Source organism: Accipiter gentilis, chromosome 29 (genome assembly GCF_929443795.1).
Source record: "Accipiter gentilis chromosome 29, bAccGen1.1, whole genome shotgun sequence".
Taxonomy (NCBI): Eukaryota; Metazoa; Chordata; class Aves; order Accipitriformes; family Accipitridae; genus Astur; species Astur gentilis.
Genome location: NC_064908.1, coordinates 10,378,598 through 10,487,789, shown reverse-complemented (window position 1 = coordinate 10,487,789; position 109,192 = coordinate 10,378,598). Strand labels below are relative to the sequence as shown.

The window sequence follows — 109,192 nt, the reverse complement described above, 5'->3', positions numbered from 1 at the left end:
AGATTTGCAACCTGCCCAAGAAGAATCCTACCACTGTCAGAAATGGAAATAAGCCAGTGAGATGCCAGGAACCCCAGGACTCCAGGTGTTCTGGCCTGCTAAGTCATTACACCTTCTTGATTTTGAATACTAGATTACAGGGTCCAAGAGAAAAGGACATTGGCTGGAACTTCCCCAAGCTCTAGTTTAGAAGCTTTGGGACTTCCATGCAGATAATAAGTGAGCAATTAGGCAAGAAGCTCAGCATGTCCTCCTGACACTTTACTTTTGCCTTGCACATGCACTGAGCTGTACTGGGTGATGGCATGTACACATGGCCTAATTTGCCCCATTAAATCCATGACACTTGAGCCACCATTTGACACTGAGCCACCGCTCTGTGATGTGAAGACAACCCACAAACACTTGATTTAGAGCAGATCCTAAACTCTTGAGCTAAAAGCTGCAAAGGCACCGTGAGACATTTCAATGGCTGAAGTTCTTTCCCCAGTGGTCCATGCACTACAGGCAGCAGCTCTGGTCCCTCCTTTCCCATCATTCCTTCCAAATACTGCCAGTGCTGTCTTCTCCTGCAGGCCGGTCACGGGGGCAGGCGGGACAGGCAGACTGTGCTGCCCATCCCAAGCTGCAGCCCCAGCAGCTAGGGTTACCGGGTGAACCGGGCTTGGAATGGGCAGTATTGACGGTGTGTACCATTCTCTATCCAGCAGAAAAAAACCCGCTTATAGATGTATTACTAGATGATAAGCTAGACTGGTATGCTAAAAGCCCTGAAGTGTGCTTTTAGTCATAAAAAAGGCAAAAAATAACAAAATTGGGAACTTATGAGAAGAATGGAAACTAACAAAAGTAACATATTCCTTTCTCCCAGCTCTCTATACAAGCAGCTCCTTCATGTCAGCAGTACATAAATTTGCAGAATTAATCCCCAGATTACCTGGACAACAGAAATCTAATTAAAAGGAGATTCTAGATTAACTCACTTTGAAACGAAGATGTTTGCAGCCCTTTGGCTACAATGCAATTGTAGAAATGATTAATAATGAGAATTTTCTAACTGTCCCTAAATTCTTTAAGTTTATGCATAGCTTGCTCACTTCTCAGTCAGTCTGAACCATGGGAGAGCTCTTCTGGAAGATAATGTCCACTCACATGTAATTGCAGTTCTGCTGCTGTCACTAAGTATCAATAAGAGGGAAATCAAAAGTGTTAGATATAAAAATTGACACCAGAAAGCACTTTCTCTATCTTAGCTCCAGAAACTCCTAAGTTGGCTGACCTGCTGCTGGCTAGAGTGGCCTAAATTTCATTTCAGCATGTTTGTAGGAGTATGTTAGTTCCTGTCTTTCTTCCAATTTATACCATTTCCAAAGCATCATGGATTCCCAAACAGTACATCCCATCTGGGTTGTACCAATGAATTTCCATGAAAATTGAGAGAAATAACGGTTTACTGCCTGCAGTCCCATTTTGCAGTATGAAGTTCACCACCACAGCACCAGAGTTGTTTCCTTCTTCCTGTTCTGATGCACCCAGGCTCCCTGCAGTTGTAGGAGAGACACCTAACCTCTCTCTCGGTACCTGGCTGTATCCAAGGCAGGGCTGTAGATAAGTGCTGCTTTTTGAGATACAGGTATTTCACAGGACATTTATGGATTAATTAGTTCACCAGGATTTCACAGAGCTGGACTCTCTAACAGGTTCTGTCACAGACTTCCTAGCTTATCTTGGCAAGTCGTGAGAATGTCATGCATACTTCAAGGACTCTGCAAAAGCTGTCATGTGGCTGAGCTCCAGCTTTCCATTAGTAATGCAGTGATTGTAACTCCTCCTCCCCTTGAGATCCTGTGCTGCCTGTGGAGGTACCTAGTTCAGTGGTTAAGGGAAGGCCTCTGGAATAGCAAGTTTAGAAACAATGTACAGCACCAGGCACTGCAGTACTTGCAATCATTTCAGTTGTTTGGGGCTGTTATAATAAACAATAATGAAATAACTTGAAATCCACAAACACTGGAGGAACAAATCCAGCACAACATGAGAGGAGTGCCTTTTAGGATGGCTGGATTTAAAGACTGATCAGTACATTTTTATTTTGTTCTTGTACCATGCCTATGATCATGTGCCTGAGTACCTCCCAGAGTAGTAGGAAGCCATACGATGTTTATATCCTACCTCATGGATTGTCACTCCTACTCCAAGAGCTAATTCAGCACACACTGAAGTAGATGGAAATGCTAGCAGAAGAACAAGCCCAAATGAATACTGGGATCAGTAAAACCCCAATTTTTGCCCTAGCTCTCTTAATGTAAAAGTCCTTTCGTAATGCCATCAAACCCAGGCAAGTCAAAGCGTTTTGATGTTTTGCAAGTGCAAACATCACTGTGTACTCGTACACAGTGGAGACCAGGCAAGAGAAGTGTCGTAGACCAGGTTTCCACCATCTTCTCGATATGAGATATTCAGAGTCAGTACTGTGCTTTTAGATCCCCTGTTCAACTCATAAACGCAGAACGTTAAGCTGTTGCTCCCGAGTGTGTAATGACAGGGATTAGTCACAAGAGGGAGGCTGGCAGAACAGCGCCTTAAGCCTTAGGAAAGCTGCAACACAGCCAGTAGCTGGTCCCACCACAAATCAAATAAATTAGCAAGCAGGCTTGTCTGGAAACTTGTCAAGGAGACTCCTGATGTGGACACAGATGAAAGACACACTGCAGTATGGAAGCTCTCTATGTGTGGGATGTAAAAGCAGCTCTAATCAGTGATTTAAGAAGCTGTGGCTTTAGTGGAAGAAGGCCTCTATGCAGGGAGAATGGGCACTAGCATGGATGAAGCCTTTTTTGGAAACAACAGGGAGAAAGAATAATCCCTAACAGGAAGAAGACTGCGCTGGGAATGAAGAAGATGAGGTCTGAGAGAGACAGAGGAATGATAAAATCAACTTCTGTGTGAGGGAAAGTTTATTTTTGTTCACAGCAGGGGGTGTCACCATATGCGCACCTCATGATCGAATTAGTCACCACTTGGTGGAAATTCTCCGGAGAAACAGATCTCCCAAGTGAAAGAAAGCAATACCTATAGGCCTTATTGCTGGACAGTGTACAGTGGCAGAGCTCTGGAACCAAATGAGGGAAACTTTACGGGACTAGTGTTCAAAGTTCACTGGTTTTAAACATGGAGATGTAAACTGCCAATTAATGCTGAACTTTACACCACGTAAAAGCTGGTTTAGCATTACCTTCTGTTTCATGGTAATCACTGACAATGTTTAAGACTCTCTTGAGTGCAAGCTTTGAAGTGACAGGCTTTCTTCTGAACTGAGGAGCTCAGTGGAAATCATCAAACCTAATGGAAGGAGCTCTTCTTCCACACAGCTTGTGGTTAAACTGTGGGACTCATCATGACAGGAGGTTGTTTATGCCAAAAGTTCACATGGCTGCAAAAGGTGATTAGATAAATTCATAATAATCCATTGGGGCTATTAAACCAAAAGTTACTTGCTTGTGGCTAAAGAATTGCCTGCCACATCCGTGTATGTTTGCCCTGTTCTTCCTTGCCAGCAGTTGCTAATCATTAGAGACAAGATACTGGCCTGGATGGACCAGTGGCTTGATCCCATTCAGCAGCTCCTATTTCTCTCAAGCAGGAATCCCACAATTGCACATCTCACTCACTAGTCTCTGGAAGCAGCCCCTCACCTTCAATAACTTCAATCTCTCAGGAGCAATAATTTCTATAAAACAAAGCATTGTTTATCCTTAGCAGTAACAGAAAGACTAGAATGACAAAAGGTCTGTACATACCCACGTCATACTTCAGTGTTACCATAAACCTGGAATGACCCCAACACCAAAAGCTTTTCAGTTCTGGAGGCAGGCTTCCACCCACATTCGTTCTGCAGTGTCCCTCTCTTGAACTCAGGGCTTCAGATTTTTACCTATATAGACAGAATTAGTTCTGTGATTTCTATTTGGGCTCCTGCCAGCCCCAACATCACCCCAGCCCCAGGTACTAGGCTCAGTTTAGACTAGGATGCTATTTCAGAGACACAGACTGCTATCTTGCTGGTTAAGCATCAAGAGAAGAATTATAGCCGTTGTCTGCCTGCCTGCCAAGGGGAGGGATCATCTCTATATACCCCATAGCACACAAAGAACACTGGTTCAGTAAAAGGGGAAAGCAATACTGAAAAGTTAAAGAAAGCATCTCCCCACTCTGCTCAAACCAGTTGTATTCACAGTAAAATCTGTTTCCATGTCAAAGCAGTACAGACAGTTTAAAAAAAAACAAACACAAAACCAATTACAATAAAAAGTTAAAAACCAACTAATATATTGTTCAATGAAACAGAAATGCGATTTCCAACTTAGTTTTAACTTCAGTACCATGTCTTTCTTTGGATTATACCCAGGGACTTTGCCCTAGTGATACTGGCCCCTAATGTTTTCCAGTACCCCCATTACAGCCATTAACTGATACAGCAAACTTACAGATGGGAAATTTGGAAGCACATAAATGAGGTGAAACCACCTCACTTGTTACTTGCAGCAGCATTTGAGGAGAGCTTTCAAAGAAATCAAATACCCAATAAAACAGATGTCTTCAATGAAAACATGATGTGGGAGCCATGTACCTCCCCACCTTGGTCGAGCTGTTCTCGTCTCTGCTATCCCAATTGCTTTCCAACTGCTCCCCGCTCCCCCGCCCCGGGAATCTGCAGCGGTGTCTCTGTGCAGGCTGTCCACTAAACCGACGACGATTAGAAACGCACTTCAGCATTTTGCTCAGGCAGGACCATGCAATGTGCATTTTTTCCTCCCAGAATTTGCCCAATTGTCAGTGTTTTGTACAGAGGTTTGCCTTTGAAGGAATGCTTCATGTGAGACAAGGTTCTGGCAGAAACCTGCCTTGTTACTTGCCAGCTCACCTTCTGGTACGCACTAATTAGGTTGCTGGGCTGCCACAATATTAGAAGTCACAGGGCTATGATAGTCAGCAGCTCCAGCAGCTCTCCATGGAGATTCCTGGCAGCTTGGCTGTGTTCCTCCTCACGGAGAGCTTAGAAGTACTGGCATTTGACTTTAATTTTTAAAATGCAAAAATATTTAAAATAGAATTGTCATTTCCTGTGGATCTGCATGTAGCCAAGAACAGAAGTACTACCTGACTGGGACAGAATTAACAAAAATAAGTGTAGCATGAATAATTTGAAATGCCTCCTAACCCATAGATCTTCAGGTGGCTGAATCTCCCAGGGAAACCTCTGGAGGCTCAATCACAGGGGCAAAGTTTTAGCTACCCCATAGGGTGCTACCCCTTGCTCTGCTGGGTGCAATCCTGATAGCATTTTAAAGATAGAGATTGTAAGTCTTAACAGAGCAGCATATTTCCACTTTTTTGCTGCCACTGGGAATGCTGGGGATGGCAACCATTTCTCACTCTATACATTACAGAACAGCTTCCCAAACATTAAAGGCAGTGCAGGCTGAAGCAGAAGCTGTGCGAAGCACCGGCTACAAAGGCTCACGATTTCTAACAAAGTAAGGAAATAGATCTTTGTCACTGATGTGCAGTCCTTTGCTTTCTGGCCCTGGCTGAAAAAAAATCCGTATCTGCATTAAATACAGCAGCACTTGTACCAGCAAACCTCCTACTAGCCCTGCAGTGGCTCCCCCTGCTCCATTTTAGGGATGGTTTTCTAGGGTTTCATGAGCGCAGAAGCTTGCTAATGCTGTTCTGAGTACGCCTCGATGAGAATTTATGCTGAATGTACTTTCCTAGACAGCAGAACACAGGCAAGACATTCTACATTCTCTTTTTAATCAGAAAGAAGGCAGCATTCATTTTTTATGTTACTCTGAAGAGATGCCATCACATCCTGGACGACAAAAAGCTGTCTTTACTGATTATCACAGCTTTGTATGAAATCTTGAGCAAGTCTGATCTGTATTCATCTTGGCTGCCTTTGATACTTAAATGATATTGAGATTTTGGATTTGGTCACCTCAAACACCTTTACAGAGAACAGAAAGCTGTTGTCAGAGGGCTAGTCAGAGCTGGAATAGGCCAAGCCATTAACTATTCAAGTAAACGTCTATATTTAGGTGGGGTAAATCTGGACCCTAATGCCTTTGCATTACTCAGCTATCTCAAAGTAAACTGCATAAGCCTCCTGCATTCTGGCTTTGAATATGGAGGATGAGCTGTACGTGTGTCTACCTAGTTGTGTCTGGGCACCTCTGGGGCTGATAAAGGTCTTTCTCAGGAGCTCCTGGCACCGCCCAGGATCCTCTTGGGTCACTCCTGATGCTCTGCAGCTCCTCCCAGAGTCTCTCCTCCCAGGGGCTGCTCCAAGTTCTCCTGGGCTCCATCCAGCATCTCTGGGGTATTATGTTGTTTACGTGCCAGAAATATCAATCACCATAACCTTTGTATTAAGCCAACTATCAGAGGCTATTCGATCTCCACCAAAAGTCTTCACAGTGCCGTTCTCCTGCCCACCTCCTCACGCGACCCAGTCACAGAAGCAGTTGGATTGTTAGCCAAACATAGATCATGATATGTATACAAGCCATAATGAACCTCTGTCTCGTATGAACGCCTGAATGAAACAGAGTGCCAGCCCGATGTGCTCTGTTTGTGTAGAAAGAATTGAGGTCACTGCTGCTTTTGCCACAGTCCACCCCCCACATCAAGGCAGCAGTTTGACACTAGCTAGGTTTGGAGAATTCAATTAGGAGTCTCTTTCAAGTTTTAGCTACAGTATGAAACAAGAAGAGATGCTAGGACTTGTAGACCTTGCTGGCATCCTAATGAATACATATAATCATAAGACGACTCTGCTGAAACAACAAAGTATGCTCAGTAGAAGCTGTGACCAATACATGAACAGTCTATGCAAGAATGTGCTAACAAAGTTGGATGGCAGAAGGGAACAGTACAGCAGAGTAAGAGACAGAGAGAGGAAAGTTAAGCAAGGGAGACATTTATCCAGCTTCTGATGCTTGGCTGCCTCACGATAGGGCTGCAACATGAACAGAGGGGTCCACCTAGCACAGCGCTGCTTTGCTCACCCTGGCAGGACTCGGTGGGTGAGCCAGCCAGCCAGCCGCCGACCTCGAGGCCCGTGAGGGGACACCACCTCACACAGGCCCCCTCCCAGAAGGACACCACCTCACACGAGCGCTCCCCTTGCCGCACAGCGTGTTCCCGCAAAGGAGCTGCCGCCAAACAGCTCTCCCCGGCCACCGGCCCCCGCCCCCGGCCGCCGTGGGCTCCCCGAAGCAGACGGCGGGCCACCGCCGCCACTGACCCCCGCCGCAGGCCGTGGCCCGGCCGAGCCCCTTCCCGCCGCGGAGCGCGCATGCCGCCAAGAACTGCCGCCCGACCCCCGCCGCCTCAGGCGGCTGCGCGCCAGAAAGTGCTAGAAAGGCGCCGCAGCCCGCGCCTGCGCAGACGGGCTCCCTGCCCCCACCGCGCCGCTGCAGCGCCCCGGGGCCGACGGAGGGTGGGGGAAGGGGGTGGCGGCGGGGACGGGCGGCCGAGGCCCTCCCAGAGGAGCGGAGGCGAAAGGCGGGAGGGGTGGGTGTGTGTGGGGGTGTGTGCTCGGGACCCGCGGGGGGGAACGGCCCGGCCCGGTTTCCGCGGAAACCGCCCTCCCTCCCCCTACTCCCGCAGTAAGGAGGAGCTGCCGCCTACGCTGCGCAAAGCGCGCACACGGCTCCGGGAATGGGCGGCTGCGCGAGCCACCGCCCAGGGCCTGCTGCGGAGTCATTGCGACGGTTACTAGGACACTTTGTTTTCAGCCAATCAAATGACGTTAGCTCATCCCTGAGGCCGACAGCCAATCACGCTCGACATCAATCATTCAATTAAGCCAATCGGGAGTGCCCTGAGCGAGTAGGGCGGGCATTCGTGGGCCCCCGTTGCTTAACAGTAAAATCAACAGACAGCTGGGCGGAGCAAATAGGAGCCACTGATTTGAATGACAACGCCCCATCCAACCAGATTTCCTCATTTTTAGAGCCTCGTTACGAGTAGCCAATAGCTGCCGCGGATGGCCGCCTGGGCGGGGAAAAGAGGGCTGCGCGCGCATTCCGCTGCTATATAAAGCTTGGCGGTCCTCTCGCGCCGTCACAGTCGGTTGAGGGAAGAGTGGCGTTGGGAGGGAGTGAGCCGTGCCGCCGCCATCATGAGGGAGATCGTGCACCTGCAGGCCGGGCAGTGCGGAAACCAGATCGGAGCCAAGGTCCGAGCGGCGGGCAGGGGGGCGGCGGTGGGGGTGGGGGGGGGGGGGCAGGCGGCGGGAGGAGGGGGGCGCGCCCAGCCCAGCCCGGCCCGGCCGCCCCTGACGCGATTTTCTCCGGCAGTTTTGGGAGGTGATCAGCGACGAGCACGGCATCGACCCAACCGGTACCTACCATGGCGACAGCGACCTGCAGCTGGAGCGCATTAACGTCTACTACAACGAGGCCACAGGTAGGGCCCGGCTCGCCGCCCGCCCCCTCCCCAGGCCGCCCGCCCCCTCCCCGCCGTAACAGTCACGGCTTCTCCCTGTTTTGCAGGTGGCAAGTACGTGCCCCGCGCCGTGCTGGTGGACCTGGAGCCCGGCACCATGGACTCGGTGCGCTCCGGGCCCTTCGGCCAGATATTCAGGCCGGACAACTTCGTGTTCGGTGAGTGCGCCGGGAGCGGGGGAGGGACCTGTCGTGTAACCGGCTCGGGGTGGGGTGGGCAGGGCAGGGACGCTGCAGTGCGGGCTTCACCGCCGCACATGCTCCTGAGGCAGACGCGGCCCCGGGAGGGGGGTTAATCCTGGCGCTTCATGACGGGCACGAAATACCGGAGATCTGTGGATGGTGCATGATGGCAGCTGCTGGGAGGGCAGGTCCGAGAAGGCACAGGAGGTCGTTGCTCTTCCGATTCGCATTACCTCCTCCATGCCATCAGGAGAAATCAAATAGGTGCTGTATCATTGACAATGAACGTTTTCCCTCTATCTGCCAAGCCGTTTCAGAGGTGCTCGTGTGAAACCACAGCTCTGCGCTCGATAAAATGAAAGCTTTAGTGGGCTTTTGCTGTAGCCTGATGCTCTTAAGCTTTGCTTGCAAGCAATAAGCAGGAAGCAGTGACCGTAATCTAATACGAAAATGGCTCTCTTCCAGGTCAGAGCGGAGCAGGAAACAACTGGGCAAAGGGCCATTATACGGAAGGTGCTGAATTAGTTGATTCTGTGTTAGATGTTGTAAGAAAGGAGGCAGAAAGCTGTGATTGTCTCCAGGGCTTCCAGCTTACTCACTCTCTTGGTGGTGGTACAGGCTCTGGCATGGGTACCCTCCTCATCAGCAAAATTCGTGAAGAGTACCCAGACCGAATTATGAACACTTTCAGTGTTGTACCCTCCCCTAAAGTATCAGATACTGTAGTAGAGCCCTACAATGCCACACTCTCGGTGCACCAGCTTGTGGAGAACACAGATGAAACATACTGTATTGATAACGAAGCCCTCTATGACATATGCTTCAGAACACTGAAGTTAACTACTCCGACGTATGGTGATCTGAACCATTTAGTGTCGGCAACCATGAGCGGTGTTACCACCTGCCTGCGATTCCCAGGCCAGCTTAATGCTGACCTGCGGAAGCTGGCAGTGAACATGGTTCCCTTTCCCCGTTTGCACTTTTTCATGCCTGGTTTTGCCCCGCTCACGAGCCGTGGGAGCCAGCAGTATCGTGCTTTAACTGTGCCAGAGCTAACACAGCAGATGTTTGATGCAAAGAATATGATGGCTGCGTGTGACCCACGTCACGGCCGCTATCTGACCGTAGCTGCTGTTTTTAGAGGCCGTATGTCAATGAAAGAGGTCGATGAGCAAATGCTGAACGTTCAGAACAAAAATAGCAGCTATTTTGTTGAATGGATTCCTAATAATGTTAAAACAGCGGTCTGTGACATTCCACCTCGTGGCCTGAAAATGTCTGCCACCTTCATTGGTAACAGCACAGCCATCCAGGAGCTGTTCAAACGCATTTCTGAGCAGTTCACTGCCATGTTCCGCCGAAAGGCTTTCCTGCACTGGTACACTGGCGAGGGCATGGACGAGATGGAGTTCACAGAGGCTGAGAGCAACATGAATGACCTGGTGTCTGAGTATCAGCAGTACCAGGATGCTACAGCTGAGGAAGAGGGGGAGTTTGAGGAGGAGGCTGAGGAAGAGGCAGAGTAAAAGCTATGCAGATGAACACCTGTAAATTTTGTTTAAAGCTGTATGAACTCTTTCATTCAAAACTTCTCTGTCTGTGTTGTGTTCCTCTTCCTGTCTGAAAGTCACTTCAAATGCTGTACAGGCACCATTAAAGCATTTTTCACAGTGCACAAGCTTGTCTCCTTTGTTCTTTTTCGTAAGCTTTTCGGGTGCTGTTTCCAAAAGTAAGTGAGTAGGTGTGTCGGAGGCCTGGAAAAGAAAATAATGGACTTGATGTGAGCCCTGCTGCCTTGCCCATGGCAACTGCACTTCTCTCCCTCCTTCTAATGAGGTGGATGTCTGTTGCTTGTGTTGCTGGATGTGGTGGCAGTCCTACTTCTTCCTGGTGGTGTGGGAATTGAAGAAATTCTCTGGTATTCCTTTATAATCAAGGGTACTGGTGGAGTGGGATACACTGCACACAGAGGATGGAATCCAGCTCCAAGCTGTGTCTAAATTTAGGTACCTGCATGTAGGCTCCTGTTACAGGCTTCACTTTTGGCAAGAGCTGAGCAGCTCTCTTGTCCATCATGGCTGTGTAGGTTCAAATGTAGGTGGCTGTCACCTATAGCTTGCCCTAGCTGCCTGGGCAACGATACGGTGCAGGCAAGTTGCCTTTCTGATACAGGTGGGTGTTCTGGCAAAAGATGAGCTGGATTTGCTGCAGCTGATCCACTGCAAGCTACTCAGCAGTATAAACCCAGCAGGCAGCCGTGGCCTGTCATGAGAACATTGGGGTCAGCTGTGATGAGCTGTGCTGTGCCTACTGCTGAGGACAAGTGATGCTGAAGAGCTCCCAGGTATGCAGCCTTGCTGGAGTCACTTTTTTAAAAAAGGTGTGTAGAGATTTTAAATCAGTTGGGTGTTACTGCAGCCTCTGCTTTTGAAGTGAGCAGTGAGCTGAACAACTGATAAAAATTACACTATTTTGTCTCATGAAAACCCTATATTAGCAAAGCAAATTTTTACAGTGGAAACAGTTAAGATGTTCAGTGTTACCTGAAGTAACAAACCTGTCACTCTGAATAGCTGGCCAGGGGACAGCAGGCTGCTTTCCTGCTGAAGCAATTCCGTTTGGTGTTCTTAATTGTAACTGATTTTTTTGTTAAGTTTTTCTGTCTTAAAATAGGTTTCTCCTTCCAGAGTCAAACTGGTTGGAGTAGTTAAAATTGTGGTGGCTCTTGGGGCAGTGGAAATCAGTCTGTCTACAGAAACAGGTGGTCAGTTTCAAACCTACACAGGAGAATACTTCTGTAGGTGAAAAGATAGCATGAACACTTTAAGCAGTTGATTTTTGTCCTTGATTTTAGGGTGGGTTTTTTATTCCTCCTTTTCATTACATGGAAGCTGGTATGTTCCCTGGGCTACCAGTTACCAAGAGCAGGACTGTGTTGTCCCCCCAACACCCTTTTGGGCAGAGCTACATTAGTCAGCCTCCCCTAAAGAGCTCCGGCTGCTCCCCCCCTGCTTTCTGCAGGCTTGTGGAGAGAGGGCAAAACACATGCCTAAGTATTAACACTGGAGTCCAGTTTACCCTTAGGTTCATAACAGCTTTTCTCCAGGGGGCTTTAGCTTGCAGGCTACAGCTTTGTGGAGCGTGACCACAGCCGTTCCCAAGCAAGCCAGCACAGAGGAAACGGGCACCCGGAACAGTCAGGGCTTTGCCGTGAGACACCCAAGCTGCTGCGCGAAGGAAGGGGACAGGTTGAGTGTAATGCACTGGGGACAGCAGCTGCTGGGCTTGCCCTCTTCCCTGGAGCAGCAGTGTGGTGACAGAGGCCAAAATGAACACACTTCTTTTCGTCTTTGATCAGAAGGCCTGTCCAGCCTCACCTTTCTCCATCAGTAAGATGCTTCCATTCTTTCCCTTAGACCACCCCTCAAGCTCCTGATGACTGGCTGTGTGTTAAACTTTGCTTTTTCTGCACAGCTTTCCTATGCCCCTGATAAAAGTCTTGCTAGAACCACATTCACTGCCTCCACATTCTCCCCTGTGGGCTCAACCTTGATATCAGCTACAGTCCAACCCTGCCAGGAGAGTTTGTTTTCCCATGCTTTGCTTTCATTTCTACCACATTTTGTGTCTTCTACCATTTTCCTCCTCTCCACTGGATTAAGTACAAGGTAGGAGTTTGGTTCTTTGTAGCTTATCTCCATGATTTCCTATCCCACATTACTGAGCTCTTGGGCTGTGGGCTCTTGACGTTGCTGTGACCAAAGATAGCAATATTAGTTGCTGATTTGTTGACATTTTAGCCTGATAATGCTTTCAGGTGCATGGGCAGACCTTCCCCTTAACATACACAAAATTACTTTCTTCAGACCTCTCCTTTTAGGCAACATCAATAACTGACAAGGATCAGGCAGACAGTATGGGGTAGTCACCTCCCGTCTTGACGGCTAATACCATTTCACTGTGCTTTTTTTTGTGCTTTCTCAATCCCTTTGTATCATCTACCTTTTGCTTTTTATCAGATGTTAAGCTTTTTAGAACAGAATCACTTTCCTGACGAAGGGATTGTAATGCACCCGTGTAACAGGTGGGGTGTTACAGAGCCTCCTCTGCTTTAGCCAGAGGTGGCTGGAAACCAGAGGAATGTTCTGCACAAGCCCAGGCTGGCAGCGAGGATGACGGGCTCTCTGGCAGGAAAGCAGGGGATGGCACAGCTCCAGCACCTTGGCACGGACTGGAAAAAAAATCTACTACTTGTGTGGAAAGTTTCAGTAATTGTTCACTACTGCAACACTGCAGCTAATAACAGCGCTACATAGTGACAGTAATTAGTATTAGTGACTTTCATTTTCACTCAGCTGATAAACTTACCTGGTACAAAGCCCATGTAGGAAGGTATCAGTCCAGCACTGGTATAAATTCTGTTGTTAGGCCAGTATGTTTGGGGAAATCTCTTGCCAAAGCTGCAAGCTGGGTTTCTCTGCAAAAACTAGAAAACAAACAACAAAAAAACCCAACAACATGGTACAGTTCATTTTAAACCATACTCTTGTTACCCAAGTCACGTGCTTTGACTCCATATTAGAGAAAATACTTAAGCCAATGTTCAGCAATTCTCTTTCCAGTTCTGTTTTCTTCTAATTAGGAGCTACATGGCATCTTCCCCATTTCCACTTCCTAAGTTTTTCTCCTGACAGGTGTTGGCAGCAGCCCTCGACTCTGCTGCCTCTGCTAGCTCATACCCCCAGGTGCACAGAGCAGCTCCTGGCCTAGGTGTAGTCATCAGGATCTCTATAGACGGGACTGCATTCGTTGCCTTTGGGCACCATCCACAAGTCCCAAATACCTTGTGCTCATACATTTGATACACTGTGAGCGGGCAGGATCTGCTGGAGTTGTATACGTGCCTCGTCTGCTCCTGTGCTATGACTCTGCACATCTGTGTCTTGGTTTGACCCCTTCAACGGTTTTGTTTTTCTGTGAGTCCCACTGACAGTGATTAGCCAGTAATTCCCAAGCTAGGAGGAACAGGAAGGCTTAGGGAGCGTTAACTGAAGTGTAAATCATCTCCTGGAACTGTCCCTGCCCTCCGAGGTCAGACCCAGATAAGGGGCTGCGCTGGAGGACGGACACTGCAGCTCTGCATGTCTCTGCAGCAGCAAAACCCCTAAAGGTGTCTCTGAAGCTGTGTTGCCCTCCTCAGCGCATCCTGCTGGGTGGGGAAGGGACGGGATTCATGGAGCCGAGCAAACCGTGGGGCCATCGAACCATTTTGTGACTGATGGTGGAGCGATTGCTGCAATTCCTTAAGTGCAGCACTGAAGCGAGAGGATTGCATTATTTTGCCTGATGCAGCTAGTAAGCAATGATCCATGGCACATCCCAGTATGTAACCTAGGGCAACAGAGATTTAGGGCAGAAGATTAGTGGCTTGAAGTCAGAAGCCATCTTAGATAGAAATGTGGTATGATTTTTTTAAATTTTTTTTTTAGCATGCTTATATTCCTTCAGTGCCTGATGTGCTGCAGCTAACCTCTCTGAGCCTGGATTCTGCTGAATCCTGCAATGAAGAAACACCTCCCTCACTGATTTACTACATGGCAGACATTTCTTAAGAAAGCGGGAGCAGAAAGGCTTTGCAAACAGCACATTTATTTTTTATAATGACTGTCTTTTGTTCTGTTTGCTTCATTTCGATTCCTATTAATGGCAGAAAGAAAGGATAAGGAAGCCAGCACAGGGAAATACATTTCAGCCGAAGCATGAGGCTGCCATGAGCACTGTCAGCCCTGCTGCTCTCCCTGCTGAGTCATTTCTTCCCAGCTGAGTTTCTCTGAGCTGGGGAGCTTCAGTCTTGGACTTTTTTCTATATCAGACCCATACACTCTGGGATGAAGGTACTGCAGTGAATCCCAGTGACCAGAAAGGGCTGGAAATGTAACCTGCTTTTAATGAGCTGTGTCACTGAGCTGATCAGCCCTCACTGGTGCTGGACCAGCAAGACGGCTGCATCCCAGGAATCTCACTCCATCCTGGTAGCAGGAAGAAATGTGTAGTGTTGAATGCAAACCAGTAACTACTGTGGGAGGGATCTCATTTTCCCCATGTAGGAGGATTATACGGCATTATATAGGAGATTTTAGCAGTAAGGGTACAAAACAGTTTTTTCAGTAGGGATATTTCTGCATCCTTCCCAAAACAAGGAGAAAGAAGATCTAGATCCCTTTAAAACAAATTATGTCAGTAAAGGAAAAAGCCTTACAACCAATTAAAAGGGAGAAATATCCATCCAAGCAGCTCAGGAAGCCATCCAGCACTGCCATCCAGGTAGAGAAGATATATTGCATAAGGGAAGCGCAGATAGCTGCATCCTGTGTTTCTGCACTCAGAGCAACATTTTTAATAGCCACCCTTGACCCAACCCTCAACAGATTTGCTTAATCCTTTTATGAACTCATTTATCCTCCCTTAATGTCCTAAGGAAACAAGTTACAGAATTTAACTGCTCATGATTTTTTTCAATGTTACCTAATAGCATTTTATTTTTCTTGTAGTTATAATCCCAGTTTTAATACTACTACTGTGACTGAAACCACTTTTGGTGTTGCAGATGAATCAAACCCAACATTATATTGTTGAAATAAGATTTGTGCATATAATCTACCTGATGTCGGTCAAATTCATTCATTGCTTCCTTCACACCCTGGATGTAGTTCACACCATTAATCCAGGTGAGGCGGGGAATGAATCCAGCATACCCTTTGGATGAAGACAAGAGAGAACATTTTCTGCTTGAGAACACATATATCATATAAGGATCAAGCAGTGCAGAAGTGGAAGAGGCTGGGATAAATATAAAACCTTGGCAGAGTACAGGAAGGAAAAATTCATCCATTTAAATTGTAAAATTAACTCTTATATGTGAAGTATCTTTTCTGAAAGAGTCTTATTTGTGATTCCCAAGGAAAACTCAACAAGCTGAGCTGATCTCTATTGGTGTCCACGAGGTATGGAAGGAACATTTCATTTTATTGTAGCTTTTACACCAACAGCTCTGTCATGTTCTCTCCCAGTTTAATACACATTCAGGGGCTAACAGCCAGGTGCCCAGCCTTTCCTCCTCATTTGTCCTGTCCATCCAACAAATTTTCACCACTTATAAGACAGAAACTATATAAAGTCTAAAACTACAGAAAACAGAGAGAGGTACAACCTAAAAGCAGCCAGAACTCCCTCTTTCTGAAGAAATGCTTTGGAAAGAAATTTGTCTTCTGCATCCTAAAACATCAATGCAATTTCATTTCGACTCAAATATTTGGATACGCGATCTGTGTATTTGCTGTGGTCTGCTGCAGAGCAAAGTATCCCTCCTGCTGGTGTCGTACCCTTTAGGGGGGAGTTCAGTGCATCACCCTTTGTAGTTCTCCTACTTGTAAAGGAACACTCTTTCAGAGCAAGCGGAGAAGTTAGAGAGTATAACTCCTTGTAAGAAAGACGAGAGTTTTATACATTTATGATGGTGCGATACACCACTGTGTATTGTTTTGATGATTCAGAAAAGCATCTTATTTCTAGGTGAGAAATAACTACCTCAACGGTAACAGATACTCATCAAGCTGCTGGAGTTGGTGCAGAGCCCATGACCCATCTCTCTTTGCTTTCTGGAGCATTTTCTAGCCTGGCCCTGCAGCTGTGGGGAACCGAGGTAGCTCCTGCATCCCTTCGGCCTGCCCACGGGCACGTGTCCCTCAGTGTGAGATCCACGGGGGTGACAGCATCCCAAAGAAACACCCTTGCATGGAGAGGAGCAGGGGCATTTTTCCATCCCAAAGTGTCAAACAAGTTGGAGTGACTGGCCAATGTCTCTGAGGTTTCCCCACGGGGAGAAGGGGGACATGATTTCTTCTGAGGTGGACTTGTGCTGCACGTAACCTCCCTCTCTTTTACCTGGAATGACTTTCTGTTGGATTGCATTTGGTACATCCAGTTTTGGTAACCGATTATCTTGCTCCACATCCATGGTTTCAGCTACTCCTGGCATTGTCATACCTTCAATTTTTACAGGCTCAAAATAAAAGCAGAAAAAAAATAAACATCAGTAGAATCCACTTCTTCCTTCGGGTCCATGGCTTAGATCACTGCCAGAACCTGTGAATGGCAGCTGCCATTTCCATTTCTTCCCAGCTGTACACCAAGAGCAAATCCAAGAATTTCTGGTAAAGTCAAATTACAAGACAAGCTCTCTGTACGTAGAGGTTTTGCAAAATCCCCAGGGAGAAAAAGGGGAGCTTTGGGCACTGAGCTCCTCTGTAAATCTGTTTCTCAGAGCAAGGAGCAGGAATGCTCCTTCTTGGGATTTATATCCAAGCCAGCTTTTGACTCACTACGTCAAATCTCTAATCTCTGCCCTCAGAGGATTTGCAGAGCCCTAGCTGGCTGTGATGTGACAAATGCTGTCTCTGGTTCCAGAAGGAATAGGGGGCTCAAACACGTTGGTCCTGAGTGATACCAGCAGTGCCGTGCAAAGCAGCACCCAGCTCCATAGACAAATCCCAATGCTTGTGTTTCAACGAGGGATAACTAATGGTGGTGGGAAATTCAGGTGAGCAGTGCGAGCAGTTAAGGGGTCAGAAACCCAGCACATAACCAAAGATGCCAGGACCACTCTCTTTTTGGGAGGAAGTAGAGGAGGGTAGCGGCAAGGCTCCCAGTTCACCCAAAACACAAGCCTGGCTGTGTAGCACAGTGTAACGCAAGACCTAATGACTCAAATTTGAAGCTAAAACTCAACCAAATGAGAAGTTAAACCTTTTTGATTAGGAAGAGTAGTTAATGATTAGAACAATTTCCTGAAGATGTGGTGGATTTGCTACTGCTAGAAGAGTTTGTGTATTTGAAATTTCTCTACACGACACTCTAAACTTTCCATTCTTGCCATCCATGCCCATGTGAAATTCCCTCTTCACCACTCCTAGACCAGGGAGAGCCCTTCCATGCCCACCAGTCCCCAAAACCCATCCCTTCGCAGCAGCCCCCCTTACCAGGAATCTCTTCCACCCAAAACCACTTACTGGTTTGCTTCCTGCCGAGGCATCGCCGAGCTGGCTGGGTTCGAAACTTTTTCCCTGTCCACAAGCTGGGCTTAGCTTGGGCAATCGCCAGTCTCGCTCCTCAGAGGCAGGATGGCATGAAATCCTCTGTGGGTACCCACGTGGCAGTCGTGTCCTTGGGACATACTCGCCGGGGTGATGCTGGGGCACGGGGTCCATGTGTGTCATCGTCAGCTCTTCCTCCACCAGCCCTGGCCCCAGTGAGGGAGGTTTTGGCCCAAGGGCTGGTTCAGGAAAGCTTGCTGTGGCCCCAGCTTTCTCATAGGGAAAGTACCCTGTGGGATAGACACTGAGTTAAGGGAAAGAAGTGGCCAAACGAGGATGAGGGATTCCCATCACGCTAGACCTCAGCCCACACGCACCCCGCCCTGTAGTGAAGGAAAGGAGCCGGGAGGTCACCAGCATCCCACGGGCTGTGAACATACCCTGCAAGTGCCATCAGCCCCATCTGATAAACTGGCCTGCACAGAAAAACTGCACAAATAAAAGTTCAATAATTTAAAATTTATTCTAAGTGGCACCTAAACTGTAAAATATCATCAGCCAAGCTATAAAGAAGTAGGGGACGGGTGGACCCAAAACCATATCCTTTTCTCCACATGGCTGTCAGCACACCCTGAACACAATCACCCACCCCCCACCCCCAGCGGAATTCTTGCACTGGCATCGTTGCTACTCCTCAAGGAAAGGGTCTGCTGTAACGCCGGCCGGAAAAAAAAGTTATCTTACATCCCGTGTATGCTAAATATCTCCACTGTGAACTAGGGACAGAGCCCTGCAGCTTGAGACTCCGCAGGGACAGCTGAGCTTGGCAACTTTTGTCTGACTTTCCCTTAAATATATCCCGTGATGTGGCTCCCCAGGCTGCCCTGGCCCTGTACGACACCTCCAGCGGGGTACTTCCTCATGCTCTGTGCCAGGAGTGAAGCCAATTTCTCCCTCCTCAGTGGTTATGGAGAATGATTGCTCTTACACCCCACAACAACATCTTCCTTACTGGAAAACCATTCCTATGTCCGTCTTGTCTTTTTTAAGCAAACAAAATTCCTTCCATTTTTGTTCTCATAGGTCATTTTTTCTCAGCCCTCCGGTCATTACTGCCTTCCCCTGAACTCCTCATGTTTGGAGGACATCTGCATCACAGTCCAAAGCCCCACGGATGAGACACCATCTTCCAGTGAAGGCTTCTTGTGCACAGAGTCCCGAAGAAGTACAGTCTGTCCTGGCTCAAACAGCACAGAGCAAAATTTACCCCTTCTGATGGGCATTTAGGTTTGCAATCCACTTACAATTTTATTATAAAGTATATATAACTTTGTAAAGTATATATACTGTATGTGATTGAATTATCAAGTGTAGTCCAGTCTAGCAACAAAATAAAGACAAATCCTTGATGAAAGTGATTTTTCAAGCCAGTGTGCAAATTTTAAAGCAGGTTTGTCATAGTATTTCCTTCATTATTAATGAAAATATTGCATCTACTCTCTTTATCCCACAAACCAGAGGAAAAGGAAAAATGAAGTTGTCTGGTACTTGAGAAATCCATACGAGCTTTTTTTTATGACCCTGAGTTTTGCAAACTTACTGATTCAGAAAGGTTGCACAGTAAGGCACTAAATTAAAAGCCAGGAGAGCACTGTCCATTTGATTTGAGTAGACACATGTTTTCAATTCGGGTTCCTGGGGAGTGGGTGCCTGCACACTTGGCCTGTGCCATAATCCCCTCAATGCCAACACAGCCACCCCTGGAGATCCAGCATAACCCTGGTTGATATCCCCAACCAACAGAGCCTGACCTCACTTCCAGCAAGAAAACAACATGGGATTCAGCTGAAAGAAACCAGCAAAATACTTGATGCCCATCAAAAAGGCTTTATCAAAAACAGACCTTGAGAAAACCTCTTCAGACTGAGTTTGCTAATGGCAACCACACAGATCCAAAACTGCCGTGAGCATTTTGGTCTCCATCACGTAAAACACCCAGAAGGATGCCAGGCAGTACTAGTGAAGTTTGCAGTGAAGGGTTTAAGATCACTCACTGACAGCTCGACAGCAGGAGCTATCGATGAAGAGTTATTGGCATGGCAAGGTGCACTCCCTGTGGTCACATTCTTCAGCATTTCACCAACGAGCAGCAAATGTGAGCTCCCAGCTGCAAATGTTGGCAGATGACATAAAGGTTGGCGAGGAGAGAACAAGAATGAGGATGGGATAATGAGAGAGAGAGCGCAACTAGGTCAACTGGTTGGTTGGGTCCATCCAAACTACATTTTAGTCCAAGGAAATGCAAATTTAAATGTCCAGGAATGAAGCCTGTAAATGCCACCTGCATAGGGGAGAGCTAGATCCTGGAAAACAGGGCTAGGATGAATACAAAGGCCAAAAGTTTGCAAGAAGCTATGTGGCAAGAATTCCCAGCAAGAAATGGGAAAGCATCACTTTGGTGTGGCCATCCCCAGGGATATGAAGACTCAGCTCCTGCCCAAGCACATAAGCCCTGTGTTCAGCCAGGAGAGGACTCGCTCCCACCGAACAGGATGTCCGTAACAACTATGGGACATGGTACCTGGCACGTGAGTCGCGAGGAGGGGCTGATCGGGATCATGGTGCAGCTGCTCCTCTGTCCTGATTTGGGGCTGTTCAACAGGGACCAAGCACTTTGCCCAGAAGGGCTGGAACTTGGCAGGAGATTCCTGCAGATTCCCAGTGTTGGGAATCTATGTGAGCATGTCCCAGTGTCTGATGGAGGAGATGGGGCCTGTTACCAGGAGTGGGGAAAGTGTGAAGCGAAGGGAAGGGCACATGAGCCCTTCTGCTGAGCTGAAGTAGGAGCAGCAAGATGCAAAATGAACCACAACGAGCTCTGCACTGGGTTGGTTAGCCAGGAAAGGGTCGGAGATGGCAGAGCTGACCTTCCCTAGAGAGATGGATTTTAACCAGTAGGATTGTACTGGGTTTGACTGGGATACAGTTAATTTTCTTCATAATAGCTAGTATGGGGCTATGTTTTGGGTTTGTGCTGAAAACAGCGTTGATAATACAGGGATGTTTTTGTTACTGCTGAGCAGTGCTTACACAGAGTCAAGGTCTTTCCTGCTTCTCACCCCACCAGCAAGTAGGCTGGGGGTGCACAAGGAGTTGGGAGGGGTCACAGCTGGGATAGCTGACCCCAACTCACCAAAGAGATATTCCAGACCACAGGACATCATGCTCAGAATATAGAGCTGAGGGAAGGTTGGGGGGTGGGAGGGCTGCTGCTCAGGGACCAGCTGCACATCAGTTGGTTGGTGGTGAGCAATTGTTTTCATTTGCATTGCTTGCCTTGCTTGGGTTTTATTTTGCTCTCTTTATTGTTTTCCTTTCATTACAATTTTTTAAAATTATATTATTTTATTTCAATTATTAAACCGTCTTTATCTCAACCCATGAGTTTTCTCACTTTTACCCTTCTGATTCCCTCCTCCATCCCCATGGAGGGGAGTAAGCGACCGGCTGTGCAGTGCTTAGTTGCTGGCTGGGGTGAAACCATGACAGGAATAGGGAGAAATTGGGAAGTGAGTTCATCCTATGCCATCAAATCATTGATATTCATCTAACTGAAGATAACCTGGGAACTAAAGTTCTCGTCCCCACTCCACCAGATGCCAATGTGAGAAGCCCCATGCTCATCAGCTGAGGCTGAGCGCTCCAGCTCTGCACTGGTGCTGCTCTCCGGGTGTCTGTGCTCCTACACCAGAACTAGGATTGCTCCATGGAAAATATCCCATTTCACCCCAGGAGCCTATCGAGGACAGATACAGACCCCGCTGCTCGTGATTGACCCTGTGCTCGTTAGCAGAGCCCCTTCTGGCAAAGGGACGAGACCCAGGGTCTGCTCACCTAGACGCCCAGGGAGATAACCCTGGACGCCATGCTTCGTCCCGCTGAAGTCCTCGACGAACTTCTGCTTGTGCAGCGGTGCCAGCAAGGAGCGAGGGCTCTTCTGAACACCAGGATCCGTCAGCAGACGGTACGTGGTTTTGCCAAAGGTTTCTCCAAATTGATAGTTGTACTGAGGGATGAAGCCCTCATAGCTGAAGAGGAAACCAAAAAATAGCAGTCACTGAGATGCCATTGGAAAGTGCCCACCGGTAGGATAACCTGCTTTAGAGCTTTTTTACACTGGAAAGGCCACGGCCAGGAGCACATGTGGCTTGGAGCAGATGAGCCCGGGGAAGGTGATTGCATAGGGACGTGCCTGCAAGCGCGAATGCATTTATGCCACTGGAGCATCAGTGCAAGGGAAGCACCAAGAAGATGTATGTGGTTATGCATGAAGCCGGTGGGGGGGAGTGTGTGTATTTGCACATGCCTGTTTTTACATGTCAGCGTGAAACCTGGCTCAAAGATTTACAGGTGTGTATAGGCACAGGCTTTTGCTTCAGTTCATGGAGGAATATGGAATGAGGTCAGGGAGCATGGCTGAAGCAGCACCTGCAGATGGAAAAACTTACAGCAGGAGCACAGCATGGGCTGTGGGCACTTTGACATTGACAGCCCCCCACTTAAAATATTATTTCCAGTTAAGCATGCTTTAGTTTTAAATTTTGCAACCCCCCTCTCTGTTCTAAAACACAGTGAGTTACTGGGAATTTCCCAGTGTCCCTTGTTCAATATTTAAACTCAAATATCAGAAAAATTGCTTACCTTATACCCTCCAAGCCTCTCTGCTCTGTACCCTTGCGCAAACCCACCCAGGCACTGCATTGCACGGGAGAGGCAGGGGCAGGCGGGTGGCTTCTCAGCCCCAGTAACAAACATTGCTCGATTTTTTTTGTGTTGGGTGCATAGTGATATACTGCTGCTCCACTCCCCGTGGCCCAGGACAGTTAATTTGACTTTTTGGTGGCTGAGGATAGGGCAGGTGCTGGAGCTCTGGCTCCACTCCCAAGGCCACCAGTATGGATCAGAAACTTTAGCTATTCCCAGTATCAAATTTCCTAATGGTGATGTTATTCCACCACCAAAGAAGAAAGGTAGAGCTGCCGGTTGCAATGTACAGACAGAAATATTCAATCAATGAACCCACTGCGTATCTGGGGATAAAGCTGGATGATGCATGAGAATCATAAGATGATGAGTAAGTACTTTCCCTTCCAAATACTTTAAACAACAGTGAGCAGAGCCATGCATTTACACTTGGCAAGTTTTCCCACTTTGCATGCAGGATCTCTCACCAGCAGCTGCCGGAGGAGCTCAGTGGCTTGTCCCCATTGATTTTCAGTAAGTCTTGCAACACAGGGAAGCTACACCAGGACGATAAAGCTGAGCAAGAGCACAAATGACATAGCCTGAATAATTACAGGATGGCCAAAGGGATTTTGATCATGAACAAAATAATGGTAGGGCTGAGAAAGAATTCAATTCATAAGCAATTAAAAGCAAGGTAATCTGAGGAGCTTGGGCGAGTCAGTCTGGGTTTATGGAGAAGGGATCTGCCACAGAGTGAATTACAAGTGCTGCTGCTGAAAGCCATGGTGCTTGGGGAAGAGATTGGTCTCGGCAGGGCTGTTTGTCCTTCTCCTGCTTGGTATTTTGATTAGGAAACCAGAGGGATCCCCTGTTTCTGTAGTTCACACTGAAGCGCTGCAGCTGCTCATCTCAAACCTCGTTGGCGAGCAGCGAGTAACCTGTTTTCCCAAGGCTGAGCCCTATTTCACTTTTCTCTTACTCAGCCATATCTCACCGATCGCCACTCCCCAGACTAAACTTGCTCAGTCTTCCTGATCGCTAGGGAAAAGCTTTGGCCCTGGGCCCGTCCTCACTCAGCTCCGTGCCCTTCCCAGCTCTGCAGAGCCAGGATGGGGCGGGTAGGGCTGTGGCTGGTATCCAGAGTTCATGGATTTACCCCTTCTCTGTGCATCGAGTCCTTCCCAAACCATCCCACGCATTGGGTTTGACTTCCCAATGCTCTTGAGCACTGCGGTGATATTTTCAAAGCCCTGGCTGTGACCATTGCCTGACTCGAGTGACAACAACCTATTTTGATGCCCTCGTGTTTGCGGGTTCACCGGCACGACTGGGTATGCCACATGGGACAGCTGGTGAGATGCTGCAACGCAGCATCTTCCTCCTCCTCCTGCCAGCACCCCAGCGCAGGGTGCACCGTCTGCCAGCAGCAGAGCCTGGGCTCCAGCAATACCCTTCAGGCAGCTCCTCTTGCACTCAGCCACCCAAAGCAGATGCAAAGCAGCACCCTCAGCCACCCACGGGGGCTTCCTCTGGGGCTTGGGTGACGCTATGAGCCTGCACGGCACTGCAAAATGCAGTAGCAGAATTTGTTTCCTCTTCCTCCTGCCTTCAGTGGCTGAAGCAGCAGCCCAGAGAGGAGCAGCCCCAGCTGCTGTGTCAGTATTAGGCCTTGAAGCAGCTTCTGGGGGAGCCGTCTGCAGGCAGGAGCGAGCAACGAAAAGTTCCGAGGCTTTTGGAGGTGCAAGGCTGGCCGCGGCTCCCTCCTTGCTGTTACTCATCTTTCCCAAGCTGCTGTCAGCACACAGCTTTGACAGGGTGACAGCACGCACAGAGTAACACATCACATCATTCAGACAACTGCAGCAATGCAAAAACATGTTAAAAACCCCCAAGCCCAGAGCTTATGTAAGTTTGGAAGATAGGGAGATCAGTAATGGAAAAATCCTGCACACTGCTCTAATGGGAAGGACTGATGTGATTGTCACCACAGGAGCATCATTAAGGAAGGAAACACGCTCCACCCTTTCTCTGCAGCTTGGGAGCTGCCTGCCTCCTGCCCATACCTGTGCTGCACCTGCAGCCGTACGGGACACGACTAGTTTTCTCTGTACCAAGGTTTGCAGCCTGGTCTGTCACAGCCCTTAAAAGTCATCCTGACGCCCTTCGGAGTTAGCCTCAGGCTGGACTAATCCGAGTGATTTTCTACCAACAGAAGCTTCTTTTCCCTCGGTGGCCGTCCAGCCCTTCCCAGCCCATTTACGCGTGTCATGGACCACGTCTCCCAGCACAGGTCACCAGGGCATCCCACGCACAACTTCTCTACTTCACCGTGAAGCCTACCCACTTATTTCTACCGTTTGTGTCTTACATTTTAACCAATAATTCATTACCTCTTACCCATGACAGCTTGGTTTCTTCTTTCCAAGCCTTTAGAGAAGAATGTTGCAAAAAGCTTTGAAAAAAAAAATAATTTAACTACCTATCAACTAGATCACCAGCATCCACAGTTGCTTTGCTGAAATCTGGCAGCAGGACTGTGCTCCAACCAATTTGACAAGACCATACCGTGTCTATGCAAATACTTATTCAAAGGAGATCTTCAAACATCCTTGATATAAAAGTTACAACAGTTTGGAAGCCAAACCCTGCACAGCAGCCCTGGTAACATTTGGCAGCTTAAAACAGATGAAAAATAGGGGGGGAAAAGAACAATTTTGACTTTACCCTCAATGTGCTATGGTATGGTCTTTAATTATACCCTGTTATAAGGTGGGTGCTTCTTGTCCTGGAGCCCTCCCTCCTTTGATGCACTGTTACATAGAGTATTTCATAGTGCCTTTAAAAAAAATCCAAAGTACCATGAATCATAAATATGATGTGATCCCAACCAGAGCTATTTGCATTGGAAATGAACAGGCATTTTGGATAAATTTCAGAACTTACCCAGGGATATAGTAGGGATTGGGAGGGAAGAGGTTATTTTCCTTTGGGGCTGCCATGGCAATGCAGCAGCTCTTAGTGGTGGGTGTGGAAGGAAGGAGATTCAGCTCAATGCAGTCGCCCAGGAAACCTCTATGATGCTGCCGAAAGCAACATTGGTACCTGACAGCACTTCCAGCTGCAGCACACAGCTTACCAGGTTTTTCTGGACATGGCTTTTTTTCCCCACCACCTGGAAGTTTTGGATGAGCACCGAGATTTTATAGCATTTGTCAGGTTTCCTGAATGCTCATAGCCCTTGGGACAGTAGCACCAGATGTTCCTCATAAGCAGCCCCAGCACAAATACGTGTTCACACTGCGGTTTGTGTGGTTCACGCACAACTTGGGAGAGCCTGGCTGTGCGTGCCCTGGTCCCTGGCGTAGCCCACACAGGGCCAGACCGGCACCGTCTGCACACGCAGCCACATGCACACCTTTGTGTTGAGGGAACCCCAAGGCAGGGGTTAGGGATTCACTGCCCTGCAGTGTAAGGCTCAGCTCTCCTCTCCCTGCTCCTTGTCGCCCTCCTGGTCTGGCTGTTTGAGGATGCAACCCTTCACCGCCTTGCTTCACACGGGATAAAGGTTGTTCCTGTTCCCAGTATCATATGGTCCTGTTGTCTTGTGTGCAGTGGGTTTCAGCTGGGTTTCGCCCCTCTCCAGCTGAAGGAGAGGGCCCAGGACACAGGTCTCCCGTTTACTGAACAGCCATGGTGGCCAGTATATCCTCAAATCAGAGACCACCACACCTATAAGCACCAGCATTGTTTCACCAACTGCAATAACAGCAGCAAGCCTGCTTCACTGCCAAAGTCTCTCTATGGCCTTGAAGAGCTCAGCCACATGGCTGGCAGATACTTCAAAGATACTAACCAGAAATCATAGAGTATTCAAAGGTTGTTCTCATCTGTTTAGGTGTCTATATTCCACTCAAAATTGTATCTGAGAAAAATGCTGATTTGACCTTTGCCCTTGGAGCCTAAACACTTTGGGAGATCTGGAACTTCCAGCCTTTATAAATATATTTGAGTTTGCCCAAATACCTGAGCTCTGATCAGTGGTCTACCTCTCCAGCAACCCCAGGTCTGCAGGGTGGATGGGCCTGCGAGGTGTACAACGGCTCTTCTCAGAGGCATGCAGCAAAAGACCAAGAGGTAACAGGCACAAGATGTGACAAGGGGAAGACCCACTGGACACAAGGAGAAAATTCTCCCCCAAGGGAGAGGCACAGCCCTGGCACATGGTGGCATCTCCATTCCTGGAGATCTTCAAAGCTCAGTGGGGAAACACCCAGAGCACCCCAGCGCAGCTTTGAAGTTAGCTCAGCTTTTAGTGGACAACTGGATGGGAGACCTACAAAGGTCCCTCCCAGCCTAGATCTTCCTCTGAGTTTAATATGAACACACATAAAAAAAATTGCTTACTGAAATACAGCACTGTATTCATGGCACAGAACAACAATCCCAGGCTGTTCCAGGTCCCACCAGCCTCCTCAGCTCCTGATGAGGCTCAGGCCAGCATCGCCCCAGCATTTTCAGAAACACCCTTCAAAGCTCACTCCTTTAAACAACCACAGCCAGTGGCTGCTCCTTCCAAATCTGGGGGTCACACATTTACCAAAGAGCTATTGAATAATCAGACCAAAATACTTGTCCTAAGTGCAGACACCTAGGTAAAAAAGTAGAAATTCACTTTTGTCAAGGTTATCGTTAGAATTTATTGATAAGAGAGAAACTTCGTATGTCAACATGTCAACGGAGGAACAGCGCATCCTGACATAACAGAAGTACAAAGCCCATCCAGGTGACGTTACAGCGCTCTTATCTCTAAACTCCAAAATACAGGAGATCATTCACATGGCTGTGTATTACTTGGGTACATTTTCTGGGACAGGATAGAAATACTCCAGAAATACAATCGATGCGTGGTTTGCCAGCCACCAGTGCCCAACAGGCTGCAGCAGGGACCATGCTGGCTTTGACTCCCATTGCTCAGCTCCAGACAGACGATGCACACATATAACAGCAGCTAACCCTGGACCCCTCTAGTCAAAGGCAAAAAAAAATACTTATCTGGGGATGAGATTCAACTGAGCCTTTGTAGCCCTTGCAGGGAGATGAGATGACTTGGACGTAAATGGGGCTCAGAGGAGCAGCTCAGATGGAGATGGCTACACGCAGCCAGGGGAACCCCACACCAGGTCTGCAGCGGGACAACCTGGGCACAGTCCTATCAAGTAAGCTGCAATCGGGGAAACTTCACAACAGAGTTTGTTCTGCCCAGGGAGCAGACACGGCCATGCCAGGCTTCATCCTGGCAGCTGCCAATTCAGAAGCATGCTTTTTCTTTCAACATAAAGTTATCTTCATATTATAACTGTTTTGACATTCCCTCTCTCAGCAGTTCCCTCTGTAAGAGCTCATAGCACAGACAGCCATTCATACTACGCTTGTGGCCAAGATAAAAGTTATCTTTATAATCTTTACTGGAAATATATGCTATGCTGGATGCTGTTTAAAAAAAGCCAAGTGCTGAGCTTTCATCTTCTCCCAGCTTATGAAATATTTGGTTTTCCTAAGTATCTTGCTAAAAGAAGAGGGAATAGCAGAGTATTCCCCAGGCAGCTGGTAAATCCACAATGGGTTTATTGTAGAAACAAGCTGAATTCTCTAACTCACTCCAAATGGATTTCAGAGCCCTCTAAAACCCTCCAAAGAATGAGCCGTTTGTGACACGATGAACAAAAACCAATCCCAATTTCAATGAGTAAATGGTCTTGCATTGTGCAGGGAGAATCCAAAATAAAACACAAACCCAAACTAAGGGGATATGTCAGTCCCATCTCCCGATGCCAGATTTGATCACAGCAATAAAGGAGCCTGGGCCGAAGTGCATCTGCCTGGCCAATAGCACTAACCCTGCTGCAGGCGTGAAGAGGAACCACTGATGCTAGACATACATATCTGAGTGTGTGTGTGCACACGTGTGCCAGGGGACGACCCGTACTCTGCTCCTTTTCCTCTCACATGAGCTATGACAAGTGACATAGCGGGTTCTGCTCTCAGCCATTCGGTTTCACCAAATCTAAGTTCCCTCTGCACATGTAACAGCATTGACAGATCTCATATTAATGGGTACTTATACAGGATTAATTGCACATCAGTCCATTGTGGCTACAAGTTCATTAGGCTAATAAATCTACATAGTGACAGTAGTACAGTATCAGCTACTTTTCAATACAAACTCCCTACCCTAGCCTTAATTTGTAGGTCAAAAGAAGAACTTCTACTGCAGTGACCTTCCTATGACCTTTAACATTCATTTTCAAATTTTTTTTTTTTTCTAGAAAAAATCCAGTGTGGGGAAAATGCACATATATAACAAAAGCAGTGCTTAACAACCACAGGAAAAAAGAACATGATCTTGGACTCTTGTATCAGCATCCTCCGTAGACCCTGGTAGTGTTACTTCCAAAGGGTTGCTAAATGCTCCGTCAGTTCTCAAGTCTGTTAAACCATTTCCTAGCTCTAGACGTTTCTAGTCTCTCACTATACATATTGTCTGTAGCAAGAGCATACAGAAACACTTGCTAATGTGCACAAGACTTCCATTTGATTTAATGGAATAGTTTTAGAAGACTGAAGTCTTTACTTCTAGAAATCTGTTCTTCAGTGGTAGCGCTCTCAGCAACTGGTAGCCTTCTATTCCACCCAGGAGAGAGCTCCAAGTCCCTCAAAGTTTCACTCATTTGTTTTGCCCAAAGGTGTACGGGTATCTAATAAAACCCCTCTCACAGTATTTCCAGGAAATTATTCAGAAGAGGAGATGATTTTTCAACCAAATGAGATCCTCTGGTCCTGTATGTCAGACCATGGCCAATAGAATGAGCAGCTGCCATGGACGTCTCAACTTAAATACGGTACAGTCAAGGGAGGAGAGCAAGGTGGCCTGACCATCTTCCTGTGAGGTACAGGCAAAGAGACACCAAAGTCACTCTGTTCTCAACAGTTTGTCTCTTTTTCTGGAGTCAAATGTTTGATTCCATTTGTTCTAGCAGGAAGTGGTGAATCATGTCAAAAGTGGGACGGTCTTTTATATCCCTGCTCCAACATTTCAGCATCAGGTCAAACACAGGGTTAGGACACAGAGGAGTCTGGGACAGATAGATCTGAAAGAAATAAAGTTACAGCTATTTCAGTGTTTTTTCATAAAAGAAATGAACTTTTACTAAATTAACACCAAAAGGACAGTTTCATTCTAGGTTTACAAGACATGGCCATCATGCAATGTTTGAAATCCTTTAAGTGTGAATCTGGCAGTGAAGTCTGGATGGAGCTTTGATGCCATCTCAAGTGGCACTGTGGACACTTTGCCAACTTGTTTGATGAGCTGGTCACAAAACAGTCCTTTGTCCCCCAGGAAACATGAATGCTTCAGAGAGATTTGTCTTCCAAGTGACAGCAAAACACAAACCAAAACCAAATTTACCACAATAAAATCCAAATACTTTCACTCACCGTAGACAACCCATGAGGCTTTCTAAGCATCGTGACAGCTTGTTAGCAGAGACAGAAAAAACACCTTTTAGAGCTTATCTAAAGCACAGCTTGGCAGATTTTTTTTTTCCCCCCTCTCATTTCAATATACATCTTTTAGGCTCTTCACTAAATCATTAGTATTCGGAAGACAGTGAATAAAACCTCCCATCATTTTATTCTCCTTAATCCTTTAACTTGTTTGGTGCTAAAGGTGCATTTTGGGAGAACAGCAAACTGTTTTAACTGGCACTCCACTTTTTTGGGTACAGTGATCCTCAGTACTGAGGGTTTGGATGGTCCTGTGTCATCACTAGTATCTATTGAAGGCAGCAGCAGTGGAGTGCACAGTCCTGCCTGGGAGTTAGTAAAAGAGGATAGAATGACACAGACAAGCCCTTCAGCAACTAGAGATGGCCAAAGGCTTTTCAGCATATGTGGAGATACTACAGGGAGCATTTAATCTCTGGGAACTAACAACTCCTCCTTCCCCACCTCAGTAAGCACTTCCTTGTCTTTCAGAGAAAATACTAGTGGGAGAGAGATCTGACAAAGGAAAAAAGCAAAAGGATCGTGTAGGAGAGCCCAGAAAAGCTAAGGAGGACAGGGCAGATTGGAATAAATGTGGCTTATAATAAGGAAGAAGCACTGGACAGGGCCAAGAGATTCTTCCAGTGGGACTCCAAGAGAGGAAAGCTGGGGCAATGAGCCTAGATAAAGGGGAAGAGAGGCAGGACACACTTGAGAAGATGAGTAACAGAAGCAAAGACTTCTGCAAATGATGTAAGGCCAGCAGAAAGGCCCTGGGGAGATCCACCTGGATGTGACCAGGTCAAGTGAAGGAAGGAGAGGTCATGTTTGCTTTCTTACCTGCCTGCCCTGGCTCCGGAAGAACTCTCCTGTGTTCTCAATGACTTGCTCATCTGAGAGGAGGCTGTAAGGTTGCTCCTTACACAGTATGAACATCTCCCAGAGGGTGACCCCAAATGCCCAGACATCACTGGCTGTGGTGAACTTGCCCTGTGAACAGAAAGGATGTTGTAAGCCCAGGTTGCTCACAGCACACATTCAGCAAAAAACATTTCAGTCTACACCCTCTGCAGCTAAACACAAGGATGCAGAATTTATACCTGGGAAAATGCTTTGAAAAAGAGACAGCAGAGCAGGTGACCTGCTCTCAGCAACACACAAAGGGACCAAGGTATGACATGGCTGCTTTGTGGGGCAGGAGCAGCATGTCTGTGGGACCCATGGGACAGCTCTAAGAAGGTGCAGTTTTCACTGGGGCAAACCTCTTGAAACAGGGAGCAAGCCTCAGAGAAAGCCAGAGACTACTGTCCCTCCTGAGAAAGTCTGTATTTGCAGCGGTAGGAAAATGGACTGGGGGGGGAGGGGGGGGGGGGGGGCAGATAGCTGCTGCCTACCTCCACCCAAAACACAGCAGTGCAGCACAGAAAAGCCTTTGAACAGGAAGCAAAGCCCTCAGGCTGAAAGCAGAGCTGAAGCAGACTCCAGACTCTTAGAGAAAGGCCAAGATAATTTTGATCTTTGCACATGTAAGAAGTCCCTAACAGTCTGCTTGCTGTCCCTGTTTTCTGTCTTCAAAAATGTGCCCGAACTGGCCGTGTTTGGAACAATGTGTTTCTGAAGTAGTAAAAAGAAGCTAAAGATTGCTCAGAAAATAACAGAGAACAATCAGGGGCTGGAGGGCCTGTTTGGGCAGAAAACATCCAAAACCCAGATTGCCCAGGCTTATCTGGCAATCCTAGCAGTCTGTCAATGTTTGGAAGATGTTCACACAAGGAAGATGGGAGTTTAGATGCAGCTGTAACCAGGAAAACAGGGTAAATTTAGAAAAGCTTAGGCCTAATCAGCCTTTATAGCAGAGGTAATTACAATTTTTCTGGGTACTTGGAGAGCATGTTGTAAGAAAATATAACCAGGTAATCTCACCAACTAGTTTGAGAAAGAAATATTGGGCTGAATATTAAGGAACTGCCTCCAGACTAGAGGTGTTTGAGCTGTTGAACAATCTCCTAAGGGAAGACAGCAGGACCCTTAAACACAAAACAAAACCGCAACCTCAAATCCAGACTTGGCACTTGAAACTCATGAATTTTTGTCCCTGCCCCCTTCAGCTTCCCAGCTGCGGAGATAAGCACAGAAAGGAACTTCTTTATGATTCCAGCAGGAATCCTGAATGGCACGCACAGAACAGAAATTAGGCCCCAAATGAGGGCTGAGGGATAGGATGCCATCCAGAGGAACCTGGACAAGTTTGAGACGTGGGCCTGTATGAACCTCATGAGGTTCAACAAGGCCAAGTGCAGGGTCCTGCACCTGGGTCAGGGCAACCCCCAATATCATTAAGAGGCTGGGGATGAAGGGATTGAGAGCAGCCCTGCAGAGAGTGACTTGGGGGTACTGGTGGATGAAAAACTGGACATGACCTGGCAATGTGCACTCACAGCCCAGAAAGCCAACAAGATCCTGGGTTGCATCAAAAGAAGCGTGACCAGCAGGTCGAGGGAGGGGATTCTGCCTCTCTGCTCCTCTATGGTGAGACCCCACCTGCAATACTGCATCCAGATCTGGGGTCCCCAGCACAGTAAAGACATGGACCTGTTGGAGCAGGTTCAGAGGAGGGCCACAAAGATGATCAGAGGGATGGAACACCTCTCCTATGATGACAGGCTGAGAGAGTTGGGGTTGTTCAGCCTGGAGAAGAGAAGGCTCTGGGGAGACCTTACTGCAGCCTTTTAGTACTTAAAGGGGACCTACAGGAAAGACAGGGACAAACTTTTCAGCAGGGCCTGTTACAATAGGACAAGGGGTAATGGTTTTAAACTAAAAGAAGGTAGATTTAGACTAGATAGAAGGAAGAAATTTTTTACGATGAGGGTGAAACACTGGCATGGGTTGCCCAGAGAGGTGGTGGATGCCCCAACCCTGGAAACATCCAAAGTCAGCCTGGACAGGGCTCTGAGCAACCTGATCTAGTTGAAGATGTCCCTGCTCATTGCAGGGGGGGTGGACTAGACGACCTGTAAAGGTCCCTTCCAACCCAAACTATTGTATGATCTGTGCTGTATTTGCAAGGACACACCCCCAGGATATGAGTTATGTCCAACATAACCTAACGGACTTCTCACATGGGGTCATCTGTAGCATACATTTTGATGCTATAAGGACCATTACACATACACGTGTTACTGTTTCAGGGGCAGAGTGAAAGTCAGAGGAAGGGAGAAAGAATGGTTTTGTGCAGTCCCTACCAGGAGGATGCTTTCCCAGGCCATCCAACGTATGGGCAATACAGCTCTCCCCTGGATACGGTAGTAATCCCCACTGTAAAGATTCCTGCTCATGCCAAAGTCTGCAATCTTGATGGTGTAGTTGTTCCCCACCAGGCAGTTGCGAGTTGCCAGATCTCTGTGCACAAAATTCAGAGATGCTAAATACTTCATTCCAGAGGCAATCTGGGTGGCCATGTACAGCAGGTTAGAGTAGCTGCGTTAAAAGAAAACATAACAGAAAGAAAAATCAATAGTTACCCACGTTCAACTATTTCTTGCATTTGATGTGTTAACAGTGACCTGTTATTTTCTGCCATAACAGTGAAACTAAACTGTCTAGTTTCAGAGCACTAGCCCCCCCCCCGCACACCTGCCAGGCTAAGCCAAGCTCCTGAGCTGACTAAGCAAGAAAAGACAAGCTGTCCCTGAAATTCAGGACCCTTAAAATTTGACATCCTTTAGATTTTTAATATCAAGCATTAATCTCAAGATTTTCAAAGAGTTTATGCATCAAAGCACCAACTTTTTGCAGACACATGAAAAATTAAGCTGTACAATCTCAGAATCTCCTATCTTAACTGCTTAGCCTGGTATTTCAAACACTGCCACTATTGCATGCTTACATTAATATATGTATGTCACTTAACATTAAAGAGAGGTTACTTTTTTTTAATACATTTAATATTACTGAAAATATAAACATGCATGTTCCATCTAATATAATTTTAATTCCCCCATTAGCAAAATGAAGATAATAAGTTGCATGATACACAGACAGAGTTTGGACCATCTGACTTGCAGCATTCTTCACAGACTATTATTCTGTGATGCTCAGCTTGTTTCCCACTGTGCACGCTCAAATGCTTCACTCAACCAAGCATTTCTCAACAAATCTAAACAACTGTTCACAGTATTTCTCAGAAAAAGGTCAGAAAAAGAAAGTCTTAGTCTCCTCTGTGTTCTGGTGGCAATGAGAAAAGCTCTACCATGTTATCTAAATTACATGGTATAATGTGATACCTCTAATGATAATAGATCCAATCTATCTGTTCTAATCAATAGCTAAGCTATCGCTACAGCAATTCAGAGGCACTGGCAGGAGGGTCTGGTCATTGCTGCCCTCCCAGCCTTTCAGCATGGTGACTACCACAGCTCAGGAAGGTGACACTTGGCCCAGTCCCACAGTGAGCTCGATGTTTCTCCTGATCAGGGTGGACCTGTTGTGCCCCCAGAGAAGGAACTCTGCCACCCACTTGTACCTTGTTAACCTGGTTGTTGGCTTTTCACATTGGAGAGGGCATAGCCTCCAAGATCCTATGTTCTCCCCTCCCCCTGCTCAGCTGCAGTTGTCTCCCTGCCTGGAGCTGTTGCTCTTCCCACTCAAGAAGCCCAGTCTCTCCTGTCCCACCTGCACCCTGGCAGGGTCCTGGGCAGCAGCTACCTTTTGGCTCCCTGCCCCTCTGCTCAGCAAGCTCTGCAGGGCTTGTTGTCTGCAGCTCTGGATACAGAGGGGCAGGACAGGAGACACTTCTCAGCAGACTCATCTTCATTATTTCCTAGATAGCCAGAGAGACAGTAAAGTAAGGAGATGGATTTCAAACACCGAAGAGCCATAAGGACTTAAAAATGTGTGACCTCTCTGCCAGGTAAAGGGCTGGTTACCACATTTGGTGCATCAAATATTGGGCTTGAGACAGGTGGGATGGTTGGACCCTGCCACATCAATTACACACCCACAGGCACCGGCGGAGACAAGCTGCACTCTTTGGCAGGGGGATTCATTTCACTCTCAGTAAACAACTCCTATGTAGATATATATCTGAGCTAGTCATACTGGCTTCCTTTAATGTGAAACTGTATCTGGCTGGAAGGGACACAAGGAGAGGGTGAAGGATGAGCTGGAGAGAAAGAAAAACTAGACGTAGAGCCAAGTAATGGAAACCAAGGAAGAATAATGTGAGCAACAGTGCTGAAGTCAGGTAAGAGGTGAGGAGGAGATAAAGTAAGGACAGTCTGAGGCTTTGGCTAGGAAAAATAGCCGCAAGTCTAAAGGTGAAAGCCGTTTCAGATGTGCAGAAAGGGCAGGAGACTGGAGAGAGCTGGAATATGTTTCTACTCAGATGCAAATCCTCTCCCATCCTACAGTTCCTGGTGTGTCATGACTGCAGGATGCCAGTTTAACAGTCCCCAACAGGACCACTGACCACTGCCAGCTACTGGCAGAAACACTGGTGGTATCTCAACCCATGGTAAGACCAAGCCACCTCCTCTCTAGTCCATCAACAGAACTGGCTCTGCCTAACTACCTAGTTCTTGAACTATAAATAAATCTAATCCTTTGGGGAGGTACATGCCAAAGGCTAAGCAATGCAGCAATTTCTCATCAGTGCAGGTTTCTTTATCGAGCAGAATACATTAGTACTACACACAACTCTGCTCTGAGGAAAGGATTTCTGCAATAGTAGAGATGCTTTATGTTAAGATTTAATCCTTCTATAGAGGAGGGAGATAAGTGCCACCACTGACAGAAAATGGTTTTCTTTGCCAAATATTCTCCTTCTGTTGACTGATGAAATCTTTCCTTAGGGAAGCTCCACACTCAACTCCCCTCATGTAATATTCTTTAGACATCCAGAGAACATATGAACCTTTCTAAAAGCCTAAGAGACATTCTTGATTTTCATCCCAAAATTCTTGCTGTAATGCAACTGGCTCCCCATGTTAATGAAATATTTGATGCAAGCCCACTAACATAAACAGATAGTCACATCAGCAAACAATACATCTAAGCTGGTCACCGTGACCAGAACAGCCCACAGTCAGGGACATCTCATGGGAACACAGACCTCCAGACGCCTCAAGAACAACCTCCCATACAAAGCAGGACTACTGTCCACAGTATGTGCCATGGCAATGGCTGGGCTGGAGGAAGGTCACTGCCTGGAGCACGCAGCAGATGAAACTGGTAGCTCTGTATTGTTGATTTGTCCCAAAGATGGGCAGCTCCTCTTACCTGACACAAGGAATATTATTTGAAATGGCAAATTTGCTGTAGATCTCCCTCTGCGACAAGAACTGATTGAGGTCTCCATTTTCCATGTACTCTGTTATCATGCACAGTGGGTCATCACGCACACACACCCCCAGAAGCCGGATGATATTTGGGTTGTTCAACCGTGACATGATCTTGATCTCCTTCAGGAAATCATTTCTTGTAAAATAGAAAACACAGGTTTGAATCCTAAACTATTCCTTTGTCTAAGGAAAGCAGAAGCAGCATGTAAGAAAATCTCAGTTCAGAGACATTTACACTTCTGCACACAGTAAGTTTTAAAGCTGGTTCTGTGCTCATGTTCGACATTGACCCCTTCCCCAGCAAACACGATTAATACAGCATTTCAGTTTGACATTACGTCTATTCCTATTCCCCACTCCCTGCTTGCATCCTGTTCCTTACATGAACACACAGAACATAAACCAGAGACACATGACGCTCTCTTACAGAAGTCACCAGGGTTAACCTATGTGAAACTGTTGCTTGGAGAGTATTTGCTTTCCTTCTCAGATGGTCAGCATTGCGGATGCACTTACCTGGCTGTTTTGTTGACATCTGATCTCAGCATTTTCACTGCTACGAGAACCGGCTGGTGAGTGAATTCTGTAGACGAGACTCCCAGGAATTCCAGCAGGCCATCTGCTTCACAAAGGTGTACCTGCGGGGCAGAAGGCAGAGGCAACTATGAGAGCATGCACAGGCAGAAAACCAGAGGAAAAAACCGTCACATTGAGGTCACCGGTTTGGTCACCGCTGGCAGAATGACTAAGCAACTGATCTAATGAAGGTGACACTGTTCTGATCAGAAGCAGCCCATAGGTTGGCCCTAGATCCTGGACAAAATGTGTACATGACACTAGATAGCCCATGATGTAGGAACACACATGTATTGCAGCCTGATGTGTCCCCAGTTTACTGAATTTACTGAATTTACTGCATGTGTGCAGACTGGTGCAGTAGACTACTGGGGCAGTCCAATTCGCCCAGCAAATACTGGAGGTGTTCAGGAAGGCCACTGTGCTTAGAGTTGTCTGCTTTAATCTGCATATGCATGCAAACAGCACAGCTGCAGCAGGTTTGGTATGTAGAGCACATCACACCAGCCATACAAGTCCAGAACTGTCCTGCAGCCCAGCTTGAGTCACTGCTCAAACTCAACTGAGGAGCATGCAGGAATTAGACAGCTATCCAAAGTCCTTTAATTCCAGAAAAAAAAAGGGATGAAAACACGTGTGTGCCTGTGTGTCCGTGTATGTGTCTGTGTGTGGGTGACAAGAACACCTCACCCAGAGTTGAATACTCTAATGAGTACACAGAATTTCAAGTTTCTTCAGATAAATAAATGAATAAAAACATAAAATTACTGCCAAGGTTGTATAAGAAGGGGTGACAAGACACTTAAGAAGTTATCAGAATGAATATTCAAATGGAGAATTGCGCAAGACATGCTGGGGTGGGGAAAGTAGACAGACCCAAGAGTGTGGCATAGGAAAAAGGACTGGAGGAGGGCAGTAGACTGGATGTGTCAGTCAAAGACTTGCAGCAGTGAGGGTAATGTAATGGGAGCTTAATGAATTTTATATGAAGAAAGCAGCAAGAACTAATGTTACAAGCACGGCGGGGAGAAAAAGGAGACAGCATAGAATATGGAACAAACCCAACAGAACAAACAGAAACGAGAAGTACAAAGATGCTGCTGCAGTTACATGGAGAATGCAATCTGCTGTGGTGAAAGTACAGTCATGAGACTAGCAATAGGAAAGAGAGCCACAGTACTAAGTGCATGTATTACAAGCGCAGGTAATGTGTCACTGAGTCTAGGGAGTGGATGGTTAGGAGCAAGGAAGAAAAAAAGACTGAAAGAGAAGGAAGCTCTGAGTGGCGAGGTGAAAAAAGCAATGAGCCATGTTTCTAGAAGCAAGACTGCACGGTAAGCCAGAGGATGATGACCAGTTTGGTAAAGACTAAGGAGGTGAGAAGGAGAGACTGGAGAATGTGATGTGGCATATTTGCAAAAGTTAGAGAAAGAGCCTGTAATGTGAGGAAAGCAAGAGGCTGTGAATCAATCTCCAAGGAAAACGGAGATGGGAGAGCCTGGCTGCTGCTGTTTGACAACACAAAGGAGGAGGAGGAAAAAGCTTTGACAGTTATTAGAAGGACAGGAATGAGAAGGAAGGAGAAACCAGAAGCAAAATAACAAGAAAAAAATGCCTCTCTGTTTCACTTTTGGAACACAGCCCAAGACAGGGCAGGATCCAGGCAACAGCAGAAAGGGCTACACTGACAGCCAGGTGAAGAGGCTGAGGATGTCAGCACCTTCCCAATATACAGAATGATCCAGAAAGAAGTGAGGGGGACAGGGAAGGGGCTGGGGTAGGGAAGGTGTGTTGTCAGAAGGGAGAAATGATAAAGATGGACACATCACAGAGGAGGAAGCAGTCAGCAAAAGGCTGTGCTTTGTCAAAATGCAGGTAGAATTTAAGGCTGTGAGTGAGCAAAAGCTGGGAAGAAAAAACAGACAGTGGAAACGTGAGAGCAGGAGAGGGGAAGACCTATTCAGTATGGAACTAGGGATAGTGTGGAAATGAAGCACGGAGAGAAAAAAGGCAGGGTGAAAACATTCACAGCTTGAAAGGAGCTCAAGGAGTAAAGAGAAAGCTTGGAAGGTGACAGTTGCATGTATCATGCTGCCTGAGGCTTCTGACACAAACTGGGGCTTGAGCAATCAGCAATGCTAAAGGATATGTGAGGGCATCACAGTGCTTGGGAAATGTGTCTTTGCTTGGGTCAGCGTGCAGAGCCCCACCAAAACCTGCATCTGTTCACAGGAAAGCTGTTTTTACAGCTAGGATCCATCTGTCTTGGCTGGAGTCACTGCTAGAGTTTTCAAACTCACATGCCTAAAGGTGGGTGACAGCCATGTTTGAGATGTCCATGGAAGACAATGAAAACAGTCCAAATTCCCATCCCCACGTCTTTTCTATAAGGTCATAAACAGTGATATAGACAGCGAACAGAAAAAGTTTGCAAAGTTCATCTGTTGAGAAAGACTCGTATGGTACCAAGCAGCAGCCTCACAGGTGCAGAATGGGGCCCTCTAAAGCCTATCCTAAAGGACATCAGCTTTTCCCAATGCAAAGACATGTATTAAATAAAATACTGGTATGCAAAACCCTCCCCTCAGCCCCCAAGTATGAAGCAGTGCCAGAGAGGCAGCTCAGAAGATTCAGCTCTGCCAGGCATCTCCTTTCTGTTGGAGGAAAAGTGGAAGAGAATAGCTGTACCTCTCCAAACTGTCCTTCTCCCAGCTTCTCCTTGAGTCGCAGCTGCTGCCTTGGGAATTCACCCACTGAGATGTCCTTCTTGGTAAGTGAATCCACAGTGAGGGCTGGGACTGCATACATGTTGTTGCCAGTCACACCTTGCAGGTGGACAATATCTGTTTCAGCATAGTGAGGAACATTGTTCTGAAAGCCTTGGTGAGGAGTGGACTTAGTCAAGTCAGGCTCAGCATAGTCCCCACTGCACACTAAGGGGAAACCAAAGACAGGCAGAGTCAGACTCCCTTAAAACCAGTATGGCCCAGCTTCCACTCCCCTCAGTCCTCCAGACCTCTGGGAATTCAGCCTAGCTGCATGCCTACTACCTTGTACCAAGGTACACCCAGGTGGAAAACTCTGCTTTGTTTTAACTAGGGCTTAAACCAGAACAAGCAGCACTTCTGCAGACACCAGAATACCTGCAAAGTGCCAGCTATGCAGTTATGAGAGCTCAAGTTCTTGCCCAGACATGGAGGCATGAGTCTGGAGTGATTTCCTGTTTCTGATTCATCCTAAATATGACCTGTTCCCCTTACCTGATGCAGAGATGTTGTTTGCAACGTCAGACTTGCTCTGGATTCCTTTCCGCAACAAGAACTGGTTGAGGTTTCCATTTTCCATGTACTCTGTTAGCAAGCTACACTACCTCTTACAGCTTATTCACATAAATATCACGGGATAGCTCTTCATAAATAACTCCCTGGTCAGTATTACAGCAAACATTTGTTCTGCTTCAAATTCACATCCCGACTCAATCCAATCAGTCTCCCTGTGTAGTATAATGCTGGATCTTAGCAACCTGTCAGTGCTTGAGGAATGCAGCACTGGCCTTCCATTCACTAATCAGCACTGCCATCACTGAGTACAAAACACTGTTGGAAACATTCCCTTTTGCATGCATCCAAAAGCTCCCCAGGGGCTGGAAGCCAGGGCACCACTGACATTCTCTGCTGCATTTCCCTCTGTTTTTTCTAAGGGAATTTCAAAGAGCCCTTGCTTCAGGAAAAGGTGCTAAAGTTCTTCTCTGCCAGCCAGTCTGGACAGTCCAGGAGGGCTGCAGGCAGTAACTCCACTGCCAAGGAGCTGATGAGATGAATGACATGCGATTGCTATGATTGCCAAAACAAGCTCCTAAAAGATGACCTGGCTAACGTATAAACACAGTCTTCAAAGACAACAGTAAAAGGCCACCACCCTCTAGCAGGGCTGGTGCTCCATCTGCCAAAGTACATGCTAAAAAGTTTCAGAGCTCCAGTATATTGTCTTAGGTGCCTAGGTTAGTATTGTATTGGCTAGCAGTCAGAGAAATCACTTAGTGAGAACTGTCACATTTTAAAATCTGAGAGAAATAATAGAAGAATAAACACGTAACTTACCGAGACTGACAATTACATTACCTGAATCCTCTGCACTTTGGGAGAGCTCTGGAAGCTTTTGGAGCAGTGTAGCTGGCTGGTGATATTCCAAATCAAGTGGGAAAGCTCGTTCATAGGTGGGATTTGACTGGTGGATCTGGGTCTGGTTGTTGGCAATGGTGTAGCTGTAGAAGGAGAGGCGAACAGTGGCATCCTCCTCTAGGATTCGACGTGGGGCCTGCAAAAGAGAGAGAAAAAAACACTAAGGCAACGCTCAGTTGTTAAGTAATATATTGGTTGCAGCCACAGCACTTTCCAGTAACATCTTGGATAGGGCTGGCATTCTCCCCCTACTGTGAGATTAGAGTTTTAGCTGCTCTATGGAGCTGGGGAAAACCCTGTGCTTTCCACATAATTTTGAGCTCATTAGAGTTAATGCATAGTACTGAACTTGTGTCTGCAAAATAGCCCCACTGTATTACCTTTTCCAACCTTTTTTGAACATACTGCTTCCAAAGAATAATGATTATAATCATCAGGAGCAGAAGAATAATAGCCACAAGGCAGCCCACGAGGATGGAGGTATTGGAGTCATCTGCTTTCTCTCCTATCCAGGTGCTGGTTACTGAAGATGTGGTTTCTGCAATCATAGAGATATGAAGAAGAATTTGGAGTTAACAAAGCACAGGTTGTTACCTGTGCTGGCTAACCTCCTACATGTCCCTTCCTACAGTCTGGTACAGAAAAGATCTTAGGCAGCTTCCTGAGCATTAACATTAGCTGTATTCACATTTTGTTCTTATCAGAAATTCTCATTTCGGAGGCTTGCAGTTAAGAATTGTGCAGAGGACTTCTGCAGTCAAAGACTGTTCTTAGCATTGGAACAGATTCCAATACTGGATCCGTATTAGAACAGACAGTTTTCAGAGTTTCACTGGCTGCACATATGCCTTCAGCCCACTTACTCTGAGGCAGCCTTGGCCAGCTGAGGGACGAAGAAATAGCTGAGGCTTTGAGGACTGTAAGATGCATCCCTGTGCATGAGGACAATAACCAGGCCATACTTGGATCTCCCGAAATGGAGGGAGAGACTATGTTAACTAGGATGTTACTGTGAAATCCCCCAACACCTGAGGCCTTGGCACAGCTAAGTGACAGAAGTCCTTACCCCAGGTCCCCTCAGTAACATTGCACTCTGTTTCCAGGAGATCCGTTGTGCTTGTGGCTACCGTAACAAAATTAGGATTCACACTCTCCATGTCTGTGGAAGGGAACGGAAGGGAAGGTGTCAGTTCAACAAACAACCTCCCTGCTCCTACCAGCAGTCAGTGCAATCCTAACCACCACCCCTACCTTCCCAAGGAGGACAGGGCTGAGACCCATGCAGCAGGTCATGAACAGCATGAGCAGAGATACCTGCTCACTCAGCACTTCCCAGCACACCTGCAGGACAAGCCTCTGCGTTGAGCAGCACGTACATCCTGACCACAGCAAAACACTAGTGTGTGTAGGATGCTTCCCTGAGTTTGGCCAGACACGGGACTGGAGCAAGAGCCTTTTTTCCATTTTAGCGTGATTGTAAGAATTGCCATCCCGGCCTAGACCATGAGTCTGCCAAGTCCCACGTGTGACGGAGGGTAGCCAGGAGGGGCTGCTATGAGCAAGATAAGCAACAAGCTGCAATCAGAGCACTCCTTCCCCAGGAATGTCATCTCACTATAGCTGATTAGGGACCTTCCAGTAGGAAGCTATAGCTAGATCACTTTGCTGTCAGTGCTGGCGGTTTTCTCCAAGACTCTTGTCCATCCCATTTTAGAGCTTTTTAAAGCACCTCATGGCACTGACTTCTGCATCATAGTTAAGAATTTTTTAAGAAAAAAAAAAGTCAGCTTATTTTTCATAATGTGCTAACTTCATCATCATCTGTAGATACACTTAAATTATTCATAACAAAATACTTGGTAAAGAGAAGTAAAAATCAACCCTATAACCAGCAGGCAACTGTCTCAAAAAGAAGAAACGCTCTATAGTCCAATTTTTGGTTGCTCTGGTTGTGCTTCTGCACATGTGCATCAATATTAGCCTGAAAAGCATCCATCGTAGACTGGATCTTTCTGCCCCTTCATTGCCCTTCCAACCCTTCTCAGTGCTTCTGCTACCTCCTCCTCCTCCCCATCATGTAGCCCCACAGCACCCTGCACTCATGTTAACCCCACGTCCTGCACCTCCACATCATCTCTTTTGCTCTCTGTCCTTCACCAGATCTGCTTGACTGAAGGAATACTCACCTGACTGGAAGGAAATCTCGCTCATCATCATCCAGGTGTCAGCAAAGTAGAAGCGGCAAAGTATGGCTTTACCTACACGCTGATTGAGGGGGACAGTCACGAACCTAGCACTGGGGTTTTTGTCATCTAAGACAGTTGCCACTCCAACAGGTTCAGACTCCCAGTCTGCAATCAGGCGTGGTTTGAACAGACACTCCACTTTTTGGAAGATCTTCACCCCCTTGGAAAACATGTTGTTACAATGTACCTAGGAAGAAGGGAATAGATCAATCAGACTGGAAGATCTACTAAAAAGTAAATCAAGCCTCACGGATTTTCTGTTAATGAAGATTTTCTATTTCTATTATCTCCCTGTATGAATACTCCTAACCCAGAATGAGTAACTTGTTTCAGTATAGCTCCAGCCACTTGTAGCGTGCAATGAGAACATTTGCGCAAAAAGTTATTCTGAAATAGCTCTTAACTTCACATGCAAAAGCTACATTAATGGTCAAATTTTAGCAGGGTCTTCAAAAGGCCCATATAAAAATCTATCAAACAAGCCCTGTACTAATTATAAAGCCTCACAGACCTATTCTCCTTGAACATATATCCAAAGAAGGGAATGAAAAACCACACCTGAGCTCCAGCCTCTTTTAGAAAGCCTTCAGCATCTGCAGTCTAAGCTAATTTCTTCCAAAATAAATGATACAAGCTCAAGAAGATATTCCCCTGACATACAGCAGCTCTTCTGCTGTGCTTGCACCTTGAAGACAACAGAAGACCTAAGTTTTAAGAAAACCATCATGTAAGCCTGCATCCATCAACCTCTCCTGGTGGCTCATCACCAGGTTGTCCCTGCTGCAATGGCACCACTGATTTAGCTAATGATGCTGGAATTTAAACTGCAATCACTATGCTGCCAAGCTAACATCTCACTAAAACAAAGGCATCCTCTCATCTCCGAGTTACAGCTCCACATAGTCTGCTTTCAGACTATGCGGTTCACAAAATGCTTTCAGGCTGACTTGACACCTCCATACTTGGGAGGTTTGTTTTACCCTCCCAAGAGCTCATAGCAACTTTCTCCTTTCCTGCTCTTGGGCTGCACTCAAACCAAGAAGCTACAGCATAAAAGTGACATCTCCCTCTATCTGGGTTGCGGCACTGCAGACCCATCAACACCAAACACCTGGCACTCTCCCAGGCCTCCAGCACTTCCAATGAAGCAGGCTTCAAAGAGGGACAAGGCTTGTAAGGATCCTTTACACTGTTCCACTGTCTGTCTTCAATGAAAATGTTGCCCTGCACCTTTTTTAAAAATAAACAAAAAAACCAAAAAAACCCACCATGACAGTTTAAGTTCTGTCATGCAGTCCTGAAGATGTTGACCACAGTATCTTGGCACTGCAGACAGTGACCAGGAACCAGAAAGAATAAGGTCACCCTTAAAGTCTTCAGTATCCCTCAGACTACTCCACTTTCATAGCCATGGTCATCCAACCCTCCCTAGCAACTCTAGAAATTACTTCCTAATGACTGTGGAGTATTAGCAACTGCGACAACAACAGTTTCCAGACTAACTGCAGCTTTGAAGCCTATTAATCGCTTGGCCTCTGCGAGGACTTGTAGTGAATAGCAATGAAGCAGTAATGAGGACGACAGGCCTGATGAGCAGTAAAAAGACAGAAGAAGGGTATTTGTGTATAATTAGGAACAGAGGAAGCTTAGACAACATTATTCAATAAGGAGAAATAGTCATCCATAACAAGGCAGGAAAGCCTGATGCCTGCAATATACAACTTGTGCCCTATTTGGACAGGAGTTGGATATGTTTGCATCTTGTACTGATACAGAGACACTTTCTATTTGAAACACCACCTACTAAAGTCCAATTTTACAATATGCAAGTCTAAGTAATTTGCAATGCAGCTGCAGTATTTGCTAACATTTATTTTTAATACTTTTTTGGATACTGGGGAATTTCAGAAGACTGGGATAAAGCTAACAGATATGAAGGTACAAAAAAGTATTTACAGACCACCTAGCCTATACAAATTAAATGCAAAGCTGAAACAGGCAACATTCAATAAATAATCAAGAATAATTTAAGCTAACCAACACAGCTTTATAATGAAATACTAGATGAGGTAGCTATTTTTACGAGCTTGTGTGTTTGGTTGATCAGAACAGCTGTGTTTACATGGCAGACTTTTGCAAGGCATTTTATTTACTTATAACATCTGACTCCAATTAACATAGTATGAATTCATGAATTATATTAATTTGATTAAAAATTGGCAACTAGCAAGTCTTACAAATTTTAAGGCACAAGTTCTTCTCTAGGTGTTTTTCTAACAGGAATGTATTCCTAGCTCAAGGTTATTTGCAACCTTTTTCAATGATCTGAAAGAGACTGCAGAATCACTAGCAATAAAATAAATTAAGTGGGGAAAAAAATAAATCAAAGTTTCCTAAAATAATCTGAAGTTTTCAGGATTGACTCATTTCAGGGTAGTGAACTCAGGAACAAATTGTAAGTGATGCTTTCTACACTGGACTTTTACCCTGGACACCAATAACTTTGAACTGACTTTTAGCATGATACCAAAGTTTTAATGAATACTGGCTCCCTATCCGTTGGCTAGGAGTACTAATATGATCACAAGATTGATAAACAAAGAAGAATCATCAGAAAGCAGGGAATTGGTACCATTCTTTTATGCAGTTTGATGGGAAGCCTGCACCCAGTTCCGGTCTCTATATCCAAGGAGTAGTGGCAAAGAAAGGATTGGAAGATAGCTACAAAAATGACCCTGGATCTCACAGGGAAAGCATTAAGAAGTTCAGCCAACTTAGTTTACTGAAGCAAAGATTAAGAGAGTGGTTTAATCACAGTGTAGAAGCAGGAAAATTTCTGAGAAGGCAGGACTCTCTATTTTTGTCAGTGAAAGCAGGCTAAAAGCCATTGGTTGCAAGTTAAAAATAGACAAAATAAAACTAGGGTAAGTAACCACCAAAACAGTTTACTTAAGGATGTGGTGGGTTCTCCCTCATTTGAAATCTCTACAAGAAAAGCCACCAATCCTTTGTAAAAGATTCTGCTGTTTACTACAGACTCAAAGTTCAGCTCATCCTTTTCCTGTATGTTTAAGTAATTTCCCACAGCACAAGCACAGATTGAGGCATCCAGCGAAATTTTTGGTCGAAATGGAAGCACAACCACATTCTTTTACCTGAAAGGTGAGTCAGGCAGCCCCTAGACAGTAACTAGCCTACATCCTAAATCCATCTTCAGCTACCTAACCACTGCTTCAGGTGTCTGCTTTTTATTCCTTTAAGCCAAATACTGAAAGAAGAGTGTCCAAGCTCTGGAGAGGCAAGTGTTCCCCTGCTTCACCCTTCTACACTAGCAAACTTGGGACATCTGCTGCTCAAATTCTGCCTATGGTAGACTCTGCTGTCAGGCACCTTGTATCCTCCTGCTTTGGGAAGAAGACCCAAAGAGACAATCTGGGAGCATACAGACCCAAACCCCACTCCAGGCTGCTGGAGAGGGACAATGCTGACTACCTTCATGGAAGTGAAGTTCCGTGGTCGGTCAAACTGGAACTCCATTTCAACAGAGCCTGTGCTGAAGCTCTCATTCTTCCAGCCAACGTAGTCATAGCCTGGCCACACACGGTACTGATGGCTCTGTGTGAAATCGTCCAGTCCTAGCACACCATCTGTCAGCTGGCCCAGACCACCGTACAAGTGCCTAGCAAGAAAGAACCAACAGTTAGGCAGAATACCAGCCAGGAGAACTCATATGTGAAAGCACGTGGGTCCTTCAACTGGTACCAGGAAAACATTAGTTAATTTACTCTTAACCCATCCTGGACAAGAACTCATTCCCTGTTCTTATGCAATATCACCTTTATGTTGTTTGGGCTGGGCTTTTAAAATCTTTCCCTGCTTGGGAAAAGGCAGAAGTTTTTGCCTGACAAAGCCAAGCTACAAGCAGAGTTTCTTGAGAATCTAAACTAAGACTACAGAAAATGACACTGTATGCTCTCCAGAGTGCTTTAATTGCAGCATTTCATCATGGAGCTGAATGGGAGGAACACTGCTCCAATCCTGTCCTGGGGGAACCAGCAGGGAAAGTTTTGCAGGCAGGCACAGAAAAGCAGGAAAAAGAACAGCAAGACCATGGGCAGCCACAGCCAGTTCTAACTGGGATAATTTCTGGCATTGCTCCTTGTGTAAGTAGAGTGTTACCAGCTCCATTTCCAAGGCTGGTTAGACTCTTTGCCCAGGACCCTGCCTCATTCTACTTCTTATCTGAGAGTGCAGAGCCCACTATACAGTTTTCTAGCACAGTCCCAGAGTAGATGATGCCAGATGTGGTACACTCCTGACCCACCTACCTTCTGGGAGCCATCCCTGGCATGTCCCTTGTCCTATAGCAGGGACATGCACACAGTTCAGCTGTATTAGTGCCTGAACTTGCTCCCTGGACCTGTTTCATTCAGCTGCTTCTAGGCAGTCTTTGTAACCTGGGCTGGGCCGCTGCTACATGCACTGAAGCTCTACAAGTCCATTCCAGGTGAGCCCTCCTGTCTCAAACTAGAATTTGCACAGGTATGCATGCCTTTGAACTCCAAAACAGGATTAACAGCTGGAAGAGGCAGACTCCTGCTTCCAGGCCAGTCAGGCACATGACCTAGAGGTTAAGGAGTTTGAAAGAATCCTTCCTTAGCACATTGGGTTTTGTGCCTACATCTGTAGCTCCCTGACACTCCCCAGCAGGGCCACCTTCCTAAGCTAGTGCTGGACAGCTGAGCGCAACACCTACATCTTTCTGCGCGTAAATTTATTTTGTTGTTTTTTGTTTTTTTTAATATCCAATCCCTACTATATCAGTTCAGCTTGAAAGCATCAGATATTAACATATAAAGACATTGTTACCCAGTATCTTGCAACATCCTACAAGCATGAAGAATGTACTTTCCAACCCATTGTTTTAGCCTCCAGCACGAAAAAACACAAATAAGTTTATAAAAATCACCTCTAAGCATAAAAAAAAATTCAGGCAACACTAAAAATTTTCAGGACTTTAATGACAACTGAAGCAGGACATATAATAAAAGCACCTTAAGTCAATGGATGACACCAGGTCACTGAAGAGACACTGTCAGATCACTTATTAGGCACATTCCTGCATAGGCAGGAATATGCTGCCTCAAGAGGATACCCATGCCCAAGTTTGTCTGAGGTTTCAAGCAGCTGAAACACACTCAAATCTGTACTTATAGCAAAGAAAGTGGTCACACTAAGTGTCTGAAAGTTCAGCCAGTTATTTAATATTTCAGATACAGACTCTTAATGAACTCTCCTTCCATGAAAGCCAACTATTAGGTTAACCAGACACCTCAAAATGTTAATAACATGCCACCCTACCTAACTAATCTCAGTGATGTGAAAAATTAACAGACCTTGTAATGAGCCGTCAAAATCCAGTTACTTTAGGCTTTTTGACTCCAAATTGGAAAAGCATCATACCCAAGAAATCTTTACAGTGAGTAATTGGCCACCTTCCTCTCATACCACATTGGCAGTGGTGCCTCTGCTGACCTGGAGCTTCTCACAGGGAGTGATGCAGTTTTCCAAGTTGTTTCAAGTCCACCAGAGCTCTGTTTTCAAAAACAATATCTCAAATCTGTCCAGAAGCTCACAGGTATCAAGTGCAGGCCTAGAGTTCAGGTGTTGCGCACTTTCTCGGATGCCCAGTTTACCCTGGAGACTTCCTGCAACAGTTTAAGATGCAGTCTGCTAGAGAATGCATTTCAGATGTCAAACTGCAGAAGCAACAAAGGCAATGAAGAGGGGAAGGATCTTCATCTAATCCAGGGACACTGGGACTGCACAGGTAGAAGGTCCAGCTGGCTCTCTAACTCCAATCTGGGGCAACAAAAGAGTAGCAGCACCTTATAGTTTGCGGTATCAACAACAGCTTAAGGCTATACCTGAACCAACAAAGAAATCAGTGCAATGAATATGGTCACAATTAGAGACCAAGAGTAAGGAGGGCTTTAAGGCAATCGGACACACCAGGACTGTGTCATCACATCGTGTAAAGATGGAAGCTATGAACAAAGACAGCACTTAGCTGTATACAGACACACTCTTCTCTTTAAAGAGAAGCAACGACAACTTCCAATAACAAAGAAATTATTTCTCTCCTGCCAGCCTTTGTGAGCTGGGGGAAAGTAATCTGATGCATCCTGACCCCATGCCCTCCTTTAAAAAACAGCAACTAACAATGTGTCAAAGGGCCTGGAATAACAAACTTACAATACTTTGGAGAAGCAGTAGGTTAGCTTACAGCTCTGGAGGTCTCAAAGAAATGTTTGGGATACAAGATACCAGTGACAGGGCAAGTAGGAAAGAAGAGATAACTTGCACAGTGACCGAGAGAGAACAGGACGACTTCTCCCACCTGCGCTCCTGGTATCCATCATAGGTCGAGTCATTCAGATAAACGATGGGGAAGCCAGGAGCCGCTATTGTCCCTCCTTCAGGGATGCTATAGGATGCCAAACCATCTAAAAAAGAAGGCCATATACCTCAGAAATACAGCAGCAACAGCCTTCCATCATCTCTGTCCATATGATCCTTTTATTTATGATGTGGACCAACAGAAGCAGTTCCGTGGGCCTGGGATTCCCTCTGCACATGTGGGGACGCAGGTGAGTCCCAGTCAGCATTGTATAAGGACTACTTTCCAGTGACAGGCATGGAAATTGCTACTTACCATACCAGACACAGCCATAGAGCTCCACCCTCATACAGACAGTCATTGGCATCTCTGTCACAGGAATCACCCGGATAAAACGAGCAATGATGGGAGGCCGAAGATCTTTCAAGACCACATCGTAAGTATCAATGTTGCCTTGGATCACCTGGAGAAGAGAGATCCTTACTAGCAACTTCTCTCTATTGTGCTGTTCATTTGTACAGTGATGTACTTGTACCCTATCATTTGACACTGGGAAGCTGTCCCATGCAGTATCTGCAGAGGGTTAGCTGCTGCTGCTCCCCTCCTCCTACCTGGTACATGGCTTACAGGGTGAAGGATGCTGCCATTTCACCTCCTGTCCACTGCAGACCTATACCAGGCAGTACTCTGAGGGAGAGGAGAAAGGCAGGTGGGAGATGAATGTACATGTGGACTGTATGTTGCAGAGAGCTCCGGTTACTAGTACATAACCTCTCTTTCTTCAAGTGAGTCTCCATGTACATTCCAACAACAGGCAACTGAGCACATGCCCTCATCACTAGTTACCTGGTGGAGGGTCCTGATGTCCTTTCTCTATAAGCCAACAAAATTCCAGAGGTGCTGCAGTGTTTCGGGGATGAAAGTGCAAGCAGCTGCACAGATGTCTTGAACTGAAGTGTTCAGCATTACCATAGTCACCCCATCCTGCTGAAATACAGTCTGATATGGCACGGAATTTCACCCTCCCCTTCCCCTCAGTTTCACTACGGTTCTGGGAACAATCCACTATTTATTTTGACAGTCAGTGTACAGAAACAGCTGAAGCTGTCAATCCCCCAGGAGTGGACACAAAGTGCCTAAGAGATTTTTTTGAAAGGATTTGGACTTATGGAAACAAAATAAGAACACCTTTGATATCAAAAGTCTGAATTACAAGTGTGAGGGCTCCTGCTCAAAGGTGCTATTGGTGGGAAGGATGAATCAGACTGAGGTTACTCAAAAGACCATGTAGATTGCAATTGTTGATGTATAGGCAATTTAAAAGATGAGGGAGGCCAACAAGGGAGCAGAAAGGTGGCTTCGTCTTCATGGCAGCAGAGAAGATCTCCAGAGAGTGAGTGTGGCTGGACAGTCCATCGAGGAGTGAGAGACCTTATTGTATCACAAAAAGAAACCACTCCAAAGACTGCATCTCCCTGAAGAGCCAGCCACATCTGGTGGTCTACTGGACTGCACCGGGATAGCTGTGAAACAGCTTCCCGCACCTGGTTGGACAGTTCTACAAAGGTGCACAGTCCCAGGACTTGACCAAAGAAAACAGAAGAAAAGCCAAAAAGTAAGCTTGCTTCCTCATCCTCTTCAGCTCCTCAACAGGCTTTTAAATCTGCAGCCTCTTAATATCCCTCTTCCTAGGAGAAACACCCATGACTTCTTCCAGTGAAGTAGGGACACGTAAGTAATCCTTGCCTTCAGGAACCAAGTGACAGTGATTAACCCTTTTGGCCATCAGATGGCCTAAGACAAGAGGCCTGGTAGGAGATAAAACCCAAGAGCAGACAACATATGGCAGAGTATCTCACATCTTCATCACAGAAGTTGGACAGATCCTCTGGAGTTGACTGTTTGGCAGGGAATCTCTGAGGTGGCAGATATGTCAAGCCAAAAAGTCCTAGATGGACACAGTGCGGACAGAGTAAAAGGAAGAAAGCTTCAGCCACCCCCCTCAGAAAAAGGTATCTTTGAACAGTGGAAGAGCTGACATTTTTGCCTGTCCTATACAGACATCTTCTGAGAAGCAAAAGAGAAGATGCACTTTGCTTAGCACCTCCACAAGGTGGGGTTGCTGCTATTGAGCACACAGTTTCTCAGGGCCAAAAAACCCGAAGTGAATTAGCTGTATGTGGAACAAACTCAGCACCAGTTTCCAGTCCTGGTTGCTACTGATGCCAATGTTCCCAACATCAAGAACAAAGCGGTGCTGCTGGCAAACAACTGTAGGTGGCTGATACCAGAAGTTGATGAGGGACCAGGACCTAATGGTGCTGCGCCGTGCAACATTAGTGCCAACGGAGAGGACCATCCTTAACCTATGTCAGAGTCAAGGGGACCCCAAATTGCCTCTTTGCCTTTACTGAGCAAATTAAAGCTGAAAGTGACTTTACTGGTAAAGCAGCAGCATGTACTACCTGGCTGACACTTAGCAGCACAGTGAAGGGGTTTATTTGTTTTTTTTGACTGAAACCAATTGTGTGATCCCCTTGGACAGACACATACCAAGATGGGCTCACATAGTCACACTGAACTATCAGTGATTGGGCATCTATCAACCACAGGACTGGAAGAGGCCTTCTTAATGCATACAAATAAGTAGTAGGATCTTGCAGCTCCATCTGCACCTCATTCCAAGGTCAGAATGATTTTACAGGACATTTTTACCAAATTATTTGACCAGACAGCAGTGCTTCTAAAATATGGATTCACTAATGGAATATGTGACATGTTACTGGTGACACATTTTGAAAAATATGTTTTATGGAAAGTCATTTTTCAGAGGAGCTGAAATGGCAGGAATTGTACCCCATTCTGTATGTCCAGAGCAATAGGAACAGAGGAGCAGAAGCATCTTCGCTAAGTATACCAGGAGGGAAAACTTTTCGGACTCATGCAATGGGGAACAGATACACACACACTGACAATATATGTGTATTTCCACATATATAGAATAGAATAGAGGATGGCTCAAATTATAGCATAACAACACAGCTGAATACACGCTCATTACCTTATTATGGCCTGGAGATCTTGCAAAAATTGACCCATACTAAATCATAACACCTGACACTAACACAGTCCTGAGGGCCCAAGAACACTGCTCTGCACAGGACTGGGGTGGGAGACAAGGGGCATTTAGCCGCTTGTGGACAGTGTAACCAATTGAATTCTGGTATAACTAAAAGATGCAGACAGACTTCACCTAAGTACCAACAAAGAACAGTTAACCCCATGGAGTTTAAACTTCCCCTCCCATCCTGCAAACACAGTGTTTGTTTGTAGCACACACCAAAACATGAGGGATGGGCAAGATAATGGTAATGGCTAAATAGCCAAAGGTCTGAGTGAGCAAATAATTCATTAACAAGCTAGAAGCTATTACTTAACACTGCAATACAGACCCCACTGTGACTTCCAAAGCACCCCCAGTGCCATAAAACATCACCACACCCAGTACCTTTCTAGTCTGGCTTAGGTCTTCAGACTCCACAAGCCAGCCTGAGGCAGGGTGATCAGGTCAGACGAGCTGCAGATGAGAGAGGGGATTCCTTCCCAGGGAAAGTTTAATAAAGGCTTATGAACATGACCAGAGCACATCCAGTGCTAAGCTGTGTGCTCAAGTCTGGAGATAGCAGGAGACAACTGTGGTGAGCAGGGAAGCATCTCTGAGTGTATGCACTCAGCACATTTCTTACCCTCTAAAATCCCTCCTCTTCATTGCTCCCTACATTCAACACTCATCAAGAAACTCATCTCCATTCCCTGCCACCCCCTCCCTTTTTTTAATCACAAAGCAGGCATTTGCTTCGCAGCTTCCAATTTAGAAGAAGTGTCTGGCTGGTAGAGGGACATTCACATGATATTTTGAACATGCACAGAAAGGTAGTGAAGAACCACAGTTTTCAGTGATGGCAATGGCTGGGATCTGGGGGATTAGGTCAGGGGAATAACAGTCTAACATCATAGCAAACACAGGACTAAGGCAGAGGACACTAAATGCCTGACAGAAGAGTCAGGATAAAGTACAATGCACTAGGCAGTACGTAGAGGATGTGCCTTCTACAGTCTAGTTCTTTATGACTGTGTGCTCCATAATTCAGTTCCTACTACACTCACCTTCCTGCCCTGACGATCTTTCCAGGAGATCCAGCGCTCTCCATTGCGGCTATAGTCAATTCGGTAAGCACGGGCAAATTCTTTGCCTGTGGCACGGGCATGCCGTCCCTGAGTCCCAATCAAGGTAATGAAGAAGAGCTTATGCAGGTCAATTTGAAGGAACTGTACATCTTCTGGTTGCAACAAGCCAGCCGGGCACCAGGCTCCATCCCCCTCTTCCCTTTGTAACCTGAGGGGAAAACCACACACATTAAAAAAAAAAAAAAGACACTTCCAAGGATCCAGCCTTCCCAGTAACTGAGGAAACACCTTGAAACTTTGAGAATTGGGAGAAAGAAACCAGATCAGCAAGTGAGACCTGACAGCTGGCTACCAAATACCTCTCCCCTTCAGAGTGATGGTCAATTGAGACTTAAGACTCCTGTAGCCAGTTTTGTCCTGTTAAGAACAACTCCGTCAGTTTCAGGTATCTTTCATTAACTGTTAGAAGTAATTTCTTTCCCAGATACATACTTCCATGTTGATCAGAAACAACTATGCTACTCAGTAGGTAACTGCATACTGCATGCTCTTTAGCACCTTCCTAGTAAAGTGCATACTCACTTCTCCTAAACCCCATAGAGTAAGGCCTGAACCTCTGCTTGACCAACTGCTACAGCTCTAACAGGCACAAAGAGGAGAGATCTTAAAAATACGTTTTAGAAAGAAAAGCTCTGCCCATCTACAAATTATTCTGGGTCATCTCAACGCATCTTTCACACTTCCTTCATTCATCAGAGCTGCTTGTGCAGGACACTGCTAGGTGTATGATGTTAAAGGTCTGCTTCCAAGTTGAACATTATGACACCAGCTGCAAAGGTTAAGGCTTTTATCCTTGGAGATTGCATGCCGAGCAGAGTGTTGTAGCAATCACCAGGTGGAGCCACTAAAGGAAACACTGCCTTACCTAGGCTTCTGTAGGCTCAGCTGTGCAAGCCACAAGGTGGTGAGAGTTTTAAATGTGAAAAATTTATCCAGACACAAAAAGACCACATAGGCTTTTTAGCAACAGGGATTTCTTAGCAAACAGCAAGCCCATGAAGGGCCCTTGTCTTTCAGACAGCAATTCCTGTCTCTGACAGGATCAGTGAGTGCCAACCCCTGCATCAAGGAAGGCAGTACTCAGGAGACACTGAAGGTCAAGTCACAGGCTAGAGAAGATTTTTGTCTCACATTGGTCAGCTGTTAGTGCAAGTCTTTCTTACGGTGAAGTGGCAAGTAAAAGAAGTTCTAAGAAAGGCAGAAAGGGTGACTATGAAATGACAGGGACAGACATCTGCATAGGACAACTATGACCTCTAACAAAATTAAGTCAGCTAGAGGGGTGCCTTCACATCTTCACCCTCTGGACATCCAGCTGCCCTGGCAAAGAGATGATGGTAACAGATGGTAAGTGATACCTGAAGTATTTGCAGAACTGGAGATAAGCCCTGTCTCAGAAGAAAGTAAGTCTCCCAGCTTTCAGACCCACAGGCTTGTTCAAACTCCATTAAAACACATGACACTTAGCATCTTTGCTTTACCACAGACTAAGAAAAAAAAAAATCAAGCACTAGGAAAATTTTATGATTTTGAACTGCCCAAATTCATCATAAAAATGAAAGTATCACAATTAACCTGAAATTCGCATCTAACTTGCACCAAAAATGTAGGAATGTTTGGTATCATCATTATAAACAATTCTAAGGAAACTTACATTTTTAAGTATTTTGCAAATCATCAGTTAGTAGCTTTGAGAAATGAAATGACAAAAAATGAAAAGCCAAGCTTATGAGAAAGACTGTAGTACTGCTTGACATTGAAAGAAAATCCTTTAGCTACTTTTTAACAATTCCTTAACTCTGCAGTTTCCAGGTTTTTGAGCCCATTTCCTTAATAGGATGCAGTTGAAAAGTTCATCGTTGTAAATGATTTCCTATGATTTATTTTAAAGCGCTCTACAAGAATCCCAGGGGCACTGTCTCTAGCTGACCTGTAAGTCACAAATCCATATAGAGATTTATTCACAGACCTATAGGAAGATGAGGGTCGGAAGCAACCTCTGCAAGTCTCTAGTCCAATCTCCTGCTCACAGCAGGGCTAACTCCAAAGTAACAGTGTGCTGCTCAAGGCCTGGAGACACCATCACGTCTCTGGGTACCTGCCCCATCAATTCATTCTCATGGGGATGGATTATTTTTTTTTCTTAATATTGAATCAGAATTTCCTGTATTAAAGCTTGTAACCAAGACCATTGCCTCTTGGTCTTTCACTATGCACTAATTAGATTTAACATAGAAGCAGTGAACAAGCTAAACAAACAGGTTTCTTTAAGGGTGAGGGAACTTCTTCCTCAATCACATATTGGATATCTAGATGAAAAAAAGGATTACATTTTTTGCCAGAGATTAACCTACCGTGCATACTGAGGTCCTGTGGAATCATACCACTGGCTGGAAGCCGTGATGTCTTCATCTCGTATCGTCCCTTCATGCATACCCAAAGGGTAACGGCATATAGCTGAAAATGGGAACACAAGCAAGTAAAAAAAGATCAGTACCAATTCTTCCTAAATCACCAGACAAGTTTAATTAAAAGGCTATCATGTCTAGGGAATAAACATGGTAATGATAAAATAGAGAATGCAAATAAAAAGGATGAAATACTTCATAATTACCATAAACTGAAATTGTAGTAATGAAATACACTCACAGTTAATATCATTCAGCAGAGTCCTGGCAAGGCAAAAACTTTACAAAGAAACACTTTAAGAACATGAAATCCAAACCATACTAGTGTTACTGGTTGTACAGGCGTATTTTACAATGAAAAATTATTTATCAATAATGATGCAACATAGAATGGATGTATTTGTTAAAAGATTTTTCTTCCTGTGGAATAAACTGGATGCTTGACTTGCATTCAAATAGGAACAATTATTTTCACCAGTCCAGTAACAAGTGAGAAGTCAAACAGCTTCTATTACAGATTACTAGACTAGCTTATGGAAACATCTGCTGTGTCGTGTCACTGCAGGTTAGAGCTCACACTTGAACACAAGCCCCTGACCATCCACACTGCCCCATCCTAGTCTGTTCCCTGCCTCCACATGGAGCAAGCACTTCTCTCCAGGCTTGAGAAGACTCTTAAACCTGGTGCTGCCAGAGAGTACAGACACAACTGGCTCAAGCCACGGAGCTCTACAAGCTCAATACGGCTCACTACACCAAAGACAGTGCAGATGTAGCTTACAAATCCAAGCTGGCCAAGCTCTCTCCCCTGACACAAGTTTTTAAATATGTCTTGGAGTATTAGAGATGTTTCAGAAAACTCAAAATCTTAATGTGTTCATTAAGGCTCAGTATTCAAAACAGGCAAGCAAGATATTTTTGTCAGACTGACATCAACAGGAGATTTAGAAGAAAGTTATATGTGATTAAATCATGAAACAATTAAAATGCAAAAACATAGTCAATGGCAAGTCCCCCCCAAAAAAGGAAATGGGACTTTCCCATAGATCTTTCGTCTTTGTCCTCTGAGCTCACAACAGCCCCAGCTCCTCCCCTGTCTGCAGTGACACAGACAAGTGCCAGCATGTGCTTCAGTCACTCCAGAGTGGCATGCATGCCAGTTGGCATCTTCACTGCTGTGCTGCCTGCTGCCATATCAGCAGTTCCGCCTGCCTTTCCCTCAGTGAGGGCACTGCCTTGGGTGTCTTCCTCATTTCTGTACCTCCGGACTGCTACCCTTGTACCAAACCTGGATAAAGCTGTTCACCATGTTCAGAAGCTACAAGAAAAGATAAAGGCATGAAACCCACCTTGTTGTTACCACCACAGAGAATAACAACTGCAGGCCAAATAACTACCTGACAGATTTCAATGTAGAAATGTTTGCAAACAGAGGTTGTTTCAATAGGGTTTAGCTGCAGCCATTGTCAGGCTTAGTACCAATGAATACATGACATTCTGTATATTCCTAAATAATGTTGTAAAGGAGATGGGTGCTGAGGTGACAATGTTTGCTGATGATATCAATTATTTAATATAGAAAAGAGCAAATTATGGGAATACATACAAAAAACTAGAAAACACCATTACACCACTGTCTGTATTCATGGTCAGATGCCAGTCAGATATGGAACAGAGCTCTGTCATCATTTAACCCCAGCCAGCAATTAAGCACCACACAGCTACTCGCTCACTCCTGCCCCACCCAGTGGGATGGGGGAGAGAATCAGGGGGAAAAAAAAGTAGAACTCATGGATTGAGATAAAGACAGTTTAATAGGACAGAAAAGGAAGGGAAAATAATAATAATAATAAAAATATACAAAGCAAGTGATGCACAATACAATTGCTCTCCACCTGCTGACCTGGTGCCCAGCCAATCCCTGAGCCATGGTGTCCCCCGGCCAACTTTCCCAGTTTATATACTGGGTATGATGTCATATGGTATGGAATATCCCTTTGGCTCATTTGGGTCAGCTGTCGTGGCTGTGTCCTCTCCCAGCTTCTTGTGCACCCACAGCCTCCACTGGCAGGTCAGTATAAGCAGCTGAAAAGTCCTTGACTTAGTATAAACACTGCTTAGCAACAACTAATGCATCAGTGTGTTATCAACATTCTTCTCATCCTAAATCCGAAACACAGCACTATACCAGCTACTAGGAAGAAAATTAACTTTATTCCAGCTGAAACCAGGACAAGCTCTTACTCCTTCCTTCTCCCATCAAAGACAGAGAAGGCAACACAGATTATTCAAAACAAAAGATCAGCAGCCTCACCATTACTAAAGAGATTACTGAAGTGCAGTATGACAAAGATTATTTATATCCTGAACAATTACTCACTGCCTCTCAAAATACCAGAACTAGGAGGCATCAAAAGATCAGGTAGCAGAGTTCAAAAACAACATATGCATCCTTAACCTATTAAGGCCTCCGAATGCCAGAGGTTCACATGGGTTCAAAAATCAGTTAGACAAACTCACAGCTAGCACAAGCAAATATACAAGTGCTAGCTCAGAAAGCTCCTAAGCAGCAGACTGCAGCGAGCCAAAAGCATACCTGGGGTAAAGCACTGCTGCATACTTGCCCATCTATGCATTCTTCTAGAACCAGCAGAGATGGGACACTGCTGGAGTCAGGACACCAAGCTGGATTGCCCCCTGGTCTCACCCAGAACATTCATTCATATTTCTGAGTTTTTTTAAGAGGCCTGTTTACAGAAGAATTCACTGGAAGGTAGCTAGTGTCTGACTGGGATCAGACACGGTGATTGTGGCTGCTGAAAGCCAACTGAGAACTCTAACCCTGCTCTGATACTGAACAGTAAGTTTAGTAAACCAAACTAGCCTCGACTGTCTGCACTCTTACCTGTCCCATCACAGACCTGTACAATCTAATCTATTGCTGGAAAGCTAGTATGTTGCTGAACTACGGGTAAATATCTGAAGATTTTCCAAAAGGGTGGGGTCATCATCTGAAAGCAGAAAGTGTTTTTGTGCTTCTGCAATAGGAGTCCTGTCTGGTCACACCTTATTTAAAGGTCAAGTGCACACCCTACAGCAATGCCAGACAGAGAGCTAGCTAGTTGGGAAGGGCTCCGGGGGACAGGGCCTTACTGCAATCCTTAACAAAACTCATTTGTTCACAAATCCAGGGCTGGCAGATGGAAGCCAGAGTGTCCCTGGCATCAAGGGATACGCTCTACGGGTGGCTGTGGCTCTCGCCAAAACAAGCAGCATGAGGATCTCAGCAAAATGCACATCCTCTCAAGCAAAACCATCCTTGGCTTCTGTTTAGGTGCCACCAGACTCCTGCTCAGATATCACTGTCACTTTACTACGCACTCATGCCATGCAGACAGGATACATTGAGGATCAAAGTGTTAGCTCACCTCTCTTAGTGAGGTCAAACAACTGATGCTAGGCAAAAGGACTCCACAGGATCTTTCCTACGCAGGTCTGAAATCATCCACAAAGCAGTCCCTTCAGTTTAGAAGGCAATGCAGGAGATGCTTCAGACCACTCCTGGAGCAGATCAGGAGGTCAACATAATCAATGGAGCCTGTAGGCATCGTAGCCGAGGAGCATCAGCTGGGCTATGGGTGTGCTGGAGTCTGGCTGGGAACAACAGGGAATGGCCCCTTGGGGCAGAGAGACAGCTGAACAGCTGTGGGAGCTGAGAAGGCAAAGCTGCTTAAGCCAGTCACAGGCAGTACTGAGAAGTGCGAGCAAAGCTACATGCTTATTTCTTGGTGGAAAAGATTACTGCAGGAGGGTGGGACCACAGCACTGTGCTCAGAGCCCACCCCACCTTCCAGGACCTGGGGCAGGGGGGAGCTATTCCTGCATATTTAGGTGTGCTAACTTCTGTATTTACCACCACCAAAAGGAACCTGCATGTGACTGACCCTCTAGCTGCCATCTTCCCTCTTCCTCCACTAGGTTTTAACCATTAGAAGCAGATGGCACCCCAGTTCAAAGTTGGACATGGGAACAGGGGAGCACAGGAGTGCCTGCTGAGCTCCCCCCACAGGCCTCACTTCACTTCTGGCTGGTTACTGTGCAACCTTAAACCTCTGCAAAGATCCACAGGCTAAAGCAGGGTCAGAGCCAGACACAGTCAAAAGGCTCCAAACAAAGAGCCAGACTCAGCAAACAAAGGCCCTCAGGGTAGCACTGCTGCCTCACCATACCTTCAGCCAAGCTGGAAAAAGATTAGACTCGTTTATTTCACAGACCATCTCCAGCTCAAACTACCTAATTAAGGGGATTTTTGCAATATACACAGACTATTATCTTACTCATCATGATTATAACTTGCCAAATGCTGTAGGATAAGAGGCCATGCCCTCCATAGGGGCTCAGGCTCATATCCCTGTCTCCACCCTAGCTTTGTACCCGGTAGGGTTTTCTACCTTTCCTTCCACACTTCTCTCTCCAGAACCCCTCTTGCTGGCTGGAGAGCTGTGCCTTATGCTTTACTAACCGGTAATTTGCTTTCCACAGTGAGCACATTATCTCTGAGCCAGTCTAGAGCCACATTTGTTCTGCAGATCACATGGTTGAAGTGATGAAGGGATAATCAGAACTCAGGACAGGCTTGCTGAGAGCAGAGACTCTCTGGGTGGGCAAAAAAAGTAGTATATCCATGTGCCTGAGCCCTCCTGGCACTGTCAGGACAGATGTCCCACTCCAGCACAGCTGTCATGGAAGACTGGCCATCTCAGTCCAGAGGAGGGCATTCAGGAACTACATTAGTGATTGCATTTATGTACATTCATATGCATTCACCATGAGGGGCAAAGAAAGGCTGAGAACAAGCATATGAAAAGTGGGAGATCAGAGTCCTCTCCCAGCCTGGCAGCTCCCTACCAGGGTTGACTTCGGTGCCAGATGGCTCAGGCAGTAAGGCCAACAGCAGCATGCAGAAGATCATGGTAGCAATCGGAGGTGCTGCGCAGGGTCAGATGGGTGTGAGTCCTTCAAAGACAGCAGCTGCCATCTACATTTCTGAAAGACAAAGCAAAGACAGAAGATGAGTCCTCCAAAGACAGGACTTCTTTGTGCTGCAGACTTGCTATATTGTCATTGCCTGGTGATGTGCTGGGCATTCTTTTGTGCCTTCAAGAGCGTCTTGACTTTAGCCCTACTCTGACCCACCACCTGATCAGAGGCTTAGTGAAGTACTAATGATTGCCTGACTACCCATACCATCTCTAAAGCTATTAATGTAATTCAGCTTTTAGGAGCTTAGCTGCCATGACTACTGTGTGGACATACTCTCTTAACTGCTCTTAAAGTCCAATGCAAAGTAATCCATCCCCCATCAATTCTTCACTTTCCTTACTATATTAACAAGTACTGAAGCTGCATCTACAATGAACCTGTATAGTCCAACCAGGCTCCCCAAGTGGTGCCTATCCACCCAATGCACACCTCTATCTGCACCAGCTGTGTACTCCAAATGGCCCAGTGGACACTCTGGAACTTGTCACAGAACCTTAAGATAAATGTCTAAAACAGGGCGAAAATAATCTCTCCCTACATGTCCACATTGCTGCCAAAAGAGCATGTGCACTCACACATGCGAGCACACTTAATTTCCTGTTTGGAAACAAGAAAAATAGCAAAGGGCTTAAATGCTGGCAATTTCAGTGGAAAGCCATGATAACACCTAAAGGAACACAAGGTCATATCAGCAGTTATGCAAATTCTGTGTGTCCTACAAAAAGCCTCAGGAGGTTCCCATACTAGAAGACAGCTTTACATGAGGCAGGTTAGAGGCTCTGTCTCATATTGAAATGTCAGGCGAAAAGAAAACATAACAAATCAATAAATGAAAAGTTGCCAGGACCAGAGGGTGTTTGCTCAAGAATCCTCAGAGTGGTAGTAAAAAGGCAAAACTGAATGTTAGGATTTTAGTAAAGGAAGAGAGGATAAAAAAGGGACCATCACTATGCCAGTGCATACATGCGTGCAAGAGCATCACATGCCATTAGCTCGGAGATTTGTAACAAAAGGGTTTATTTTTTCCACCGAACATAATTAAACTGTACAAGTAGCAGCCATGAGTTGCCATGGATACCAAAACAATTGGATATATTCACAACAGAAAGATACACCACAGCTTCTTAAATCCAAAGGTAAAACCTTTGGCTCAGAAAATCCCCCAGCCGCAGATTGCTCAACGCCCAGAAGCTAAATCAGGGTTAGAATCACTGAGGCTTGCCCTGTTTTTATTCTCTTTCCTAAGGATTTGCTACTGGCCATTGTCCCTGCTGGATTCTGTCCAAAAAGATGGCTCTGAGCCTGAAAAACAACTAAGGGCCTTCTTGGGAAAAGAGCCAAACATGCATGCAGGAGGGGAAACTAATGATCAGTGGATGCTGCCCAGCAGTGCTGTGCCCAGCCATCTGACAATGCAAACTAACCAAAAAATACCTTAAAATTGCCAGGATCCCTCCTGCTTCAGTCACCTCTTGTGCTCCAGGTGAGCACCCTAGCCACAGCTGGGAGGAGGCTGTCGACAAAGTTCTGTGATTTTGTGGCATCTCAGGTGGAAAGTGTGCAAAAGCAAAGCACTGGAGAGAAAAGGCAGCCCATAACTCAGCAGGAGGGTCTTGAAATCAAAAAAGAGGTTTTGACCAAGCACTCTCAAGCTACATGTGCATCCAAGGTCACCTTCGCCCCTGAAATAGAGGGGGGTGATCTCTGATGCAAACACACCAATTCCCACCATCCCATGACACACTGCAAGTACCATGGAGCAGAGACTTCTTGTAGTCATGCAGAGGGAGATTTTGTAGAGGCATTTTTTCAGCAGAGTTTGAAGACAGACCTGGTGGAAGTGAATCTACGCAGGGTGCTCCAGAGGCTCCCAAAGCAGGACTTGCAAAGGGAACTGCAGAGAGTTCAGCACTAGAGGAGACTGTCCTCTCATAGGATGTGAGAAAGTAAAGTGTCATGAATGTTAAGGCTTTAACCATGCTCCTGGAAGAAGTGATGGGAAACACAGCAGAGCGCTGTTTGGTGGTATATGGGGTACCCTGACCGTGATCCAGGAGTCCGCCCAAATCAGCTGGGCTATGTGGGTGTAGCCTGGGCTAGAGAAGATCCTTCCTCTGGGTCCTCATGCTGGACCAGCCACCAAACAGAGCTGCAAGTTGCTGAGAAGACCCTGGCAGGAGAACAGCAGCTTGAAGACACCTCCCAGGTGACTTCTCAGCTGGAGGTTTAAAAGCTGCCAGCTGTATTGGAGTCCTCAGATGGCAGAGGATGAGCACACTACACTCCACACCCTCATCACCCCCTCAGGGCCTAGAAACAGAGCCTGGCAAAGGGGGAGAGGATCAGGCATCTGTAAAGGCACAGGCTAGGTCCCACCAAACACCACTCTTGGATTTCCCTCTAACTTGGACAGGGTTAAAGAAAAGGGGAACCATACAGCACTGAAACACCAATTCTACATGGCTAGGTGAGGACCAGAGCCCACTGCTGAAGCCAGGAAAAAGCCCCCAGAAAAAAAAGACAGACATCACTGTAAGCATTCAAATTGCCTTGGCTTCCCATTTGACCCAAAAGCCCAACAAAGAAGGATGAACAGCAGGGAGGCAGATGCCTGCAGCAGAGCACAGGGATGAAGTTATACCTATCCTCTGCTATCAGCACAGATGTCACAGCCCAGCTTGGATCAGCTAGCACCCTGAGTGAAAGTACTAAGCTGAATTTTGGTGTAAGGGTTTTGTCTGTTGACAAAAGAGTAATTGTGCTAAGTTTGTCATGGTCTCAAAATAACTTGCAAACAAGTCATGCCAAGGGCTACCAATGTCACAGCAGTAATAATGAGATGTGTAACACAAACAGCAACATTATCTCATTTGACCAGGTACAGACCAAACACCACCATTATCTCATTTGACCAGGTACAGACCAAACACCATAATTTAAGTGCCCATTTGCTTTACACAAAGCTCACGCCATGTTCTAAATCACACCTATTGTATTGCCACATAGCCAGTCACATAATTTAACCACTGGAATACAGCGATCAGAATGTAAAAGGTAACAGGAGCAAAGAGGGAGTGGGGTGGGGACAAGGGAAGTCACGCAGAGGTGCCCAAGCACCACATCAGCTCCCGCCCCTGAGACAGCAACCAGTGCCGGAGGAAAGGTATGGGCTGGGGTGGCCCAGACAGTTGTCTGTCCCACCCTGCTGCAGCCAGCACCCTGTGAACAGGGGGCTTCTCAGGACTTGATGGGCATGTGGAGCTTAGCAGGTCAAGCAAAAATGGTGTGGCTTGGGGGATCTGCAAGCCAAAACTGGAAGATGTGGCCATAGAGACCAGCCTGGCCTCCAGGAAAGACACAGAAACCTTCAGAGCTGGCTCTAGAGCTCACCTGTCTGCACCCCTGTGCTAACAAATGCTGGCTTTGAATTTGGCCCTTGCCTAAGTAGCATCCAAGATGAGCAGGACGAATCCCCTTGAGATGTGTCTATCTCCACTGATGACACAGGGAACCTAAAGGGCTGGCCTGGACTAGCCTCATCATTCCCAGGTGGCCAGTCTGGCAAGACAAATCCTCACCTTTGTATGTGGCAGTGAATAAGTATTTACAGCAGTTCAGCCATATGCAGGAACCCCAGCAGCTGAGTTCAGGCTGTGCTGGACTTATTCTTCCTGCTACACTTGGTTCCTGGTCCTGGACCACCAAAGTGCATGTTTGGGAGTCCCAGGAGAGGTGCTGCACACAGGGAGCAGTGTCATTTCTCATCTTCTCATGCTCTACAGCAGCTGTTGTTCTCTTGGGCAAGGTCACCAAGAGTGTTTTTCACCCGTCTCACAATTTAGAGGAAATTCAGCTCCAGTCAGGATCTCTTACTGCCAGAAATCACTGTTTGAAGAACTACTGATGTTGATTTCTGCTAAGTCTAAATCTCAGCTAGTAGTAGATTGGATTCCCAAACTGCACAATTCCCAGCACTAGAACACACTGGAATATACTTCTAAATACAAGCGTCTGTACAAACTGCTTGGAAATCATCTTCCTAATGATTTTTTTCTGGGTAGACGACTTGATACTTTCCATTGTAGCTCTTTCAGCTGCATTAGAGTCCCTTGCTGTACTCATGCCTTTCTTCCTGACCTGCCCACACATACACAGAAAGTGCCAAAACTACAGCACAAGCCCAAAACCAGCAAAAACAGGATTAGCAACATCCTCACAGAGGCAAGAAAGTGTTAAACTCTGTTCTCAGGACTGAATGGATCAAGTTGCTAATTGCTAACAGCTGGCTGCAGGAGAATAAAATCCTGTTACAACCATTGTGAGTGGAAAAAAAAAAATCTACTTGCTGAAAAACTCAAAGAAATGCAAAAGAGGACAGTTTTCCCGATATACCCAGCAGATACCATGTCTAAAAATCCAATCCATCTCTCTGAAGAGAAACAGCTCATTGTGACCCAGCACTGTACCCAGCACAGCATGGGGCCTGCAAGCAAAAGCACAGTGGGCACAGGAGGGAGCTATTCTTTAGTGATGTGCATGAAGAAGGTGGGACTTGGAGCTCCTCCAGGTACTGTTCTCCCTCCAGAGATCCATTACGGAGGTCTGGCATGTTTGCAAGCCTCTCTAGATCCCAACTGAAACAGGCATTTGTTTTAACTGGTTCCTTCGCAGATCATTACCTTGGAGTGGGACCTTAGGGTTTGCTGCAGGAATCCCCGTTACAGATGCCCAACACCACGCCAAGAAACTCCATGGTCATGATCAAGACTCATAGCTGTGTGTATTCTCACAGCTGTATTCTCACTCTGTATGTATTACAAGAGGATCTACCCTATATCAAAGTATGCTCAGAAGAGGTTCAGGAATGGTCAGGAGGACTGGATGGTATCTCCTAGCACTCCTAAAGGAATTCAAGGAGGAAGCAGCAAAGCTACTAATTGGGGCAGTATCTGAAGCCTGAAGAAAGAGAGGCTAGAAAAGTGTGATTTCCATTTTTCTGGCTCCAAAATGGTGCTGGAACATTTCTCTTTGCCTCAGAATTAATCTGAGATTCCCCAAATCCAGCAGTCTTCCTCTGGAGTGCATGCAGCTTCAGTTTGGACCAAACAGAATTTGCTGATGGAAATGCTTACAGAAAGGATTCTGATCACTTCTTAAAACATTTTGCTTAGTTTACAATTCAAATACTTCTTGCTTCTGGTATCAATTTTGGTCTTTTAAGCCCCAGTCATCTCCTCCCTATATATTCCTATTTACCATTAACAAAGATTCTGACTTTGCCACTTGGCTAGCATCATGCCAAGAGTGCACAGGTATAACAATCTTAAGGAAAGGCACTCTCTTCTAATGAAACCAACTGCCATAAGATTGGAAAAAGCAGAGCAGGGCTGCTGGCCTGAGAAGATGGCCACCCACTCCAGCAGAGCTGCTGGAGGGTGAATGGATAGGACCAGTATCAGGACAGCCATGCCATATGCGCAGGAGCCCTGTGAGAAGGCAGCAACAAGTTTTCCCTTAGGTGAACTTGGAATCTGGTCTCTGTGGCCATCCCTAGATTCAGTCAACCAGGCAGCGTGGGGAGAGGTCTCTGAATGACATATGGGTGGTACCTGGACAAACCAAGTGCAAACAGTGACAACAAATATCATCATGCTGGACAGTAACCAGGGAGCTGGGCAGGCCCAGCAAGATCCTGGCATGAAGTGTGAGGCTGCAACAGGAGGTCTTGGATATAGGCACCAACAGAGATGGTCAGAAAGAGCAAAAACCCACGGCAATGTTAGGAATGTGGTGGGAGACATAGGGCAGGAGCAGCGACACCACAAAGGGATGTCCAGAGCAGCAACAAGGCTGGACAGATGAAAGCAACCAGATTTTAGGTGAAAGGGTTGGGTTAATCAAGATGTCAGAAGTAAGGCACAACAATGGGAAAAGTGAGACGGGAATAGGCCCCAGCATGATCTTTGAGGTGGCATTAGGAGACCTGTCACCACAAGAGACACAAAAGAACACATGGGGCTAAGAAAAGGACCACAACATTCAGGAGTGGCACTTGGGGTGGGAACAGGGACATCACAGAGCTGGGTCTAAGGCAGTGGCAGAAGAATGGAAACATTGAGGTCTGGGTATACTTTGTGGTTACCCTCTTGAGGGGTGGGCGATAGGACTGCCCAGAGGCTGAGGAGGGTTTGAACCTCATTCTCCATGTTGTAGCCAAACATCTAATGGGGCTATTATGAAAAAAGAGACACCTCACTCTAGATTTTAGGAGAAAAACAGCATTCCAGTCACCTATGACACAGCCATTTAATAATGGGAGAAGGTTCAGCCCATGGACTCAAACATGAAGGAGTGCCTTACCTACAGCCCAGAGGAAGGTGCTGGTGTTTTTGCAAAAGGTTTGGAGACCTGCAAGTCCTCCAGCATTTTCCCATTGCCTGTTGGCCAGTCCCACAGGAGTGGGGTGTCCTGTGTTTGTGAAACAGGACAGAGTACTTTTGTCACAAAACCAGACTAAGGGATAAATGAACAAATATGATTTAATCTATCGAAGTAACCAGGCCAAAATTAGAAACCATTACAAAGGCAAAGCCAAAGATAAGGAAATGCAAATTCATTATACTAACAGTGGGTGGTTCTTGGCTCACCTAATCGAAAAAACATAGCTACCTTTTCCCACTGACGCCAGGGCAGGGGTACTCTGTGCTTCTTTCACCTGAGGAACCTGGAGGTACTTCCCACAACCCAGGCAGACCTGCCAGGCATGCCGCGACTCTACACAGGATAGGAATGCACACCGTCCCCCAGGAACCCTAAACTCAGCAGCCAGGGCAGGGGGAGTCTCATGCACTGCAGCAAGCACTCCAAAATACAGGTCCTCTCAACTAAGGGGCAGCCTCCAGGCTCCAGTCCCACTGTTTCTGTATGACAGAAGTGGCAGAACAGATGTGCATGAACAAAAAGTTCCCATTACCTCCTTTCTCCTTGCCAAGCAGCAGCAATCACTGTCCTTTATCAGAGCTTCCCTTCCATGCAGAACGGGCACCAGACAGCACCTGGCACATTGACATTTTCACTCTATTCCTTAAACCGGCATGTCTCTCCAGCTTTTTCTTTTTTTTTTTTTTTTTTTTTTTTGAGGAGGTTGCTTACTTTTTTTCTTTAAACTATCCTTAAAACATATCAACTACAGGTTAGCAATAGTCCTCTCAAGACCTACAATCTTCCACTGCGAGAGTCTCATATAGCAACCATATATATGACATGTTAACCACACAGATGACAGATGGAGTATTAAGAACACTCAATCTAAACCACCTTCCTCCCTCCCCATTCTCAAGGGGCTCCACCATAACCTTTTACTTAACTGTACTCAAACTTGCATTCAGAAGGAGATCAGGTTACTGAGTCACAGAACTATTTGGGCTGGAGAAGATCCTCAGGAGAGCATCTAATCCCACCTCCTGCTCAAAGCAGGGTTAGCACCAATTTCAGAGCAGCCTGGGCAGGACTTTGTCCAGCTGGGTCTTAAAAATCTCCAAGGATGGAGCCTCCCCCACCTCTCTGGACAACCTTTTCCACTGCTTGACTCTCTGCAGAGGAAAAACTTCACCCCTCCTTACGCTAAGGCAGAACCTCCTGTTATTTCAGTCAATGATCACAGTCAACCCTCCTGCTATGCACCACAGTAAAGAGCCTGTTTCTCTCTTCTTCATAATCTGCTCTTAGGTATCCCAAAGCCTTTTCTTGTCCCGACTAAACCACCCTGCCTCCGACCAGCTCCTCATTGAAGCCAAATTTCAGTATTAAGTTACTTAATATTTTCTCCCAAGTCAGCACTTGTGAGACCAAGGCTCCATTCAGGCAGTGGGACAGCTCTGGTCAGAGTTAGCTATAATTCCCACCAGCTTCTTCATGGGCAAACTAGGGAATAACCGTCCCGTACTGATGCCAGAGCATGGCTGGAGCACTACTCCATGGCCCTCTGTTTAGGGATTGCATGGATCACATTCCCACTGGTAACTATTTTTGAGACATATCAGGTGGCACTTCCTAAATCAACTTATTCCACATAGTAGTGATTGGCAAAATGGAAACTGAGATAATGCCACCTTAGCACAGTGAGGGCAGGAACTGGTTACACTAACAGCAAATAAAGAAGAGACACCACCAAACTGATCAGGAGGCTGTTTCTCAGCTCAGAGCCCACCAGCCAGCAGCAGTGGTGAGGCACCCTAGCAGAGCATGAAGGATATGCCAGAGATCAGACCCTGCCCAGGACAAGGGGGACCTGCCTTCACCACTCCACCCAGGAGCTGCCTCAGGGACCTGACACACTCCTGCTCCCAAAGCAGAGCCTCTTCTGCCTTCCCAGAGGAGCAGCATTGGGTCAACAGCAGGGAACTTAGTCGGGATCCAGGTATATGATGTCAACACAGTTACTTTTGGCAACTGGTACAGGAATCTCATTAAAAACCACAATCTGAAGACTTTTTGGACATGATCTGCTTTCCATCAGAGCACATGAATCACTGAGCATGTTCTTTCTTTAATTTGACATTGATTTACAAATGCACCAGCTTCCCCAGATCTCACTCTGGATGGAGGCTAGTCTCAACTGCCTGTTGGTTACCTGCTCCCATTCTATTTTAAAACACTGCTACAACGTTTATGTATTCCCAAACTTCTGGAACTCCTTCAGACTTCCCAGATTTGTCTTCCCAGATTTATTACATATCAGCAGCCAGGATTCAGAAAGCTGCTTTGCCAATTTATTTAAAAATCCAGCTTCCAGTCTTGCTCAAGTTTCAAAGACTTCAAAAATGTTATCTTGTGTTTAGCACCCTCCCTTGTTACCAGTGCAACGGAAGGTATTTTGATATCTTCATAAAGGAGAGTACATCATCCAGCTTCTCCCTAAACACAGGAAATGTTTTACTTCTCAGTATTGTTATTAGCAATCAGTTGGTTTTTTTTAACCTTTCCCAACAATATAAACACCATTGATGAAATTTATTTTGTTATATAGATATTAAAATATTTCTCACTGCCCTGAGATATATTTGCTATGCTTTTTCAGTTATCTTTATAGCTTTCCTTATTAATTGCCTAGCTTCCAAAACACCCACTTTACAGTAACAGCTACTTATCTACAACTTTTTCTGCAAATTGCTCCAAGTGGATTCTTTTTAAAAGATAAAAGATGATTACTGGGACAGACTCTGCAAAACAAGAAGGGAAGCAAACAAAGTCATGTACAGCAGCACATACTACCCAGCACCAAGCTGAGAAGCTGCTGGTTTTTGCAAGGGTGGAAGCCAAACTCTTAAGAGATGGTTCAGTGAAAATCAAACCAGAAACACTATTTTGGAACATCCACTAATTTAGCTGGCCATCTAGTTACCATCAAACCACCACAGAAATGCTGACACTACCAACAGCTACATTTTATGAGTTTTGTAAAATGTGTCTTCATATTCAGAAAACAAAAATTCAGTGCACCTGTCACTGGCACACAGACACTGCCCCTAGCTTGAGGAGCACTACTGGCTCTGCTGTAGTCTTACTAAGAAAAGTTTATAAACATGAAAAGACATGCCATACATCCTCGAAAAGATACCAAACTTGAAGCTTTTCCAATATCAGAAAGAAGCAAAAATTATCATCGCTTACTGCATTCCACAGACTGAAATAAATCCAGATACCAAAATGCAGCAAGTGGAAAGTGTTACCGCCCTCCCACAGCACACTAGCCTGAACCAGAGGGCACAAGGCAGGTTGTGTCCTCAGTGGGTATCATTTCTTCAGAGGCTGAGCAGAATACCCATCAGTGCACTTAACCAAGAAAGCAAAGTCTGGGTAAACACAGCTGTCACATTCTGCTTGAGCAAACTTTGTTTACTACACAAAGTGGTTTTAAAGTTTAATTTATGAAGTGCCTGGCAAAGATGGGAGCAGTGAGTGGCAACACTTACAGATCACCTGAAATAGCTGCATCAAGCCTGGAGACTCCAGTGAGAATTTCCAGGCAGGTCTAACCATGTTCTGGTGGGTTTACTATTTACTAGTACAACTCTACAAGACAAAATTTAACTTCTCATGTCCAGAGATGAAGTTTCCATTAACTAAATGTTCCAGCAAAATACCTAGCATGACTATAGACAGTTTAGAGAAGATCTTTGCTTACCACACAATGTATTTCAAGCAATTAAACCAAGTGTTTTGCTTATAAACAAAGGAAAAGACAAGAACACTAAAAAAGCTCTAGCAGCATTTCACAGCTATGGAAATCCAGAATGGCCGATTCTGATCAAATTTTCTCAAGGCAGACCAGAAAACAAGAGCTCACAGAGAAGTAGTAAGACTTAGCAATTACAGAGAAGGCAAGTAACTGTAGGAAAATCCTGGGACTGCCTGTGGCAAAGATGAGAGAAACTGGAGAGATGGGGGGGGGGGGGGGAAGAAATATGTAAAATAATGACACCTAGACCAAAAAAAAGGATCCCATTTACCTCTTTTCCATACTGAAAATGAACTGAAATTAAAAAACAACAAATTAAAACAGAGGAAATGAAATTCCATGGCATACCATGTGAATTAAGCCTCTGGGATATATTGCCACAGAGCAATGTGGGAGTAATTCAATAAAATATTGGAAGTGGATCTACAAAATAAGAACATCTGCAATTCCATTAGCAGAATAAAAGAAAGAATACACTGGATATGAATTTTCATCTAGCCAGGCATAAGCAAACCAGTAATTAATTTAACCAGAAAGTTATCTCCTACACAAGCAGGTTCTTCCACATTTGCCTGCATTCAAGCTCTTGGGCTTTCATGTGCAGTGTGCCAAGCAGCCGCTGCCTGAGATAAGATGGGTGCCTGAGTAGGTGGGCTGTGATCTAATCCAGTTTGGCAAGCTTCACGTCTGTGTATAGAGATCGTGTTTCAGTTTTCAGAGGCTTATTGTGCAGCCTCTCAAAAAGGGAAACAACACTACCCACCTTTTTCTTTTTTTTTTCTTTTTTTTTTTAGCAGAGATTATCCTCTGTGACACAAAAAGGGCAGATGAAATTTCAGCCAAACCTACTAAATAAATACCTGAGGAACAGTGAGTGACCCTGGAACACTCCAGTGGAAACACAGCTATTTTGGAAAGTTCTCAGCACCTGAAACGATGGGTTTACTGGGGAAATAATCAGATTTTATGCAGAGGGGCTGCTACTGGAGAGACCCATGATTAACCCTAACAACAAGGATTCTCAGGAGCAACTTCCTGCATATTCATACTCCTGTGTTTTAGGCTAAATGCAAGTCTGAGAAAGTTTGACAGTGACAAAAATTGCAGTAGATGCATCAAGAGGGGACAGGGAAGTCTGCATCTCCTCAGGAGAAGAGGAGAGCGAATGCAGGCGACACACAGCCAGAAAACTCACACAGGGCAGGAGCCACTAGGGCTTGGAGTGCGGGAGCATGTCCCCCCCGCTTTCCCACCATCCACAACCCACTCACTGCCAGCCCCAGTTTTCACATATCTGACTTAGCCTTAGCCCTGAAACATTTCAGGCAAGCATGTCTGATTGAGAGCTCAAACACCATGGGCCTTCCTGGAGAGCCACAGCCCCAGAAACCACTTCTGTCCGGGAGAACAACATCAGCCAGCCTCACAGTTCTACCCAACAAAAGATCCCGCGAGTCCCAGAGGGCTCTGGGCCTGCAACACTGCGAGAATACCCATGATTTGCGAACCCTCCCACAGCCGCAGAAGGAAAAACAGGGCACAAAGAGCCACCATCTCCCTACAAGTCCAGGGAGAAAAGCCTTCACCTCCCGGCACTGCCACCTCTACAAACCCCCCTCTGCTTCCAGCAAGTCTCCAAAGGCATTTGTGCTTTATCCAGCGACAGAAACGCGCGGGGGAGAGCTGATCGCAAGCTGAGAGATGAGTTAAACTGGAAGGACCCTACCTGCCTTGCCCAGGGCCTGCTGAGCACAAGGAACAATTGCCATGTCTCTTTTGAACTCCATAGGTTGAGCCAGGCTGTAGTTTCGACATTCCTTGCAACTTTCCACCAGCACACATGATATGTTCAAACTTGAGTAACTCCTCCCTCTTCCCTCCCTCCACACACACAGACAGGCCCAGGAGATGGCCCTGCCTCTATCATCCCAGTTCCTATAGCAACTCCTGTCCGAGCAGATGGAAACAGAGCTGTTTTCTAGGCAAATCTGCCTTCTTGGATTCCTCCGCTCTTCCCTGCTGTTGGCCCCTCCTTGCTTCAGTGCTCTCCCTAGGGGCTGCTCCGCTGGCACTTGGCCCAGACTTTGCCTGGAGGAAGGCCAAGCTTTGAATTCATTTAGTAAAACCACAACATAAAGCAGCTCTCCTGCTCAGGAAGCAGGGCCCGTGTAGTCCCAGGGGCAAGCCAGGCCCTGGCACAGCACCGCAGAGCCAGCTTGCACCTTCTGGTATAACACAGCTGCCTGTGCTCACAGGAAAAATCCTCACAAGGGCATCACCATGCCGTGCTCCTTGCATTCATTCTTCACAAGCCTGTGTCGTCCATGGCAGAAAGGTAAAAAGCAAAGACAGAACTAGTCATTTATTAAGCAATTCCAGCCGACAGGATTATTGCAACCAAAGAGCAGAGCAGGGCACTTCTCAGTCATTTGGACTTCCAAAGTCTTTCCTGGATGAGGGAGAGACCAGCAGTGACCATGGGGCTCAACCCGTGTTCATTGCCAACAGCTCACCCCTGTTTGCTTTCCTTAGGTTGGGGTCCCACAGGAGTGAAGTTCACTACCGCAGCTGACAAGACAGCTGAGTGACATCACATTCTTTTCCTTTTCACTTAAAAATATAGAAACAGAGGGAAAATACAAAACTCCATACCAGAATGTGGCACTTGGGGGGAGGTAATTACCAAGGGTGACAGTGGGAACCTCATCGGCAGGTGACATTGCCAAGGCTCCATGGTGGCAGGACAAGCAGGCCCATAGCAGATGGAGCCACAGGAACTGCTGACATGGCCATGGGGGCCAACAGGCTGTGGGCACCCTGGGGAGACCACCCACACATGCCAGTACAGCACCACCGCAGGGCACAGCCCTGGGGCTGCAAAACTGCTTTGGCTGCACAGCCCTGCAAAACCCTTCCACCTCCAGGACCAGCTGCTGCCACTGCCCACGACCGGGCTCTGCTGCAAAGCTACGGCTGCAGCCATTGGAGAGCCCGGGAGTGTGGCAGCCTGCAGCAGGCTGGGGCCACACTCACCTGGGTCACAAGGCCACTGGGATTTGAGTGGAACGTCACCTGGGGTCACCAGTATAAAGCCCCAGTTTAGGGGACCAGCAGCAAGGAACACAAGAGCACAAGGAGACCGAAGAGCAGAAGTACTTTGCTGACCTGCCCATTGGGATACACAGGTGCTGTCCTGCCTCCTGCAAGGAAGCTGCTCAGCAAGGGAAGCCCTGTGATGTCCCATTTGGACAACCCAGCATGGGAAAGCGTCCTCCTGGAGCCAGCAGCACAGGGCTTCAACAGCAGCGCCTGGGCGGGAAGTGGATGCCAGTGATGTACGAGAGTGACACTCACAGGGACTCCACAGCAGGAGGCTGAGAAGCGGGGATGGCAGCAATTCAGCCCATTCTTTAAAGACTCCCATATGCTACACTAGGTTTCAAGCAGAAGAATCACAGCAAAGCATCAACAAAAGCAGCAGGTATTTGGGGTATTCAAAAGAAAAAAAAAAAGGAAGCAGACATCAACCACACTGTGCTCACACTAAGTCCCAACTGAAAAATACAGCTGCGAGCTGTAGGACACGGTCATACGTGCAACCAGATGCCACCTTGCTCCCATCTTCCTCCCTGCCTCTGTACCCCATCTCAGCCACACAATCCACCTCTGTACCAAGAACAGAAAACCATTTACTTTTTTCCCCCTTGGGTAATTTTTCCATGTTTGAGTGTGTTCATCAGCTCAGAGGGATGGGACAATCCCTAAGGCTCATACACGGTTTGGGACAGAAGCACATGACCAGCAGTATGATAGAGGTGGAAAGACATGAGACCCCTTCCTGCTTGGGAAGCTCTACTCCAGGAGGGTGTTACTGATTGAGGTAACGCACTTACAAGGCACTCCCCTGCCAAAATAAGGATGCCTGCCCTGTTAACAATGATGTACAGGGACCAAACTGGATACAGGCCTCTGGGGTAAACTGGGACCAAAACAATTCCCTTTGGAGGACACAGGTCAGTTTGTGGCAGAGGGTACCTCTGGACATCCAGGAACAGGGAGTGCAGGAGGGACATCAATAAAAGCCTCAAAGCAGATGCAGATCACAGAAGCAACATCAAGGGTCTAGAGAAAGCTCCCCATTGCCCTGCAGCACCAGGAACAGCAATGGCCCAATTCGCAAACAGATTTGAGGAGCTCCTTTCCCTGGGGAGGCACAGTGCCGCACGGAGGCACAAAGCACTGCTAGAAACTGCTGATCTTGCAGTTAGAGTCACTGTTGCCTTCAGCACTTCAATACAGAAATAGGCTCTCTGCTGGATGCCCTCTGAAATGTAACTTGATCCCACAGTATACATTCACTAATCAATCTAGGGATAAAGCAAAGCAGAAAAGAGTCCTTTTTTTCACTGGAATGAGCCCAAATATGCACAATAACAGTTCCCACTCAGAGCTATTACAAACCAAAGTACTTCAGAAAGTTTTGCATCTCACATCGCAGAGGGAGCATACTTCTGCAGTAGCATCATCGGTTCTCATATTGTGTATTTGAGAGACTTCCTAATGACCTCATAGCAGCACATGTGACCAGCAAGTCATCTTCTCAAAGGACTAGAAATAACATCAACAGACCCTGTTTTGGTTTTGCACAGAACAGCTTTCTGCAGCACGAGCAGGTTTCCAAACGGCAAGGGAGCAGAACCAGCTCAGGCCAGGGCTGGCATTTTTATAGTTTCTCCAACAGATTGTGTTTGGCTTCGGCAAAGATCAGTCCAATTAACAGATGAAGACCCATTAGCAGATACTAAATACCATATACAAATTTAGACAGAAAAGCTTGTTTATCCCAATGCAGGACAATTTGGCTTTTTAAAGTGTCGATATGGTATCATGAATCCCAGTAGTATTTCAAAAATATTCTACGAAGAGATAAGAGGTAGTCTCACAAAGTAGAAGATAATGCCTTGAAAAAGTTTCAATGGGCTTAAAAAGCAGGTTTTTTTCTTCCAGTGCTTAAAAATAACCTCTTATGCTGAGCAGCAAAGCAGAAATTTGAAATTCATGGGTGATGAACTGGTGAGCTGTTCGCACTGAAATCAGGAAGTTGCCTTCGGCTGTCCCAGAGCCACTGCCTGATCAGGTGGCATTGGGAGAAATAAATGAACAAACACCAATGAGCATGTTGATGCCAAGGTGAAGGCAACTAGACAAACAGCTCAACATGGGCTAATAGCCTTGAACAACTAAGCAGATCCCTCCTCTGTACTGAACACAAAATTCTGGCAGAAGAAAAGCTACGTAACGCCATTGTAGAAATGAATGTCAAGAGACATGCACCAGACCTGTGACCTGCGGCTGGAGAACTGCCCCAGTTACCAACAGTGAGATGGAATACACATCCGAGTGAGAATAAGGAAAACGCTAATTAGAATAGCACCTAAAAGCTTTTTCTGCCAGGTCTCTCCTGCAGCAGCAGCACAACAGGCTGCTCCAGCAATACCACCAGACCACCTGTCCTCCTACAGTGGCTCTGCTCCACAGTCCTTACACTCCTTGCCTTCCAGTCGCCTGCCTAGCCCAGCTGTGGCAAGACCTTTATCCTAGAAGGCCATAGCAGGCCCAGTCATCCCAGTAAGCACCAATATCTCATGACAGACAGGAGCAGGACATCACCTGAGTGGCCTTTGGTGAAGCAGTGACAAAGGACTTGAAGAACACGGGACAATCCCACTAGGACGCTGGAACTGTACAACATCCAAGCTTTTTATTCTTTCAGTGAGAGGTGGCGGAAGCCAGCTCCTGCCTTCACCTTTCCAGGAACTTTTGATGCAACACAGAAGCCTGCTGTAAAAGTGTTTTGTTTACACCTAAAGCCCTCTTCTGTCCTTAGTGTGAGAGTAGGTTCACCCCCACCCTACCCCAGCTAAACACCTGCTCAGCCTAGCTCTGCTAGTATCATCCTTCCACTGCAAAGAAATCCACTTTCATCCATAAACCTGGGAAAAGAGGAAAGCAGGTCAGAGCTTGGCATGGTGGGGAGGGCACGTTTGGGACATGCATATGACATCCTCCAAGAAATACTGACAAACCACCCTTACATACAAGATGCTGACTAGAGCCATTCTGCAGGATAACAGAAGAAGGCTCAGAGATGACAACATACCACGTGATGACATACAAACACCTGATGTGGGACAAACCCTCCCCAAGTGGTGGAAGAGACAACAGGGCACAAGGGGAACACTCACCCTCCACCACACACCTCCCACCCCATGCCAAGGAAGCCTTTCCTGCTCTGAAGACAGATGACGAGTCCTCAAGAAGGCAAACACCACAACAGTGTGGTGTCTCCTTTGCCCCTCAGTGACTTCCTAAATCACCAAAACAAGTACAACCTCTGGTCCATCCATGGGATAGACACATCCTCATGCCCCCAGAAGATAAAGTTCTGCAGCTGAGCCAGGCTGCTGGTTTCTGGGCACACAGGCAGCTGCTCAGTGAAGCCCTGTCCTGCTGGGACAGAGAAGCAGAAGAGGCCTCAGCATCACTTTGCCACCACAGCTCCTTCACCCAGGGATGAGAATGGCTGGGGAGGTGGTAATGGAAGAAAAAACAACTCCTACCCAGCCCCTAAAATTTCACTCAGAGCTTTAATACTACCAGGAAAGATCCAAGCAGCAGCAGCCTCTCATTTGCCCTGTTTTTTAAACACCATGGTCCTCAGCTGCTGCATCATGGGCTGTCTCAAAGATGAGGATGAGATTAGAGAGAAAAAAGCAGTACTTATACCCCCAGGTCAGAACAAGTGGAGCGTAATCAATTTAGCTTTAGTTGTTGTAAAGACAAAGCCTCAGTGAACACATCATCCAGACAAGGAGTAACCTCCTGGCATAGAGCAGCGCTCAGCAAGGACACACTTGTAAACACTCTCCCTGGCCATCTTTGCTGGCGCAGTTCTGAGAAAGGGGCAGAGAAAACTATTATCTGCAAACAGACATCCCTCCCTATCCCTGGACACTGGGACCAGCCCAAGCAGGACACCTCCAGCCTTTCTGCTTTGCTCTCATCTGCACGATGAGCCAAGTACCCTCCGGTGTCCTGCAACAGCCAGTGCCGCAGATGAGAACTGCTGCCACTCCAAAGAGGGGCTCAACTCCCACGAGCTAGTAAGCCTCTGCTCTGGACTTTTGACATCTAATCCCTGAAGCAGTTGATATATTCAGCAGGCACAAGGCCTCTTTCAAAGCTGACCTTTCTTCTTGAAGCACTAGATAGTATCTAATGTCCTGAGCACTGTCCTTCACGTGTTCCTCCCCCACCACTGCAGTAGGCCAGCTCTTTCTGCCCTCCATCCCTGTAACAAGTTTGGAGCAAGGAAGGCAGCGTAAGGAGAGTTTTGACAAGCAGAGCTGCACGGGTCCCAGGGCTGCTGGGGACAAAGCCCTGCTATCTCAGCTGCCACGGTACTTCCCCAAATCTGTTCCTCTCCCCAGAAGTTTCCCCAGTGAATCTGTGTTGGCACATTTCACGTCAAAAACTACAAGCTGTGGGGACCGGAGAAGACCAATGTCCGAGTATTAATTCCAAATCCAGCTCAGAGAAAAGCTAATCAACTTCCTTCACTGGAGATTTTATTCCAGAGACATGGAGAATATGAACAGAAAGCCAAAGCAAACCATAAGCACTTGCTATAAGCTTCAGCGAGGAGGGACAGCACGCGGGAAGGGAGAGATTTGGCACCAGCCATTTGCTTTTCCCAGCAAGGGACACCAAACCAACTGAACCACTGAACAGGCAGAGCTCAGCTTGTGGCAGTGATGCCATTACAGCTTCTCTGCCTGTAACACACAAAGACAGACCCCTGCAAAAATAAGTGGTGCATAGAACTGGTGGTAAAACAAGAGCTGTCAGCCAAAAGTCAGCTCTAGCTGACATCTCTGAAGCTCTTGCTGTACAGCTGTTGCTCCAGGACCCTCTGGCCATACAACCCCAAACCTGACCTCCACACTTTTGTCCAAAGCTAGCATGCAGAAAGCAGCTGACAACAGTAGTCACCACATTTCTGCGATTCCTCAGCAAGGACTATCACCTTCAAATAACCAGAATACTGCAGAAGCCCACAGTCCCAGCCCTTTTCACTGACTCTGGTATGGAAACAAAAGGCAGGAGCGTGCTCTCAGGTGTGCAAGTTCAGATGGGCAAGATACCAAAGGGCCCCTCTGCACAGTGCAAGTGGGAATTTGTAACAAACCCAAGGACACTACTGCTCACTCCACACCACCGGACTCATCTGACACAACAGCTAGTTTGCACTCTAACAAGAATACAACGTGGATATCCAGAGCAGAAGGCAGTGCCAAGCAAGATCACAACCAGCCCACAGGAGCTCCCACTTTCAGTGCCAGCGAAGCACGCACATAATTTCTGAATCTCCCTGTTGCACGAGGGGATGCGAAGTCTGGAGATGCAGCCAGATTTGAGTCTAGCAACGAGGCCTTGGCTAGGGAAGCTTCCACCTCCTCAGCAGCATCTTGCATCTCAGCCATCTCCCTTGCAAGCAAGGCTTCCTGGCCTAAGTAAGCATAAGGGTGTTGCAATCTGCAGTTTTGTCTGAAGAAATCCAGCCCAGCCCAGACACAGCAGCAGGCCTCTGGTCTGGCCTGACTACATGCCATTCATGGACACCCACTGCGTCCAGAAGCCTGTGGCATTTCTGAAGGCAAGTTTACTTCTTGGATGTAGAGAGCGGTTCTGTTCCCATTAATACTCAGAACCACGTCAGGCAACTTAGATGTGCACTCCAACAGCCACACTCATCTCATGACCCGGTATTTTTTTCTGAAATAAATGCAGCAGACTCTGGGGAAAACCCTCTCCTCACATTGCAAGGGGCTGAGGAGGTTAGACAAAAGGCAACTGCATGCCTTGTGTATGTGTGGCCTCAGCCTGGGCACACAGCTGGCCGGCACTGATCCTACACTCAGCCTCAGCACGAAGGATGCTCACAGTGCTCATCCTGTGCCTCCTGACAAGCCCTGCTCATATCTGGGCAAACACCATGGCTAATACTGAGGGGAACACCCATGTACTCATTCCAACAACGGGATACACCCTACAAGCGCTGCTTCACCTGTAATACCCCGTGCAAACATAAGAAAACCATCTAACAGGATCCCTGCCTTTTCCTGCAGAAACAGCCCTAGTGTCTGCTCATATTTCCCATACTAGCACGGAAAAGACAGAAGGATTCAGATACATTACACATTACATTATTAGCCCTACTGGGACACTTCCTAACAGTTCACTTAAATGTTTTTAAACCTGCACGATGAGGTAATTCAAACCTAAATGCATAACTGACACTATGAGGTGGTTCACTAGGTACAACTCTCAAGCAAAAGCAAACAAAAGCTGATCCAGCATGGTACACTGCTCCATTCCTGGTCATTTTCAAGACTTGGCCAGACAAAGCCATGGCTGAGGCGATCACATGCTGGAGACAGTCCCACTTCAAGCAGGTCAGGCTGAAGACCTCCAGATGTCCTTTCCAACCAGTATTTCCATCATTCTGTGACAGCAAATGAGAAGAGGCAGAATAATTATTGCCAACAGTTCTATGAGAGACTTGCATCGAGTTTCTCTGAAGAGATCTTTCTAGATTATATTAAAAGCTTGGTTAAAGATGTCAGCACTGACACAATCAGGGCTAATTCTGTACTGGTAGGGATACTGCAGTACCAGTATCTGTGCCTTGATGTATTGCACGGGTCTCAAACAGGGTCAGAACACTGCACCAGACCATCCTTGCACAAATTAACACCCGCCCTAAGAGATTTCTTTCTGGCATTTAACTTCAGCTATGTATTCAAATACAAAAGCTTGCAATAATTCCAATAATACAGGTTAAAAGCAAGACAGCCAATAGCTCTCAAGACATTAGAAGCAACTAGAAAAATCATTTCCCTCTCTAAGCCTTTATTCTAGGGAGGTCTCAGAAGCACTGCTGCTCTTTGGTGTCTTTCCAGTACTGGGAGGAGGCCAAAAAATGCCATAGCAGAGACTGAACCACATCTAATCACTGGTGGGTGCAGTCCTCGGGGAGAAAGCAGCATGTCTACATAAGGTGCTTTGTCTGGAGGGTGATGGGGAATGAAACGAATGATACTGAGATGAAAGAGGGTCACTGGCCACCAGAGAAACTGCCATCAGTGCCATTCCTCCCAGCTATCTGCCCATGGTGCTGCCAGGATTGACCCATGGGATCTGTACACGGCACTGGCCAGCAAAGCTCATTTTCTCAGAGTAAATCCCTGGCCAGGTTGTCCCAAAACATGAAAGAAAATACAAGATTGCTGCTAGCCAAGTATGTAGATGGATGGCATCAAACTCAGGGAAAGAGGAAGGACACTTTGGGAAGTTGGGTCATTTGAATAATATCCATTGCAATCCAGACAAATGCAAAACACATGCACTTAAAAACAAAGTCCACGAGATGAATTTACAGTGTTGGGACCCTTGTCCAGGGAAACAGTGAGGGAGCTCACTGCATGGCTAGCTCTGCTAGTCTGCTGATTTGTTCTCTTCAGCAGCTGAATCATAGCACACATGGCCAACACCTCATCCCAAACAATACCATGGCGTTGGAGGCTTGCACCGCACATGTTCTTACAGGCACCTCCAGCTCAGCTCCACTATAAATGCAGAAATGAAAGATAAACATTCCTGGAAGATCACATTACCCACCATGAAGATGTGACAGCTTGTCAGGAACAGTAGAAACAGCCTGAGCTCAGTGAAAAGCACTCATAGTCTGACATTTTCGTATCAGAGAATACTGGTACTCCAGCTACTTCTGCTACAAGTTTGGGGTTTTTTTGTTATGGTTTTGTGTTTTGTTGGGTTGGGTTTTTTTGCTTTGACAGGCAGAAACAAATGAGCACAAATGAAATAACATAACAGTAATACAGATGGACAACAAAACCTGACACTTGGCTAGTTTAGCTCTCCACGAGAAGGCAACACAAATAACTGATACCACTACCAAATGATACATGCAACAAAAACATGCCCAGTTTCTCATCCTTCAAGGAAAAAGAGCTGCAAACACAGTGTGCTCTGCAGGCTCTGTCTCTCTATTTGCTTGTTCTTCAGCAGCTCTTCGTTACTGATGGGTGGAACGTTTTTACACCTTAAATGCTATTCCCAGAGAAACTGAACTAACTTCTCATTTTCACTGCATAAATTCATCTGGTTGGAAGAAAATACCCCACCCTATTCTTCTGGCCTCCAGATCGCAGCTGGCAGACTCAGGACATAGGACAGTCCTGGGGAAGAAACACAACTGTTTACTTTGTCTGTCCCTCCTCTTGTCCTCTCACCCTGTCCTCCATCCCCCATGGCACATATGAGCTGATCAACTGACTACCATCTCTTGACAGGAGCTGACTTGTTTCAGGTTCATCAGGCACTGGAGCTCTGCACTGCAGAGCTTTGCAGACAGATTTGGGCACAGTACCTAAGCATCAAAAAAGGAAAGTCAAATCAGGTCAGAAGAGCATCATCCATGCTGGGAGCCCTTCCAAGCAAACACCCAGAGAGCTGCTGCACTAGGAGCGAACAGGCCCCAAATCCAACTTTTGGAATAACTCCACCCAGTTTAATTCCTTGCTCATGCATTCTGCAAGCATTAGTTCTGAGTGGGCTGGTTTTTTGACAGCTCCACACTTGAAGCTTCATGGACAAAATACGGTTTAGGCAGCACTCTTCAGGGTATAGATCATCACCTCCCATGTGTACACACTGCTCGACCCAGCCGGTGGCCCCGGGACAATCATCAGCCAGTCTCCAGGTGGACAGACAGCCTGTGAACAGACCCAGCAGGATCCCATCCAGGAACAGGGAACAGCATGAAAAATGAAATGGTTGAGCTGCTACGAAAAATATACAACCTCACTGCAATCTGTCAGAGCAACAAGAGTTTTACCAGTTCTTTTCATTAAAAGAAGGATCCTGGGATTATTAGCCAGTCAGTAAGGGCATAGAACCAAAGCAACTTATGTTCACAACTAATTTACCTAGGGAATAAAATAATACAACACAGAAAGTAGGTATTTTAACTTGCATTGTACTACACACTCGCAAGGATGCCAAATGAAGTTTGACGAGCCTGCATATAGGTGTCTTCTACTTCCATGTGCTTGACCTTCCACCTCTATAAAATACTTTTGTGAAGTTACACATTGGAAAGAGCTTCTGATAAACTCCCACGGAGCAGGCATGCTTACGTCTGCAGCATAGCGACAGGGGAAAAAAAATACCACCAAGCCTGTGCTCACCTGTAATATCTGTAAGATTTACTTTCAACTACTTGTTTCAGAAAGCAAGCTCACAAGAGTGACCCATAGAATGAGACTCCCTTACAGGGAGAAGAACACTGATGTGGAATGGTAGGAGATTTAATACATCTTGCCTTATACATTCCTCTCTTCAAGTTGCATAAAATGTTGGTGAATTTCAAGTTTGGAATTTGAAATTTTCCCTGCTCAGTCTGATTCCAATTTTTATTATTTTTTTTTTAAAGAGAGACTGGGAACAAGTGGTTCCTTGGCTCCTATTTCCATAATCAGTGTTAGTAGAACTCCCCCCCCCGCCATGTGTTTTTGCATAACTAATGCCTTCTTGATTTGGAAGAAGTAATTTTAGGTACAAAGAGTCACTGGCATCAGGAAGGTGCCTTTCTGTCTTGCCTGTAAGAATGGGTTGTACTTTAAGGCTACTGGCCACAAAAGTTTTTAGCTTGCACCCCTATGCTGGGAATACCACCCAACATCACCTTAGAACAGCTTTGCTTAATTTTCTACATTCTTGAATGATGGCTGTGATTATTTTGGAAGAGGCGGCCTTTCTATTTAGGACACCTTAGCCCAGCTGCCATCAAGAGAATGGAAAACATCCCTTTTGAGAGGGACCTGAGATTGGTGGGATCCTCTGCAGCAGAACATTAGCATCAAGTCTTCCCTGCTTAGAATGTTCTCATGCACTCACAGAAAAAAAATATCATCAATTCTACATAAATTCCTTTGCTGAAGCCAGCAGAAAAACGTCTGTGGAATTAAGGCAGATGAGAGCCTTCCCTCACTTGGGCCTATCCCAACACCACACACACTAAAGAGAGAAACAGAGCTAAGGAAAGATGAAATACTTCCTTGCTATCTCCTGTTGCTGTCCAAGCAACAGGACCCAGCACTTCAGAGCATCCCTTGGTATCCTTCATATTTAGAAAGCTCATTGGAGCACAAAGCCATCCTGAAGATGGATACTTTCAGAGTCTCTAGTGTTTTGTATGTGCCATGAGGACACTGGGCATGTGACTTGTGTGTTAAAACTTTCTGGCTCACCAGTCTAAGTTCAGATTCTTTCCCTGCAAAACACACTGCATGATCTCATCTGCAAGCAATCAGCCTGAGAAATCAGCTTGTTAAAGGAAGCTTCTAGGAAAGGAGAGATGTCTCTGGAGAATTTGGGGGCCTATATAATTTTAACCAGTTTGTTAAACCCCAGCTGCTCTTCTCCCCATTGGGGTCACACAACCAAGAAACCATTTCTCCTCCCACACAACTCCAGACAGCCGGACAGTTTGCCAACACCTAACTGGAGCATCACACTTTCATTCTCCACAACCTGAAAGCACTCACATTTTCATGCAAACTCATTTTAAGCAGGCACTGGAAGAGCACAAGAACAAACTCAGAGCTGCAAGTTGAGTAGCATCCAGAAAAGCAATCCATTAAACATGCAACGGTGGTGACCTGAACACGTAAGACACAATATTTTCTTCATTTCTGGATATGTATTTCAGCATTTCCCCACAATTATCATCTGGGCCCTAGACACGCACCCAGAGAGAGGAATAACCAGTACAGTGGAAGCTCTGAAGAGGAGTAAGGGAACAAACAATAAGCTCCCCAGAAAGCCAGCTTTACCCTGAGATTGCTTGAAGTGATGTAACAGAATTTTACCTAATTTTCTGGTGACGCTGCAGGAGCATCCAGGAGCCCTACACTCCCTCCCCATGCTACATCCCCACAAGGCAACATCCTTCCCCTCCCAGTGAAAACCTTGGGGAAGCACAAGCACTGCAAAGAGTTTAGGAAATGAAGTGCAGCATTTGATTCCCAGACTACACTCTCAGGTTGTCTTTGCAGGGACAGCTGTACCTTGTTCCTTTTTACTCCTGTGGTGAGTAGAACAAGCAGCACAACTCTTGTGCCTGCAAACTCAGTCACATTTGCACCCCTTGAACCTTCAGAAGAAGGACCACCACTCCTGCACCCCAAAGGGGAAGGAGGGAAAATCAGATCACAATCCTGCCTTTCTTCACTTTCTTCCACGCAAGCTGTCACATGCTGCATTAGCTGCTCTCAACAGCATCTCCCAGGCAACCCTTTCTTAGCTGCCCCCAGTTGGTCATTCAAGTACTTTGAAAGACTTTCCTTAAAATTCTTGCATAGAAATCACTGTTTAATGTTCAACACAGAACACAGGAGGAAGAAAAAAAAAAGCTAGCCTGCCTCTAACAAAAGAGATCAGGAGGACTGAACCCTTGGCTCTTCCCAGACATGGATTATTCCAAGTGAAGAGATTATTCACCACTTCCAGCACCTATTTTCAGTTCAACTTGCAAAAGTAACTGTTATGAAACAAACAGAAGGAAGCAAAGATCAGAGTGGAAAGGCAACACACATTTATTACCATGAGAGCAGAGGATCAAGTTAACCGCACTGGGCTCTCCTTCAATTGGTATCTTTACTTACTACTTTTTAAAAAGATTACCTACACTTCAACCCACAGTCCTTGAACCCACCAAGAGAATCACTGTGACAGACTTCGCCCTGTACAATGCAGGATGACAGAGTCATGGTGAAACTGTTTTGGTCAACAGTGGCACGTTCTATCTCCAAATGAGGCTCTGAACCTCACAGCAATTTGAAACATTGCCCTAAAGAGCTTTTTGCTCTCTGTGTCTTTAAGAAACACATAGCTCTGTTTGACTGCAAACATTCAGGCTAAACAAAGTGTTATGAGAAAAAAGGTCTCCAAGTTTTTTTACTGCCTAGCCAAGTTCCTAATTTTACTAGGTTAAGAGCAGACACCTCTACCCAAACATATGTCCACTACTAAAATCAAGGTACAGGACAACCACCCCCTGAATCCCTGGGAAACCACATCTCAAAGTTCAAAGCATAAGCTGGGGGGGCAATATTGAAGGGCTCGGCTGCTACCTCCTATGGTGCAGCTTCTCAACCAAATCATGAAGGGGAAGAAGAAAAAGGAGACTTTCCAGCTCAAGTTCCAACTCCTTTTTAAAAATCAGTTTATAACCACTAAAATAAACACTGTAAGAACAACTGTGCAATAACTGGGAACCTGCAAAAACAGCTGCAGTTTAGAGCAGTTCAGGCAACGTCTGGCAAACACCAGCAGATACAAACGGCCCAAGGGGATGGCAGGACATTTGGGGAAATGAAACAGTGAATTTCACCCACAGGCTCACCGAGAAACTGCCTAAAGTTGATCCAGCAAGGGCACGCTGCGCAGAAGCAACTATTCCATCTGTGCTGTTCAACACTGTGGTGGGCATTTGCTCCCTGTTAAATCTGCATCTCTCCCAAATTCCTCTCTCCTCCTGGACACCCAGGCCTCTCCCACGTCCCTAACTGCCCTGTGCTGTCTCAGCCCAGCCGAGACCGTCCCAGTGCACCTGGCTTGAGAGATTCAGAGTGCAGCTCCACCATTCCCCAAGTACATCACTGGGTTGGGCATGCTGCTCTCTGCACTGGTCTCCCACTTGGCAGGGGCTCTGGGCTATCACTCTGCTACCCAAATGCCTTCTCAAGGGACACTGCTGGTCCCTCCAGGGCACAGACACCCACTGCAGCCAAACTCCCCAGGAAACAGCCACCTCAAAGAGAAGGAAGGGCAGGAAACCCAGAACAAGCAGAGTACTCCAAGACACCAGTTCTTGAATATTTCAGTTGTTCTGAAGTCACTCTAGGATGCCTTCAGAAGAACAACAACCACATCAGATGGTGCAAACTGCAGCAGCAAGTAGCACATCTGAAGGAAAGCCATGCAGAGTCCTACTGCTATTTCACCTTTGGACTCCAGCCAAAACAAGTCCCCAGTATTTGGAAACTCAGGAGACTTTCTGACACTTTCTCCTCAATTACTATTTAGAACTGGAGATCCAAATCTCCACTCAGTGTTATCCAAGGAGCTACCTCAAGCCTCGATAAGACATCCACATGCTTTGAACATCCTCCTTTGCTGCAAAGTTGACAGTTCTCAGTTACACCCAGTTCTAGTTGTTCTTGACTCTCCATCCCTCACCACGGACCCATGCTCTCTATTGGCCAAGCTTGTCATTGCGCACAAAAAGCAAATTCAGGAAAGATGCAACAAATAAAAGTCATTCTGGACAGTGAATTGAATGAGAAAGATGAAAGCCCCTGGGAAAGGCAAGGAGCCTGCTCTGGGGGAGGAAGCAGGTCACCTAGGCAATTCCCAGGGGAAGAAAAGGACAGGGTCTCACATGGACCACTCCTAAAAGTTTAAAATGCTACAATTTTCAAACTGCAGCCTACCACCATCACTAGGCCACAGATCACTTGCTGGCAGCAAAATAAAGCTCACACCCCCTGACATCTGCCCAGGGGACAAGCACACACCTGGGTAATAGATTTAAGTCTTCTTAAAATACAATTACTTTCCTCAATTATACACCAGAGGCCAGAACCTGCAGGCTGAGCAAGCCACAATCAGCATGGCAGCTAATTCACAAAGAGCTTCTCTTGATTTCGACAGCCCACATTACCCAGACTATCAGACTAAACGGACATCGGAGCCCTTCTAATTTTACAGTCCACAGAGAGAAGGCAGGAACGGCTGATGGATGAGCAGTAAGGCCTCTCTGCCCACACACAACACTACTTCTGGCTCCACAACTGGAGAACTGCTGCTACATATTTTTTTTAAAGAACTTTTTTTTTTCTTTTTTCAACGGAGTCAGTTGAAGAGAAAAAGAAGAGCTCGGCATTTTAAACCGAAGTGTTTCAAAATGTTCGTTTATCTTTCAACCTCAAAAGAAGGGAAATATAAGCAAAACAAAATCTCAGTCACTCCCTCATAACATTTTTCACTTTCTGCCTTGAACAAAGCAAAGCACCCTGCAGTCCACTTGATCACTTTTTCTGTTCTTTCCTCTTCCCCTTTGGCTTACAAGATTCCACTAGAGAAGCTAACGTGAAATAGTCCCAGATTCTTATATTTTATCTTTTCCCAATTCAGTGCCACGCCCCCCCGCCATTGAAGAACATTTAGAAGCCAGACCAGCCAAAGAAACAGAAAGCCAGTACATCCAGCACAAAAAGGAAGAAAGGGAAAAGCATCAACGAACAAGAAATTGAAATAGTATCAACTAGAAAGGCCAAAATAAGTTTAAAAGCAAAGTTTTCCCACAGAGGTCTCCTTAAAGAAAAAAAAAAAGAAAAAAGGAAAGCTCTTTCTTTTCATAAAGGGAAAAAAATCCAAGCAAACGAAACCATCAGCCAGCACAAGTGTCTAACTCTCACGCTTGTGAGGAAAAACCGGATCTCGGGACCTGAGCGTAACTAACACCGTCGTTCCACACGGCAGCAGCGCAGTTTACTCCCTCCTGCCCGCTTTACTCACACCTTGCACAGTCCCAGCAGCTGCTGGTAGGGCCACAAAGAACCTGCCTGAAAGCTGATCCAGCTGCAGGAAAGAAAAAGAACAACAAAAAGGCCCGGTGCACTCGCAGCTGGCAGCAGTCCCTGCTCTGGGTCGGTGCCTGGCCGCAGGGACCTCGGTGCCAGGGGCCCAGAGGAGCCGGGCAGCAGGGTCTGGGTCCCGGGCAGGGGTAACGCACACGGAGCGGAGAGACAAAACCCGGCGTCACCTTCTACTGCGGAGAAACCCTTGAGCGGGAGCGGTGCTGCAGCCCGCTCCTGACGGTGGCAGGCGAAAAGGCCTAACAAAGAAAGTACACCCCGTTAAGTACTGCTGGCAGCGTAAATTAAGAAGGTCTCTCGCTGCATGTAACTGCCTTAAAACACCGAACTGTCCCGAGCAGCTTTCCGACAAGCTTACGGGATCTTGCACACACCAGTGAGTAAAACCAAGTGCTGCAACTCGCAGCGGTAACCGCAGCCAAGCACAAAACGGGGTGCCCCGGTTTTGGGGGAGGGGTGGGAGGGAAATCGGCAACCCCGTCTCACCTCCGGCGAGCGGTCCCTGCCCACCGTGGGCGGCCGCGGGCCGCAAGAGCCGGGGAGAGGGGGCGGCCCGGCCCCGGGGGCGAGCGGCGCCTGGGCCGCAGGGACCCCGCCGAGCCGTCGTCGCTCGGGCGCTGGTCCCCCAACACCCGCGGGTGGCCGAAAGCCCCGCCAGGTTTACCCGAAAGGCGCTCCGGGAGCGGCTCCGAGCTCCTCCCGCACCTGCGCCCGCCCGCGGCGGCCGAGCACGGGGAGGAACCGCGGCGGCCCCGCCGCCCCCCCCCCCCCCCCCCCCGAGCCCCGCCGAGCGGCCGGACGGGCCCGCGGGCGCCCAGCGGAGCGGGGCGGAGCCGCCGCCCCGGGCAGCGCCTCCCCCGGTGGCGGCGGTGGCGGAGGAGGAGGAGGGCGGGGTGGGGCCGGGCGAGCCGCCGCGCTTACCTGAGAGACCGAGCGGCGGCGGGCGCGGGCGGGCGCGCTGCATCACGGCCCCCTTCCGGCCGCCGGGCGGGCGAGGGCGGGGGCGGCCGCGGCCGCGGGCTCGCCGCTCTTAAAGCGACAGCTCTCCGGGGCGGCGGGGGAGCGGCGCTGGAGGGGCGCGGCGCGGCGCAGCTCGGCTCGGCTCGGCTCGGCTCGGCTCGGCTCTGCCCGGCTCTGCCGGCCGCCGCTGCGGGGCCCGCCGGGCGGCGTCGCCATGGCAACGCGGCGCGGGGGGGCGGGAGCCGCGACTCGCTCGGCGCTGGGCCGGGGCCGCCCTGCCCGCGTCCTCGTGTGCCTCAGTGCCCCGCCATGTCCCCGTGTGCTCAGGGCGGTGCTATGTCCCCGAGTTCCCCGTGTGCCTCAGGGCGGTGCCCCCACGTCCCCGCGTGCCTCAGGGCTCCGCCATGTTCCTCTGTCCCCCGGGAACCTCAGGGCTGAGCCGTGGCCCGGTGTACCTCTGCGCTCCACCGTGTCCTTGTGTGCCGCAGGGCCCCGCCGTGTCCCCGTGGGCCTCAGGGCTGAGCCGAGTCCCAGCGTGCCTCAGGTGTCCTCGTGTGCCTCAGAGCCCTGCAGTGGCAGCGTGTGCCTCAGGGCTGAGCTGCGTTCCCAGGTGACCCCACATGCCTCAGGGCGTCCCCCTGGTGCACCTCATGGCCCTGCCAGGTCCCCAGGTTACCTCATGTACCTTAGGGCCCTGCTGTGTCCTCCGGTTCCCCCACGTACCTCAGGCTGCCGCCATGTTCCTGGGCCACCACTGCGCACCCCGTGCTCCCCAGTGACTGCCGCCTACGCCAGGTCACTGCCATGTCCCCTAGGGTCCCGTCACCGCCGTGGTGCCGGTGGGTCCCTCCCTGCCACCCCCAGCACCCTCCCAGAGCCGGTGCTCGTGCTGTTGGCCACAATGGCAGTTGGCGTTGTTGGGCCACTGGCCAGCGTGTGCTGATGGTGGCCTCTGAGGACACACGGAGGCTCAGGTACAACAGCCTCTCCCACACATGCCTCTTTTCCACAAACCTGACGTCGTTTCAGCTACTTTTTAGGATGGTGTCAGTGAAGATTGGCCCTTCCCTGGGGCTGTCCAGACACATGGCCACAAAGAAGCCAAAGAAAGTGAAGGCGAGTGGGAAACTCTCCTGAGCAGGAGGAAGGAAAGGAAGGAGAATACTTGTTAACAGGAAAAGGTATGCTCAGAGGCAGTTTTCAATACCTCAGGTGAAAACATAGCCAAAACATTAGACTAGCGGCCAGCTGGATAGAGCTACATAGTCTCTGGGTGTAAAGTAGAAGGACATTTTGAAGATACTGTTTAAGAGCAAATAATGGTGAAGAACATCGCTTTACTCCAGGAAGCAGAAATGCTGGGTGTTCGGGTAATCCTGTGGTCCTTACAATCAAACTTTCTGTCTCCTATAAAGAATTTTCACTCATGTTTTGCAGTGTGAGCGAACACAAATCAGTTTTCAACTTCATGTCTTTTAGCTCTCTTGAGTGGCTCTTTAATGCTGTGAGACAAGAAGTACAGAATCTGGTATGTCTTCACTGGATTGCTCATTGGTCTATTGATTTCTGATCATTTCCCCTGATTTTTTTCTTCTTTCTAAGTCTTATTTACAGTAATCTTTTCAGGCTCCCCTTTTTCAGATATCCAGTTGTGCAATGGAGTAGTGCAGCACGTAATACCTAGGTGAGGCAGTGCAACAAAAAAACACTTTAATATTTTCTCCATTACACTCCTGAGGCATCATCAGTCCAACTTAGAGTGAGCCAGAGGGTGAATAATGCGCCTAATGAAAGCGGCTGTGTTTATAACTCCCATGGCATGTCTCTGCAGGCAGCAGCATTGGTGCCCCTTGTGTCACATCAAGGGGGAGTGGTGCCAGCTCCTACGTTTGGTGGAGAGTCGAAAAGCTGTGGCAGAGCTTGCTGTTACACTGCGGGAGTGCAGATCTCTGCTAGCGAGGTTATGAACGGTCTTCTTATGGCTGCCTCGGAAAAAATACTGAGCAGCTCTGTGTCTGCTCTGGATGAGCATGGGGGGGGGGGGGTGTCAGAAGAGTGTTCATGTTGTAGGATCAGGGAAACACAGCAAGAGGTTCCCCTTTAGGAGCATCTTTGGAGTGCTGCATCTCACAGCGTGCCTCGTCCCATAGGATGCTTCTATAGTACTTAATTAAGCTGCTCCTGGGGATGCTGCTGGGTACAGGAATGCGATCATAGGTAATGACAAACTGCCAGAACAGTCCCTGGCCTGGGTTTGGGATAGTGCATCCATCACGCTCCCCAGGGACTGTTTTCAGGCAGGGAACATGGTGAGAATGTCCCAGGGGCTGCTCCCAGTACACACCTGGATGCTCTTTTCTGAGAGATTTTACCAGCAGGGATTTGTCCTGGAGCCAAGGACTCTGTGCCCAGCAGCAGGTCTGGGGGAGTCTGGGGCACCAGGAAGAGATGACCTGGGCTGAGATGACCCAAGCAGACTTGGGTAAGAAGAGAGGTTGGAGGGAAGGGTGGTATGAGGAAAGAAGGGGCTGGGGCTTTAGCATGGATCTGGAAGGCTCTGGAGTAGGCAGAGCAGGGAACTGGGAGCTCTGGGAGAGGAAGGAGTGACACACAGGCTCTGGCCCAGGGACTTCAGGTTGAGGGTGGAGGCCTCTGGGGCAACAGAGCTGAGGTGCAAGGCACGCACCTGCAGAAAAGGCAGCTACTAGCAGGAGCCACAAGCCCTGTGTGGGACTGGAAATTCAAGTGCAGGACTGCGTCCTGGCATGTCCCAGCTACAGAGCCTGTCTGGATATGCTGCTCTGCTAACTGAGGTATAGCGCAGACATGTTATCCCTCCGGGGCACCACAGGGCTCCCAAAGCTGTCCTGCCAGGCTGCCTCATCCCCTGTGAGCTCAGCCAGAGCTGGTGCACGTGCCTCCAAACTGCCCTGGCGATGCACAGGCCTGGGAGTAGCTACAACAAGGCTGGGTGAGGGTTGGCTGGGTGACAGCACTCACAGCACCGTGCTGTGGAGCAGGGATGTGTCCTCCTAGCAGCATCCTTCACTCCTGCCCTTGGCCAGAGCTGGTCCTGTCCATGCTACATCCTGCCAAAAGCAACTGTTGCAGCAAACAGGAACATAACAGATAGGAGTAGGGGCTGACCACGACTGAAACACTAGACTTCATGCAACAGACTGATTGTAATGGTCCTTTTTGTATTTAGCTCGTTCACCAGGTCTGAAATGAATTTTCAGTGGTTGCATTGGTTTAGCCTGTCAATGACTGGCTTGAATGTTGGCCTGTGTTACAGCTGCATTACCATATACCTCAGCTTGCTGTCCTATGCCGTATGGAACAATAAAACTTCTCACCTGTAAGAGTTAGTGATGGGTGGGGTTTTTTATATTGAAGGCATGTCTGTATACATTTTGCTGAGTTATGCCCCAGCACGCTAGTTTGTTTTGATAGATTCTGTTTTCCCACCACATCAGCTCTCTGCAAGGTACTGACAGCATCCTCAGCAATTTCTTGCTTATGCGCCATTGCGGTTTCATATTGGGCGTATGAAACACTGCAGGCCGCTGCCTTCTGGGTCCTGCTCAGATTCTGTCTCTGCTGCCCTCTCGTGATACCTTTGGGCTATGCTGCGCTTTGGGAAAGTCCTTGATCTCCAAGTTTACAATCAATCAACTGACAGATTTCAACACCAACACCACCATTGTTGAAAGATCTTTTTATTGTCAAGGATCTTTACAGTTCCAGACTTTTCCAAAACTCCACATTCAGTTATTCCTTGTGATTGCATGTCTTCCCCTGCCCACACAAGGGATGTAGAGACCCTCTGAAGGGCTTATCCTGGACCACCACTCACAGAAGTCATATCCCAGCTGCTCCTTACTCCCGACAGTTCCCTGGCAGGTCACTCATTTTTTTTCAGTAGAAATTAAGTAGCTAAATTCTGTTAACAATTCAGCTTTTTCAGCTACATTTTTTTTCGAGATATAAGCAAGTCTTTGTAATTGCCGTGGGCTGCAGCTCCCAGCTCTTCTCTGTTGTGGCCTGCAGTGCTGTACTTGGCTTTTCCACACCTCTTCTGCAATCACAGCATGTGCGATCCAGCTTCCTTCCATCCCTGGGTCATGTGCGGCTGCTCTAGGTCATTACGAAACATCTGAGTTCTGTGCTTATCAGAGCCTGAGGAAATAATTGCTGTTGCTGTGAAAAGGCCTGCTTTCTGAGACACATTGCTCAGTGAACAGCTGTGAGGCACACCAGCTGACTGTCATGATGTGGCATGGAAAAGATCTGGAGTCCCAGGCAAGTGTAAGAAGTTGGCCAAGGAGGTGGTAAAATCTCCACTCTTGGAGATTTTAAAAGTTGGGCTGGACAGAGCCCTGAGCAACCCAGCAAAAATTTGAAGTTGTTCTGCAGAGTGGAAGGTTGGACTGGAGACCTGAAGAGCAAAGCTGGGGGTTGCAAAAGCATAGCGTGGCCTTTTGGGACTGACCCTCATGGGGGGAGTCCCGATACATGACATATATGAGGCCGGAGCACAGGCCATAGCTTGGAGAAGGTTTTCCAGGTGGCCTTTCCCCACACCTGTGCTCCCAGGCACACTCTTCATGGAGTGCTGGGGAAATCCTGGGCAGACTTACTCAGGCTTTCCTCAGGATGCCTAAATGAGGGCAGCTGAATCCCAGCCTCGGGGACTAGGTGAAAAAACAGCCCAGGAAATTCAGTAAACTCAAAATATCATCCACTGAAAATCCTGGATTCTACATTTCCAGCAAGGAGCCATGAGTGGCTCTTTGCAATAAGCCCCATGGCTGGACAAGGAGCAAAAAGCAGGTCCTGAGCCAGATTTCTTTATTCCTAACTCGGGCAGCCTTCTTGTGTCTGGGAAGCAGCAGCCCCACTCTGAGCTGCACCTTGCTATGTAGCCCCCAGACACCATCACACATTCACGCTGTTCAAAAAAACCTACAAAAATACTGCTTTGGACCAGTGGCTAATCCCATATTTTATGCACAGAACCACAAAGTGGTGCTAAACTCCCAGTAACCCCTGATAAACACAGCAAGAGTAGAAGTGTTGGTTAGAACCAACTACTTGTGATCTCTAGTTCAGCCTCCCCCCTTGACCAACCCTCTTTCCCAGCATGTCCCCTGGTTTCTTTTAGGGGCCTCCCAGCTTTTTTCCAAGAAGATATCTTAGCCCAGTGCTGTGGCTCATGTTGTGTCCCATCCCATGCCTGACCCAGGTCTGTGAACTCTCTCCCCATGCTGGGCTCCAGCGTGTCAGTGTCCGGGTCCTGCTGTGGCTCTGACCCCACTATTCTTGCTGGTTGGACAGTTTTATTTCTCCAAGATGGTCAGCACTTTTCAGCATGCAGCAGAGCAGCAAACCTTAATTTTAAAATGTCAGATGAAACACATTGTGAAAGTCTGATCTTAGCAGTTTTATTCTTAAAGTGTTACAGAGAAAGAAAAACGCACAGGACCTTTGCACTCTCTTCGGTTCGAAAGCTGAGCTACTTCTAATTTGTGAGAACTGACAGTAAATTACAACATGCAAACGGAGGCACTGAAAAAAGTTATGTAACAGTGCAGGTAGGTTAGCACAGTACAAACCTGACCCAGGAGCGTAAATCTAATTCCTTCAGCCTTTTGTTACAGTTCTTGGAAACCCAATCTCTAATCACAGTCACAAATGAATCAGCACTGTTCTTGCTGCAGCCCTGGGCTTTCTTCAATGCTTCTTCTGGCCACCGCGGGCCCCATGACCATCCAGAGTCCTCGCGTCCCCTCAGAGGGGTGCAGGAGTTTGCAGACCACCTCTGCTGCTGCTGATGCTCCAGCAGCTGATGTCCAAGAGGAGAGTAGGAGGACAGCTTCTCACAAACAGTTTAGCGCTCTGCATGAGAGAAACTGGTCAAGCATTGCCTGCAGAAGATGTGCGGTTGTCTCCTTGCTTGTTGTGGCACATCTGCTGTGGTTTGCCTGAGAGGCTGGTGCCCATAAGCTGATGAGAAAATGATTGCCGGGGCCTCTGAAATAGCTCTGTCTTCTCTGGAGCCGTTCCCTGCAGCCCCGAGCCGTGCAGCCGTCAGTGATGCTGGTGCACAGAGTGGCTGCTCTCTAAGGCTTTCTCCCCTATCCAGTCTCTCTTGCTCAGGATCCTCAGTTAAGACCTGCATGAGGATGATGCCAGCAAAGAAGAGCAGCCACCGCTTGACTGGGTCTTTCTCCTGACGTGGCAAGTATTTTCTCACCTGGGCTGGGTACAGCACCTTCCTGACTTTCCTGCTTCGCTTTGTTGGAAGGCCTGGAGGTCTCCTGACAGTTCGGACAGCAAGCATCGGCCTGGACAGATTTTCTGAATTGTTTTTCAGCAGATCTGTGCTGGAGAAAATATTTTCTCTGGTGTAAGACAGCATGTCCTTAGCAGCCTGCCGGGGTAGCTCTGAAAGCTGTGAGAACTCTATGGAAATATCTCTGTGCTCAAAGATGGGTTTAATTCAAAAAGCAGACCGATGAAATAATATTAAGAAATATTAATAATAACAACAGGGTTTTTATTTATTCTCATTAAATGCAGCACCCCAGAGCTGAACTCTTGGAGTGATTTATGAATCTTTCTGGGAAGCTCTTCTTTGATTTCTCTCCCTACTCCTACCTGTGCTATAAATACTTGCTTTGATGAGTGAAGTTGTGATGGGAGGAGCTCGGCTGACTCACAAACTGCTCTGGAATGTCTCTACCCCCAGCACCATGTATCTGCCCACAGGCACTCGCAGCTAACAGCAATGTAAGAGCATGCTCCAAATTTTCTCCTCCCCAGTTCTGGTCTCCTTTATTACAGCTGTCTATCACAAGACTTTGCCTCAAGACATTTCAGTGCTTTTGAGAGTGTATCCTTCATTAAAACTCACCTATCTGCTATAAAGAACAGAAACGGAATCTGAGGACAAGCATACTCTCACCTTCCTCCCCTGCCTTCCCATTCCATCTGCCAGAATCTCTGGCCTTGAGCTGGAGGGATGGAGGTGGGAGACCCCAGTTTCTGTTATGACACTGTGCAATCTCAGCACTATGCCCCAGAAAACGAGCAACCTCAGCACTTGCTCTGGCAAGCTCAATCTCAGATATGCCCAGAAAAGGAAAAAAAGTAACACTCACATTCAAATTCTTTGTGCCTTATGATGACTAAACAGAGCCTGAAAGGGCTGAGTGCTCACAAACCTGCTGGAGAGGTCTCCAACTCTCCGGGATCTTTGTCATGAACTTAGAAGATTTGCAAACTTCATGTATCTTTGTGTCCTGGTTTTGGCTGGGATAGAGCTAATTTTCTTTCTAGTAGCTGGTATAGTGTTATGTTTCAGATTCAGTGTGAGAAGAATGTTGATAACACACTGATGTTTTCAGTTGTTGCTAAGTCGTGTTTATACCAAGTCAAGGATTTTTCAGCTTCTCATGCCCAGCCAGCAGGAAGGGTGGAGGGGCCCAAGAAGTTGGGAGGGGACACAGCCAGGACAGCTGACACAAACTGGCCAAAGGCGTATTCCATACCATGTGATGTCATGCCCAGTATATAAACTGGGGGGGAGTTGGCTGGGGGGGTTGATCGCTGCTCAGGAGCTAACTGGGCATCGGTTGGTGAGTGGTGAACAATTGCATTGTGCATCACTTGTTTTGTATATTCCAATTCTATTGTTATTATTATTATTCTCTTCCTTTCTGTCCTATTAAACTGTCTTTATCTCAACCCATGAGTGTTACTTTTTTCTTCCCAATTCTCTCCCCCATCCCACTGCGGGAGGCGGGGGGAGAGCGAGCAGCTGCTTGGTTCTTAGTTGCTGGCTGGGGTTAAACCACAACACTTTGTCAGTATGAGGCACCAAGCAGGTGGGAATGAAAGATGGACTTCTGTAAAAAGGCCTTGGGCAACCAGCTTTGGGTGGCTAATGTAAAATCAAATATAACTTGATCTCTCCTAAGTCTTCTCAGACAGCCTTTAGCCATCACAAAGCAGCAAAGGGCAAAAAATTAAAATTTTAAAACTATTCTTTGACATCTCCTCTTGCCCTTTGGGCTCCCTAACACTGCTTGCTTTCTGCTTCTTGGAAGAACAAAATGATGTTGGCTTTAAGTCATAAGGCATCAAACTCCTGTGCTTTCAGCATTGTAAAACCTGCTGTCATGATACAAAAACTCTCAGTCATCAGGCTTATTCCACTGGAAACTAAGTCTTGGGCAAAGCCAAAACATAGCTACTAACACAGTGACTATAATACATGGAGTCCCATTTCTAGGTATGTACCACTCAATACCTCCAAGGTCATTAATTCCATGTGGCAATACTGCTTGTGGCTTTTGCAATCATCCCTAATCCCCATTTAAACCAAGTGCTGGAGCCAGTGGCTCACCTCAAGACACTTGCTGCTGAAAAACACCTTCCAGGGCAGTCTCTTATGCTGCCCAGATGAGTACTTAAACCTGAGACACAGCCAGGGCTTGAAGACAAAACTTTAGTGGTCTTCGGTCATCTCCCTGCCAAGACAAAGTCCAGAGGGCTGGGAGACAAATTGCTACTTCCAAAATCATCTATTCATTGGCAACTCATGGCAAGGCAACTCCTAAGATGTAAGGAATTGACTCAAGCAACCTATTCAGTCACTCTCTCTCCTGGAAGCTGGTCAGAGTGGGGTAAAATGGCTTGTCTCTTAACTCTGATAGGTAAAGCTGTGCTCAGTGGCAGCATCCTAGCTACACTCCCTGCTGGGCATCCTCCTTCCACGACTGGTGCAATATTGTCAGGCAGCACCTAAATCATATAAGTGGCTTAAAAGAAGCACACGATAAGAAAATAATTCATGTGGATTTCTGCTGCTTTGCCCTGTGGTGTCTGAGCCCTCAGACCTGTCCTGGTCCCAACACGCAAATGAGTCAGGCTGGGGATTAGTAATGAATCCTCCCACTCTTAGCCATGGTTTTCAGGCTGGCTCAGCTCAGTTCAGAGGAGAAAGGGCCACCAGCAACTGCCTGAACTGGACACCAAATTCACCTGAATGTTGAGTGAACAGTGGATGTTAAAGGCCAAAAATCAAACCTTCAGTATTACATTCAACTATCCCCTTTATTTCAGCCAGGATCATATCCAAGGAGAGAGACAGATCAGTTTAGTTTCCTCCAGCTGTCCCATCATATGAGCTTTGTTTACCTCAGCGCAGTTAACGGGTAGCTCCTGATGGACAGGAATGCAGCCTGTCCAGAAGTTGACTCCAGCTCTGGCACTGATGGCATCACCTGTGTTAGTCACGTAGAGGTTTCTTAATGAAGTTCCACATCTTGCACCTCTCATGTGCCTAATCCATCTCATCAGCATTGCCCAACACCCAGCTGTAGGGAGGCGAATAATAACCCAACCTCAAAACAAGCCCCATGAAGAGGGGTGTCTACCTGTAGGGACAAATCCTGTTCTTATTGGCAATCATCATTACACATTAGCTTATTGTCATGTGAGTATTACACAGGGATGTATTTATAACTCCCAGGTGAGCTTGTCCAAGCAGGTCACTGGATCTTCCTCAAGCAAGAAGAACTAAGATGAATCAGCACTGGAAGAAGCAGATCTTCTGCCCACCAGGTGCAAGGAGAGGAAAAACAATTTCTGTTGATCTGGATCCAAAGAATTTAATTTCATCAACCCCCTTTAACCTAGAGACTTCAGTGCATTTCACCAATGGATCACCAAAGCCAAAAACTGAGCCTTGGATGCATCAGGAACAGCTAGAGGTAGAGGTAGAGGTGCTGGATCTTTGTCATAAGGGTGCAAACTAAAAGGCCTTGGCATGGGTCATGGGAGTAAAAGAACCAGCATGGAGTGGCTTTTGCAGCTGAAGATGACAGAGGCCATAGCACTGGTGGAACTGAGGACACTGGGTCGCATCAGGCCAAAGTGCTCTGCAACACTCAGTACCGTGTTCTGACCTCAAGACATCCAAGAATCACAATGCTGTTTGTGCTAAAGTCTGCAGGGAGGGGCAGAAATGCTCATTACATCACCTGAAATAGTTGGAGCAAACTCAAGGCACACAAGACCTTTTTCACATTGGAGAGAGGAGCAACAACCTTGAAGCCAAGGACCAGCTTATGCTCAAAGCAAAAGCTCAGAACTGACTTCCCAAGGCCCCTGCAGCACCCAGAGTGATGGCAGGACCTCATTGAAGGCAAAGCAAGCCTGTGACTCAGAAACTTTGATCCCACAGGGGGAATATATGAACTCATCTCAGGAAGAACTGGGCTGTTTGCTGTGATATATCGGAAACAGTGTGCGATAGTAAGGCCAAATTGTGCCAGCTAAGAGGGATGCATACCTCTTCAGTTGCAGCCTTGGAAAAGCTACCGGAAAACTGAGACCCGTGTTGTGAAAGTGTGGAAGCTGGGGAGGGCTGGGTGGGAACACAGCACCAGATTCCCTGATTTCAGTCATGCCTGCAACTAATAGAATAGAATCATAGAATCATAGACTCATTTAGGTTGGAAAAGACCTTCAAGATCATCGAGTCCAACCATCAACCATGCCCACTAAACCATGTCCTGAAGTACCCCGTCTACTCGCTTTTTTAATACCTCCAGGGATGGTGACTCAACCACTTCCCTGGGCAGCTTGTTCCAATGCCTGACAAACTCCTTTTGTACCTGCACACAGCTTGTGGGCAGCTCAGAGAGTTTAAAGGGAAACCATAAGTTCTGGGAATATCTTTCTCCAGGATTTTGAAATAATTTTTTTTTTTTCTTGGAAGAAGATGCAAGATACCACATGGGTCTGGTTTGAGTAAGAGCATTTGGATAGTGCAGCACATTACAGAAGGAGGAGAGCAGCAAAGGCACAGGTGAAAACAGAGGTTTTGGCTGCAGTTAGTGCTTTACTTTCTTGCTGGCCAGAAAAACATACACACATCTCATGGGGGTCAGCTGCTAGGATCCGACGAAGGATGAGCTCCTTGGGACGGGATCCTTTATGCCCTTCTGGGGAAGCTGGGGCTGATGCCAAAACTTAACAAAAACCACAGGGAGCTGGTGAGGTACTCCAGGTTGGAGCATCTAGGCTGGGAACTGGGAATGGGGACAACATGGCGGTCCCTCCTGGCACATCCCCAGGGTAAAGCCCCAGCAGGGAGATGCACCATTAGCAATAAAAGCCAAGAACATGCACCCACAAAGATGGCCTGTAGCTCAGGGCAGCAGAGTGATTGCTTCCACAGCTGTAGTAGCAAACTAAGCAGCATCTGGGCCACAACCACTGCTTAGCATGAGTTTGGCCTGCAGGAACTCACCCTATCCTAGATGGAAGATGTTGGGTGAGGTTGGCTGGGTAGCCAGGGGTGGGATGCAGTGGTGGTAGCTTCCATCAGCAGCATGCTGTTGCATCAAGGAGTACAGAGCTGCAATGGGCTGGAATAATCTGGGGGCTGCATGGGCACCACATGGCCCTGGGGGTCCGGCCCTGCCCAGGGAGCCCAGAGCATGAGCTGTGGCTCAGGGGAGGTTTTCCAGGTGGCCTTTTCCCAGGCCTGGGTTCCTGGGCAGACTCTTTCCAGGAAGCAGAGATGGGGAAATCCCAGGCAGATTTACTCAGACTTCCTCAAGATGCTGAAATTCAGGCAGCTGAATCCCAGCCCAAGGGATCAGTTGATAAAACAGCACAGGAAGCACAGCATCAGTAAACTCAAAATAGCACCCACAGAAGATCCTGGACTGTGTATATGCTGCACAGAGCCATGAGTAGCTCTTTGCAGTGATTTCCACAGCTGGAGGTGGAGCAGGAGCCAATGCCAAGTCCCATGCTGCAGAGCTCTGCTCCTGCACAGTGACACAGGGAGCCACTGACCAGCTCCACATCTGTAAACAGAGAATATCAAACCCTGCTGGGGAGGTCTGCCCCTTCTGCAGGTGCTTCCCGGAGATGGCTGGAAGTCCTTTGAGGTAGCTCTAGATGAAGACCCTAAAATCATCTCTAATATCTATTAATAAACTGAATCAATAAGGGAAAAGTGTCAAGGAGAAGTAAACAGGATTCTAGATTAGTTTAGTTATATGATTAACTGTTCTGCATACTCTAGTTTCAATGCTGGCTGATTCCCTTGTCCTTCTAACTCATCCCACCTGGGAAATCATAGAATGGTTGGGGTTGGAAGGGACTTTAAAGACCATCTAGTTCCAACCCCTCTGCCATGGGCAGGGACACCTTCCACCAAATCAGGTTGCTCAAAGCCCCATTCAACCTGGCCTTGAACGCTTCCAGGGATGGGGCACCCACAACATCTCTGGGCAACCTGTTCTGGTGCCTCAATACCCTATCAATCAATCTGTTTGGCGAGTTACTTGCTGATCTCACCACACTTCTCCAGGCTGACAGTTTTCAGATGCAGGTGCCTGAAAACTTTGGACCTATATCTAGGTATTTTAGTAACTGAAACAAATCCATTACAGAGGAGTAATGTTAAATTTGTGTGATATCTGTGAAGTCTAAGCACTGCAAGTAAGACCAGCTGTGTGCTGGGCAGGAGAAAGTTACAGCAGAACCTGTGACAGGCACCGAGGGGTGACAGAAAACAGGCAAAGTGGGACCTCGTGAAACTACTGAGGGAGAGCCCTGCAGCTCTGGCTAAACCATCCTCCTCTGTCCCAAGGTTCAGTGGCAGCAATTCTGCAGCCACTATAATCAATCCATTTTGGTGCTTCACTTCTGCAGCTACAGCATTTTCTTGAAGTTTAACCTAAATCTCACCCTCTGGAGCCAACTCCACACCCTGCCCAAGGAGGACTAAGCAAACCAAGCATCTCTGCCTCCTTTCTGCCAGTCTTTTGCATATTTGAAACCTCTTATCATGCTTCACCTGAAACTTTTCCCCAGGCTGCATCAACCCCCTCGCTCACTCCCCTCCTGCAGCTCAGTTTTGCAGGAGAGATGGCTGGTGCGGCACAGCGCCGAGGGCTCCCTCCCCAGGAGGGTGCCCAAATAAGGCCACAGTGCTCTAGCGAGGCACCGTGCGTGGCCCCACATTACTTCATCCCTTGTATATGCAACACACCTATTTATACTTTTTAATGGGATGTTTGCCTTTCTCGCAACCCCTGTGGTATTATTCCTCGTGCGGAGCGTGATCTCTGTGATCCCCCCCAGGCTTGTTTTCCTTCCAGCCCTTTGCCCTCCCCATCCTGGAACATGCATTTGCTCATTCCCACCCTCCTCTGCAGCACATTCTTTCAGATCTTTCCTCCAATTTATGCTTTTCATCCCAAGCCTGCCTTCTTGCGTGCCTCTCAGCTCCCCATCCCCTTCAAATTCAATGGGCAGACAAACTCCCACCTCTGTCCTCCCCACCGTTTGGAGAATATTGAAATTCTCCAGCTCTGGAAAACTCTTTCCAGTTCATCCCAGTAACTGTTAACAGCTATTCTTTGAATATTCTATCAGAAAAGGAAATTGGACTCCATGGTCACAACTTAACTTGGAAAATGTTGGATGTTATTTCTCCCATCTCTTCTATATGCTCACAGGTAATGCATTTGCTCTCCTATCTGCCTGTGCCTTCCTCCTCCTTCTCAAGGAGAGGGGGTGCTTGTGCTCCCTCCACCTTTCAGAGACTCACCCCATCGCTGTGTGGTCTCAAAAGCCATTGCAGACAGTTCCCTCTGCAGCCTCCGATGAATTGCATCATTCACAGCTATTGGGAAAGCTCTAACTTGCCTGAGCTGTCCTTGTTCTTTTCTCCCCTGCTGCAGCCCGTGATCTCCCCCTGCCATCACTGATGTTAAACTTTGTTTTCTTAGTTGCAGCTCGTCTGTTTAGCGAAGACGCAGCAAGTTGGAAAGAAAGTAGCAAAGCACTTAACCTTCTAGGGATCATCAGTAGCTTTTCCTTGCCCTGTGTGTAAGGGCATATCATTGGTGTATGTGATGGGCTTACTGTCACCCCCCGCAAGTGGTACCTCGATTTGCATCTATTTGCAAACATCGTTCAAGTGCCCTTAGCCAACATCATGCATCTTCTGCGGGTCTTGGTAGAGCAGTCATGGCCAGAGGCACTGGCCAGTGAGGACAAGGTCCTGCTGGGTGGGCACACTGCAGTAGGAGCAGCTCCAGCAGCACTTGGGGAGCTTGGGGACCAGGAAAGCCCAGCAAGGCTGGCACGATGCTGTGGTGCGTAACAGAGCAGCTCCGGTCCAGTACTGTGCCATCACCGGAGCATCTTCCCATGGTGGAAAGAAGTCCCAGGGAGGACTCAGCCTCGCAGCCAGGCTGGCCACGTCAGCCAGCATCCACCTCTGGAGGCGGCTTTAGACAGGCTTGCTTGGCAGCTCCTTTTTAGGAACATTTAAATACAAACCTCTTTTCCTGGAGGCAGCTGAAGTTAGCCAGAGCTCATGTGGAACATGTGCATGCACCTGCCTTCCTCTGGCTGGAGCCAGGCCATGTCCATGGAGGAACACAGGGCACATCTCATTCATACTCCCACAGCCCCAGATCACGCAGAGGAGGCAGCCACGTCCCTGGTACAGGAGTTCCCTGGGAGCTCCAGCCACAGCATTCTTGCCTGGAGTGCTCCAAGCCCACAAGCTTGGTGAAAGCAGTTCATTACTTCTGTTTGTATAAAAGAAAACCTCTCAACTCATGTGTAGGAGCAATTTGAGGGTCAACTGTTCTCCAGCTTTCAGCCCTTTCTTGGGAACAACTAAGGATCATCCTGCAACTGGAAAATGGGAGACCCTGGCTGGGAGATTGTCCCTGATGACGCTCCTACAGGCAAACAGGGCTGTAGGCACCGAGCAGAGCCAGGACACTGCCCCAGCATCTGGCTGCAAAATGATGGAGTCCTGCAGCTGAGCAGGGACTTGGGCAACACCCATGGGCATCCAGAGAGACACCAGCAAAGGCATCGTGTGTGTCAGTGCCAATTCCAGCAGGGAGTAGTTTGCTGTTTCTGTATCTCGGCAGCCCGCACTTTGTCCAGGCATCAGGGCTCCTGCACATGGTATCTAAACTCAGCACCTTCAGGCACGACCCCCCAGTGCCACCCACTGCAAGGTGATGTGGTAGGGACAAGCATGTGCCTGGTGCTCCCTGGGGCTGGGTGGGAGGGAGCAGCTTCAGCCCATGCATGGGCACAAAGTGCAGTGGTGGTTTATCTGTCAGGAACTGTGCATGGCTCAGGGCAGGGGGGATCTCCAACACCAGTGTGGAAAAGAGATGACATTGGGATAGATCATGGGCCAGGCAGCCGGGGATGGGTCTGCAGCAGCATGCTGGGGTGCACACCCACCCCAGGGTACACCACAGGTGAGATCTTCGCCAGCCAGGTTGCTCACATATTGCATCACCCCAGGCTGCTCCCTTCCCTGGGCAGCAACTTGTCCTGCAACCCAAAGCAAAGCTTCTTTGGCAGGGAAGGGGGTGCAGATGTTGGGAACCAGGCATCTCCCAGCTCAGGGGGCTCTTCTGATGCCATGGGGAGGTTCTGCCAACATGGGTCATGCCCTGGACACAGCTGGCACCAAAAGGCAATAAGTCGCCTCCCACTCTAGATTTAGGCACCCATGGGGAGAAGGTAAATCGTGCCTTGGCCACCAGGCCCCCTTCAGTGTTCCCCACCAGCTGCACACTTGGCCTCATGGCCTTTTCTGGTCCCCCACCACAAGATGCCCCCATATCAGGGGGTAGCAAGAGCAGGGCTGCTCCCTCAGGGAGGAGGGAGTAAGTGGGACCCCAGGTCCAGCAGGGCACATCCCACAGTACCTGCATGGCAGACTGGGGCAGGTCTGAGACAGTGCCCAGGTCCAACCAAGAGTCCAAAGCAACCCAAAAGTCCAGATCCAGCAACACCACGGTGATGAGATGGGGCCAGCGTGAAGCCAGGAAGACAAGCCACAGATCAGGGTGAGGTCCAGCAATGGCCAGGCGAGTCCATGGTAATGGCACAAGACAAAATGTCAGACTTACAGGCTGAGGTCTTGGATCAGCAGAGCCCATAGTCCAGGCACAGATGGAGCTAAGCTGGATACCAGCACTCCTCCAACACAGCTCCCACAGGGAGTAGTGGCTCCAGCTGAGCTTAACTAGGGTTCCTGAGCATGCTTAGAAAATTCTTCCCATGCAGGGAAGGCTTCTGGCTGTGGGGTGCTGTCAGGTGAGGCTGATATGGGGAAGACTAATTAGCGCCTTCAGAGCTGGCACTACTTGGTGTGTCTTCTGTATTGGGAGGTGCTCCTCGAGGTGGCACAGCTGCTCTGTCAAGGTCTGACAGCACCGCATGTGATGGGAATGCAGCTCATGCCCATGGGCCCTCTGACCTGAGCCTGGCCCTGGGAAAGCCTTCAGCACAGACCACACCAATGTGATCACAGTCTCCATCCTGTGCAAGACACATACTATTTCATACTTACTCTTACCCTCCTTTATAATTGCTATGCTCTCGTGGCAGTAACAGCAGCTGTTCCCACATCCTCACTGTAGACCTATTTGGAATCACTCTGCACCTTCCCTAGGGTAAATGCAAGAGGAATTTGACCCAAACACCACTCTGACTTTGGGATGCAGTTGCAGGGTACAGAGTACCTGCTGGTCTCCCCATGAGCCCCAGCCACTCCGTGATGGGGAATGGTCATCCCAGTGCTGCTTCAATTACTGAACCAGCCGTGCTTTGCTCGAGCCCAAAGGCAGTGTCACACCTGCAGCAGGGTGGGAGCTGCTTTCCATAAATCACTGCTCCAAGCACAACAGGAAGGTGTGCCTGACAGGAAGACCTCTTGCCGACCAAGGAAGCCTTCCCAGTGCCACCTACAGCCACCACTATAGCAGATATATGTGACAACTCCTGCACGTCAGGCAGCCCCCATTCACCTGGGGGATCCAGAGGAGCTGGATAAAGGCACAGGACAGACGTGCAGCCACAGCAATTCTTTTTATCCCTAGCAATACCTCCTGTAAAGTCATATTTCCAGATCATTTGATTACAGAGAAGCTATTAAGAGTAAAGAAGGGCTGAAGAGATCCCTTATAGATGGATGAGGCTATGGACAACAAAACATGGTACCCCTCTGCAGCCCCCCTACTCCGTCAGGTGTTGTACCCACTCCTGAGTGCATGGTGCACTAGGAAGCAAGAGCTGGGAACAGGATGGTGAACCATCCTGGTGACTTGGACTCGTGGGACCAGCTGTCCCAGCACCCTGTGACACCCATGGCCCAGCAGTACTGGAAGAAAATGAGCCCTTCACCAGGTGAAGGGAGCTGACAGCGCAGGGGAGGCGTGTGGGATGCTTTCAAAGTGAAGGTGTCTGGGCTGTCTACCAGCCCTTCGATTCACAGCTCAGCTGTGCAGGAGAAGAGCCAGACCACCAGTTCAAGTACCCCAGCCCTGGGGTTTCTCTCTATCCTTCAGCTTCAGTCCCATCCCTCCAGCTCGACCAGCATTTTAACCTGGAAAATGCAATTGGATAAAGAAATCCATGTCAGGCTAAGGAGGACAAAGTCTATGGTGAAAGCACATCACCACACACCTGGCATCTCAGTCATACCATTGAGTAAAAGCTCTCCAGGAGAGCCTTGGGTCCCATGCCACTGTGCTCTTTGTGCTTCGGTCCCCACATTCCAGCCTCGGATGTGCTGCAAGAGGAGCTGTTTACTCTCAAGCCAGGCTCATCACCCAGGCACTTCAGCAGGCGTGCCACGGTGTGGCCTTGGCCAGGGATGTGTGGGAGTAGCTATGGTGATGAGCAACTCCTTGGAGAGGTTATCCTGGCTCTGAGGGAGCATAAGGTTTCTCCTGTGCCGAGCAAAGGTGGAGAACCTCAGCATTCCTGGCACAGCCATTGTGGGAGACTCTGATGTTTAAGTCTCTTTAGCTGTTCCTTTCCCGTAGACCAGCTTCCTTTGCACACAGCGTTGAGAAATGAGCCAGTGGGCTCCTGGTGCTCAGCACTGTGGATCGCCCATGTGCCAGCTTCACTGCCTTGAAAGTGCCTGGCAGCGCTGGTGGCTTGGCAGAGGATCTCAGGGCAGCTTGGGGCCGGGGACAGTATGGACAGATGCCTAAGCTGGGATCTTGTGGGAGACTGGGATTGGGGACAATCTGAAGAGCCATTTGAGCTGGGACCTGAATCCTGGGGGCAAGTTGGGACTGGGGACAACCTGGCAAGACATCCTTATCTTCTGGCGGGGAAGGTCCTCTCTGTGGCCTGGAGGTTCCTGTGCTTTCTGATGAAGGTCTGCAGAGGTACCAGCTGCCGTGCAGGCTGGGAGCATGTGGAGGCCTGGCACATGTGCAGGCAGCACTGGCCAGATAGTCACGTCCAGCACTGGCCGAGGGATGAGGTGGTCTTCATGCAGCAGAAGGCTGAGTCCCACTTCTTAGCACTGAGAGGAGCTTTGTGGGAGGCAAAGACCTTGGCAGGTCTTCATGGTGCACAGGGCACCTGTGCACCTCATGCCTTTTGCAAAATAGTCAGGACAGCTTTGCTTTGGGAGAGAACTGATGTGCAGAAATGGGGTGAGAGAGAGGGGGAGGCAAGACAGCACAATGTGTCCCAAATCTTCCTGAGCAGAGGCATGAGGGACCCCATGCTGCTGAGCCTAAGGGTGCTGAGCGGCTCCCAGTGAGCCCAGAGCCACCAAGC

The 109,192-nt window shown here is 47.3% G+C and overlaps 3 protein-coding genes across 6 annotated transcripts; 1 reads left to right on the top strand and 2 right to left on the bottom strand.

The window, feature by feature from the left end:
• Nucleotides 1-8,131: 8,131 nt before the first annotated feature.
• Nucleotides 8,132-10,374, top strand: TUBB4B (tubulin beta 4B class IVb). The gene is made up of 4 exons (XM_049832366.1): nucleotides 8,132-8,245; nucleotides 8,367-8,475; nucleotides 8,562-8,672; nucleotides 9,162-10,374. The coding sequence occupies exons 1-4, from the start codon at nucleotides 8,189-8,191 to the stop codon at nucleotides 10,220-10,222; spliced, it is 1,338 nt and encodes a 445-aa protein (XP_049688323.1). The 5' UTR covers nucleotides 8,132-8,188; the 3' UTR covers nucleotides 10,223-10,374.
• Nucleotides 10,362-25,533, bottom strand: FAM166A (family with sequence similarity 166 member A). Its single transcript, XM_049832367.1, has 7 exons — nucleotides 25,478-25,533; nucleotides 21,683-21,876; nucleotides 17,765-18,078; nucleotides 16,641-16,758; nucleotides 15,358-15,452; nucleotides 13,065-13,182; nucleotides 10,362-10,450 (listed from the first exon to the last, which is right to left on the bottom strand). The coding sequence occupies exons 1-7, from the start codon at nucleotides 25,531-25,533 to the stop codon at nucleotides 10,362-10,364; spliced, it is 984 nt and encodes a 327-aa protein (XP_049688324.1).
• Nucleotides 25,534-27,218: 1,685 nt separating this feature from the next.
• On the bottom strand, nucleotides 27,219-90,559 carry LOC126052307 (discoidin domain-containing receptor 2-like). 4 transcript variants are annotated; one of them, XM_049832830.1, is made up of 18 exons: nucleotides 73,489-73,626; nucleotides 61,388-61,525; nucleotides 56,426-56,528; nucleotides 53,991-54,219; nucleotides 50,139-50,286; nucleotides 49,824-49,929; nucleotides 46,916-47,102; nucleotides 43,364-43,610; nucleotides 42,244-42,336; nucleotides 41,558-41,715; nucleotides 41,118-41,313; nucleotides 39,685-39,929; nucleotides 36,937-37,058; nucleotides 36,359-36,556; nucleotides 33,325-33,559; nucleotides 30,920-31,069; nucleotides 30,032-30,069; nucleotides 27,219-29,682 (listed from the first exon to the last, which is right to left on the bottom strand). In XM_049832830.1, the coding sequence occupies exons 2-18, from the start codon at nucleotides 61,449-61,451 to the stop codon at nucleotides 29,634-29,636; spliced, it is 2,568 nt and encodes an 855-aa protein (XP_049688787.1). In that variant the 5' UTR covers nucleotides 61,452-61,525; nucleotides 73,489-73,626; the 3' UTR covers nucleotides 27,219-29,633. The 4 variants fall into 4 exon arrangements, with proteins under 4 accessions (XP_049688787.1, XP_049688785.1, XP_049688786.1 ...); XM_049832828.1 differs by lacking the exons at nucleotides 30,032-30,069; nucleotides 73,489-73,626 and adding an exon at nucleotides 90,491-90,559; XM_049832829.1 differs by lacking the exons at nucleotides 30,032-30,069; nucleotides 73,489-73,626 and adding an exon at nucleotides 90,234-90,295.
• Nucleotides 90,560-109,192: the final 18,633 nt, after the last annotated feature.

Coding starts and splice junctions, on each gene's coding strand:
- FAM166A (XM_049832367.1), bottom strand. CDS start 25,533: ATGGCAGCCCCAAAGGAAAATAACCTCTTCCCTCCCAATCCCTACTAT. Junction 21,877..25,477: donor AATCCCTACTATATCCCTGG/GTAAGTTCTGAA, acceptor TTTCCTCTTCAG/CTATGAGGGCTTCATCCCTC. Junction 18,079..21,682: donor TTATCTCCCTGGGCGTCTAG/GTGAGCAGACCC, acceptor TCTATCCCACAG/GGTACTTTCCCTATGAGAAA.
- TUBB4B (XM_049832366.1), top strand. CDS start 8,189: ATGAGGGAGATCGTGCACCTGCAGGCCGGGCAGTGCGGAAACCAGATC. Junction 8,246..8,366: donor GAAACCAGATCGGAGCCAAG/GTCCGAGCGGCG, acceptor TTTCTCCGGCAG/TTTTGGGAGGTGATCAGCGA. Junction 8,673..9,161: donor GCCGGACAACTTCGTGTTCG/GTGAGTGCGCCG, acceptor GCTCTCTTCCAG/GTCAGAGCGGAGCAGGAAAC.
- LOC126052307 (XM_049832828.1), bottom strand. CDS start 61,451: ATGATCTTCTGCATGCTGCTGTTGGCCTTACTGCCTGAGCCATCTGGC. Junction 33,560..36,358: donor AATAATATTCCTTGTGTCAG/GTAAGAGGAGCT, acceptor CTTTTAACGCAG/CTACTCTAACCTGCTGTACA. Junction 29,683..30,919: donor TCCGGAGCCAGGGCAGGCAG/GTAAGAAAGCAA, acceptor TATTTCTTTCAG/ATCTATCTGTCCCAGACTCC.